General features: G+C 42.6%; 2 protein-coding genes across 4 annotated transcripts; one reads left to right on the forward strand and one right to left on the reverse strand.

Annotated features, from left to right (window-relative positions):
- The first annotated feature begins 7,203 nt into the window (after positions 1–7,203).
- Positions 7,204–79,284, forward strand: GUCY1B1 (guanylate cyclase 1 soluble subunit beta 1). 3 transcript variants are annotated; one of them, XM_053255589.1, is made up of 14 exons: positions 7,204–7,361; positions 8,016–8,089; positions 39,981–40,081; positions 43,136–43,254; positions 48,409–48,606; positions 59,129–59,359; positions 60,104–60,220; positions 60,453–60,586; positions 62,412–62,609; positions 66,562–66,799; positions 68,811–68,951; positions 69,973–70,127; positions 74,086–74,212; positions 76,345–79,284. In XM_053255589.1, exons 1-14 carry the CDS (start codon positions 7,359–7,361, stop codon positions 76,366–76,368), a joined length of 1,860 nt encoding a protein of 619 aa, XP_053111564.1. In that variant the 5' UTR covers positions 7,204–7,358; the 3' UTR covers positions 76,369–79,284. The 3 variants fall into 3 exon arrangements, with proteins under 3 accessions (XP_053111564.1, XP_053111565.1, XP_053111567.1); XM_053255590.1 differs by lacking the exon at positions 76,345–79,284 and adding an exon at positions 70,207–70,290; XM_053255592.1 differs by lacking the exons at positions 7,204–7,361; positions 8,016–8,089; positions 43,136–43,254.
- Positions 79,285–101,102: 21,818 nt separating this feature from the next.
- On the reverse strand, positions 101,103–118,085 carry ASIC5 (acid sensing ion channel subunit family member 5). Its single transcript, XM_053256188.1, has 10 exons — positions 118,052–118,085; positions 116,716–117,022; positions 116,004–116,235; positions 114,204–114,326; positions 110,456–110,605; positions 108,815–108,962; positions 107,506–107,562; positions 105,488–105,656; positions 102,859–102,950; positions 101,103–101,299 (listed from the first exon to the last, which is right to left on the reverse strand). Exons 1-10 carry the CDS (start codon positions 118,083–118,085, stop codon positions 101,103–101,105), a joined length of 1,509 nt encoding a protein of 502 aa, XP_053112163.1.
- Between the last annotated feature and the right edge of the window lie 2,362 nt (positions 118,086–120,447).

The raw sequence follows: 120,447 nt of genomic DNA on the forward strand, positions 1-120,447 counted from the left end.
TGGGCCATATGCTTAACTTGTTCTTTGGGTCAATGGTGGATAGTGGTGCTGCTCTGTGGATAGTCCAGGAATCCTTAATATCATTGTCATGGACAGATCACTATCTGGTGAAGTTTGGACTGAGGGTCAACCTAATACATTCCTGGAGGGGTGTGGGACCAGTTAGAATGGTTTGCTCTCTGAGACTTATGGATCCTAATGAATTCCTGATGGCTCTGGGGGACTTTCCTGCTAAGAGAGTGGACAACCCTATTGATGCCCTGGTCTCCCTCTGGCATGAGTAGATGGGTCAGGTTAGTGACAAAGTTGCACCTAAGCATTCTCTCCCAACCCATCAAGTCTTAGCAACTCCCTGGTATACTGGTAAGTTGGAGATAATGACGCAGGCTGGTAGACAGCTTGAGTGTTGGCGGAAAACTCAGAATGAATGTGACCGAACGCAGGCTAGCGCCCATTCTATGGCAGTGATGGAGGCACGGAAACCCTACATTTCCACCACCATTGCGTGTACTCAATGTCATCCAGAGGAGCTTTTTCAATCAGATTGAGACCTCCTACGTGTGGGCCAGGGCCCCATAGACCATCAAACAGAACCCATGTTGGTGGTGTTGAGGGCCTTCTTCAATACTAGGTTGGGGCCTGATTATACCCTATTCTCTCGACATCAATTCCCCAACCCCTGCTCAGAGACTGAGCTCCTACCCCTTACCTGCTCTTCAAAGGAGCCGAGATCAAACTATGCAGGTCTTTGCCTAACACAAATGACTTTCAGACTTATTTATTATTATTTATTTTATTTTATTTATATACCACCCTTCCAAAAATGGCCCAGTACTTAATCTACTAACTTAACCTACTAACCCTAAATAGTAGAATTAATAATTGAAATCAATTACCAAAAAATTAAAGTTATGGCCTTTGCTAGAAGACCCAAGATTCGCTCCTGGAGTATTGTCAGCCACAGATTTGAGCAGGTTGTTTGTTTTACATACCTGGAGTTGGTCCTCCATACCTCTGGTTCAAGAAATGCCCATTGTAATGTCACCCTTACTGCACAGAGGAGCTCAATCACCATCCTGAAGTTTCTTTGGTCTAGAGGTGACCAATACATACCCGCAGCACTCAAATTATTTGAGCAAGCCACTGGCACAATTACTCTGTGGTGCTCACCCAGGACCCCCCTCCAATTTTGCCTCACTAGAACAAGTCCAATTTTCTAAGAGCAGCCCTACAAGTGTCTTGCTATGTCTCTAATACTACTCTGTGCTTGGAAAATGTTACGATAAGGGTTGAGGCCAGAGTGTGGCTAACCAATTTTCTAAGAGCAGCCCTACAAGTGTCTTGCTATGTCTCTAATACTACTCTATGCTTGGAAAATGTTACGATAAGGGTTGAGGCCAGAGTGTGGCTAACCATTCTTACCCTCTGGCTTAAACTATCCCTCAGCCCTTGGGTCCTTGCCACTTTGACCATGCAGGACAATTTTCAATCCTCCTGTAAATGTGCCTTCTGGACTAAAGCGGCGCTACTGGGCTTTCCCCCTCCTCTCCTACTTGCTATGAGCTTTGACAAGGCGAAAACGGCCATCAAACAGGACACTGAGCACCAGGCTGACCTAGGCAGGGCTCCAAGCTTCCTGTCCTCAGAAAGACTTAGGACCCCTCTCCCTCTGTGTACTTATCACAGTTGGAAATCCCAAGCCACAGAAGGGCCTTCACCCTTGCCCGTTGCCAAGCCCTCCTCTCCTCTATTTTTAAAGGTGAACACAGAGAGACTTTGTTCCTATGACACTAGGGAGATTGAAACCACAAAGCATGTACTCCTCTCTTGCCCCTTTTATAAGGACAGTTGTGCCAAGCTTATACTTCCACTACTCCTCAAGTACCCTGGTCAGCCAAGCCAAGCCTCTGCTGACCAGGGTCCTCTGGTCAGCATCTCAGGCCCTGCTCATGGCCCCACCACTAACAGAGATCTGGTTGGCAGGAATAGAGACAGAGCATTTTCAGTTGTGGCCCTCGGCTTTGGAATGCCCTCCCCAAAAGAGCTTCACCAAAAACAATTAAAACACATATGTTTTAAGAAGCTTTCAAATGTTTTATGTGCTGCTTATATCTTCTAGGTTCTTTAGTAATTAAAGTTCTTAGTTCTTAGCTTTTAATTGAAACTTTTTAAAATGTAATTTTAAATGTGGTTTTAGTCTGGTCTTTTAAATTGTTTTTTTTTTTTAAGTCTTATTTTACATTGTATCTATTTTATTAATGTTGTAAGCCACCCCGAGCAGTACCGTACTGGAGGTGCGGGGTATAAATATTTTAAACAAACAAAGAACTTGCTATTGTGAATAAATTCTGTAAGAAACTGAACGTCAATGAAAAACTGAAACTGAGTCAGAGTTGTGTTCACGGAAGCAGGAACTGATTTCTTTTAATATAATATTGCTTTTAAAAAACCCAAATAGTCAATAAAGACCATATTTTGGTGGTTAAAGATGATACTGCTATGAGTTTGGCCGTCTTGGATACTCTGCATGTCCTCTGACCAGGCCACTGAGAGGCCAGAGATTTAAAAGAAATGTTTCTTGCTAGCTGGGAATCTCTCCCTTGCTTCTGGAAGGTGACAATTTCCAGATTTTTCATCTGAAGGAGCATGATTAAACCAATTTTGCACTTTTGGATTGGAAAGAGGCAAAAAGTGAAGAGTCTTAGCTGGAGATAACTAAAACTAAATATGAACAAATACACTTGGAAGGAGTCTGGTCTTTCTAAAAAACTACTGAAAAACATTTGGGCTTTTTCAGAGTGCTTTGATTGCTCCAAAAGATCGGGCATGAAAGAACTTCCTAGGATTCCCACTCTAGGAAGTGGGAATCCATTGTCACTTGAAACTCTAGGATCTGTAGTTTTAATTCTGCCCAGTGGAATGGATTGAAACAGGAGGAATTAAAAACAAAAGAGGAAAAAACAATCAACTCTGGCAACAAAGGCTTCTAAGCATTCTGTATAGCAAGCATGGGGCCCTGCCAGATGGCAATTTTACTTTGGAAGGGCAGGTATGTGTTCATATATTGTCCAGCTTTACATTGATGTCCCTGTGAGCTATTGGGGAGCACTCCATACACAATCTGTGTTTTTCATTGCGCATTGGACCTTAGCCTGATTTATGTCTGGGATCAGGTTTTGGGGCAAATTTGAAATATCCAATATGCCCCATAACTTGCATTATTTCACACCTCTTAATCCCGTAGTAAAACCTGCTGTCTGGGAAAGGCCCTGGTGACCACTAGAAAAATGGATACTTAAAGATGAGTGTTGTGCTATCTCCATCTTATTTTGCTGCTAGTTTCCCTCCTCACTAGTTTGCAAGGTATGTTTTGGAAAGGACGAAATGTGTGTGTGGGGGAGACCAGTGGCAGCAAGGCTGAGATGGGGCGCTGACACATATGTGAGCTAATTATGTGCTGCATTGAACTTTGGAGGTGTGTTCAGCTTCGTTTGAATGAGGGAAAATAGCCACATTGTTGTGGTAGTGGGGGAAAAAGATAATTTAGATCATGGTTAGAACATTATTACAACAGTAAGAATCAATGTAGGGAAACAGCCAATTCAGGCTTGGGTAATGAAGTTTGGGTAATGAAGTTTCAGATAATGAGGGTTCTGTTGCTATATAGGTCTGTAAGGACTCTTGAAGCAATGCAGAGTAATTCCTTTGTGTCTAATAATTCATAATCCACCCTCTATTATTCTCCTCAGCCCCCAGAGCTCTGAATGGGTTACTGATCTTCCTCAAAATCATCTATGCGTGTCTAATCATTCAAAGCAGAGACATGTGTCTTTCAATCCACATGTAACTCCACTTGCCCTTCATTTCACTTCTTACCTTTGTCCACTATATCCGGAGAGCAGAAGACACCAGTTGTTTGGATCATTTCCCAATTGCTTTCTGCCAGGAGGATTTATTTAACCTTCAGTTCCCTGTAATCATCAAAACCTCCAGGGACTTGTGGGTACATATTGAAAGAAAACAGTAATTATTAATTCCTTGCCTTAAAAGTCTATCTTGGTTAATAAGCATCCTGTTTTTCCTTGTCTCAGTCAGAAGACCTTTTACATCTTTCAAAAGGGAGGGGAGGTTAAAGAAGTCCTTTAAAAACATCTCTTTCTCTTCCCCTTTCCCCAAATTATCTATAGATGCTCAGTTCTGGAATTCAATATGATTGCTGCTGATGACCAGTTTAATGAAATTGCAGTACTTGCCAGTTCACATTCGAAGTAGGCATGCCAATGTTGCTTGTTCCCAGGAAGGCCAGTCAGAGACACAACTTCCACGCCACAGAAGAGGATTGGATCTAAAATGGCTGCTCATTTGGAATTCATTGCTGTGGCCAAAACAATATCCTTGATGGTGAGTGAGGGAGGGTGAGGCAACATATGGCTGGAAAGAACTCTACCTTTTAGGTCTACATGGAGGTAGACCTAAAAGTCCTATCTACTTATCTACCAGCACAGGTACATATGCTGGTAACCCTCAGGCTTGACTACTGTGATGCGCTCTATGTGGGGCTACCTTTGTACGTAGTCCGTAAACTAGAATTGGTACAGAATGTGACAGCCAACTTGGTTTCTGGGACAACATGAAGGGACCATATAACACCGGTTTTGAAAGAACTGCACGGGCTGCCGATATGTTTCTAGGTGAAATACAAAGTGCTGGTTATCACCCATAAAACCCTTAATGGCTTGGGTCAAGGCAATTTAAGAGAGCGCCTTCTTGGTCCTAAACCCTGCCGCCTTTTACGATCTTCTGGAGAGGTCCGGTTACAGTTGCCACCAGCTCGTTTGGTGGTGACCAAAGACCAGGCTTTCTCTGTGTCTGCCCCAGGGCTTTGGAATATGTTCCCCGCTGAAATAAGAGCACCTTCTTCTCTGTTTGTTTTCAGGAAGATCCTCAAGACTCTACTGTTCTCGCAAGCTTTTAATTAGAATTAATTTTAAGAATTTGTTTTAATTTTAAGAATTTGTTTTAATTTTAATAATTTGTTTTAATAAATCTTTTACGCTTTTTAAATTGTACCATGTATTTCAATCTGTGTTGAGTTTTAAATATTTGAAATTTGTACACCACCTAGAGATATACATATCAGGCAGTATAAAAATATGATAAATAATAAATTATTATTAATAATAAATTAATGATGATGATGATGATGATGCTCAGTTTGAGAGGGGAGCAGCAAATTCAGGAGACAATGTCTGTGAAAGAACTAGAGACATGGAAATTGAGATCTATGGAGGGGTGGTGTATGTATAGCTGCAATGTACCATGGAATCTATATTCTATTTGTTCAAACAAAAGCATGAAAAATAAGTGCTGAGGCAGTGTGGATTAGAAGACAAGGGGATGGATGTGGTGCAGCATGACCTGACTCACCTGTTGATCTTGGGCAAGTCATTACCACCCTCATTTCCCTACCCGCAAAACTATAATAATATCAACTAGGCCTGTCACACAATTAAATAAATCTTAGTTGACTAATCTAATTGATTTTGACTGATCACATCTATATAAATGTGCATGTTGTCAGAGCAATAGTTTTGGAGAAAGAAAGGAGCATGACTTTTTTTGTTTTATACACACACACACACACGAGTGCGCTATAGGTGCCTTCTTAGAAGATGCATTTCCTCCTATGTGAGAGTGAAGGAAGAAGGCCTCTTCTGTTCTTCTTCGTGTATAGCTCATCTTTCTACAAGGTATTCAAGGTGGCTGACATAAAACAGCACAATACGAGGTACCGGTCACAATATCAAGCAAACTACAACAACAACATAAAACATAACACCAAACAACAGCAGCAGTAAATTTAATCCTGGTTAAGACACATGTCTAAAAATGGATACTATTGGGATAAAATAGTATTCATTGTTCACCTAAAAACAGGCTCTGGTGATCCAGGTGTACTTCTCTTGAGAGGCTGTTCCAAACACGATTGAATTGAACTGACACAATTGAAAAAGCCGCTCTCCTGATTATCCGCCTATCATGCAAACTGCAGTGAGATCTGAAGAAGGGCGTCTAAAGAGGGCAGAGTGCTCAAGCAAGCTCATAGGATGCCTATGGCATGCCTGACAACTGTAGCTTACTGGTATTAAAAATGTGTTTCCTTTACTGCTGAGTTTTGTCATCTTGGCAGTAGCAGCACCAGAACAAAAACTGAGGGGAGGCACAGAAGAGGTAAAGAGCATTTATGAGTGGACATGCCATCCCCCACATAGTAGATCTCTGAAAAAGAAATGGAGGAGCACCTGGTGGGGCATGGTATAGTGGTTAGAGTGCTGGACTAGGACCGGGGAGACCCGAGTTCAAATCCCCATTCAGCCATGATACTAGCTGGGTGACTCTGGGCCAGTCACTTCTCTCTCAGCCTAACCTACTTCACAGGGTTGTTGTGAGGAGAAACTCAACTATGTAGTACACCCCTCTGGGCTCCTTGGAGGAGAAGCGGGTCATTCTGAATGGTCAGATAGGCTAAGGATGTTCCTTTTTAGCTGGGAACTTCAGCTTTTCCTTTTGGAAGGTGGGCAAGTGTTTCATTGGAGATGCCCTTTTTTGGACTAAAAGGGGTTTTTCATCAGTTACTCTCGCTGATTAAACGTTGCAAACCTGAACCCATCAAAATGTCCCCAATTGTCATTGCTGAGAGGATAAATAAAACGCACCTTCTGAAACACCGTATCAAATACTTAATAACGCATACTAAAATAACTAACAAAATAATGAAGAAGATGGGAACATTGTGAGGAGCAATCAAGCTTGTTAAATATTGACCAGAGCAAGACTTCGGAAAGCCAGTGACTAGAAAGGTGAGTCCATTAATCAAAGTAAAGCAAACAGGTAACTAAGCGACAGGAAAGCAGCTAAAATGCGAGGAGAGGAGGGAGAACCTGTTATAACCACAGCACAATCACACATGACCTAGGGAGCCTGATCTGCTGCTGATGGCACCGTTGCTTCTCTTTCTGCCTCGCATTGTCAAGGCAGTCACGTCTCTGCATGAGATGCTGCCATTCTGAGCATTGTATATATACCAGCCAGTATTGTCCTCCCTTCCCAATCAATTTACCTCCCTCCCACGCCCGGAGCTCGGCAGCATCCGAATTCCCTCCTCTACCTCCGATTGGAAGCCACCCTTTCGGCTGCATTTGCGATTGGCTCGGGCCCGGTGACAATCAAAGGGTGCAGCGGGGGTGGCTGGCGCGAGAATCCGCCGCCGCCGCCGCCGCTTCTTCTCCAGCCTTCTCTTTCGGAGCCGCTGCAGAAACGGTGTCCCCGTGCGGGCCGGGAGGCGGGCTGCCGGCGCGATGGTGAGTGCGAAGGCAAATGCTGTTCCCAGTGAGGAAAGGTGTCGTCTGCCGCCACCATGGCCACGGCTCAGACTAGCGGGGAAAGGCTCCACTTTCGTGTTGTTGCGGGAGGATGGGAAGAGGTCGAAGGGAAGGATGCGCAAGGCGCGGGCTGAGGATGGCCTTGGTGGAAGGGGGCGCACGCGAGGGGAAGGGAGATACGGTCACCGCTGGGGTTTCCCTCAGTCAGGCTGGATGTGGGCACGAACCCCCTGGGCCAGGTGAGAGGGGCGCGGGGGCAGAGTTTGCCATCCTGCTCCTCTCGCCCACCCCCATGCACCCACCTGGACACCCATCTAAATATACCCCCCCCCCCCACCGCCCTTAGTCTTGCTCTTAGCTGCAGTTTGGGTGGCTTGTCTTTAGCAGGGCGCCCGTTTCCATTCTGGAGGCACGAACCACCCGGAGCAGGTGACGGGGAGTGTTGCTGCCATGATCCTATCTATCTAGCTGTCTTCCCTGACCCCTCCCATTCCAACCCGGATTGGTACCTAATATTTTCACCCACTCAGTCCCCCGCCAAACCCTTGGCCTCCTGACTGTTGCTGCCTATTGAAAAGCCTCCTCGAACAACAACTGACCTTTCCCGCCCCCTGTTTTTATTTGATTTGACAGTACGGATTCGTCAACCATGCCCTGGAGCTGCTGGTGATTAGGAATTATGGCCCCGAGGTCTGGGAGGACATCAAGTAAGTAGCCCCGTCCATCGCCGGCTCGTCTTCACCTGCAAGAACGCGGCGGCGGCGGCGGCGCCACATGCCCGGCTTTCCAGCCGCCCAGTCGCTCGGTGGGAGCTGGCGCTGCTCCTCAGCTCATTTTCTCGTCGTGAGTCGCCGGGTGCGTGGGTGGCGGGAGGGAGACTCCACGGTGGCGACCTCTTCCTGCCCTCCTTCCTCCCTCGTCGCCCAGCTCCTTCCGCCCGCGGGACTCTTTCTCAAGGCAGCTTCGGCGCAGCCTCTCCGGGTTCTCACGCTCCTAAGGGCGCGGGAGCAAGAGAAGTGGCGAAGGCCGAGGACGGAAAGAGACCTTCCCGGGGGAGAGAGGCGAGCTGGGCAGCTCCGGTCTCCCGGCACTTGCCGCCAACAGCGCGCTCGTGGGAAGAGAAGAGCACGGCCGTCCCTGCTTGATGGGAAAGCGAGAGGGGTCGGCCCGGCGGCTTCCTGGGTTGAGAGTGCAGGGGCCCGGGTGCGCGGGAGAGAAGCTTTCCACACTTCCCACGCCGGCTCTCTAAAAGGAAAGGAGGCCGTTGACGTCCCAGCGCCTTAGGTTGGGACCAGGAGGAGGAAGACGGGCAGGAGGCAGGCAGATGCCCAAAGCTCAAGCGTCAAGCACGGTGACGGAAGCGTCTTCACACGTGCAGCCGAAAAGCGCCTTGGAGACGCCTTTGCGCTTCTGGGGCGGCTTTTGTCAATCTTGTCGAAGGGCCAGAGTGCAAAGCAGAAGAGAACCCTTGAGATCATTCTTGCCAGCCTAGGACAGGGAATAGGACATTCTTCTCAGTTGGACAGGGAAGATGGAAAAAATGGCTTTTTAATGTGGGGCAAACATGCCAATAAGAGTGAATTTCAAGAGCACAGGTCTTGCAAAAGTGTTCTTCTTATCTCCAATGCGCTATATACACAGGATCACAGCATTGTTCTCTGTGTTTCTATTGTCCTGTTGCTCTTTATAACAAAAAACACAGACTAGAATTCCAAAATCACCCATAAGCATACAATGAAACAGGGACAAATTCACCCATTTGACATATTGGACATGAGCGCAGCAGGTTGTTAATGAGAATGAAGGGGTAAGCTTTAAAGTCCTTTTTACAGTCACCTGTGGTGATTGTGACTAATAATAATAATAATAATAATAATAATAATAATAATAATTTGATTTCTATACCGCCCTTCCAAAAATGGCTCAGGGCGGTTTATATAGATAAATAATAAATAAATAAGATGGATCCCTGTCCCCAAAGGGCTCACAATCTAAAAGAAACATAAGACAGACACCAACAACAGTCACTGGAAGTACTGTGCTGGGGGTCGATAGGGCCAGTTACTCTCCCCCCTTCTAAATAAAGAGAATCACCATGGTAAAAGGTGCCTCTTTGCCAAGTTAGCAGGGGGTAAGTACAGAACTAGTACAGACTAGTACAGAACTGGAGGTACTATTTACCCCTGATAAATAGACAAAAAATATGCTGTTACCCACATATACTCATATTTTCTGTTACTATGTTATCACACTCCACTCTCTACAATTTTTTCTGTGGCTTTAAAACAAAACAAAACACCCCAGTACAAACTTGTTCTGCCCCTTATAATCCAATTCTCTCCCACATGCAATACATGTATCTTCTCTTACCATATTTCCAGCCTTTCAGCATTACTTCACTCCATATATCACACTTCCTTTTCCATGGCCACAACAGTATGCCTTTTATTAACAAATACGATATGATTAACACTTTCTGTTTAACATTATTCTGCATTTTCATGCACACTTGGGTTTTCTTTTGCTTTTTGGCCATCTCCTCCTTACCCCCATCAAATGTACTAGTTTCCCCTGTGGTACAATTGTATGTACCTTGTATTACACACACACACACACACACACACACACACACACACACACACACACGTAATACTTTAAAAAAAATATATAGCTCTCAGCAGAAGGTACATTTCTCACCAATGGTAACCAGAACCCAACCAACCTAGTAGGACAAACCTTGCTTTACAAAAATCTCATCATATTTTGAATGTCATGCACAGTGGAGGCATGTGAGGAAGAAGAGACCAATTGATCAATACACCACTCTCTTCAAACCCTCCTGCCCACATATACTTTCCTTTCAGCCAAAGTGATGGGAAGGAAATGAAATAACGAAATAACAACTTCTCCATCCCTAATGCATTCCTTTAGTCTTGTTTCTTAGAATCTCAGTACACTCCCTTTTTAATCTATCATGACCTGCACTTGAGGAATCAAGGAAGTACCAAAAGATTTGGGGAGGGGGAGAAGAAACTAACAGGAAGTGTCTAGGGAGGCTGATTTAATTCAGGGGCACTGAAAGTCATGTGTTGCTTTAGTTCCATCCTGCTACTAACCTCAGAGACGGTTCTTTGCGGGTGGACAAATAATAGCTGGGTGCCCTGCAGCTTTCTCCCTCCCTCCAGATCCTGCCAAGCCCTCTTCACTGCTTGATATGATATGTCTATTAAGATGAGAAGTACTCTGCTGTGTTCATGGACTGCTTCCCAGCTCTTTCTGCACAAGTCACAAAATGCAGGCATTCCCTCTCACATTTGCTCGCTGGGACCCCTGAAAACCCAGAAGGAGGGAGAGCTAAAAAGGAAAAAAGACCCTCCTAATGTGCAACAGGAGGTGGGACAAGGATCACATCAGATTTCTCTCTTTCCCCTGTACCTCTCTGTCAGGCAGAGCAAGATCTTACTCTTTTGTGATAGCACCTATGGACTTTTGTGGCAGTGAGTAGCATATGTGGAAAGTTCTTAAGCTGCAAGTAGCAGCAGTGAAGGACATGGTGTGCCATTGTACTGCATGTAATAAAGTGGCATGAGCTGTGAGTGTGCCTTGCCCCCTTTTGCTGTATCTCCTCCTTGGCCTGACCAGAGCTAAAAGTTGGGATGATATGAATACGATGAATATTTATATACCGCCTTTTAACAAAAGTCCCCAAAGCGGTTTACATAGATATAAGTAAATAAATAAAATGGGTCCCTGTCCCCCAAAGGGCTCATAATCTAAAAAAGATAGACTCCAGCAACAGCCACTGGAGGGATGCTGTGCTGGGGATGGATAGGGCCAGTTACTTTCCCCCTGGTAAATAAAGAGAATCACCAATTTTAAAAGGTGCCTCTTTGCTCTTTTAGCAGGGTAAATAATCCCACTTTTAAACAAATGATGGTTGATGGAACTTCTGCTACCTTTCTTTGTTATTGGCAACTTGGTTGCAGCTCACCCACTGAAGACCAGTTATTTAAAGGGTTTCAATGACTGTTGTGCATTGAATGTCTGTTCCAAGATATTTTATGAACATTGCTGTGGGGGAGGGGAATCCTCTCAATGCTATATGAACATTTCCAAACAAATGCGGGTTAGTTTGTGGTTTCTCAAGACATTTTATAGTTAGTTAAGTAGACACCAGAATGCTCTTTTGTAGCTTTTAAATATTGTGGGGAATGAAAATAAAAGCAGTGCAGGCTGAAAGTCTGGAATGTTGCATCATGGCCTCAAACTATCATGATAGATAACTTGTCAAAAACTAGAGGCAAATTATAGATGCCTTCAGAGATTATTTTAAACTTTTGTTCTATATCAATATCTGAATAGGTATGAAAGGGAGGTCTCCAAAATGTGGGAACTGGAAAGTAGTTGCAGTACTGAGACAAATTGCCAGAACAGTTCAGTTATTTAGGTCTTCTTGAAGGTGCTCTGGTCTGCAGTATACATTTGTTGGAGGTGTTTCACTTGTGCATAAACATCCAGTTGGGAGATGCATGTGGGTTATTCAGAAAGTGAACTATATGTTTCTAGCCGGAAATCTCTAACATTTTTAGAGACTAACTAATTTCCTGATGAGAATTGGAAAGGTGATGAAGTAGTATTCTTGGTTTAACCAAGACTGACATATCTCTGATGTATACTTCAATTTTCTTAGCTAAATTTGAGCTACATCAGACATGAAATTGCATTTGAATTACAGGTGAAACTCGGAAAATTAGAATATCATGCAAAAGTCCATTAATTTCAGTAATGCAAATTAAAAGGTGAAACTGATATATGAGACAGACGCATTACATGCAAAGCGAGATAAGTCAAGCCTTAATTTGTTATAATTGTGATCCTCATGGCATACAGCTCATGAAAACCCCAAATCCACAATCTCAGAAAATTAGAATATTACATGGAACCAAGAAGACAAGGATTGAAGAATAGAACAATATCGGACCTCTGAAAAGTATACAGTGTACTGTGCTTGACTGGCCAGCAAACTCGCCTGACCTGACCCCATAGAGAATCTATGGGGCATTGCCAAGAGAAGGATGAGAGACATGAGACCAAACAATGCAGAAGAGCTGAAGGCCGCTAATGAAGCATCCTGGTCTTCCATAATACCTCATCAGTGCCACAGGCTGATAGCATCCATGCCACGCCGCATTGAGGCAGTAATTGCTGCAAAAGGGGCCCAAACCAAGTACTGAATACATATGCATGCTTATACTTTTCAGAGGTCTGATATTGTTCTATTCTTCAATCCTTGTCTTCTTGGTTCCATGTAATATTCTAATTTTCTGAGATTGTGGATTTGGGGTTTTCATGAGCTGTACGCCATGATCATCACAATTATAACAAATTAAGGCTTGACTTATCTCGCTTTGCATGTGATGCATCTGTCTCATATATCAGTTTCACCTTTTAATTTGCATTACTGAAATTAATGGACTTTTGCACGATATTCTAATTTTCCGAGTTTCACCTGTATACTACTTTACTTCTCAGAGGACGAAAAAAAGGGTTCTGCATAAAGCAACATGCAACCATTCCAGTTCTGCTGTGGGAATTTTCTCCAACTGGTTAAAGATGTCGTAAGCATAACAACTAAATCTCATGATCATTCACAGAAGAATGTAAATGGAATCTCTGGTTTACACACCGTAAACCACAAAAACACTAAATTAAATTGACATTAACAGTGGCCTTCCAGCTCTAAGGTAGAAATAAAACAATATATAAAAAGAAACTATACAGCACTAATAGCTACTCCTTATGAATCCTGTTTAAATTGACCAAAGATGTTTCTTTTGAGCTTTCCCACAGTAGGTCAACAGTTAGACCTTCTGCTTCAGCCTCCAAATAGGGTTTACATAATCCTAAAGTTATTTCCTTAGACATTATTATGAAGCCAGAAATGTAGTACTATTTTTTCAACTTCTTGTTGAATTAAACAGATTATACTGGATGTTGCATTCTATAAATATCTTCTACAAAATTTATAATAACTTTTATCAAGATTTCCCCATTAAAATTATAACATGTCATCCTTGGCTGGGTGAACAGATATAGAATGGTGGTTTCCATGCATGGTGAAATACCTAAAGATGATTGGCAGTAATCTAGCATATGTTCCCTAAAATATATCAGGGACATGGCTGTGTAATCTCTTACTTTTGTTTTGCTTACCAACAAATCTTCTATTCCATGCCATAGTTGCCATTTTATTGTAATCTTGTAATTAATTTATTGTGGAAGAGTTAACTCCCATACACGAGTATGCATGAGACAGCTGACTAATTATTTTGTAGAATGAAAGGTTAATATTTCATTCTATTAAACAAGCTTTTCTGTTAGCAGATAAAATACTTTGTTGAGAAAGAAATTTATATATCTCTGTCTTCTTATTTGCTCATTGTCATATATGAAAATTCATTTCAAAACTACATCTATTGTGTTTATATTAACACTTCACCTGATCTCCCTACAGAAATATGTAGTAGGATCAATAGCATATCATTTCCACTACTAAGAACATAAGAACAGCCCTGTTGGATCAGGCTCAAAGCCTATCTGGTCCAGCATCCTGTTTCACACAGTGGCCCACCAGATGCCTCTGAGAAGCCCACAGGCAAGTGGTGAGGGCATGTCCTCTTTCCTACTGTTGCTCCCCTACAACTGGTATTATCTTGCCTCTGAAGCAGGAGGTGGCCTATAGCCACCAGACAAATAGCCTTTGATAGACCTGTCCTCCTTGTATTTGTCCAAGCTCCTTTTAAAGCCTTCCAAGCTAGTGGCCATCACCACATCCCACAGCAGGGAATTCCATAGATTAATGAATTCCATAGATTAATTATGCGCTGTGTGAAAAAGTACTTCTGCTTATCAGTCCTAAATTCCCCGATCTTCAGTTTCACAGGATGACCTCTGGTTCTAGTGTTGTGTGTGAGAGAGAGATATATATTTCTGTCCACTCTCTCTACTCTGTGCATAATTTTATTCACCGTTATCTTGTCTCCCTGTAAGGTAAAGTTGTACCGAGTTGGTGTTGACTCCTGGCAACCACAGAGCCATGTGGTTTTCTTTGGTAGAATACAGGAGGGGTTTACCATTGCCATCTCCCATGCAATATGAGATGATGCCTTTCAGCATCTTCCTGTATTGCTGCTGCCCGCTATAGGTGTTTCCCATAGTCTGGGAAACATACTAGCGGGGATTTGAACCAGCAACCTCTTGCTCCCTAGGCAAGTTACTTCCCCACTGCACCATTAGGTACAAACTAAAAAGGCCCAGATGCTGTAGCCTTGCCTCATAAGTAAGGTGCTCCAGGCCCCTGGTCATCTTGGTTGCCCTCTTCTGCACTACTGATGGAGATTGCTGATGACCATTCCCAAAAAGCTGATAGCATCCAGATGTGCTTGAAACTGCAGAACAACCACTCTCTCAGCAAATGTTCCTAAAAAAAAGAATGTTGAAAATAGTGCACTGTCTATGGAGGTAGCATCTAGATTTGGTTTTCTTAGCAGCATCCAAAAATGCCCTGCAGATTTGGGGTAATATGCCCTGCTTTCTTAAATGATCCAATAATGATTTTGTGATAGTCATAGGTTTAGAGTTCTCTAGATAGAAAAGCATTTGCCTTGCTGAAAACTCAAAATAGCTCCAGATTTAGCTCTTCCAAGATTTGCCAACGCAGCAAATTCATGTTTTTCCACAAACTGCAGCAATGTACAATTGACAAGGTAGTGTTCTGAACTGACTGCAGGGACACTGGGGAAACTTGAGAAAGCTATTTTTGCTGTGCTGTAATGCCTCAAACATTTCAGAAACAGTGTGGATTTTTTTTTATTTTCAAAGGCAAAGTGGCCTTAGATATCAACAGAAAGAAGTCAGTATATTCCCTTGAAGTTTTATTAATCATAATATCAGTTACAGTTTGCCATAATTTATTTTGTTTGTCTGTGTTCTGCAGTTCTTTTAGAACTAGGCTTGGAACATATTAAAATAATTCTGGTGTTTACTTCAGCATATAGAACTGATGGGTCAAACTCATTGTCACAAGATACATGTTGGGCTCATCATCACCTTGTCCTGTGTTTTTTAGCCTATGATCCTAAGGAAAATTAACTTATGAGATCACCCAGCATTCTGTGTGTGTGTCCCTATCAACTTCACAATGCCTGGACCAATATGAACCAAATTGGTTACAGTTGTAGGGACACATAGGGACACTTTAACGATGTAGTTCGTGATGATGTCATCCATCCCGATTCAAGATGGCAGATGCGTGAACGTTTGAGGTGCAAGTGGGAACCGATTTGGACCAAATTTGGTATAGTTGTAGGGACACATAGGGACCCCTCAAAGGCATAGTTTGTGATGATGTCATCTACGCCAATTCAAGATGGCAGACATTTGTGAACATTTGATGCACAAATGGGCTAACTGCCTAAACAATTTGGACTAAATTGAGACCAGTTGTAGGGATAGTGAAAGGAAAGTAGGTGGATTAGTTCTTACCAGAACTTCTTGTTTTTTAATCAGACTCTTCAGTACAGGAACTTGGGCAGCTTGCTCTGTCAGTAGTAGATGAATCTTACAAATGAAATCTTGTTTGTATGATAAATTATTCTGGATTATAACCAGAATTCATTATCTTCTGCTCCTGACTGATTTTCATGTGCAAGAGCTGAAAACAGGATTGAAGTCAGTTGAAAGAGATTTAGTAACCCTTGCAAGATATGGGGCTTTTTTACTTGCTTTGTGCATTTTTTCTTTTGGATATTCTAGCACTTTCATCCACTTTGTGAGGTAATGGGTGTACATGTTGCAGAGGAGAGGTGAATCACTTGTGGTCCTAAGAGGAATCCTTTTTAAAGTTTAAATTTAGTTTGAGCTTTCTAATTCTGGATGCTTTGACTACCATTTCATCTTCTTTTTTTTGGTGAGTTGATCATAGAATAATAGTGGAGGGTCTTGTAGGCCATCTAGTCCAACTGCCTGCATGATGAAGGAAATCAAGGGATATATGGATTTCCCAACTGATAGTCCAGCCTCTGCTTGAAGCTGCCCTGTGAGGAAGAACCCATCACTCAGCCTATGACTCTGTGGTAATTGGTTCAATTGTTGAATGCTCTTACCGTTACGTTGTTTCTCCTGATATTCAACCAAAATCTACCTGTCTGCAACTTAAGCCTATAAGGTCTAGTCTTCTCTGGGGGAGCAGAAAATAAGTCTTTCTTAAATACACTCTCTTGTATGCAATAGTCTTTCAGGTATTTGAAGAATGCTATAATGTCCCCCCTCAGTCTTCTCTCTCCCAGGCTAAACATGCCCAGTTCCTTCAACCTTTCCTCATAAGGTTTGTTTTTCAGATCAAGATTAATTATGGCCACAGCATTCTTACTATCCACTAAGCTAGTAACCCAGTCAACAAAGGAAACAAAGGTTGACATCCAACTACTGAGCACATGCCACCAAAAGAAATAAATGTGCACTGCACTGCTGCTTCTGAAGTGAGGATGCTTGTGCACGGGGGAGGTGGATTTTTACTGATCTGTCTTCCCTCTGGAAGCACTCTGTGTAATATGAAGTTGTGTCCTGAGGTCTGCACAATCCTAGGGATATAATTGTACATCGCACAGGGCACTGCCATGGAAAGGGGACATTGGCAAAAATTGCTCCCCTGTATGCAAGAACCCACATTTCAGAAGCAGGAGTGCATCTGCTGCACATGCACAGCATTTAGATGTCAGCCAAGATTAGTCTGGCAGGATTTATTCTTGACAAATCTTTGCTACTTTCTACTAATAATTGCATTTTTCCAAGATTGACTGCTTTATCATCTCTTCCAAAGTCAGACAGGCACATTTTTAGCTTTCTTTCCCCTCTTTTGGAAGATTGTGTAGTGGGAAAAAGTCCTCTAGAACCTTGCCCTCCTGTTTGATTCAGCCACTTGTGTTCATCCTTCTATCACATGGATAGAGAATAGGGCATCTTGCCAGAACCAAAGAGGATTAGACAGAGTTCCCGCAATTATATTTGTTGCCTGACTGAATGAAGTCAAATGCAGCAAGGATGAGTGCTCAAAATAAGCTTTTTATTTCTTGATCAAGAAAGGCACGAGTACAGTCAGAATCTGGCTGGTACTGCGCGTTGAAGCTGCGCAGTTGACCAGTTTATATAGGTTTCAAGAAGACAAGCATTATCAATAAAGCAATTAATACATGTCATTGGTAATTAAACATACACATTCCAGAGGTGCCACTTAGAGCCTAGGAAGATGAGTTACTACTTGGCCTTTCTGATAACCTTACTCCCTATCAGTATCTGGTGCCAGGGATGTCTATTTTTGCTTGAGTGAAGGATTTGGATAATGGACTTGTTGCATACCTATGTTATCTATCTCCCAACAGGTTCTGGCATTTGTTATTTCTGGCCTCCTATCTCACATTCTTGAGAGAGGCCCACATTCCTGGTTTGAACACTTCTCCTGACTGAACAGTTTTCTTTATTTCAAGCCTAGTGGCTCTATATTCTGTTAGGGACATGGACCAAACTAACTTTTATACACTTATTTGATACATTTTAATAAGCTTGGATTAAACAATTCCATATCAATTGAACAACATTAGATTAGTTTTGTGGCACCTTATCAGTTCCCTAAGATTTCTCAAAGATGCTAGTTAGAAGTCCTGAGAGTATATGAGCAAGTTCTTTACATACCCTAGAATGTAATGATCTGGTGCTAGACTTGAACTAGTTTAAGTTACATGTTTCCTGACCAGCTTTTTGTCAGTCTTAAAATGCAATCCTCACCATTTGCACTGCTTTTGTCAGGTTGCATGTAATTCTTCTTTGGGGAGAAAGAAGATGGACACAAAATAGGAGTTGAGCAGTCTGGTCTTTTCTTTTTTACTCATTACTATTTTCCCATCCTTGCTGAGTAGTGGACCTACTGTTTCCTCTTAACATCTCTGAAAAAGGTTCATTGTGTTGCTGTTAGCATCCCTTGCAGGGCCTCTCCTTATTCTGAGCTTTACATTTCCTGATACTACTGTACAATTCCTCTGCATTTGTCTTTGTGACCACTTCTTCCTTCAGTTTCTTAAATGCATCCTTTTTTATTTTTGGCTCATTGTGCTTAGCTTTGTGCACAGCCACATTGGTTCCCCCCCCCATAATTTTCTTCCTCGTTGGAATTGTTTGTGGCTGCACCTTTAGACATTCTTCTTTAGAAACTTCCACCCTCTTGAGCTCTCTGTTATTTTATCTATCCATGGAAACCTACATAATGGGTCTCCGAGGTTATTAAAAACAGCTTTCCTGAAATCCAAGGTATTTGCTTCACTGTGCTCATCCTTAGCTATTTTTTAAATTTTATTTTTAGCTATTGATATTGATGAAATTATTGATGGGATCTTTGATTATTGCAGTTGTCTGAGCTTCAATTTGTTACAGTGGAATTCTAAAGAAATGCTATATTTGCTACCCCCAAGCATAACATCTGTAGGCACTGGGGGAAGGAGCAGAATATTTGCGTATAGTTTTGTTGTACTTTGTGTTCTTTCTAGTTCAAAGGTGCCCTTTGTATGCAGTTTTAATGGCTATGAATAATTTTCAATCAGAACACATCAATAGAACAACCCATTCCATTTATAAAGGAGGGGGAAAGTCACTTTAAATTGCATCTCATTAAAGAAATTAACTAAAATCCAAAATGTATATCTAGGTTTAGAATAACAAATTTCTTTGCCCTTTGGAAAATTTATTCCTTGTAGTCTTTTATGAATTGTGGTAATTTAAAAAAAACAGATTCTATATTAATTAATCAGTCATGTTCATATTGATTCTAGAAATTTTGTAAGAGTATAACCAAGGTGCTTTCTCATTAATGGATTTTTCCTGCTTTTAAGAGCATTTGGGATCAGTTCCTCAGAGATAAACATTGATAAGTTGGTCTAGCTAATTTCACTATCACTTTGAATAGTTCAACATTCATCAGAAGTGAAAAAGCAATAGTGAAATTAATTACATCAGTTTGTCTCAGTTTATCGCTGAGGAATTAGGGCATTCCTAGTTGCTAAATGGGTGATCCTCAAACACTGGGAGTGTAGGGCCCCACCAAATCACGATAAATGATATGAAATTTCCTGAGATCCCATCAGTATTCCCTCTAACTGTAAATCCCAGATGTTCTTGGCTACAACTCCCAGTATCCTCAGCCAAAGCCCACTGCAGCTAGGGATTCTGGGAGCTACAGTCAACAACATCTGGGGATTCCTTCTTACAGGGAACACTGGATCCCACTGAATAAAATGTTCCATTTTCGTCATCCATAAGATTATTACAAAGGAAATATAAACGTCTTTTCCAAGTAAAATTATTTCAACTTCCCCCCCCCTTAAGGAAACAAATATATATTTGGATTGCTAACATGCTGTTTATATATTTGTCGTCCCCCCCCATTGTACCTTCAGAAAATTATATGATTTTAAAAGCTTTAAGTAAGCACACCCATCAGCATCCAGAGAACTGGAAAAAATAGCCATGCATTCTGAGTCCTATAAATAGACATATTTACTTACACAGAAAGTCAGTTCCCTGGACAGGTTCCCATTTTATTTAGTTTTGTTACGCATGATAATTTTTTCCACTAAGTGAATGTTTACAATATTTGTAGAATCTTTTAGAACAGTGCAGGCAACACACTCACCTTACAAGGCTGATGAGGCCTGCATTCAACCTATGAATGGAGAAATCAAATGAAAAAGAAAACAGGGTGCCTGTACCTCTAATAAATGTGTAAAGAGGGATTTTTGGCAGGTGCAGCCTGTCATGTAGATGTGAGATAGGCTGTATCTACTGAATTTCCCTCTTCTACACAGTATTACAGTTGCAGAAGCCCTCAGGGCTTTTTTAAGATTTTGAGAGGCTCTGGGGCAGAATGCCATTTGATTCCCTGCCCCCCACCCTGACTTTTCTCACTGCATCTTGTCTCAGTTTGGGGAAAAATGTTAATATTTTGTCAGTTTGAAAAAAAATGCTAAATATGCATATAAACTAAAATATGCATATAAAATCAGCACAAGCCTATCCCGTCAATGCAATATTTGGCATCCTCTGCATTTGTGTGAATATTAGAAAATGTAGAGACACATTGTCGTAAGTGGCTGTTATATTCTGTATCAACTGGAATCAGTTTATTGCTGCATAATATCTATGGAATAAAACTCCACCCACCAGTCAAAGCAGCAGGGCAACTACAGGAGCCCAATTGGTCCAGAAAAGAATAATTAGAGCCAACATAGATACTAGCCCTCTTCAGACGTTATAGAGGACAGCTGTGCTTACACTTACAAGCGGGAAAGTGGGAAGGAAGTCCCACCCTGCTGTTGTCACTCACCCTCTCACACCCATTGAACACACAACACTGTTTGCCTGAAGAGGGTGGCCTCAGTCCAGGTTGCAGTTTATGGAATTGCCATTGAACACACTTATGGCACCACCCCCTTTAGACAAACAGCACCGTAAGTGTTGGGCAGAACCAGCTGAACAGTGACTTGTGTTCAGCCCCGCCGGCCAGCCCCGCCAGTGACGCCCTATGCTTGTGACGTCACCTGCTCAGGGGTGTAGCTCAGGCTCTGGAGAGTCCCAAGCAAGCTCTCCTCGTTTCATTTCAGGCAGCATTTGCTGCCTGACAGCATTTATTTCCCTTCCTCGGGCCTTTCCATTGACAGCCTTTTCATCAATGAAGATCAACCCTTTTCATTAGCCCAGGTTCTTTGAACCTATTTGCTCAGCGATGGCTCCGCCCCTGGTAAGTGTGTTTGTCAGGCGTGAGGGGATGAGTGATAGCAGTGGGGCAGAACTTACTTCCCTCTCCCCCCCCTTGGAAGCGTGAGCATGGCTGCCCTCTGAAATGTCTGAAGAGGACTACTGTTTATTGTCCTTAAGAGGCCTGATTGAACTTTGCCTGTTCTCCTGTTGCCCAGTACAACACAGGCAGAGCAGTTGCTGGTCAATAAGATAGCAAGCAGGATCTTCCAGAATGGTACCTGTGCTGCAGCGAATACAGTGAAGATTTTTGTGGTACTTTATTATTATTTTTTAGCATTTTAAAATTTTATTGGTTTTTACAATATCTTAACAGTCCAATTACATTTAATTAAGTAAATATTGACTTCCCGCTTACCAGTCTGCACGGTTCATAGATTTTTGTGGTACTTTAAGGACTAATGGATTTACTGTGCACATACATTTTCAGGTTATTTGCATATTGGAGGTGAGAGATAATTAGACTACCCAAGCCATCTACCAATGGGATCAGGTGCAGATGTATGATAAATTGTTGTTTTGGATATGATTACATTATATGGGCTTCAAACAAAATCAGTTTATTTTTCTTCTCTTTTTCTCTTTACTGATTCAAGTATTTTATTTATTGATGTACTTCCTTTGTGTGTATTGAAGCTGAATGGACTGATGGAGGGGAGGTCAAAGGTGAGGGAAGGAAAACCTAAAATATTAGTAACAAAACTGGTAGATGTCTAGGAATAGGCAACTCTTCAGAAAAACACATATAAATATACTAATTAGTGCATGTGTCCTGGATGAAGAGCGAACCAGACTGACATGATCAAGCCTGCTATGCCAGTCTATTGGGGTTAGTTCTAAATTATTATGAACTGAGGGCTTTTTTTTTTTTTTTTTTTGAGAACATCTTAGAAAAGGCTAAACTCATTAAAATCAGGACTACTTACTTACACACAATAGTGGCAAAAAGCCCAACAGAAACAATGCCTGTCATGTAAGCGCAGGCTTGGGGATATTTTAGTGGGACTTGTTTAATGTGGCATACACACACTCAGGAAAAGTTTAATTACAAGGGATGTGGCTTCTGTGCTATATTTAATAATTAATCATGGTACATAACTTGTCTCAGTGAAACCCTGAATATATTTACTTCTGTGGAGATTTGTAGCACTTTCTTTTCCCTCTCAGACTATGTCCATTATCCATTCTATTTTGCAATTGCTCTCCTGAGAGCATTTCTACAAACAAGCTTCCTCTTTATATTAAATATTTATTGCAAAGAATTTCATAATGAATAGGAAACACGTTATTGAGATAAAATGTCAAGGTTATATGTCACAGGATTAAAAAGCATCTAACATTAGATAAGTCACAGTCAGGAAAAGCATTACATACTAGCTCTAAAGTTCACCAGGCATACAGCAGAAATTATGTTGATGTCTACTTTTATGAAGATACTTGCATATATAAAGGGTGGTGTAAACAAACAGCAGATAGCTAGACTGGTTTGTCTCAGGTGCAAATTGTTCTTGGGCCTCTGATTGGATTTGTTGAGACACCAAAGTTCATTTTCTACAATTTAGGTTGACATCTCCCGCCACCCCACCAATCTCAATCATACAAGTCTGGTTTAGATGATAGTTTTGTGTGACATCATCCTACCAAATTTAGGATCTTCTAAGTTCCATTGATTGCAGTGAAATAGTTAATCAGAAAACCCACAGATTTTAATGTGCTTGCAAGTGCTTAATATTGTCTGTCTGGATCACATCCATTGTGTGAACCAGCAACTTGTATTTCTGACAAGCTGCTCTCTGTTTCTGCCTCGAAGGAGTGAGTTTTGTCTGATCATGAGCATAAAGCTCCACACTGCTAGCTATTCTGTAATTTATCTATCTGCATTGCCCTCACCTTATTTCCGGACCTTGAATGAGTTTAGCACGTGCTTCTTCATATTTCCGTAATGTGACATATGCTCATGCTCTCTTTGCCCTCCCCAGAATAAACCAAATACAAGAAGTGAAGGGAAAGGAAATTCAAATCTAAACTATCTGGAAGTAGGTGAAGAAAACCAGATATAATTGGAAGAAGGGGCAGAGGTTGGTGTTGTATCCTACCAGTAATCTTTTGCAGTTGGTTTGGACATATGTCTCAAGGTGGGGTCCTGTAGAGAGTGTGAGGAAGGAGTGAGAAAGGAAAAGGAAGGAAAAGCAGAAGGAGAAAATGGAGTTGATGCTGAATTAATCTTTAGTTACATCCACATGATATTTTCTTGTGTCTAGAGAGGGGAGACTGTTGGTTCAAATCCCTGCTGGTGTGTTTTCCAGAATATGGGAAACTTCTATATTGGGCAGCAGCGATATAGGAAGGTGTTGAAAGGCATCATCTCATGCTGAGAGGGAGAAGGCAATAGTAAACCACTCCTGCATTCTACCAAGAAAATCACATGGCTCTGTGGTCGCCAGGAGTCGACACTGACCTGACAGTGAGGGAAGCAGCTATAATAAACAGTGGGTTTCAGGCAAATTATCTGGAAAGGGAATGTATCTACATGGAATTATTTTTATGATTGCAACTTAAGTCATCTGTGTTGCATGCCCAAACTTATATCTGAAGTCTACTGTCACCCAAATGATTGGCGCTGAGACAATTACTCCTTTTTTTTCCTGCTGAAAGGAGAATGTCACAGGACTGTATGGGACAAGAGAAAACATTTTTGGTGGGTCAGGTGGATGGTAGGTTGCCTGCTCATGGCTTAACTAGTGCAGTAGCCTGCCAATTTCTGGTTCCTTTTGAAGTGTTTTAAAAGTGTTTTATTCCACAAACCACAGGGTAGTTATTGGATTTATCTACTCCTCTTTTCAGTGTTATGTAATATGTACATGGAAAACAATTCAGCAGCACATAAATTGGCAAATATTTATCGGTGGTAAATTGTTATTATCTCCAATGACTTGAGAGGAAATATATTTCAAATACTTCACAGGAATTTTGTTCATTGTAGAAGTTCAATATGTGACATTTATGCTAGCACAGTTGTAATTTGACATGTTATCTCTCTCTGTCTAGTGCTTTTTAAAAAAAGGATAGTGTATGGATTATGCATTGTGTTGGAATTAAGGGCCCCTCTTTCCCCCTGGAGCTGGAGTCAAGCTCCCTCCCTTCCGTACATTTGCTGGGTTTCTATACATTTAGTTAGGACTAAGGCACACCTTGTTTTGAGAAGAAAAGTATAAAGATGACATCTATTATAAATCACATCACATTTTTTTAAAATTTCTTTTTGTTTGACTTGGAAGCTATTTTCAAAGAAAACCTCCCACATGTAGACATTAAAAGCTTGCTACTATATTCATGAACTTTATGAGGAACCAACCACAGCTGCTGATGGGAGTTTTCCAAAGATCATTGCCCTAGGCTAGTTTCCAACTAGCATATTAAGATGCTCACCGCATACTTACTGATGTTAATACTCTATGGCTAGGGTCTAGAATTGGAATAAGCATTCCAGTATTCTACCACAATTATTACTAAAATTTGACAGTCTTTCAGAGTGGTCAAAGGTTAGAAAGCAGCTTCACAGGCATAGCAAAGGAATTAGTCCATACTTTAAAAGCAAAGCAAACAATAACCCCAAGCCTGATCAGTTATCTGTAATGAGCCAGAGAAAGGATTTTAGTTTGGGTTTTGGCATTTGCTCATAGTAGCGGGAAATGATTTGCCTGAAGAGCAAGAGGTTGCCCATTCAAATCCCCACTGTTATGTTTCCCAGACTATGGGAAACACCTATATCGGGCAGCAGTGATATAGGAATATACTGAAAGGTGTAGATTCTATATTGGTGCAAACATTAAGCATTGGGGTAAAAGAGATGCTCTCTAGCAAACTGTCACTTCTTCATTGCAGTTTGAGATCATAAGGAGGTCTTAAGCATCTGATGCTAGTATCAAAGGAGGAAACAACACTTTTCTAAGGTTAAAACACTTAATTTTAAACATTTCCTTCTGCAGCTTCTCTGAGGCTTTCAGCTGGAGCACTTGCAAATGAAAGGGACATACCCGCATACTTGGGGTAACCCAAAGATATTATTATAATATTATTATTATATGTCCGTTTAACAGGCAGAAGTGGGGGGGGGAACCTGCCCCAGTGTAACTCAGTGGAACAGAATGTTCATGGACTCAAAGGGTACTTAACAGACAACCAGTGGAGTGGAGATAATGGAACTCAGTGATGAGGTTGAAGAGGAAGGAGGGCTTGAACAAAAAAGAAGGAAATTTCTTATTTTGGAGAATAGTAGTCACAATCCCTTCTGCTTCTGAGGGGGAGAGGTGTCTAAAACTCTTTAATTTTCTCAGCAGCCGTTTCAAAACCTTTGTGTTTTGAGTGGGGAGAGGTTTGACACATTTAAGCTCTTGCTGTTAGAGGTGAATCCCCCTCCTAAAACAAAACAAAACATAAAAACTGTTTGTGTGTGAACTCTCCTGAGTAACAGAGGGAGACGTTGCACACATAATCTGTTATTCTACTGCTCGTTGTATGTGTACATGCTCAGTCACTCAGTAAACACAACATTTACCCTTTTTTCACACCAGGGATATACTGCAACATTTTGTTGTTGTTGGTCCATACTTTATATCCTATAATTCTGAAATAAGAGTTCAGCAACATTTAAAACATTAAAGCATTTCAAACAACTGTATTGCATGTAATTGCTTGGCCAGGTTTTCATTTAGCTTGGAGTTCTTCCTCTACTCAGTGGGGATTGCACCAAAATCAGCCTTTTTAGAAACACCGCATTCTAGAATTTCTGGTGTGCAGTGCATTTCAAAATAAACAAAAATCCCATAGATAGTCAGCAAGCAAACCGTACATGCAATAAAGTTAAAGGCTTTTCTGCGTTTAGCATTTGGACTTGGCTTGTAAGCCATTTTGAATATGAGTAGAAGGTTAGTGCTTCTGGCCATTACTTCCTAGTGTCAAGGTATCTCAGGAATACTGTCTTCTGTAAGCCCCCAAATGTCGTCTAAAAAATCTATGAAGGGCAGTATAGGACAGAGCTCTTGTTTGACTATAATAACATTCACTGTGCATAGACACTATAACTCATAGTGACTTTTGTCTATGTTGTTTCCATTTGAGTGTGATGTGTGTTTTTCATTTCACTGGAGGTAGTGGCTCAGTGGGGAAATACTTGACTAGCAAGCAGAAGGTTGCTGGTTCGAATCCCCGCTGGTACTATATTGGGCAGCAGTGATATAGGAAGATGCTGAAAGGTATCATCTCATCCTGTGCAGGAGGAGGTAATGGTAAACCCCTCCTGTATTCTACCAAAGAAAACTACAGGGCTCTGTGGGCGCCAGGAGTTGAAATCAACTCAACGGCACAACTTTACTTTACCTTTACTGAGAGAAAACCATGTGTGCATGACAGACGGGATGCTCAGATGGGATGCAGCCCTGTCCAACTGAAGAGAACAGAAAGGAACACAAACTCTGGCAAAAGAAATGCAAAGTGACAATAAGGGAGGAGAAAAGAGAGTTTGAGGAACATTTAGCTAAAAGTATCAAGGGGAATAACAAAAACTTAAATACATCAGAAGCAGGAAACCTGCCAGGGAGGTGGTTGGACCATTAGACAAGGAGGGAGTGAAAGGGATTATTCAGGAGGATATGGAGGTTGCAGAGAAGCTAAATGAGTTCTTGGCATCCATTTTCATGGCAGAGGCTACTGAGCATATATTTGTTCCTGAACCAGGCTTTTCAGGGATGGAGGCTAAAGAACTGAGTCAAGACAAGAGATGATGTTCTTAACAGTCTGGAAAAACTAAAAACTAACAAATCACCAGAGCCGGCTGGCATCCATCCAAGAGTCCTCAACGAACTCAAATGTGAAATTGCCGACCTCCTTGCTAAAATATATAACTTATCCCTGCAATCGGGCTCTGTACTGGAGGACTAGAAAGTAACAAATGTAACACCGATTTTCAAAAAGGGATCCAGGGGTGATCTGGGAAATTACAGGCCGGTAAGCATAATGTCAGTTCCAGGCAAATTGATGGAAAGCATCCTCAAGGTTAAAATTGTAAAGCACCTAGAAGAAAAGGCCCTGCTGGAAGTGAGCCAGCATGGCTTCCACAAAGGTAAATCTTGCCTCACCAACCTTTTGGAGTTCTTTGAGAGTGTCAACAAGTGTGCGGATCAAGGTGATCCACTTGACACAGTATACCTGGACTTCCAAAAAGCTTTTGACAAAGTTCCTCATCAAAGACTCCTGAGGAAACTTAGCAGTCATGGGATAAGGGGACACGTACATTTGTGGATTGCTAACTGGTTGAAAGACAGGAAACAGAGGGTAGGGATAAATGGAGAGTTTTCACAATGGAAGGAAGTAAGAAGTTCCCCCCCCCATCTGTACTGGGACCGGTGCTTTTAAATTTATTCATAAATGATCTAGAAACAGGGGTAAGCAGCAAGGTGGCCCAATTTGCAGATGATACCAAATGCTTTCAGGTAGTGAAATCTAAAACTGATTGTGAGGAGCTCCAAAAGGATCTCTCCAAACTGGGTGAGTGGGTGACAAAGTGGCAAATGCGGTTCAGTGTTGGCAAGTGTAAGGTGATGAACATTGGGACAAAAAATCCCAACTTCAAGTATACGTTGATGGGATCTGAGCTGTCGGTGACTGACCAGGAGAGGAATCTTGGCGTCATGGTGGACAGCTCGTTGAAAGTGTTGACTCAATGTGCAGCAGCTGTGAAAAAGGCCAATTCCATGCTAGGGATCATTAGGAAGGGGATTGAAAATAAAACTGCTAATATTATAATGCCCTTATACAAAACTATGGTACGGCCACACCTGGAGTACTGCATACCATTCTGATCACCACATCTTAAAAAGGACATTGTAGAACTGGAAAAGGTGCAGATGAGGGCGACCAAGATAATCAGGGGCCTAGAGCACCTTTCTTATGAGGCAAGACTACAACATCTGGGGCTTTTTAGTTTAGAAAAAAAGACAACTGCTGGGAGACATGATAGAGGTCTATAAAATCATGCATGGTGTGGAGAAAGTGGATAGAGAGAAATTCTTCTCCCTTTCACATAACACTAGAACCAGGGGTCATCCCATGAAATTGATTGCCAGGAAATCTAGCACCAACAAACAGAAGTACTTTTTCACACAAGGTATAATCAACTTGTGGAATTCTCTGCCATGAGATGTGGTGACAGCCAACAACCTGGATAGCTTGAAGAGGGGTTTGGATAACTTCATGGAGGAGAGGTCTATCAACGGCTACTAGTTGGAGGGCCACCTCCAGCCTCAAAGGCAGGATGCCTCTGAGTACCAGTTGCAGAGAAGTAACAGCAGGAGAGAGGGCACGCCCTCAACTCCTGCCTGTGGCTTCCAGCAGCATCTGGTGGGCCACAGGATGCTGGACTATATGGGCCTTGGGCCTGATCCAGCATGGCTGGGCTGCTCTTATGTTCTTATGTTTACTTATCCTTCACAAAGTGTGCTTTCAGCAGTATGTCACCTCTTAGCTCATATTTAGTTCCTAAAGTGCTTTGGGGGATTCTTATATTTTCTTTCTTGCTTCATTTGTTCACCAAGATAAATGTTCTCTTTTTCCAAAATAATTAACATTTGTTCCTGTTTATTTTCATGCCTTTTGAACATATTTGAGAAGTGTGTATCTGCTCTGGAAATGATTAACTCAGTTTATTGAACCTTGATGGTTCCAGAGGAGACCCCCAATTGGAGGCTAATCCGCACATTGTTGTACATGAAGTGGGATGAGACCGCAAAGTCTACAGTCTTCTCAAGTTTGGGAGCATACATACAAGGATGTTACAGCCTTACTTGTGGTGGCCCCTTACTGCCCATCCCCATGGCAGCTCTGTTTTCTTGGCAAATTGTTGACTCTTTTGCTTTACAAAGTAAAAATGTGTGTTGCACCACTCAGACTTCAAGTGATTGTGTATGGTACTTTGCATCATCTTCAGCTTGTTGCAAGCAAATTGGGGTCAAATTGGACATGATGTTGGAGACCCATAACCAGATTTCCTAATATGTTTTTGTTTGGTTGAAAGCAGGTGCAGGGTGGGGAGGGGGTAGATCAGGGCTGTGAGAAGGGTGGCTTAATCCTTTCCCCCAACTTAAATTCTCCCAAATCATATGTTAGGATGGAGGAAGAAAAACACAATACCTGATACAATGCCATCTGATCCAATGCAGTCTAGATTGCACAACATTGCCATCTGAACCAATGCCAATCTGATCCAATCTGGCCTGCTTTGGCTGGGGTGCTACTAATGGCAAGTCATAGTTTCCCAGCATGGGGGAAAGTGGTGGTGTGGGGGAAGTAGGCTATCTGCTGACACAGCCAACCAAGTGTAGGTTCTCCTGCTTTTGTAAAATCTCTCTTTTAATTCAACAAATGTATGGACTAACTGCTATAGGAGTAGAATGGCAAAGGCAGTAAAAACCCTACATTGATCAATAGCTTACAAAATCAGGTTAGAATATATGGTGTAGACTTCATGAGCTTTTTTCCAGGAGCACATGCAAAAAAAGAAGTGATATAATGTTTATACCTCCAAAACGTATTGCTGAACGGCTTGACTTCACCCAGAGCTGACAGCCAATCCTGACTCATGAGAATTCACTTGTGTTATCTTTTAAGCGTCTGCATTTTTGGTTATATCCTGGAAGTAAAAGATTATCTCACTATAACAAAAAAAATTTTAAATGACCAGAGAGACCTTTTTTAAAAAATCCTACCCATACATTGAAGTGTTACTTTGAGGAGTGCTGATGCCAGTGCTAAAAAAAAAAAAAAAAGATTGTTCCCTTCCCATCATTTTCTTCTCTGAAAGCACAGGTGGATTAAATCTTAGTTAATTTCAGACTCTTAGATTATACAATGGAGTCTGTACACAATAAAGGATAATGGGAGCAAAACATCTGTCATCCCAACTATAGGCCAAGAGTGCTTGAACTTTTATTAGATAAAATGTCTTGCTAGAATGATGCGAGACCAGAATAATGCTCCATACTAACACAATTTCCATTTTCTAAGAATTGTAAAGATTTTTCTAAGCATTGCAAATGCTTAGCCCTTAATCACATTTTTCATTGCTATTAAATTTCTGAAAACATACCTTGAAGCTTTTCCTTTTAGACTAATGCCCCCGTCCCAATTCTTTTGGGACTAGCTAAGATGAAAATCTCATTTATGATTGTTTCTCCAGTACTTCTCTCATATAAAGAACTTGCATTCTATATCATTTCATATTTACAAAAAATGTATAGTAGAAATTGGGTCTTCAGTGTATTTAACGATCCTATTTTTATTGAAGTACCATATCTCTTTTAGACACACTACATTTGCATTATATCATATTGAAAAGAATGTCAGTAGCCTATGTGTCAAAACAAATATATACAGAAAAAACAATGTAAAGACTATGTAACACTGCGCATGTCAGCCATTATTTATTAATATTGATTGAATGCCTTAAGAGTCTTCAGCAGCATTGGAGTGCAGCTTAAAACTCTGTAACACTGCATATGTCAGCCAGTATTATTGAATGCAAATATTATTAAACAATAATCATAGAAGTGCCTCAAAAAGCTGGTGCTGTACAGAGACTGAATTTTTTGAGAATGGAGAACAAATTCCTGTCTGTAAACTCTCAATCTAAGAAGCAGGATGTAGGCTTGCCTTTGAGGGGGTAATCACATAATAGAGGAGATCTTGGGGAGAGGTGTTACCAGTGTGAGGAGTGAACAAAGAAGGGTAGTAATGAACCCAGATAAACCCAGTTTGCACTACTCTTCAAATTAATTTATTAAGAGGTGCAGGAAGGTTGGTTGCTAACTGGGCAAAGAGGCACCTTTTAACATGGCGATTCTCTTTATTTAGCAGGGGGAGAGTAAGTGGCCCTATCCACCCCCAGCACAGTACCTCCAGTGACTATTGCTGTATGTAATCCCCCCATTAGTTTGGGAGCAACATTTCACGAAGTTACTCCAAAAGGAGGACGATTTAGTCTTCCATTTAACAGACATTTCGGCCCCATCATCAGACTGGCCTCCGGTGTCATGCAGTGAAATCAATGCTCTTATTACCCAGTTGAAATCAGGCAAAGCCCCAGGTATTGACCATATTACCGCAGAGATACTTAAGAGTAACATGGCTTGGTGGTCTCCTGTTTTAGCTTCCCTATTCACTTTTATAGACCGAACCACTCAGATCCCGAGTGATTGGGGCATAGCAATCATTATTCCTATCTACAAAAAGGGAGATAGGAGACTCCCAGAGAACTATCGCCCAATTAGTTTACTTAGTACTATTGCTAAACTCTATGCTAGGCATCTGTATGGCAAATTGGTGGATTGGTGCGATAGAGAAAACATTCTATCGGATGAGCAATTTGGATTTAGAGCGGATCGATCAGTTTTGGATCCGGCTTTAATCCTTCAACATCTTGTTGGGAAATATGTGCTTGCTCATAAGGCTGCTCTTTTTGCCGCCTTTATCGATTTTAGGGCTGCATTTGACCTGATCCCGCGTGATAAATTATGGTCTAAGCTGTCTGAATCCACAATTGATCGTCATCTTCTATGCCTCATTCGCAAGCTTCATAATAATTCTCGGATCAGAGTTCGTTGTTCTAGAGTTGGGCATCTTACTAAGGAAGTACTGGTATCTAGAGGAGTTAGACAGGGATGCATTTTGGCTCCCTTGCTGTTTAACCTATATATTAATTCATTGATCGCTCACTTGAATCAACTGCATCACCATCCACCTAAGTTAGGCACAAGACATTTGTCCATTTTGCTTTATGCTGATGATGCGGTAATTTTATCTAGAACTCAAGTGGGTTTAAGGAGAGCTATGCGTGCCCTTGATGATTATTGTAAGTTGAATCTGCTGGAAGTTAATTGTTCCAAAACTAAAATTGTGGTATTTGCAAGACGCCCTATTTTACATCGCTGGTTTTTTAATGGAGTCCAACTTGAACAAGTGAAACAATTTAAATATCTCGGGATTGTTTTTTCTGCTACTGGATCACGACTACTGCACAGAGATTATGTTATCCAGAGTGGAAGAAGAAGTGCTAATTTGATCCAGTCCTTTTTCCGCTCTAGAGGTGCTCAGTATGTCCCAGCAGCCATCAAACTATTTAATGCAAAGGTAAGGGCTCAACTACTGTATGGTGTTCAGTTGGGGCTATACTCCAATTTCGAGAAAGTTGAGGCAATACAATCAACCTTTCTGAAAAACATCTTTCAAGTACCTGGCTGTGTGCCCAGAGTAGTGCTGCGCCTTGAGGCAGGATTGATTAAAGTTGAAGCCTGGGCATGGCTTTTCATTTTGAGCTATTGGCTCAAATTGATGTTTAGGCCTATTGGTATTGTCTCATTGATTTTTCAAGATTCTTATCGCTCAGCCTGGTTGGAAGCTATTGAAGCGAGATTGCAGTACTATGGATTTTCACCTGCAGCCATCCTTAGTTTGCCTTATGAGGAGGCTAGGGGCAGACTTAAGGAAAGGATTCTCGATATGGAATCTCAGATTGACAGGAGTTTAATTCCTAGGGGTGTTTTCCTGAATGTCGAAACTGTAAGCTATTCCCCAGCCAGATATGTATCTCTTCTTACAGTACCTAAATTTCGTAGGGCTTTAACTTTGGCCCGTTGTAACGCCTTGAATACAGCTGTGCTGCAGGGGAGATTCCAAAATATTCCTTATCATTGCCGTGTTTGTCCGTGTGGATCGGGAGAAGTTGAGACGACGGCTCATGTTCTTTTGTATTGCCAATTTTACAGTGATATTAGGAAGAAATACATTTTACCTCAACTTATCCTGTTTCCAGGATTAACTGAAACTGATTATTTAAATTTAATTTTAAAGGATTGTAAAGAGGAGAACTTACTCAATGTTGCTAAATTCTGTTATATTTGTGGTGTTATTCGGAATGAAGTTGTTAATTCTAAATGATTTTATTTTTGTAATTCTGGCCATTGGCTGTATTAATAAAGACTGACTATTGCTGGTGTCTATCTTATGTTTCTTTTTAGTTTGTGAGCTCTTTGGAGACAGGGGTCCATCTTATTTATTTGTTATTTGTTATTTCTTTATGTAAACCGCTTTGGAAACATTTGTTGAAAAGCAGTATATAAATATTTCTTCTTGTTGTTGGTGGTGGTGGTAATGCACTGCCATCTCTCAGCCCACCTCGACCACCTTTATGCCCCCGCTGCTGCTATCTACCTCTGGGAGAGGAACCAGCAATATGTGCATGCCCCAGTGCTGGCTACCATGCCCCTAGCATTGATGTCAGATGCACAGGAGTAGGGGTGTGTCCGAACCGGTCTGGAAGCCATTGTAAAGGCCTCCGGACTTTCCAGACCGGTTCGGATCTGGCTGGTCCGGGTCCGGGTGGGGGGGTTCCTTTAAGGGCGGGGAGGATTTACTTACCCCCCCGCCACTTGCCCCCGTCCAGCGCGCGTATTTAATGTAATAATTGGGGCAGCAGGATACTTCCCTGCTGCCCCTTGTCCCTCTGCAATGCCGCCAGCTTTGACTCACAGTTTTGAAAATAAATTACTGCTGCCCAGTGCCAATAATGAAGTTGAAGAAGAAGCCGGCCTCCACCTCGGCGCCTCTCCGCCCGGCGGCTCCCCCAGGAGCCGCCGCCGCCTCCCAGCAGCCACTGAGAGCGGCTCTGCCATGGAGGACGCGCCGCGGCAACCCTCACTTCCGGCTACCATGCGACTTTCCCCCACATACAGAGTGGCTGCATTCTGCCACTCTGTATGCGGGGGAAGTCGCATGGAAGCCGGAAGTGATGCAACCCTCACTTCCGGCTTCCATGCGACTTCCCCCGCATACAGAGTGGCAGAATGCAGCCACTCTGTATGTGGGGGAAAGTCGCATGGTAGCCGGAAGTGAGGGTTGCTGCGGCGCCGCGGCACGTCCTCCATGGCAGAGCTGCTCTCAGTGGCTGCTGGGAGGCGGCGGCGGCTCCTGGGGGAGCCGCCGGGTGGAGAGGCGCCGAAGTGGAGGCCGGCTTCTTCTTCAACTTCATTATTGGCACTGGGCAGCAGTAATTTATTTTCAAAACTGTGAGTCAAAGCTGGCGGCATTGCAGAGGGACAAGGGGCAGCAGGGAAGTATCCTGCTGCCCCAATTATTACATTAAATACGCGCGCTGGACGGGGGCAAGTGGCGGGGGGGTAAGTAAACCCTCCCCGCCCTTAAAGGAACCCACCCCACAGTGCCGGACCGCAGCTCTGCGGTTCCGTGCACACCCCTACACAGGAGTACAGAAAGCGTGGTTAGCATCGAGGCATGCACAGCTGCCAGTCTCTCTCCCGGTTGGCAAGTGGCTCCTTCCCCAGCTGGGTGCTTCTTTTCTCTCCCTCACTCTGCTTGCCAGCTGGGAGTGGGGGTGGGCAATAGCGGTACATACATGTCCCAATACTTGTCATGCCCTCTGTGTCAGCGTGCTCGTGATGTTAATACAGGAGGCGTGGCCAGTATCAGAACATGGGAGGGCCACCTGCCTCTCCCAGGTGGTGGTGAGCAGTTCATTTGCTGGCTGTGTGCTCGGGGGTGGGGGAAGAGGCTCCTAGGCAGGCACAGGGACATTTATACATTCCTCCCCCTCCCTCCACCACTAGCACAGCCAAGTGACAGCTATACCACTGGATAGTTTACAAAGAGATCATTAATGTAGCTGGTGGGTCTTTCAGAGATCTCCACTGGCCAAGTGAAGAGGGATACTCTGGGGCATTCTTGATGTGCCTTCAAAGGTGGTATTAGTCTAGTAGCTCTAACAGATATTTATAGCCTTCTTGCTTACTTACTCTTGAGCCATTTCTTCCCCCCCAGCAGCAGCAATTAACCAGTCTGACTCGGAAGAAAGGGTGCATCAATTTTTAAAATATATAGTTCTGCAAATAGGAAGCTCCTAGAAGCAGTTGGAACTAGCTTCCCTTTGTCATCATGACCTTGGTCTTTATCACTTAATTGGAGCCATTCTGCTTTAACTTATTTTTCCTAGACAGTGTCTCATTATTTCAGGCAATTATTGTGACACTTAGTAAAAGCTGTCCCATCTCTGAGGAAGATGAGTTTTTTTCATGACATGACTTTTCACAAGACAGCTGAAATGAAGTTTTGGGCCTTTCTGGCAAGCAAGTAATAACAGAGAAACAAGCAATCCACACTGATGACCTTCTCTTCTCTTCTCTTTGAGCTTTGTTGCTGTAGGGAGAGTACATTGCACATCAGCTTTCCTGCTCATACTCAGAAATAACTGAGTAAAGCATGTGCTGCCTGCTTATATGTCCATCATACTTAAATGTATTTAATAGCATATTTCTGAGTGAAAAATAGCAAATCTGGGATGTGTTAGATTAAAAAGAAGTGAGGAAATAAATTCATAACCTCTTCATTTGTTCTCCCAATTTATATTGCACTTGTTATAACTTGCATTATGATAGCCCAGAGACCTTTCTTTTAAGATAAACATAAGGAGCACATTTCAAGTGTTTTTGTGGTGTGTCTTTGCTTTATCCAGTGTTTGATAATTGCCAAACAAACAAAGGAAATAAACAGTAACCTTTGGGAACATTTTCTGCACAGGGAAGAAAACGCCAAGCACACATTCTGCAGGATGAGCCCTGACTAGCTTTATTTTTAACTCCATAGTTACTATAGCTATTTAGCCATATTTTCCCTGCTGTACCTTTCTTTGGATGTCACTTTAAAATTTAGAAGATAAAATCTTGATGACATTCTTTTAAAAAAGAAATGCAAACACACATAGAAGCACTGAAAGCTTTGCTTTTCAATTGGTGGCACAATTAAAGTCAGGCCAACTATTTATTTAAGATCCACCTGAAACTTTGGCCTTTCCTATTCCCCAAGGAGTAATATACTGGGACCAGCATAACACGTTCCATGTCTTCCCTTCCCTTCCCACTAGGTTCACACCTCAGTATACTCAAATACCTGTGGAAAACACGGAACAAGAAACTCTTGACAGGTCAGCCCAACCCCAGATGAAAATCTTTCCCAGCTCCAATCTCTTCCTGCCCCGTCTCCCAACACAGCAACTGACAAAGAACATAGCTTAGTTTCCATGTCATGTTCTGATAGTTTTGCTGTTAATGTGTAGCCAGAAGCAGGAGAGCTGGTCTTGTGGTAGCAGGCATGACTTGCCCCCTTTGCTGAACAGGGTCCACTCTGGTTTCACATGAATGGGAGATTACATGTGTGTAAGGTATTTCCCTTAGGGTATGGAGCTGTAAGGTATTTCCCTTAGGGAATGGAGCTGCTCTGGGAAGACATCTGCATGCTTGCATACAAAAGATTCCAAGTTCCCTCCCTGGCTTCTCCAGGATAGGGCTGAGAGAGATTCCTGCCTGCAACCTTGGAGAAGCCGCTACCAGTCTGTGTAGACAATACTGAGCTAGATGGACCTGTGGTCTAACTTCATATGGCAGCTTCCTATGTCCCTTCCCAATCCACATAGATATGCTCATAAAGAAACTGTGAGATTCAAGGAATGTAATTGCTTATCAACAACAACAACAAATATTTATATACCCCTTTTCAACAGAAGTTTCCAAAGTGGTTTACATAGAGAAATAATAAATAAGATGGCTCCCTGTCCCCAAAGGGTTCACAATCTAAATAGAAACATAAGACAGACACCAGCAACAGTCACTGGAAGTACTATGTTGGAGGTGGATAGGGCCAGTTTCTAAATAAAGAGAATCACCATGTTAAAAAGGTGCCTCTTTACCCAGTTAGCAAGGGTCAAAGGTTCAGGGTTCTTAAATAGGTGTAGATATCTTAGTCTGTACTGAAAGTAGATCACTTGGTGATCTATTTCTGGACTATACTTCTTTAGGCTGCAGGTGGGGGAACTACACGAGTGATTGCTTACGCTGAATGTCTGCACGTAAATAGCTAGATGTCAAGGAGATGAGTTCTGTCCTTGCTTTCTCTCTCACATGCTCGTTTTTCATGTGCAGATTCTCCCACTCCTTAATAAAGGAGCATTCAAACATGAAATTCTCTACCTTCAATCTGAAATAATATAACCTAGGTACAGTTTTACTGCACAATCTGATACCTGTATAGGTTAATTTTAGTCAGAGTTGAGCCAAAAGCATCTTTTTAGTTTAGTTGTTGATATTGTCAAAAGAGTCTCCATTTCCTGATGCAATGGCTCCCTTCCAGTTGCTCTCTTCTAATTACATTGATCTCTGCAACTGCTCTCTTCCAGTTTGTCTGCTCTTCTCCAATAGTAGAGGTAAGTGTGTAAAATCCCCAAAAAGCTAGCTTTGAAGGTTTTATGGAACTGTGCAGTCCTGGGGCTATTCCACAGGGCATAGTTCAGGAAAGTGCCTGAGTCTTGGGAGGAAAGGAGTCATGAAATTCCAGAGCCCTTCTGACCCATCTCAGGAACTCCACTGATCCCTCAGGTCAAAACTAGATTTGATAGCTCTCCCATGGGTATTTAATAAAGCCACTGGACCTCCTGATCCAGTTTGGGTGCTCAGTACTGAGGAAAGAAACTTTAGTCCTTTCCTTCCAACTATTTCCTCAATCTAAATCTCCTTTGCAAAGCTGCTAATTGCCCCAAGGGGCAAAACTGACAAGTGCCTTCAGAAAATAGTTGGAGAGATCAAGAAAGTGAAAGTAAAAACTGTAAAGAGAATAAAATATGATGCAGTGTGGCTGCTTTCTGGAAGGGTGAGTAGAAATATCAGGTGTAGCAGGAGGAGGGAAGGGGAAGATGGCAAATGTGGATACAACTGGAAAAGAATGGATGGGTGGGTGATATGATGCAAGAGGCATTCCCAAAGTTTGGTTGTAAGCCCCCGGGAACAAGAGGGAATTCTGGAACCTTGGCAAAATAGTGGAGACATCAGCTGTAGGTGGTCATGTTCAATATGGTGGTAATGAGCCAGCATGGTGTAGGAGTTAGAGTGTTGGACTGGGACCGGAGAGACCCATGTTCAAAGCCCACTTAGCCATGAAACTTGCTGGGTGACTCTGGGCCAATCACTTATCTCTCAGCCTAACCTACTTGACAGGGTTGTTGTGAGGATAAACATAACCATGTACACCACTCTGGGCTCCTTGGAGGAAGAGGGGGATATAATTTTAAATAATAAATAAATATGGAGGTGCTTTCAGCAAAAAGCAACAAAAGCTTGGTGTGCTTATTTTCGGCAGCCATATTAGTAGACTAGTGGTCTCATTCAAGAAATTGCAACAATCCTTTGTTTTGAGGATTTGGGTTAGAGCAACTGTGCTTAAATTTAGCCAAAATCCCTGCATTTTGCTGTTCTAGTAGTTTGAGATCTGCAAGTTTGGTGTGGAAGTTCAGATATTTTGAGGTGCAGGAACGGAATATGGCCAGAGCAGTCTGCTCCCTTGGCTGGCTGGTCACCACTATTTTCCCCTGAGAAGTCCTATAGGAATAACACTCATGGCTGAGGAGAATTCCTTGGTATTTGAATACTATGAATACTACAGAATTGTGAATTGTCTGGAATAACTTACAAAGTAATTCATATTCCCCAGCCAAAGGAGATCATATTTAGAGAAAAGGACATGAATCTGCATGTCCCTGTTTGGGAAAAATTGCTGGTTATTGTGATTACAATTGATTCCTCTCTATCGGGAGTGGTATGTTTTTCAAGTTATATTTCTGGCTTGCCTCACCCTCATCACCAAATGTTTTCATAAATAAAGCTATTGCTTTTCATGCCATAGTACTTGTGTGCTTTGATTTATTGGGGGGAAACAATGGATGCAGGTGCAGAAGCCTGCAAATATAGCTAGCTTAATAATTAACTACATTTATTGTGACCATTGTTTTTAGGGCATTTAAAAGAAGGAACTACAATAATGAACAAAAATCTCTAACTGGCCTGATCGGGATGCTTCTTCTGAGTCTAAAGCCAAGCCCAGAGTGAACCATCTAGATCTGAACCATCCAAAACTATTAAAATCTCCTTCACTCCTTTGAGATTTTCAAAGATAATAGCCAACTGCTTGGTTGAATACTGATGATTGATTGATTGATTGATTGAATTTATATACTGCCTAGTAATTAGAACAAGTTGTTCTACTAAGAACTAATCAGCCTACTTTCCTTTCACTGTCTCTACAACTGGACTAAATTTGGTTCAATTTTCCAAATTTGTGGACCACAAGGTTGACATGTTAGATCTCTTGCACCTCAAATGTTCATGCATCCACCATCTTGGATCGGGATGGATTACATCATTACAAACTACACCATTGAGGTGTCCCTATGTGACAATCACTACAACTGTATCAAATTTGGTTCAAATCGGTTAGACAGTCCTCAGGTTAGTACACTTGTACCTCAAAAGTTCACATGTCCACCATCTTGGGTTGGGGTGGATGACATCACCACAAACTACACCACTGGGACATCACTATGCAATTTGGTTCAAATGGGTTAGACAGTCCACAAATTAGCCCGCTTGCACCTCAGATGTTAATGTGGCCACCATATTGAACTGGAATGGATGACATCATCACACACCATGCCATTTCGGCATCCCTATGTGTCCCTGCAGCTGTAGCAAATTTGGTTCAAATTGGTTAAGCGGTTCTAAAGCATAGCTGATGGATTTGTAATTTTTGTATATGCATAAAATTTAATTTTGTTTTTGTTGTGCTTTGTTTCAGGAAGGAAGCGCAACTGGATGAAGAAGGGCAGTTTCTAGTCCGAATCATTTATGATGATTCTAAAACATATGACTTGGTGGCTGCAGCAAGCAAAGTCCTCAGTAAGCAACTCTTTTTATCTTTCATGATAAGTCCTTAGGTATCATCGAAGCTCAAGCAATTAGGTACTCTAATATTCCCTGATTTACATTAAAGCTTCCAGGCAGAGGACAATATGGTGCACCCACATCTGTGTACAGGTATATCTGCGGGGGTGGGAAGGGCAGTGCTTGCTGCCCCCCTACATACTACTGTTCACCCTCGTGCCTGTGGCAACTGCCTCCCCTACCTCATGGAAGGGCTGCCCTTGAGCACAAGCAGAATTGTGCATCTTCCATGATATGGCTAGCATACTTGGGAGATCAGCTTTCATGGTTGATTGATTGATTGATTGATTGATTCAATTTCTATGCTGCCCTTCCAAAAATGACTCAGGGCGGTTTGCACAGAGAAATAAACAAATAAGATGGAACCCTGTCCCCAAAGGGCTCACAATCTAAAAAGAAACATAAGACAGACACCAGCAACAGTCACTGGAAGTTCTGTGCTGGGGGTGAAGAGGGTCAGTTACTCTCCCCCTGCTGAATAAATAAATGTTTAGAAAGTGACAGCAGGCTCTCACCAACATGGAATCTTTTTAGGTCTCAAAAGGTTTCAGTGGGAGAAAGTTAAGCACAACAGCCTTTCACTGAAACCAGTGGGATGTAAAAACACATTTTGGGATGTATCATGTCTTATGTTTCTAGCAATAAAGACAGCCTTTAAAATGTGTGAACAACACCTGGGAAAATCTTGGAAGGCATGGCGTTGGGCTAGGGTAAGCAGGACTTCCAGTGCTGCTGATGTTGTATGGCTTCAATCACTTTAATCATTCAGTTATAACATATGAACAAATATTTGTATTTTTTATTAATTATGTAGTGGATCTGGGCAGTTGGGGAGCAGAAAATGAGCCACAGGTGTGACACGTTCCCACTCTGTTTGCCCTGCCCCAGCTGCCTTGATCTCTCTCGCCTCAGCCTGCTGCCATGTTAACCTCAGGGGCATGGGCTGGTCATTCGGAACCCTCAGACATGTTGGCCGAGCAGAGTGGGAACAAGCCACACCTTCAGCTTGTTTTCTGCCACACACACACACACACACACACACACACACACACACACACCCCATGCCACACCCTGGAGGGCTGCTACTGATTAGGTGTATGGGTTGTAGAATTTGGGTTTTTTTAAAACAGATTTTTGTGGGGGGAGCTTTGCTGCAGAGTTCAGAATTCCATTTTTTGTTTTTAAAATATAGAGTATCTACATTTTTGCAGCGGTTGTGAAAAAAAGGTTCATTTGCAATGTAATTTGAGTTAAAAACTTAAAAATCATTATTTTTTAAAAATAAAAGAGGATAATAGATTTTGCCACACAAATCTTCATTGCTGTAAAACTTATGTGAATTATAAGTAAATATCAAGAGTGGGGTGCTTGGAGATCAGAATACAAGGTCTGCGTGAGCCTCCAGAGGAATATGGAATTTGGAAGCTGGACTAAGATATGGAACATAGGAAGCTGCCATATACTGAGTCAGACCCTTGGTCCATCTAGCTCAGTATTGTCTACCCAGACTGGCAGTGGCTTCTCCAAGGTTGCAAGCAGGAGTCTCTCTCAGCCCTGTCTGGAGATGCTGCCAGCAGGGGTGTTGCTATAATTGAGTGGATGGGTTCAAAGAACCCAGGCCCCCAAGCTCCTGAGATATGACTCCTGAGATATGGAGATATGGCAATAGCAAAAATAAAATACTGCACAAAACTGCAATTCCTATAGAGTAATAATTTGGAGATTTCATTGTGCAAAAGAGAGAGTCCTGATTTGTGGACTTGACTAATGTATATTAATAATTTAATAATGGAAGTTATTGTATGTAATGTGAAATAGTTATTATTATTATTATTATTAATTATTATTATTATTACTTGTTATTATTATTATTATTATAACAATTATCACATACTGATAATATAAGAATAAATATAGGCAACAATCCAGAGGGACAATAGCATGTGTGCATACACCATCACTTTTCTGACAGTTTCTTTCTAGTGATGTGCACGGAACCATGGAGGTATGGTTCGACGCCAGCGGCCGTCTCCTTTTAAGGGCAGGGGGTTTGCACTTAGCCCTCCCGCCGCTTTCCCTCCACCGGTGTTACGTTTTAAAAAAAGGTTTTGGGGGTGGCAGCATTCCTGCCTGCCGCCCCCATTGTTGCCCAGAAATACGGGCTCTGTGTGTGCTCGCTGCCACACGTGCATGCCCACCTGCTACACACATCGCACGTTGCATGTGCACATCATGCACGCAACGTGCGGCGTGTGTTGCGGGTGTGCACGTGTGCAGTGGCAAGTGCATGCGCAGCCCATACTTCCAGTATTTCCGGGCAACAATGGGGGCAGAGGTGGCAGGGAGGAACACTGTCGCCCCGAAACCTTTTTTTTTAAATGGAGCACCGGCAGGGGGAAAGCAGCGGGAGGGGTAAGTGCAACCCTCCCCACTTAAGGGAAGACCCCCTGCTGGCGTCGAGCTTCAAACCAGCACCAGCACAAACCGGTTCGAAGGCCTCTTGCATGGCCTTAGAATCTGCTCCACCAAACCTGCAAACTGATCTTTAAACTATTCTACCAAAAAAAAAGAAAGAAAAGAAAATCCAGTATGACAGTTTGGCAGAAGCACAAGATCTTGTCAAAGGAAAAAATCAGAAGATAATATACATACACCAATGACTTTACCTCTAGGGAAAAAGAAACTTACATCAAATCTCTAAGTGTGTTAAGAATTTGGAAAAGTTTAAAGAGCAGTTTCAATGTTCTGAGGCCTCAGTTTCTGAAAACTATACAATTTATGTCTTGATTGTAGTGATGTTTGGTCGTTTATTTAATTATTGCATTTATAGATGGAATGACATGTCCTTCAAGGAACATGCACCTGGGACATTGCTTGTTCTTTTCTTTTGCCACCCCTTCCCACCCCAAATGCTAAATCAACATACTTTAAAAGTATTAAGGGTGAATTTTGGTTCATAAAAGTCCCAGGTGCCTTCAAATAACTGTAAATGTTGCATGTTTTCTGTAGACCTTAATGCCGGAGAAATCCTTCAGATGTTTGGAAAGATGTTTTTTGTGTTTTGCCAAGAGTCTGGATATGACACTATCTTGCGTGTCTTGGGCTCAAATGTCAGAGAATTCTTGCAGGTGAGTAATCTGTGGCAACTCATCAGTAGACAAATTTACTGTAGTTTGAACTTAGAAGATTTAATCCCAATTCCATGCATACTTCCTCAAATGTAAATCCCACTAAGTTGAGTGAGACTTATCAGCCTAAGAAACCTCTGGATCAAAAATTTAAACTGTCTCTATGGTGACTATGCAGTTAAAGAGCCATTTATGCTTTGCTGCATTAACTGCCTATAACATAAAGCTTGGATTTGTTCTTTTCAAATGTAAGGCTACAATTGTGCACTGAGTTACACATGCTAAGTAAGTTGGATTTTAAGTAAAAACAGTTCCCTGGTTCATGAACTCAGTTATGGGTACAAAGCCATAGGGAACCGTTTTTACTTAAAATCCAATTTAAGCAGATTTCATTATCCATTATATACTTTTATAAGTACATCTGAGGGAAAGAGAGAGGTGGGAGAGTGAGAGTGTCTTTGTTCCTATTGATGGACAACTTCAAAGACACTCAAAGAGACTTCAAACTGCTGCCTTAATTATCCAAAATTTATTGTTCTATGTCTTGGTTGATGTGATGGTAAATGTTACTGATTTCTTTATTAGCTCAAAGGTTTGAAGCTGGCAAGAATCCCATTTTCTTGGGTTGTATGGAAATACATGAACTTAAAACATTCCCGCTAATACTGCTAAGTTGATACCTACAATTGTTTTTAAACATTGTGGCAGATATACATACCTTTATTTTTTAAAAGGTTAGAATAATGTTGGCAAGAGATTTATTTTAAAGATACTCCTTTTCAATAACTTTTGCATATTAGTGGCCTTTAAACATGCAAAATTTTCAGGAAAGGCAAAAGAGGGGAGGGTGGTAAAATAGAGCAGTAAAATAATGCTATTTTACAGCATAAAATAGAATTCGTCTTTTTAAAAGATGTCATTCCACTTTTCTATATAAGATGGGGCTGAAAATGTTGCTAATGGCTATAGAAAGCAGTGTTTGAATGAAAGGCAGCTATTAGAGAATTGCAATCTGAGAAATCCCAAGAGTTGTATGTTAAAACCACCAAGAGAAAATCAATCAGACACAAAGTGGTGGTTAATCTAACATACTTTAGGAAGTCATTTATCTGTCTACACATATTTTAAAAATAACAGTGCAGTTTGTATTATTGGACAAAAGAACTATATTCAGATATGCCCATTAATATCCTTAAAATATGCTAAGTATTAAAACTCATTTTGAGTTTTGATGTACAGGCACCCCAAACTCATCAAACTCATCTACTCAAGAAACACTGGAATCACTGGGTTTTCATCCTTTGAGAAGAGTTTAGGGTGGAACATAGGAATGGTCCTAGACCATTTGTCTATGTAGATCAGAATTGTTTTCACTGGCTGGGAGTGGCTCTCCAAGGTTTCAGGCAGGAGTCTCTCCAAGCCTTATCTGGAGATGCCGGGGATTGAACCTGGGACCTCTCTTCCACTGAGATACAGCCCCATCTTATAGCAGACAACGCTCACCTGTAGTCATCCATCCAAATGCAAACCAGTGTGGACCCTGCTTAGCGAAGGGGACAAATCCTGCTTGCTACAACAAGACCCACTTTCCTCCTTAATTTGAAGATAAATTTTTTCTGGGTATCTTCCCCTTCAGGTTTGATAGCAACTCTTTGGTACTAGAATAGGATCCCAAAGACTATTTCTGTCTGAATGCATATCCATTGTTTTCAGTGAATACACACAGGAGTATATTCACAGAATATAGAAAGAATATACAATTAATTCTTATACCTTTGTTTGGAGAGGGGAAATTGCTCCAGTTTGAAGCAATTGGCTTCAAATCATGAATGGCTGCTAATAAAAGGAATATTTGTGCTCTTCCCCACTTGCTTGTGGCTACCTTTGATCCAATGTAAGCCTATTACATTTCAGTGTGCATGGTCCTAAGTCCAAGGAACTATGCTCCAGTTGTTACTTTCTCATTGCTTTCAGGTAGGAAGGGCTAATCTCCTTGCTAAGCCCTTCTGTGAAAAATAGCTGCCCCTCAAGGAAGGCTGCTTTAATTATTTCAATTCAATGTGAGCCAACTTCCTAGCCATTGGAGGGATATATCTGAAACTGGTTCTAAATTCCAGCCTTGTAGTAGCTGGTGAGATGGGGTGAAGGGTAGTAACAGGTAGTCACCACTCAGCAGCAACTGAGGGGGCTATGTAGGAAGCCATTGGTACCTGAACAATGGTGTTCCAGTGCTCCCACCTCTGCTGCTGACATGCAACAGATATGGTAAGAGGTGGGACACTTCTCCCTTGACCACTTGGTGGTGGTAACTTCTTACTCCCTCCACCCACCTCATCAGCTGACACTGATCCTGACATTCACATGCTCAGAGAACTGTTTCCAAAATACATCACCTTGTCATCCCTTTATAGCCTCCCAGCCTCCTGTCTGAAACTACTATACCTCTAGATGATTCTCATCCTAATTATCTGGAGAAGGGCAGGCACATCTCCCCTCACTCATCCAGTGTGCCATGCTGCCACCTCTTAATCATGGGTGGTGGCAGGGGGCTGCATCCCCTCCTCAGCACATGGATTAAATGCTACTTTAAAGTAGCCCCTGGTGGTGCAGTGGTAAAACTGCCGCCCTGTAACCAGAAGGTTACAAGTTCGATCCTGACCAGGGGCTCAAGGTTGACTCAGCCTTCCATCCTTCCGAGGTCGGTAAAATGAGTACCCAGAATGTTGGGGGCAATATGCTCCGGCTATAAAGAGAGCTCCGGCTATAAAGCGGTATATAAATGTAAGTGCTATTGCTATTGCTAGTGCTATTTAATCCACACATTGAGGGGTGATTCAGATGAGCTTCCCCACCCCCGTCCCATGTGATTAGGGACAGCAGGATGGCATGCCCACACTCTTCCCGCATGTGATTAGGATGTGTTGGATAGAGTTGCATCCAAATAAGCCCTCTGTTTTGCTGGTTACTGATTTAATTTTCCCCTTTCCTGGCCTGTTAGTTCCTTGCTCCCCTTTGTTCTTTCCAAGAATGCAGAACTTACAGATTTGTGATTGTGAAGTTCCATCTCAACTGGAACTTCAGTTTTACTTTTGGGTCTTCTCCACTATGACTGAAAACCAAACTAGGTGATATGCAGAAGATGAACAAGGGGTGAGTTAGATCTTCTTGTGCTGGATGGGGTTACACTCCCCTAGAAGGAGCAGGTGCTCAGCTTGGGAGTACTCCTGGACCCAGGCTTCACCCTGGTTTCTCAGGTGGAGGCCATGGCCAGGAGTGCTTTCTGTCAGCTTTGGCTGATTCGACAGCTGCGCCCATTCCTTGAGGAGGATGACCTCAAAACAGTGATGCACCAGCTGGTAACCTCCCGGCTTGACTATTGCAATGCGCTCTATGTGGGGCTGCCTTTGTACGTAGTTCGGAAACTTCAATTAGTTCAGAATGCGGCAGCCAGATTGGCCTCTGGGGTAACCCGGAGAGACCATATTAAGCCTATTTTGAAACAATTGCACTGGCTACTGATATGTTTCTGGGCAAAATACAAAGTGCTGGTTATTACCTTTAAAGACCTGAACGCCTTAGGCCAGAGTTTCCTTAGAGAGCGCCTTCTTCTGCGTGATTCCCACCGCACATTAAGGTCATCTGAGGAGGTTTGTCTCCAGTTACCACCAGCTCATCTGGTGGCGACTCAGAGGTGGGCCTTCTCTATAGCTGCTCCTGGGCTGTGGAATGTGCTCCCTGCAGAAATCTGCAATTTGAATTCTCTATTAGCCTTCAGGAGAGCCCTTAAAATGTATTTGTTTGGCCTGGCTTTCCAGGGGTTTTAAATCGGTTTTAATATTGTAACCTGATTTTGGGGCTTTGAATCACTGTAATTGTTTAATTGTTGTTTTAAAATGTTTTTAAATTGTTAATTGTTGTTATATTGTTTTTAATTTGTTTGAGCTCTTTACTGTTTTAGTGGTTTGTTTTAATTGTAAACTGCCCTGAGCCATTTTGGAAGGGCGGTATACAAATCAAATGAAATCAATCAATCAATAAAACAATCCCTTGGCTTTTTAAAACTGAAAAGCTCAAATGCTGTGATTAGCAGCAGAAGAGGAGGAGGAGGAAGAAGAAGAGAAGCAGCAGCAGCACCACCACCACCACCACCACCACCACCTTAATCCTTTCTCCTCCTGCCTTTCTCCCACTCAAAATCACACTTCCAGTCTACTTCCCCGTCCACTCACTGTGGAAAGGTGTAGTCGCCCTGTATATTTTCTCCTGGAGGGAAAAAAGGTAGCTAGAAGATAGTGATTTTGAGCAGACAAACAGTGGAGGGAAGAAGTTATTTGGCCACTATCTCTCTGCCATTTTTCTACTGAACAGATAGTCTCTTGAAGAGATCTGTTCATGCATCACCTTCAAATTGTCTAGTTTGGCCCCAAGAAACTGTCCTCAAAGAACTTTTAGAGAGGAATGGTCTCTGTCCCTTCAAACAAGTGTAAAGGTAACTTGGCTACTGATAAGTATAATCTTCATAAAAATGTAAATTTCAAATCAGCAAAGGAGGACATTTTAGGCCAAATTCAGCCTAAGGAATTAACTTGCAAAATACTCATTTCCTTTTGAGACTCCCAAGAGAAGATGCAGCTGCTGAGTTGTCCTATAGTTAGTAGAAGATAACATTCAAACTGTTTCTGAACGGTTGAGCATCAACAGATGTTGAGCAAGAGGGCATGTACACTTCACCCAAACAATTGCTAAAAATGTGGCATTAGAAAATTCAGATAAGGGAAAATGTAGTGATGTTTAACCGAATGGATGGAATGTAGAATTTGTTGCAAGCATTCTTCAAGCAGTTGATACATTGCACTTTACTCTGTTAGCCATTGTGAAGTAAATACACAAGAGACCGGTAGGCATGAATAGATTTACAATCCAAATTCTAGTTTTCTTGATATTCTTCTCTTCACATTTGCATTTTACATCCAGATGTACTAATAACCAACACCTAATTTTAGATTGATGGACTAATCCATACAAAAAATGTGTTAGGCACCAGACATATTTTTGGGAGTAAAAGTATTGGCCTCAACATGGACTTAGGTTCTGTAGTGGTAACATTGAAAAATTAGATCCTGACATTATTATTATTGAATAATCTCCTTGCAGAACCTCGATGCCCTGCATGACCACCTAGCTACAATATATCCAGGCATGCGGGCCCCTTCCTTTAGGTGCACTGATGCAGAAAAGGGGAAGGGACTCATTCTTCATTACTATTCTGAGAGAGAAGGACTACAAGACATTGTCATTGGAATAATTAAAACAGTTGCTCAACAAATCCATGGCACAGAAATAGATATGAAGGTAAGTTTTAAAGTACAGTCTCGCCAAAGGTTGGTATGCCACGATCATATTTAAAATTGTTTTGCTTAAAATATTCTTTCCACAGGGGTTTCACTGAAAGACAGTTTTGTTAACACCACATTCTCTAGGCACTGTTATCCATGAAAAGTCATTGTGATACTCCTCACCACTGCTGCTAGCTAGCTGGCTTTATTGCAGTGACATTATTTATGAAAAAGCACTAAACGTTTTGCTTAGTTCTCTGAGCTCATGATGTAGTATTTTATTGCTTGCAATGCTACTTTTTTCCAATATCCAATGTATAGTAGTGGTTCCCACTACCCATCATTTTGGTGCTACAGATTTTATTAAGCTGGATGAATAGATCAAATGAATTCAGTGTAGCTTAAGCTAGTGTCCGGGCAGCTTTGCATGTAATGGAGCATCTAAGGTTGCTGCTTGTAGCCGCAGCCCCAGGAGCATGTGGGAGTATTGCCTTGGCAAGAATATACTGAGATTGGGCACTTTGTACGGACCCACCAATCTCAGCATATCCTGCCCTGTTTGCTGCAGGGAAGCTGGCCTATGTAACTGACTTCAAATCTAAGTTATTGATGTTCTGTTCTGTTATGCAAATAATACAGGATATGCCAAGATTGATGGGTTTGTCTGACATGCCCAGTCTTGGAGTGTCATTGCTGAGATTGAAAGCATAGCTCCTGTGTGCTTCCAGGGATGCAGTCACTCCTATCAACCTTCACTGTCACATTTCATGTGAAGCCACTCTCTGAATCAAATATCTTCAAGTTTGGATGTTAGTCTGAAAATTAAACCACATCAGAATTATCTGGCAAATGTCACAAATAATACAATAGTTCCTCCATCTTACTTGTGTTTATCGTTGATGGTCCTACTGTAGATGAACCTTTCATATCATGTGAAATATCGTGGTGGTCATGTTCCATTATTTATCCGAGAGTGCTATCTATGCATCAGCAATTTAGGATCGCACTGCCTGCTCCCCTTGCCTGGATATGCTGATCACTAGTATCATATCTGCATATATGTCAGGAAAACCCTGAGAGAAGTATAAGTATGTTACTTCCTAAATATTTCCTTGACCTGTACCATTTTCTTATTATCTACTGGCTAATTGGATTTGTTGTTTCATACATTTATGTATGGTGTTCTGTTGATGTATTTCTTCATAAAATGTGGTACCAGTGCTGAAGATAATGGAGGGAAAAGGGCAGCACATTTTAATATCCAGTAATGTCCAATAAATTAACAAATCCGAGGTAATGTTATACTATTGTTTAGTTTATCACAAACAAAAGAGATCAAGTGCAGAGCATGATGCACCAATGCAGAGAAGTCTGAAGGTTCCACCAAGCCCAGTTTTTCTACACTGAACTAATTGCATATTATGACAAACAACCTATAATTAAACCAAATTATAGTTTGCCACAAACAGAGGTCATATGGAAGCCAATGTTTGCCTGTATCTCGAGCCAGAAGGGTACGACACGTGCTTCCAAAAAAAGATGAATTCCCCCAAAGTCAGTAACCAGTCTGATCTGGAGGCAAATAACCTCATACTCTCAGTCTTTTGAGAGGACAAGAAATTAGAGCAACAGGAAAACATTAATTTATATTCAAACAAAACATTTGCTGAACACACACAGCCTTGGTTATCCTGTCTCCAAAAGCAGTACCTTTCTTTGTTGGCTTCACCCTGCTTCTCCATACCTTGCTTGTTTGCCACCTTCACGTTTTTGTACTTGTCTTCCTGATTCTCATGTCTGCTTAATTAGGGCTGCTTCTTCACATGTGGTTATTTCTTACACTTACACTGATAGCATGTGCGCACGCACGCACACACACACACACACACACACTGGAGAATGCTTGCCAGCACATATCTTTGCCTCCTCCTCATATCTTATTCTTTATATAAGATATGCTAACTGAGCAAATAGGCACTTTTAAAAATGGTGATTCTCTGATATTTAGGAGGGGGAGAGAAACTGTCCCTATTCAATCCCAGCCCAGCATCTCTCTAGTAGTTGTTGCTAGTGTCCACCTTAAGTTTCCTCTCTGAATGTGAGCCCTTTGGGGACAACGAACCATCTTATTGATTTATTATGTATTTTTCTGTGTAAAATAAACATTTCTCAAAAAAAGTTTTATTTCTTGAAAAAGCTTTTCAACTTTTTCTTGACTTGTTTGTTGAAAAGTGGTGTATAAATATTTTTAGTAGTAGTTGTTGTACATAAGAATAGCCCTGCTGGATCAGGCCCAAGGCCTATCTTGTCCAGCATTCTCTTTCACACCATGGCCCACCAGATATCTCTGGGAAGCCCTCTAGCAAGAGCTGAGGGCATGCCTCTCCTGCAGTTGCTCCCCTGCAATTGCTATTTACAGGCATCTTGCCTCTGAGGCTGGAGGTGGGTGGCCTATAGCTGTCAAATCAGTAGCTTTGATAGATCTGCCCTCCATCAATTTGTCTAGACTCTTCTTAAAGCCATCCAGGCTGTTGGCTGTCACAACATCCTATGGCAGAGAATTCCATAGTTTAATTATGCATTGTGTGAAAAAGTACTTCCTCTTGTTGGTCCTAAATTTCCCGAACATTGGTTTCATGGGATGACCCCTAGTTCTAGTGTTGTGAGAAAGGGCAAAAAATTATCTCTGTCCACTCTCTCTACTCCATGCATAATTCTATACACCTCTATCATGTCACTTGTAGTAGTAGTAGTAGTAGTAGTAGTAGCAGTAGTATATAGTATATATCCATGTACATGGTGCTTTACAACAGATGTGAGGATAGGCAGCTGCCCCAAGGGGCTCTCAATCTAAAAATAATAATAAGAGAGACAGCAGAGGGAGGAGAGTGGGCAGTGTAAATGGGAACAATGTGCAGTTTTTTCACATGCATGTGCTTGGGCTAAGTTGTTGTAGGTATGAGAACTAGACGGTTGTAGGGATGTGCAAACCGGCTCTATGTCGAGCCAGTTCGATGTCGAACCGGTTCAGTTCGATAGTTCAGGGTTGAACCAAACCACCCTGTTTGATCCAACCCCAGACGAGGCACCCCCGAATGTTCACGGGGTTTGCAAAAGTTTTTAGTTTATATATATATATATATATATATATATATATATATATATATATATATATACACACACACACACACCTTACTCCCTTCCGGGGAGTTGCTGGAAGTGGCGGGGGGGGGAGGTACCACGGAGGTTCCCCCTCTCCCCACCAGCTCTCCTTATGGTCCCCTCTGGCTGGTTCAGCTGGCTGTTCGGCCGGTTTTTGGCCTTCTCTGCTTGGCATGGTGGCCATTTTGGAGGCCATGCTCTGACACGATTGGCCTCTGTGTGGTCCGGGGCCATACAGAGGCCAATCGCACAGGTGTGCAGCCTCCAAAATGGCCACCGCACTGAGCAGAGAAGGCCGAAAACTGGCTGAACCGGCCAGAGGGGAGGAACTCCCCCGAGGGCGATAAGGTTATTATTATTATTTTTTAACAAAAAAATGGTCCACGAACATCCCTGGACTGATCCGAGCTGGGTGGGTTCGAGGGGGTGCCGGACCGAACTGGCCCGGTCGGGTTCGAGTCCGGGCCAGCTGGTTCCATGCACATCCCTAGACAGTTGTGCGAAAGGCTCCCATGGAAAAGGAAGTGAGGAGGCATCACACAGGTTACCTGAAATTGAGTTAAAGGGATAATAGGCAGCATGGAGAAAGGGCAGAGTTGTCTGAGGAAGCAGGAGGGTAGTGACACTAATGAGCAGGAGTTTATTCGCAAAAACTAAACTTATGGGACATATTACTGCATAGTTTGAATTTGGCAATGGCTCTCCAAGGTTTCAGGCTCTCCAAGGTTTTCCAGCCCTACCTGGAGATAGATACTAGGACTGAACATGAGACCTTCTGCATACAAAGTAGATGCTCTACCACTGAGCATTGGGCCTCAGCCATAATGATCTACGTTTCCCCCCTGTTTCTCTGTTTGAGAGTTCTGGGTGTAGCAGTAAGAAGGCGTTTTCAAGATTTCCTTTCCCTTATTGATGTGACTTTTCTTATAGCCAAGCAGGAATATCAGTTTTGCTGAAGATCCATTTTACTGCAAATCACAGGAGGCAGAATTGGCTAGATCTCTCTTTGAAACCTGAAAGGTGATTTGTCTTTATTTTTACTGCCATTACCACGGAGAAGGAATTTGTAGACATGATCAGCTGATGTTACTTTTAGCTAGGTCTACAGGGGAGAAACAAGAATCAAACTTTATTCCTGACTGTTGCTTTTGGTGATGCTTTTTTATTTGTTAAGGCAATGCACATTATTCAGATTTAGCATTACTAAGCTCAATGGGAATTGCTTCTGAGTAAATGTGCATAGGATTGGCTACAACTATTCTACAGCCTTGTTTATAACATATAGTTGCACATTTTGAGGGAATATGAAACATGGGAGCCTTGAGCGGTGAGAGAGGCCCGCAGGGTTTGCGGGGAGGAAGCCCTAAAGAACTTACCTCCCTGCAGACGATGATTCCGCCTTCTCTGGGCAGGGTGATCATCTGCCCAGAAGAGCACCAGCTGCTGCCGGCAGCTCTGAGGGTCGGGGTGCCAGTATGCATAGTCCCCCCGCCAGAGCTCCAATAATGGTGGCACACTATGGGGATCCCCCTCCCCTCCCCATCCGCTAGCCGCGGCTGCTTGCCACGGCTAACAAACGATTGCAACCGCAGCTGACAAACAACCATATAAATGAGGGAGCACTTTCTCCCTTAACCTCGTTTTAAAGGGAGGCTTCATAGGTGGGTTTGCTTCATAGGTGGGTTTGCTGCTTCATAGGTGGGTTTGCTGCTGCCGGGATTGGGCCAGATCCTGGTGGTACACAAACACACACACAAACACATATGCAAAACCAGGCTGGGCTCCCTTAGCCTGGCTTTGCATATACAGGTGAATAGCCACTTAAAGAGTCATTTTGCTCTGCTTTCAAGAAAGAGGAATTAAAGATATCATGCTGTCTTTTTTTTTTTTAAAAGACCCACTGTTAGCAGAATTGAGCTACATTTTTGAGTACAGTATATGGATACATTAGTTTTACATCTTAAAAGGAAGAAAACGATTATTCCTGTTTGAAGGTTCAAGAGAATAAAGTGAAATGAAACTGATTAAACTCTACAATTCTGATAAGCTGCAGTTGGGGAAAATATTTTTTTTTCTTATCATTTTCTTGGATTTTGCATTTAGAATGCAGTTTTGCATTCAACTCCAGAGTATTCTTTTAAACAGGCCTTATATAATTTTATGGATTTTAAAAAACAAACAAACAAAACACTACATCCTAGCAATGCATAATCCTGTCCCCTCTTTAAAGAGATGCCATTCTCCCTCTTTCTGCACTGATCCACTAAATATAGTGGCCAACATGCAGACTAAGAAAGCACTGGTGTGGGAAATGTGCAGTGCATGCTCCAGGACAGGGACAATTTTTGTCGAGCCCCCCATTCTTCTGAAGTCCACAGTGACTCCCAAAATATGAGGACTCCGTGACCCATTAGGCATATTTATGGGAGTCTCAGTTGGCATTAGAAGGAGAGGGAGACAGATGAAAACTGTCCTTGGAGCGCATATGCAGTGTTGCCGCACAAGCACATTCGTCAGGATGTTGGCCAGTGGAAATGTTTCAATCAATTTCATTTGTGCTTTGGCTGAAGCATTCATTTATTTCCCAATTTTCTGATTAGCTTCTTGCCTTCACTCTCCCTGGTTTATAACAATTGCTCTCTTTATCACAGTCTGATATTCATTTCAGTTCTGAGTCATTGCTGTCAGTTCCATTTGCAATGACAATTTTGTGCTATTGTTGACAATCATGCTGTAGAGTCTAGAAGACTAACTGAGCACTTGAATGCGACAAGAGATTGACTTTCTCAAACTGTGAAGATTTCCTGTAGTGTAATGGTGTCACCTTGTGAAATAAACTAGACCTTTTCATGAGAAATGACAGATAAATGTTGCTGTTTTGTGCAGGGACATCTATAATTGTCATAGCTCCTGCCAGAGCCAGAGGAAGGGGTGGGGTTCACTGGGGTTGAATCTTTGTCCATAAGGGATTCACAGTAGGCTACCACAATCGACTTTATTTTGATATAGCAAAAATCCACTATCCATATACGTTTCCTGGAGGATTAAAGTGGCAAAACCCTCCCTAAAAGGGTTGAGCAGTCCTAAGCCTTCAAAGGCATGTGACTAAGGCAGAGTAGCCTTAATGAAGACCCAAAATGAAGAGTAGCGCACTTCACCAACAAGGATTTATTATTACATTTTTTAAAAAACCATAAGAATATGCAGTAAGAACAATTGTCTCTTCATAAAGCAGTTTGAAAGAGAGAGAGGAAAGAGAGAGAGTTTCAATAACCAGGCAAATCAGATGTAAGCGATACAATAAAGGAAAATAACTTCCCTCACATGTCTAACTGAACTGGTCCCTGTTCTGCTACTCACTGGCAGGGTCCTTCTTGCTGCCAATGAGAATTTCTCAGCCCACTGCTTTCTCAGGCCACTCTTGGGACAGACTAAGCAAAGAAGAAAGCTTTCTCTTCTGCTAATGGCGATGTGTGTAGATGTAGATCCAGATCCCACCCAGTCCTCTGGATTGGTCCTTTTGTTTTGATTTTACCAGGCTTTTCATAGGAAAAGCCCACCCTTTCAGTAGTTGTTTTAAGTGAGGCCTAGTCCACCCCTAAAGCCTTAATATCACTACAATAATTTTATTTTATTTGTTTTCATTCTTTTGTTACATATTTAACATTATTCTGTGCAGGCACACCAAGAACTCCAAACGTCTGAGAGGAAAGTGAGCTTAACTTACCAGCAAGGCAGGGAAATGACTTGATTAGCAAGCCAGAGGTTGCCGATTCAAATCCCCGCTGGTATGTTTTCCAGATTATGGGAAACACCTATATAGGAAGATGCGAAAGGCATCATCTCATACTGCTCAGGAGATAGTAATGGTAAACCCCTCCTGTATTCTACCAAAGACAACCACAGGGCTCTGTGGTCACAACACTGACTCGACAGCACACTTTACCTTTATCAACAACATCATCATCAGCAACAAATCAAGAATGTAGCCATGGAGGCAATTCTCACGATTGCCAAAAAGCGAGCTAATGGAACCTAGCCCGCTTTTTGGCGGTCATTTGCTGCCACAGGAGCCACGCAGCTCCCGGCAGCAATCCGCCAAAACTACCCCTCCCCTTAGCTGAGGTTAATGGAGCGAGTGCGGCGACACTTGAGTAGACCCCTGACTGGGAGGCTGCAAGCAGTCTCCTGGGCTCGGGTGTCTCTCCAGGATGCCCTGCGTGCTTGCGCGGGCATCCCGGAACTTCCGGGGGCTGCATGGCCCCCAATCCCCGCAGCCCCCACCGGCTCCATGACGGAGTCGGCAGTCGTGTGGGTGGCTGATCTGGCCGCCCAGGGCTGCAGGCTTGCTCATCTGCGGGGAGAGTGGGCTAAGCCTGCTCGCTCCGTCTAACCCCATCTGGCGAGTCTCACTGATGGTGAGACTCACCTCTGTCTTCTAGTCTTAACCCTTAGCCCCTGGCAACTGGGAAATAAGGCACCTTTTATATGGCAGCTCTCTTCTTTTTATGAGGCAGGAGAGCAACTGTTCCTTTTCAACCCCAGCACAGAATACCTCCACTGGCTGCTGCTGGTGTCTACCTTATGTTGCTTTCAGATTATGAGCCCATTTGGGAGAGGCAACTATCTTATTCATTGTTCTGTGTAAACCACTCTGAGAACTTCTTTGTTGAAAAATGATAAGTATTCATCACCATCATCATCATCATAGATCGTTAACATTTCAGGCTAAACATTTGAGCATGTTGATTTGTATTTTTTATTATTCTGATTTGAATTAGGGCTCCAACATTAAGCTGATTAATTGCTTGATTAAAACTTCTTTTGATCAACTAAACAGTTGCACCCAGATAATTGGACAGCAGATTTTTTAAAACTTTTCATTATTTTAAACCAAGAATAACAAGAACTGAGTATCATTAATGCAACTGTAGGTACAATCTTTTTTTAAAATGCCACTTCTAGTAAGTCTTGGAGTTAAGTAAGAATTGGTGTAGCATAGTGGTTAAGAGACAGAACCAGTCTGCAGGGGAAATCTCACTTCTGCCATTAATGCACATGTAGTAACATATGTGAAGCACTTTGAGCATTTGAAAGCACTAATACAAATGCTAAATATTATTATTAGAGTTATGGAGTTTATTTTATTTAATTTATTTATTTATTTATACATACACTTATATCTGGCTCTTCCTCTGAGGAGCTCAAAGTGGTGTACAGTGTAATTTTTATCCTCACAACAACCCTGTGAAGTAGATTAGTCTGAGAGCTACATGACTGGCCCAGAGTCACCTGGTGAGGCAAGTCTCATGATCGTTGAGACTCGCCAAAATGAGGTTTGTGGGGAGAGAGGGCTCAGCCCACTCTCCCCGCAGACAAGCACTGCTGCAGCCCTGGAGCTGCGGGGATCGGGGACCGCGTGGCCTCCAGAAGTTCCAGGATGCCCCGCGCAAGCCCTGGCCGGGGGTCCCCTCATATGTTGCCATGGCATGGAGCCGCGCCACAGCAATACATGACCACAAAACTCTGGGTTAGAGCGCTCGCTCTGCTAACCTGGGCTACAGGGAGGGGTAGGTAAGTGGGCGATCCACTTTGGGGAAACCAGGCTAGCCTGTGGGCCCAGGGGTTCCCATGATCTGTGGGCAGCGGGCTAAGCTCCCTTAGCCCGCTTTCCACTGATCGTGAGAATCGCCTCAGTGAGTTTCATGGTTGAATGGGGATTCGAACTAAGATCTTTGTGGTTCTAGTCCAATACTCTAACCAATATGCTGTGCTGCTTCAGTTGCCTATATAGGTCTAAAGGGGAGAAACGTGTTGCTTTTAGTATTAATGTCGGTGGTAGAATTATTAATCCAGTGCATCAACAAGGAACTGAGGCGCTTCACACAATGGGGCTATTCTTACGATCACAAAAATCAGGCTAGGAAAATCCTAGCCCGATTTTTGTGATCGTAAAAACCACCGGGCTCGCAGCCGAGCCCGGTGGTTCTGGAGCAGCTAACTCCTGTAGCCCACCCCTTAGCCCGGGTTTGCGGAGCGAGCGCTCCACAAACCCGGGCTACTCATGAGTAGACCCCCGGCCGGGAGGCTTAAAAGCCGCCTCCCAGCTCGGGGGTCTTCCCAGTATGCCCTGTGCACTCACGCAGGGCATACTGGGGCTTCCAGGGGCTGTGCGGCCCCCAAGCTTTCCAGCCCCCGCCGGCTCCATCTCAGAGCCGGCCATTGTGTGGGTGGCCGATCTGGCCGCCCAGGGCTCCTTCCCTGCTCGTGAGCGGGGAGAGCGGGCTTAGCCCGCTCTTCCCGCTCACTTCCCAAAACCGGGTCTCACGGATCGTGAGACCCGGTCCAATGAGTGTGGATGGGGTTTGTGTGGGGAGAGACGGCTTAGCCCACTCTCCCCACACACAAGCAGTTGCTTGTTGTGGGTGACCGCATTGGCCACCCAGATGACCAGCTGCTCTGGTTAGGCACTCCTGTGCCTGGACACAGCAGGCAGCCACGGCTGACACACAATCAAAAGAAAGAGGTTAATGGAGCACTCGCTTTTTAAACTTCATTTAGGGGTAGGTTTTTTTCGCGGGCTAGCTTCCAGAGAAACATCAGGCTCGTCAGCGAGCCCAGTGGTTCTCATAATTGTTCAAAACCGTGCTGGGCTCCCGTAGCCCAGTTTTGAGCAATTGTGTGAATAGCTTCAGTGAGTCATGTGCCTTGTTTGCTGACTCCTTTTATTTTAAAATAATTTCATCTGCTTCATGTATTCCATCGTTTGTGAACATGCCCCCATGGTCTCCCAGTAGTGTACCAGTGGTTAGAGTCCATAGACTCTAATGTAGACTATACCCCATGAATCAGATTCACCCCACTGCCTCAACATCCACCCCGCCCTTTGTGTAATGTACTGAGGAAGATGCCTTGTGTACTCCTGTACATGTTGCATTCAGGACACCTGAGCTGATGCCTAGTTCCTGTTACGGTGCTGGGGCTTCCATGAAGCCTTCTGCTTTCTGTGTTGTAAATTGGGTCCTCTAGCAATTACCTGCATGAGGAAGGCATTGGAGAGTGCTTGAATTAGACATCATGAAGGCTCCAGGCTTTGGTGCATGGCATTGCACATCAGAGTCTAAAGGCTTCTAAACAGGTCTAGCAGAACTGCCTAGGGATCCACTTGAGATTCATTTTATATCAGCCACGGACTTCAGAACAGTTGAGGTCTGTTCTGAAATAGATCAGAGCACAATGAACCCTTATATCCACTGCCTAAATCTGGAATTGAATTATGAAGTTCAGTAGTGACCCTTGTTCTTTACAGTAGAATAGCAATCTTAACGCAAAGGAAGGGCTAAAATCAACTCCAGTACTTTCCTCTCAATGTTCAGGTTATTCAACAGAGAAATGAAGAGTGTGACCACATTCAATTCTTAATTGAAGAGAAGGAGTCTAAGGAAGAGGATTTTTATGAAGACCTGGACAGATTTGAAGAAAATGGTACCCAGGAATCTCGTATTAGTCCTTACACTTTTTGCAAGGCTTTCCCTTTTCATATTATATTTGATAGAGATCTGGTTGTCACCCAGTGTGGCAATGCAATATACAGAGTCCTTCCACAGGTAAGAACTCTTCTTTTCCCTAAAATTTAACACTGTTTTATGTTTTGTCCTCTCATTCCCTTATACTCAAATTCAACTATGCATTCATTTATGCTGGTTGCCATATGTATTCAGAAAGGCTGATAACCAGTGGTTGACATCCAGACTAGCATTGCACCAGTACAGCAGATCCTCAAAATCTGCGGATTCATTATCAATGGATTTGTGTGTCTGTGGTTGAATAGACACCCGACCTCAGCATACACAGGGCAGAAAGGGAAAAAACATGCTGACCTTGTGTATCTGCAGGTCAGGGTGGCCATTAATTACTGCGGAGGTAATTTCCAGCCACCATTTTGTGTTTGAAGCCTCAAAATAGTTCAATTTTTAAAGAGAAAAAAACAGATATTTTTGGCCAATTTGGAGGCATTTTGGGGCACAGTGTGACTTGGGGGAGCAGCTAAGTGTGGTTGGCACCCCGAATTCAGTGTTTTAGCTATGTTTTCCCCCATCCGGGATCCTAACTCCCACTCTCCCATTGCTGCAATGACTCAATATTAGTAGATTCAATATCTGCTGTTGTGTCATAGAATGGAACCCTCGCGAATATCAAGGTCCTCTTGTGTCACAAGGGGAAAACAACTTAATATTGTACTGATAAAGAGGTATAACTAGAAAGTAGGGAAACAGAATGTAAGTCTGTTATTGAAAATAAATAAGTGCAGTCTTTTCAAGTAAAATTTATCTGTCTTATTTATATTTTAGCTTCAACCTGGGTATTGCAATCTGTTGTCAGTGTTTTCACTGGTTCGGCCTCACATTGATATTAGTTTCCATGGAATCCTCTCGCATATCAACACAGTATTTGTACTGAGGAGCAAGGTAACCTAAATACTCTTCATCTGCTACTTTTCAGCTGGTAATTGTGCTTTACTTTGATGAAACATCATCTCAAAACGCTGACCCATTGAGCATATTCTTGACGTATTTCTATTTGGACCAAGGGAGGAAAGAAAAATAAAACCAACAGTAAAGTAATTGGTGGGACTATAGGGAGACATATACACATGATTATGGCACTTTCTGCTGCAGTTATGACCTTTGTCTTTACAAGGAAGGGCTGCTAGATGTGGAAAAGTTGGAGTGTGAAGATGAATTAACTGGTACAGAAATTAGCTGCTTACGCCTTAAGGGCCAAATGATCTACTTACCTGAAGCAGACAGTATTCTCTTCCTTTGTTCTCCAAGGTAAGCAAACAAGATGTGCTTATAGCAGCTGCATTGTTACAAAAATTAGTATTACAGAATATTTGGGCCAAAACAATGTGACGTGAATGCATTTTCTTTAACTTTTAGTGGGGGTGCTCTGAGTTTGACTGGAAACAGCAGCACTAGGCAGGAGGTTTTAACTATTCCATCCCCACATCACCCCTCTGAACGAAATCCTCCTCACTACCCGAGCTGCTATTAGTTTTCCACTACTGGAAAAAAAAATACTAGAACCTAAATGGTGTCTATATTTTTCTCTTGAGAAGGTCTAATAGCAGCTCCAGAGTAGGCCATTTGAATTACATATTTCCTGGACAGCATTCTATTGTAGTGTGTGAACCACTGAGGGCAGAGCTGGCAGTTATGAGAGCTGCTGAGCTGCAGTCGCCCTTTATCTCTTTGCTCCCTCTTCCTTATAATGAGGCTATTCTCACATTGGGGGAGAACCGGGCGAAGGGAGCCTAGCCCGGTTCTCACCCATCATTAGAACCACCAGGCTTGTGGGTGAGCCCGGTTGCTCCACGGAGGCTAGCCTACCTAAGAACCCCTCCCCTTAAACCAGGTAAATGGATCATCTCTTGGTCATGAGATGCTGTGGTGCATCTCTGCATGACTCGCAATGAGCCCCCCCCCCCGACCGGGAGGCTGAAACAAGCCTCCGGGCACTTGTGTGGGGCATTCTGGGGCCAGGTGGCCCCTGATCCCCGTGACAGGTGGCCCCTGATCCCCGGCTGGTAATCATGTGGGTGGCCAATCTGGCTGCCCACATCCTGGCCGGCCACATCCACATCCATATCCACCAATCTGGCCGCCCAGGACTAAGAGCCTGCTTGTGTGCGGGGAGAGCGGGCGGAGCCCACTCTCCCCTCAGAAGCCCTCATGGCGCTTCACACTAATTGTGTGAAGCGCCTCAGTGTCTACTTCAACATGACTTATGATGTCATTGCACTGTATCCCATCTCCACAGCCCCACCTCACACCACTAGCAAGTGGGAAAATGCACAGTGCAATGATGCCACATTATATTCTGTAGTACATATCATGTAGTATGTGACCTTTAATAGTTTTAGATAAAACTGTATAGTGTCAGAATATTTCTTCCTATTTTGTCAAGTCAGAAAAATGGCCTATTTGGGGCATTATTAAATAATGAGTTATCCAAGCATTGTTGCTTTTGAATAAGTTAGAATGAGAACAAAAGCAAAATAACATTGCGAGTAAGGGGATAGGGCCATACCTCAGTGGTAGAGTACCTGCTTTGCATCCACGAGATCCCAGGTTCAGTGCCCAGCATCTGCAAGCAGGGCTGCAAAAGGCCTTTGTCTGAAACAGTGGAGAGCCACTACCAGTCAGTATGGACAATGTACATTAGATAAGCCTCTGGCCTGACTCAGTGTAAGGCAGCTCCATAAATTATTAACAATGGCCCACATACTACACAGTGAACTGCCTGCCTAAGTGACAGGTGTGCTTGCTGCTTCCATAACAGTTGGAACCCCACCAGCACAGCTTACGGAGGTGGGGAGGCTTCATGCCTACTAATGAGTGCATCCTCACTGTGATGGGACCCACATATAGGAGCGGGTGAGTGAGTGTGTGTGGGTTACCCTATGTACGAGTGGGAGGACACTCTCCTTAGTAGGCATGCAGCCTCACCATCTTTGCAAGTCATATTGGAGGGCTTTAAACAGCCATAGAAGTAGCAAACAAGTTGTAGGGTATGTGAGCCAGTCCTTTTATGCCTGTGCAAGACAAATAGTGCCTAGTTTCTTCTCTGGAATTTCACCACTTCTCTTTATTACAGTGTAATGAATCTGGATGACTTAACCAGGAGAGGACTATACCTGAGTGACATTCCACTACATGATGCTACCCGTGACTTAGTCCTTTTGGGAGAGCAGTTCAGGGAGGAATACAAGCTGACACAAGAGTTGGAGATACTAACAGACAGGCTTCAGCACACATTAAGAGCGCTGGAAGATGAAAAGAAAAAGACGGACACGTAAGACTCATTCTCCAAATTCAAGCAAGAAACATTATTAAAAAGTTGTGATAACAATGCTGATTTTCAAAAATACAAGTTTATATTTTAGTCATTTTGCCCTTTATTTTGAAGATTCACAAACTCTTCTAATATTAAGGCTCATAAGCAGCCTAGCCCGGCTGGGAAGAAACTGCACAGCAGTTACAGGACACTTAGTACAAGGTGTAGAGAGTTGAGAGTAGAAGACTCTCCATTAGGCACTTTTGAATTCAACCCACTGACTTCAAGAGCGATACTCAGTAAGGGTATTCACATGAGCAACGGGCAGGTGGTGGTGTGGGGAGGCAGGGTCTAACTCTCCTTCCCCCCAGATGACAGTGTGCATGCAGAAACTCCTGTGCAGAATGTTTTAGAACTCCTGCTGTCTCAGTCTTTTCCTCCCAGCGTTTTCTTCCTCAGGAACACAAGTCCAAAGCAACTATTTTAATCTGTCCCTGTCCCTTTAAATTTTCCCTAGTGAAATAAGAGCCTTCCCGTCTCTGACAATTTTTTAGAAGTCTTTAAAGACTCACCATACTGTTCTGATTGTTTTTAATGTTGTTTTAGAATATTGTTTGATTGTCTTTAATGTTGTTTTAGAATATTGTTTAAAATTTTTAAATTGTCATATTTTAAATTTCTTGTTTTTGTTTTTAACTAATGTTTTAATGTTGTTTTTATTTTGTTGTAAACCGCCCAGAGATGTAAGTTTTGGGCAGTATAAAAATATGTAAAATAAAAATACATACATACATGCAGGAACTCTAGGGACGCAGCATTCCTGCTGCAGCGGCAGAAGGGAGGAGTAAGGTGATGGCAGAAGTGGAGCGCTTGCTCTGAAAGGCAGCCAGCTAGAGATTCAGCCGCTCTAGAATGGATGCATTTCTGAGCTGCTCTGAGCTCACTTCTTTATGATAGTGGGAGAAGCTTCCTCACGAAACCCAAGTTACAGTGGCCGCAGAATTCAGCGGACACAATGGTGCTTCAGAACCTCCAGTTTCAGCATTAAAACTCACTACAAACCGAAGGTTCAAATTCAGCTTTGGAGGCAAAAACAGAGCCCCTGTTGGGTGACAGAACTGCAGCTTCACGCATTCAGACAATCAGAAACACCTACCTCAGCTATGTTTACCTGAGGTTTGGTGTGATGTCTGAATCGGGCCATAGTGTTCGAATGTTGAATACAGGCCACATTCTCTCAGTGAGAACAGTTGCAGTTAAATGTGATCAATGAGCTGAAAGTTTTCCCACTCTCTTTGCTGACACCCTACTCCTTCCACTTCTAGCCAGTGAGTTCCATTAGCTCTGCGTACCCGTTAACCGAGCTCACAAGCATTATGAGGCTATTTACATGGGCATGCAAAACCGGGCTGAGGGAGCCCAGCCCGGTTTGGCATGCATGTGTGAATCGCTGGGATTGGGCCTGAACACGGCAGCAAACCCGTCTATGTAGCCACCCTTGAAAATGAGGTTAAGGGAGTGAGCGCTCCCTTAAGCCCTTTTTCTTGATCACAGGGCAGCTGTGGTTGCTTGCAGCTGTGGCTGCCACACTGCGGGAAGCCCGGGGTGGGCGATCCCCATGATGCACCGCATACTCGCACAGTGCCTCATTGTATTTCCAGGGGCCGGGGCGACACATCCCGGCCCCTGGCCCTCCCTGCTGCCTCAGCGCACAGGGAATTTTATGGGTGTGCCCCCAAATGCCAGCTCGATTTTCTGCAGGGAAGGTAAGTTTAAGCCACCTTCCCCACAGACTGCCCTCTAACCCTTCTCACTGATTGTGAGAAGAGGCTCTCTGTCTCATTGACTAACAGGGAGGCAGTTTTGAGGGAGGGGTTTGGCCCTCTTAGGTCTTTCAGATTTTTGTGAAACCAATGTACAGGTGAAACTCGGAAAATTAGAATATCGTGCAAAAGTCCATTAATTTCAGTAATGCAAATTAAAAGGTGAAACTGATATATGAGACAGACGCATTACATGCAAAGCGAGATAAGTCAAGCCTTAATTTGTTATAATTGTGATGATCATGGCGTACAGCTCATGAAAACCCCAAATCCACAATCCCAGAAAATTAGAATATTACATGGAACCAAGAAGTCAAGGATTGAAGAATAGAACAATATCGGACCTCTGAAAAGTATAAGCATGCATATGTATTCAGTACTTGGTTTGGGCCCCTTTTGCAGCAATTACTGCCTCAATGCAGCGTGGCATGGATGCTATCAGCCTGTGGCACTGATGAGGTATTATGGAAGACCAGGATGCTTCATTAGCGGCCTTCAGCAATTCTGCATTGTTTGGTCTCGTGTCTCTCATCCTTCTCTCGGCAATGCCCCATAGATTCTCTATGGGGTCAGGTCAGGCGAGTTTGCTGGCCAATCAAGCACAGTACACTGTATACTTTTCAGAGGTCCAATATTGTTCTGTTCTACAATCCTTGTTTTCTTGGTTCCATGTAATATTCTAATTTTCTGAGATTGTGGATTTGGGGTTTTCATGAGCTGTACACCATGATCATCACAATTATAACAAATTAAGGCTTGACTTATCTCGCTTTGCATGTAATGCGTCTGTCTCATATATCAGTTTCACCTTTTAATTTGCATTACTGAAATTAATGGACTTTTGCACAATATTCTAATTTTCCGAGTTTACCTGTACCTGTGGGTCACTCCAAGTCTGCCAGTACCTCCCACTTGCCCACAGGTGCTCTTTCTCTGTCCATAAGAATTATAACAGTTCCAACTCTTTTGGAAATAGAGATAAGATTCATCCATCATCTAGAAAACTATATTAAGTCACCGAGTGGTTTTGTAAACTACTTTTGTTTTGATGTACTCAAAATCAAGGCATTCTGGAACACTTAATGTACTATTTTTTGAAGGAAAAGCATACACTTTGTTATCTCCCTTTCTGATCTTTCTTTTCCCTTCTTCCCTGAATAATTAGCTTTACTGTCCAAGACTGAGACATAAATGTTTGTTTAATGGACATAACTTTACTATGTCATCATTTGGGATTTCAAAATAATACAATTTTATCTGGTTTAATCATCACAATTACAAAATATTTTGTCCATTTTTTAAGAAACTTAGGAAAGCAGCTGTTTTCACAGCACTCACAATTCTTCCCAGAACCTAAAGTCTGAGGAGGAGGGTAACCTTTAAAGTGAAAGGCCGTGAAAGCTAACCTAGCCAGGAGAATCAGAGGGAAATGCTTTAAAAGGTGGAGCCAATCTCTATGTATATAATTTAAAATCTAAGATCCTCTTAGGCTTGATTTCTTACTTTCATAAGAACAACCCTGCTGGATCAGGCCCAAGGTCTGTCTAGTCCAACATCTGTTTCCCACAGTGGCCCACCAGATGCCTCTGGGAAGCCCACAGGCAAGAGGTGAGGGCATGCCCCTTTCCCTCACATATATTGTGTTGTATGTTAGCCGCAGTCTGTCTCCAGCCATTGTTGGACAGCTTGTAAAAATAAACTTGGAGTATGAGTATGAGAAGTGGTTTCTCCGGAAATGACTGAGGGCACGATTCAGGCAAATTTAAGTAATTTTATGTCCCATTAATTCCAGTGACAAAGATTTAAACACATATTTAACTTCTCTCTATTGAAACAATTTGTTAACATTGTCAGGATTGTGCCCTAAGAGTTTAGAAATGCTTTTTTTCCTAACCTTTAAAAACATTTTTATCCTTTAAAAGAAACATTTTGCCTGTTTTATTCTTTGATTGCACATGTAACCTTTCAGAGGCAAGCCAGTGCCTCTTGTTCAAAGATTATGAATTTAATACCTTGAATCAATGACGATCCAAAGTTGATGATGTATCAAACTACCTTGTATATGAGAACGTAACATACATAAATTGGTCTCTCTTTCTCTCTCTTTTCTTCCACTCTTTTCTTTCTTTCTTTCCAACACTGTGTAGATTGCTCTATTCTGTCCTTCCCCCATCTGTGGCCAATGAGCTGAGACATAAGCGCCCCGTGCCCGCAAAGCGGTATGATAATGTGACCATACTTTTTAGTGGCATTGTTGGATTCAATGCCTTCTGCAGTAAACATGCTTCTGGAGAGGGAGCCATGAAAATTGTCAATCTCTTAAATGATCTCTATACAAGATTTGATATTCTGACTGATTCACGAAGAAATCCCTTTGTTTATAAGGTAAGTACAACTTTTACATTTCACTTTAATATATTAGACAGTGCTGATTCTTATTATTAATGAAATAACACAACCGTTAGTGGAAATCTGCATAGTAAAGCAGACCTTCTTCCTTAACTGAAATGCAGTGTAAAACCAACACTGTATAATAAATGGCATTATGAAAATGATTATAAGGTTTATATTATTGTATAGCTTTATATTATATTTTCTTTTGTCAGTTCTCTGATTATTCAAAGCTCCTATGAACATAACAGATTTAATTGTTGGTAAGGGGAAAAAACTGCACACTGAAATAAGATTCTCTTGGGGGAAAAATTGGGTCAAAATTGGGTGGGGGTGAGCAGGGTTACCAAAACTGTCTTGGCTCACCCTTTTTGCTATGGCTGCCTGGTTCAAGGTACTCTTGGGTCTCTCAGAGGCTAGATGGTGCTATATATTCCTATGATCCTCTCCTAGAATGAGGGCAGAAAACATTGCCTTTCCTCTGGGTGGCTTCAGAACAATTTGCTTCATAATGATGTCATTGTGTAGCATCAGAGCAAAGGTGATGTTTCCTGCCCTCCTTTTAGGGTAAATTGTGGTGAAAAATGGCAGCCAACTGTGGACCCAGAAGTGCTGGTGTATTATGGCATTTCCTTCACAATGCTCATCCAGCTTTGCATTCTGAAATGTATCCTGAAATAAAAAGGAATACATTTGGGCACAAGTGATAATACCCTTCCATTTCAATAAACCAGTCAAAAGCTTTTTTTAAAAAAAAAAGCTCTTGAGTGCTACCTCTCCTTTTCTCCTGCTTTAATCTTCCTAACCCTAAACTCTTGGTAAAGGTAAAGTAAAGTTGTGCCGTCAAGTAGATGTTGACTCCTGGTGACCGCAGAGCCATGAAGTTTTCTTTGGTAGAATACAGGAGGGGTTTACCATTGCCATCTCCTGCTGAGTATGAGATTATACCTTTCAGCATCTTCCTATATCACTGCTGCCTGATATAGGTGCTTCCCATAGTCTGGGAAACATACCAATGGGGATTCAAACCAGCAACCTCTTGCTCCCTAGGCAAGTTACTTCCCCGCTGTGCCATTAATACAGGGTCTTGTGTTGTCCTGCTATCTGTATGTTTATACTATGTTTTTTCTAAAAAATGTGGTCCTATATGGGACACCACTGAATATCTTCCTTATATACTCTCCATATGACTAACAAGTATTGGCTGATAATCCTAATGCTACACTTGTGCAACGAAGAGTTGCATTAGTGCAAGATCACGTTAACTGCATGTTCATGTAACTGCTTTTTTGAAATTGTGCAAAAGTTCCCCACAAAACATATGAAGTGTGCCACAGGTCATGCACTTTGTAGAAGCACAAACATGCTAGCACAATGCAAGTCTGGAACACAAACCCCAGATTTAGCACAATTAGCTAGCACAACATTCTTGCATATTTATTTATGTACATTAATATCCTGCTCTTCTTCCAAGGAGCCCGGAGCTGCATAAATGGTTGTGTTTATCCTTACAACAATTCTGTGAGATACGTTAGGCTGAGAGATAAATGTCTGTCTCACAGTCATCCAGTGAGCGCTAGGGATGTGCACAGAACTGGTGGGGGCTGGTTCGATGGTGGGGGGTGGCTTTAAGGGTGGGGGGTGCACTTCCCCCCCACCGCGTTTCCCCCACCGACGCATGAGTCCTAAAAAGCCCGTCGGGTGTCAGCGTATCTCCCTGCTGCTCCGTGCCGCCATTTACTGCATGTACCCAGAAGTAGGGACAGTGACTGCTCACGTCACAAACACACACCAGCCATGCACCCACCCCCGCCCTTAAAGCCACCCCCTCTGCTGCTGAAATGTTAAGCCGGCAGGGGTTCGAACCGGTTCGGAGGCCCATAAAAGGGCCTCTGAACTGGTTCATGCACATCCCTAGTGAGCACATTAGTCCAGAGGTTCTGAATACCAGGGTTTCCATATAACCAAGAAAGTGGAATAACTGCTGACTTCACCCTTTTATTAGGTTGAGACAGTGGGAGACAAGTATATGACAGTAAGTGGCTTGCCAGAGCCATGTATTCATCACGCACGGTCTATCTGCCACTTAGCGCTGGATATGATGGAAATAGCTGGACAGGTTCAAGTTGACGGAGAGTCCGTACAGGTTAGTAATTGACAACACTGGACCTCATGGAGTTTTTATTGGATTTCATGGAGGTTCTATATGCTGCAAATTAATCCCTAGATTTTCAAAACACATCACAGGGCCTCTCCTATCTCTCAGGTGGATTACAGATGGTGGCACTTGGTGACAGTTGCTCTTCAAAACAGGAGCCAATATATGAAATCCCTCAGGGCTCCATTCTGTCACTAGTACTTTTTAACATTTCCATGAAACCGCTGGGTGAGGTCATCAGGAGATTTGGTGCTGGGTGTTATCAATATGCTGATGACACCCAATGATGTGATTTTCAAAACACATCACATCACAGCATTCAAATTTGTACAGTCTTTAAAAAGTTGGTAACAATCTACTAGCAAAACCAGTCCTGGGCATAATTGAAAAATGGATAGCTGAGGGATGCTACCTACTACAAGGGTACGGACATGTAAGAATGGCTCTGCCTTACCTTCCACTACTGCCAGTGATGACATCTTGGATTATGCTGGCAGCGGTTGCCTTTTCATTCCTTCAAGAGTGAAGCTGGGAACAGGATAAAGAGATTAGAATAAAGAGAGGCAGGAAAACATGACAAACTGTTATCATGCACAGCCTTCCTCTTCCTTCTTGGTGGCCCCACTGTTTCTATTTGGGGAGCCCTTTTACTCAACAAGCACTTAGACAAAGGGCAGGTGGCTATGGTAGCTGAATTTAACAAGCAATCTGCTACATAATTGCAGATTGCTACATTGCAACTGCTACATAATTGTTCCTTGGAACAATGGACAAAATGATGCCTGAAATGCACTAAAAGTTTCACTAAAAGTTGCTCTTTAAAAGTCTAAATAGTGATTTGTAATATATTATAATAGGTGGCCTGTTGATCGTATGGTGAAGGAAATTAGAGATTTATTACTGTGATTATAAACTTTAAGCTGTTAGAGAGCTTAAGCTCTATGCAGCACTATATGCACTGCACTTGAATCATTTGTAACATTTTATTTTCTATTGTCTTTTTAAAAAGATAACTATAGGTATTCATACTGGAGAAGTAGTTACAGGTGTCATTGGCCAAAGGATGCCTCGTTATTGCCTTTTTGGAAACACTGTTAATCTAACAAGTAGAACAGAAACCACCGGAGAAAAGGGAAAAATCAATATCTCTGAATACACCTATAGGTGAGAAATTGAGTTTTGCTGGTTGATTATATCCGTTTCTAATCAACAGTTTTAAAACATGTCTGATTTTATCTTACAGGGAGGTTGTTGGATCTGGCCTCGTTGATATCATTAATACCTCTCTGAGGGAGGCAGAATGCCACCATGTTTGAAGGAATCAATGGTTAGACTTCTTCCTAAAAAGCCTGCTCTGGATCCCTTGATGATAGATTATTTTATAGGCCAATCTCCCATGGTTGCGTAAGGTGTTTGAGAGGGTGATGGCTAATCAGCTCCAAGTGGTCTTGGAGGAAACTAATTATCTAGACCCATTTCAAACTGGCTTTAGGGCAGGCTATGGGGTTGAGATGGCTTTAGTCAGCCTGATAGATGACCTGCACCAGGAAACTGACAGAAGCAGTGAGACTCTGCTGGTTCTTTTGGATCTCAGCATCTTTCAATACTATCAGCCATGGTATCCTTCTAGATTGCCTAAGGGAGTTGGGGATAGGAGGCACTGTTTTACAGTGTGTCCACTCCTATCTCTCAGGTGGATTACAGATGGTGGCACTTGGTGACAGTTGCTCTTCAAAACAGGAGCCAATATATGAAATCCCTCAGGGCTCCATTCTGTCACTAGTACTTTTTAACATTTCCATGAAACCGCTGGGTGAGGTCATCAGGAGATTTGGTGCTGGGTGTTATCAATATGCTGATGACACCCAAATCTATTTCTCCTTGTAATCAATATCCAGAGGCGTAACTAGGGAAAATAGCGCCTAGGGCAAGCACTGAAATTGCGCCCCCTCTCCAAACATCTGACATCCATCTTTCAGATAACTTTACCATAATAGCAGCTCAAAAATTTTAGCAGTGGATGTAGCCAAACCAAAAAATTCTGGAAAACTACAAATTTCAGTATGCTGGGGCTCATGAAATACCCCAATACTATGTGGAGGTGTACTTGGAAAACTGAACAGAAGTGCTTGTCTAATTCTCCACTATGCATTGTAGCATCAGTATTACATAAGTTTTAAAAATAAATGGAGAATCTGACTTTTCCCAGATACTCTGAAAATAATTAAAGGATCTGCAGAGGAAACTGTGTCACTGCTTGGAATATATTCTAGTATTTCAGAAAGACAGTTAAAATGAGAGAAAGAGAGCAAGAAACTCCCAGTGGGCCTTAATACTAAGGATTTCAAACTGATTCAAAGACAAACTCACCATTCAGCTCAGTATTCACAAGCCCTGATTCTCTGTACATAGTGCCAAACTGAATATGTGTACAGTGACTTATGTTAAACGATTTTTTTTACCTGTAGCCCCTTTGGGGGGATTCCTAAAGGCCATGGGGGGTCTGCAAAGGTTCCCCCTCTCTCCACTGGCCTCTTAATTTACTGTCACAGCCTGTCCCGGGCTGATTTTCGGGCCGGTTCAAGCCTGCAAAGATCAGTGTGGTGGTCATTTTGGAGGCTGCCACACATGCTCAAATGGCCTCTATGAGGCCTGGCATGGCCTAGGGCCTTGCAGAGGCCATTTGAGCATGTGTGGTGGCCATTTTGTTTTTGACAGCCATTTAAAAAATAATAATTTTAAAAAGTGGCGCCCCCTTCAAGTGGCACCCGGGGCACATGCCCTGCCTGCCCTACCCTAGATACGCTCCTGCCAATATCAGGAAATGGCATTAGTCCATTAAATGCCTGCCTATGGGCAGTAATGGGCTGGATGAGGAACAACAAACTAAGGCTGAATCCAAGCAAGACAGAGGTGTTCATTGTTGGGGGTCATAACCTGCAAGATGGGATAGAACTTCCTATTCTAGACAAGGTTACACTCCTCAAGAAAGAAAAGGTTCGTAGCTTGGGAGTGCTCTTGGACCCGGGTCTCACCCTGGTGCCTCAGGTTGAGGCTGTGGCCAGGAGCACTTGTTACCAGCGGCAATTGATTCAACAACTCTGCTCGTTCTTTGAAGTGAATGACCTGAAAACAGTGGTACACCAGCTGGTGATCTCCCGGTTGGACTACTGCAATGTGCTCTATGTAGTGCTGCCTTTGTATGTAGTTTGGAAACTTCAGTTAGTCCAAAATGCAGCTACCACATTCGTCTCTATTCTATCCCGGAGAGACCACATTATGCCTGTTCTGAAACAAGTGCACTGGCTGCCGATATGTTTCCAGGCAAAGTACAATGTGCTGGCTATTACTTTTAAAGCCCTGGATGGCTTAAGTCTGGGTTAGGTCTAGAGCCTTTCTCTACAAGATCCCCACTGCTCATTAAGATCATTCGGAAGACTCCCTCTTCAGTTGCCACCAGTTTATCTGGTGGAGACCTGGGAACAGGCCTTCACAGTTGTTGCCCCTAGGTTGTGGAATCCTCATGGATATAAGACTATCTTCCTTGGAGGCCTTAGGAGAGCCTTAAAGACCCATCGAGGTGGGTCTCACGATCAATGAGACCCACTTTTGCCAAAACTGTGGGGCCCACAGACGATCTCTGCAGAAGCCCTGGGTGGCCGTATCGGCCGCCCACACGATTGCCGGCCCTGTAATGGAGCCGGCAGGGCCTGGGGAGCTCAGGGGCCACACGGCGGCATACAGGCGAGATACGGCATACGGCGGCGAGTGCGCAGGGCATACTGGGGAGACCCCCGGAGCTGCAAGGTGGCTTTTCGCCTCCCCTCCGGGGGTCTACTTACGAGTAGCCCTGGTGCGGAGCTGCGCCATGGCTACTCACGACCAGATAGCCCAGGTTTGCAGAGCATTTGCTCCGCAAACCCGGGCTAAGAGGAGGGGTACTTGAGCGGGTTACCCGATCGAGAACCACCAGGCTCACAGCTGAGCCTGGTGGTTCTCATGATTGGGAAAAATCGGGCTAGGCTTTCCTAGCCCGATTTTCCCCGAGCGTGAGAATAGCCCCATCTTGTATCATGAATTTTGACCAGACACTTGTATCATGAGTTTTGATAAAGGCTTACCCACAGGTTACATTAATTCTACCACACAGATAAAAAGCTTGTCAGCTTTGGATACTCTGATGAATTATGTTTGGCTTTTAAAGACACCCCCCCCACACACACTTTTTTTTACACTAGCACTATGAAGCTATTCTCACGAGCGAGCAAAACTGAGCTAAGGGAACCCAGCCCAGTACCACCCCATCCAGAGGCGATTTAGCAATAGCAATAGCACTTACATTTATATACCGCTTTATAGCCAGAGCTCTCTAAGCGGTTTACAATGATTTAGCATATTGCCCCCAACATTCTGGGTACTCATTTTACCGACCTCGGAAGGATAGAAGGCTGAGTCAACCTTGAGCCCCTGGTCAGGATCGAACTTGTAACCTTCTGGTTACAGGGCGGCAGTTTTACCACTGCGCCACCAGGGGCTATCTGGTCGCTATCTTACTCGCTCATGAGAACCATCGGGTTCAAGGGCAAGCCTGGTGGCTCCACGGTGGCAAGCCCACCTTTGGAGCCAACCCCTTAAACGAGGTTAACAGAGTGAATGCTCAGTTGAATTCATTTTCCTGATCATGTGTCAGCCACAGCTGCTTGCAGCTGCAGCAAACACACTCGGGGGGTGGATGGGGGAAGGAAGGGGATCCCAGGAATGCACCACAGACTTGCACAGTGCATTTACTGGGGTCCCAGTGGGTGGGGTGCTAGGTGGCGCTTTCCTTTGCCCGACCCCGGAGCTGCCAGATAAGGTGCGGCAAAGTGTGGGCAGCCCACAGGAGAGCCTCCCCTTGTCTGGGTGGGCGATCCGCCTGCCCAGAGACGGGTAAGTGATCATCTGTGGGGAGAGCAGGTCAAGGCCACTCTCTCTGCAAACCCCCTCTCAGCGCTTCACACTGCTTGTGTGAAGTGCCTCTATAAGTTAGTTAAGTTGTTGCAAGTCTGGGCTAGGCTGCTCATCGCATGTTTCATTTGTTGCCAAATGTTTAACATTTGAGCATATCTGTCTTTAATTGCAGGTGTCTGATGACTCCGGAAAATTCAGATCCACAATTCCATCTGGAACACAGAGGTCCCATTTCCATGAAGGGTAAAAAAGAACCCATGCAAGTTTGGTTTTTGTCCAGAAAGTGCACTGAGACGGAGGTATGATTAATCAGAATGCCGTAAAACAGAAAAAAAGAAAAGTGAGGCATATATACTGTATGGACAGAAAACTAAATCATGAGAACCATTTTTACTTGCAAAACTAAATGTTCCCTAGAAAAAATGAATCATTTAAAAAACATTCTTGCATTAATATTTTTGCTGTCTTGACAACAGATTAATTGTCTGTTACTTCTCCCTGGTGTTTATGCATTTGTTAGAAACTAGTTTTTTTCATTTCAAAAAGTCCTTGAGGCAGTGCCAAGTGTTTAAATATTTATTACACTTTTTCCAGTTGGTACTATGCAGTGCCTGTGCCTAGCTGTAGCATATAAGAGGTACCTTTTGAAACGTCTTTTCACTGGCTCTGACACTCAGACTAGCACTGTGTGGATGCAGCACTGCTAAGTTCTGGACTACTGCTATAGCAATAGCAATAGCACTTACATTTATATACCGCTTTATAGCCGGAGCTCTCTAAGCGGTTTACAATGATTTAGCATATTGCTATGCTGCTGGCATGATCAATGGAAGGAGCCATTTCCACTAATCACTTCTTCCCTCTGAAGCCCACTGTGCATCACAAACAGTTGTCCCCAAGGGCCACACGACTTGTTGCCAATGAAGGCCATCCTAATCCTTCAGTGCATTATTGATGACCTATATGAGTTCAAGTAGGTGATATACTGTATACACCGAGACAGCAATCAAATCTGTCTCACATTAAAGCTGGCCAAAGCAATGAGGGTCGAGTGTTTTCAGTAAGTCCATGGGAGACTTAAGAACAAGCAAGAAGAGGTTGTAGGCTGCTGCTGGAAGCCTTAGGCAGAAATTAGAACTGTACTGACTTGGCACTGCTCCTAGTTTAGCCCTCAGCAATGTCATTCTCTAATATCAGTTAACCCTGTGAAAACCAATGGATTTATTTGAGCATGAATATTGGATTTTGTTGCATGTGTGGCTCACTATACTTTCCCTCTTCCTTCCTCTGAAGATCTAAATGAACTAACCATCTGGCAGTTTCTAGCCCTTTCCACACAGTTTTTTGCTTCCTTGCACACTTTGAGGCTATTCACACATGCAGAGGAAACCGGGCTAAGGGAGCCCAGCCTGGTTTCCCCTGTGCGTGTGAACCACCAGGAGCCACATGGCTCCCAGTGGTTAGCCTGCTTAATTGCCCCCCTTAAACAAGGTTAGTGGAGTGAGTGCTTAGTTGATTGTGAGTTGCCATGGTGCGGCTCTGCACCATAGGAACCCATGAATAGACCCCTGACCAAGAGGCAATAGCAAGCCTCCCAGCCTTGGGGGTCTACCCAGAATGCCCCATGCACTCACATGGGTCATGCTGGGACTTCCGGGGGCTGGGTGGCCCCTGACCCCTGCCACCACTACCGGCTTAGTGACGGAGCTGGTAGTCATGTGGGCAGCCAATCCGGTCGCCCAGGGCTAGTCTGAATATCATCTGTAGGGCAAACGGGCTTGATCTATTAGGCTCTACACACCGATCATGTGTAGAGCCTCTTTGGCTGCATAGCAGTATAACAGCAGCCTCATTTTCACTGAAGAGCCCTGCTTTAAAAACCACAAAGTTAGGAACATTCCCTTTCGTTGAATAACTTGTATGTTTTGCTCTTTTTTCAACAACCTGACACAATTAAGACTAAATCACATAGATATCCGTTAAGAAACATAAAGTATATAGTTTGTTAGATCTACAAAGAGCTTTACGATCCTTAACCCATCCTTAGGAAAGGACTGTGGCATTAAATCATTCTAGTTTTATGGGCATGGGGAACTGAGGCTGGCTTTCTAGTTAGGTTTTCTCCAACTGCTGCATATTCAAGCTTTCCACGAGGTAACTATAGGCCTGGATGAGGAGATATTTTTAATGTATAGGCTCATAAGAATTTTGCACCATCCAGTAAAAAGTTATTCCTGAGGCCAGGTTCATTTAATATTGAATCCCAGCAAGAGAGGTCAAATGTGTGAAAGTGGACTTGCAGTGGTAGATGTATCCTTTCAAACAGTTCTTTGTAATATATCCATGTAAGGATATATCTAACTTAATACTCATTATTGTTGACACAAATCCAACCCCTCACTTCTCAATCCTTTTCTTGCATGCCTTCAAGGAAGTAACGCACGATGCTAACTGAACCAGACAAAACGCAAGAGGACAAAGAACAGGGTGGAACGCGGTGTCTTGCCACTAATGTAGTCTGCTAGTAATTAGATGTGATGGCTCTTGCTGCATTTTGTATCTCTTCCATTTGCTCATTTGATTTGTGCATAACAGTAACATTTGTACCAGGCTCTTCTGGGCTCTGGTGCTGCTTTTTGTTCACTCTGCTTTTGATATTGTTCTGTCTCTGCTGTGGGTATGTGTATCCCAAGCCGTTTTTGTCTCCCTTGCCATATTTAAAGCCTAATGTGATGATGAATGTTGAGCCCTGTGTTCTTCAACTAGCCGTAAGAAATCTGGTGCTTCACACATGTGCTTCTCATCTCCATCTTTAGTGACTAATCATTATGATCTTTTTGGTGGTATGACTCAAAACCCTTTCTGGAAGGAAAGAAATCGAATTGTCAAAAAGAATCATGAGCACAGAGAACTGATATTTTTACAACCATAATTTGGCATTTAGCTAACCAGCTTGTTATACTAATCCATATGCTTTCATTCAATTTGCTATTGTGAAATATTTTGGTTTGTTCCAGAAGCTAGCTTCAGTGCACTGTTGGTTGCTCTTTTACTATGTATTGACTGTCTGCTGATGCAACCTGTGTATTTTATACATAGAAGAGGAGGGTTGGTGTTTTAATATTATGCTCCAGTTAGAAATGTATGGAAATTTCTACTCTAAATTTGATCATTTTCTCTTCTGTTTCTCTTTCTAATTTATAGTGGTAATGATAATTCATGCATAAAATGTTGCCGGACAACTTTTTATACCATGTATTATGATATTGTTTTCTAGAGATTGGATGGAGTCTGTCTGTCTGTCTGTCTGTCTGTCTGTCTGTCTGTCTGTCTGTTGGGAGAGAGCAAGGGCGAGGGAGGGTCAGGCAGAATCCCAAAGAAAAAAGTGCACACCAAATTTGAGTGCCAGTGTAAAACACAATTTGTGGACCTTTGACCAGATTTATCCTGAAACCAAGGAACCTGTGAAAACCATACCAGACTTTATTAGGTCTAAACAGAGGCATTGGCAAAGTGTGTTCCCTGTATGACGTGGATTGGACTCCCTGAACAGACATGTGCTGTTTCTATGTGCAACATTACCTTGAATGCATCGCACATGTGTAGGAACATCTTGGGCCTCTGGACAGGCTATAGCCTGGAAGGTATGAATTTGATCCTTCCAGCTGCAAGGCAAGAGGGATCAAACAGCTGTAAAAATAGTATCCTAGAAAAACAGCAAAGATGACTAACTAAAAATGACTACGTTCTTTATTGCAAACATGCTTTGAACTGTAAGAGTCACCCTCAAAATTCATTAAAAACAAAAAATGCACAGAGGCTCTCCACACAGTGGAGTGTGGAGAGCATCCGGGCTCTGCGAGGAGAGCAGGCGTAGGCCGCTCTCCCCATGGATGAGTAGGGAGCTTGCCCTGGGTGGCCAACTCAGCTGCCCACACGACTACTGGCTCCGCCACAAGGGCAGTGGGGATCGGGGGCTGCTTGGGCCCTGGATCAACAACAACAGCAAAGATTTATATACCACTTTTCAACAAAAGTTTCCAAAGTGGTTTACATAGAGAAATAACAAATGAATAAATAAGATGGCTCCCCATCCCTGAAGGGCTCACAATCTAAAAAGAAACATAAGATAGACATCAGCAACAGTCACTGGAGGTACTGTGCTGGGGGTGGATAGAGCCAGTTGCTCTCCACCTGCTAAATAAAGAGAATTGCCACGTTAAAAAGGTATCTCTTTGCCCAGGTAGCAAGGGTGAGTCCCAGAACGTCCCATGCGAGTGTGCAGGGCATTCTGGGGAGACCCCTGAGGCTGGGAGGCGTGCTGTTGCCTCCCGGTTGGGGGTCTCCTCATGAATCGCCGGAGCACAGAGTCGTGCTGTGGCAACTCACGATCGCCAAAATGGGGTTAGCGGAGTGCTCGCTCCACTAACCGTGTTTAAGGGGAGGGGTACTTTGGGAGGTTTGCTGCCGGGAGCCACACAGCTCCCGTTGCAGCACACGACCTCCCAAAAGTGGGCTGGTCTCCCTTTGCCTGCTTTTCGGAGGTCGTGAAAATAGCCTCATAGTATTTTTCTATACAGCTATTTTTGTTGTCCCATCTGTAGAGGAAGAAAGGGATGAAGAATGAAGGAGAAGAGCGGATAAGCTGCAGCCACACCATTCTTCTCTCTTCTACACTTCTTCCTCTGCTCTGTTCCCCTCTTCCTTTTTTAATTCACAGAGTTCAGGAGGCAGAGGAGTAGTAGCAGAGGCAGGACTGGCAAGTGCCAGATACTACATTTGGCATAGCTAGTTGTCCTGTAAGTGGGAGCGGTGAGGCAACATTGGTGCACTGCTCAGGCACCAGGAAGTGTTGGCCCTGCCCTGATTACAGTGTATCATGTCAGTGGCTAGAAGCATCAATTCTAGCAAAGCCTCGTACCATGGCAATAAGTATTAGAACCAGCTGTGGGTTCTTGTAGGACCTGCTCGAAATCTTTTTCAAATCCTACCCAGATGGAACCTCAAAATCTGGCCTGAATTATGAAGTAAAACCTTAGCTTATCCTAATTTTGAAATATTCATTGTTTCATTGCTTGAGAGAAAAGCAAAAAAGGTTCATCAGTATATGAAGAACCTTGATTGTCCACATTCATCATGTATGGTTATTCCATATAGATCAAAGTCAATGTAACTGCCATGTAGGGGTGTGCAATTCGGATTTTCGGTGATTCAATCACCCCTGTTCTGTTTTGTGCCCGAATATGGGCCACCCGAATCACCCTTGATTCAGTTCAGATTCAGATTTAATCCAAATCTGAATCGATTCGGGGGGGGAAAGGGCCCAGGGGCAACATTTTGGGGTGGGGTGGTAGTGCCCAATGGGTGGAAGCTACCACCCCAATTTCAGGGGGATTGGGCAATGGGGTGATTTTTGGGAAATTTCTGAAGTTTTCATGTCTTTGGGGCAGAAAGTGGGGCCTGGGGCAGAAGAGTGGGGTGGGGTGGTAGTGCCTAATGGGTGGAGGCTACCACCCCAATTTAAGGGGGATTGGACAAAGGGGTGATTTTTTGGGGAATTTTTGAAGTGTTTGTGTCTTTGGGGCAGTTTGGGGGCAGAAAGTGTATCTGCCCAAAAGGGTGGGGTGGAGTGGTAGTGCCTAATGGTTGGCAGCTAACACCCCAATTTCAGGGGGATTGGGCAGAGGGCTGATTTTTTGGAAATTTTTGAAGTTTTGGTGTCTTTGGGGCAGATTGGGGGCAGAAAGTGGATCTGCCCCAAAAGAGTGGGGTGGGCTGGTAGATAGTGCCTAATGGGTGGAGGCTACCACCCGTCCCCAATTTCAGAGTGATTGGCCAGAGGGCTGGATTTTGTTGATTTTCTGAGGTTTTTCTTCATAAAGTGCAGTGTGGTAGATTGATTCCTTCAATATTCATAGCAAGTGAGAGTGTGAAAAAGTGAAAGTGGGGTCATGAGAGTTCTTTGCTTGAAAAAAATCTCATTTGCTATCATTGAATGAGAATTCACACCTCAGAAGTTTTTCTGAAGGGATGTTATTCCCTTATTTTCTGAGGTGTGAATTCTCATTCAATGATAGCAAATGAGATTATTTTCAATTAAAGAACTCTCATGACCCCACTTTCACTTTTTTACACTCGCATTTACTATGAATATGATGAATGAATCAATCTACCACAAAGCACTTTATGAAGAAAAACCTCAGAAAATCAACAAAATCCAGCCCTCTGGCCAATCACTCTGAAATTGGGGACGGGTGGTAGCCTCCACCCATTAGGCACTATCTAGCAGCCCACCCCACTCTTTTGGGGCAGATCCACTTTCTGCCCCCAATCTGCCCCAAAGACACCAAAACTTCAAAAATTCTCAAAAAATCAGCCCTCTGCCCAATCCCCCTGAAATTGGGGTGTTAGCTGCCACCCATTAGGCACTACCACTCCACCCCACCCTTTTGGGGCAGATACACTTTCTGCCCCCAAACTGCCCCAAAGACACAAACACTTCAAAAATTCCCCAAAAATCAGCCCTTTGTCCAATCCCCCTTAAATTGGGGTGGTAGCCTCCACCCATTAGGCACTACCACCCCACCCTACTCTTCTGCCCCAGGCCCCACTTTCTGCCCCAATCTGCCCCAAACTTCCCCAAAGACACGAAAACTTCAGAAATTCCCCCCAAATCACCCCTTTGCCCAATCCCCCTGAAATTGGGGTGGTAGTCTTCACCCATTAGGCACTACCACCCCACCCTACTCTTTTTGCCCAGATCCCATTCTATGCCCCCGAACTGCCCCAAAGTCACTAAAACTTCAAAAAATCCCCCAAAATCGGCCATGATCCGAATCACCCGAATTTTTTGGCCCCGAAATTCGGGTGATTCGGCTCGGCCCCGAACAATATTGGGGGACATCAGGGGTGATTCGGTTCAGACCCGAATCACCCAAAATTGCTCATTTCGGGCACAGATTGATCTGTGCCCGAAATTTTTTGCACATCCCTACTGCCATGTAAACAGCACTCCTAGTTTTATGAAATTCTGATAACCCTTTATTCTTTAAATGTGAGAAATAATTAGTTCTGTTTAGCTATATTGGAAGAATAATGCATCAGTTATTAATTCATTTTTTAAAAAATAACTGTCTTTATAAGATATAAATGTGTACATATATATACATGTTATGTATAAAATTTATCAATATCTAGTGAATAGATATCTAATCAGCACAAAATATATGTATAAATGTTTCATGTTAATGTGTACAAGGAAGGATTTTAAATTATGGGCTTTTTTCTCCACTGATCTCTGGAAGGTTTTTTTTTTCTTCTTCAGTGAAAAATTATATGTTAATATTGGAAATGATATAATAAATACACTTTATCTTTAATCTTGTGCATACAGTCTTCCTTATTTAAGAATTTTGTGGTCCATGGCTTGATCTTAAGTTCACTATAAATCTGCAGACTTCCCAATGCAATTGGTAGATCAGAAAGATACTATCAAAAAAAGAGGAGTCCATGGATCAAACAAACTTAGAAAATGATGTGGATCATATCCACAGCTATTGGACTTGCTAGTTTTTATCTTAGTCCATTTGTTTTAGGCTGGCTTTAGGTGTTATACTATTTGGGCATTATTCTATTGTGGCAAGAAAAGAAATATGCGGGTCCAGCATTCTCAGTGGTCAAGGTCACCTTCTATTTATAATAAAACTCAGAATATTATCACAGTACACATATTTCCACCTTAAGTGGTGCAGCGGTGAAATGCTTGACTAACAAGCAGAAGGTTGCCGGTTTGAATCCCCGCTGGTACTATATCGTGCAGCAGCGATATAGGAAGTTGCTGAAAGGCATCATCTCATACTGTGCGGGAGGACGCAATGGTAAACCCCTCCTGTATTCAACCAAAGAACACCACAGGGCTCTGTGGGCTCTAGGAGTCGAAATCGACTCAACGGCAAACTTTACCTTTTACTTACACATCTTTCACTTTGCACTGAATACTTATTTTCTGTATGAGGAAAATGATGCCATCAGTTTAATGCAAAGCTGGATATGGTTTGTGTTGTAGTTTTTATTCTAAAAAAAACCCACCCATGTATCTAATGTTATCATCTGCCATAACTGCAAAACCACTTCATAAGATGGGCTTTTACAAACCTGAACCAGCACAGCATGTTCTGCTTGCACTGCAATCCAAAGTGTTGCCACAGTAAAGCAGAGCTGATTGATACCAGAAATAGCTGCCATAAAAATGTGATCAAAGCCACTTGCTGACTTCCAGGAATCATTTGCTCCTTGGTATTAAAATGCAAGTTGTGTTTAGAGATGACAGGAAGCCTGACACTGAAAATTGCTAATATCACTTGCTCACTGAGTGTTACTTTGAGAAAGTCATTTCCTCTATCTTCTCAAGAAGTTCTGTGAAAAACCACATTAAGCTATATATTAAAGAGCTGGTGTTGTGAAGGAAGACGGGGCAGATGCAGAACTATGAAGATAACAGCCAAAGCCCGAAGTTTTTAACTTTCATTTCCAAATAAGGGAAGGGTATATTATCTGCCTGATGTCATAACATTATATAATTAAAGAGCTCAAAGTGTCAGTTCAGTTCACTGCCAGGCATTCTATTTAAAGCACAGTTTTAGCGTGGGGGAAAATCCATACATACTGGAACAGGCATCCTGGCTCTTGTCCACTCAAAGTTCAGCTGACTTGTTTGATCTGTCATTATAATTTGGTCATAAATAGTTGGTGCAGACTCCTGTGTTTGATATGCCCAGTTCTCAAAGGCATTTCTTTGAGAGCACTGAAAAGCTGCCATGCAATATTTTCCTACCATTTTCAAGTGATGAGGCTTTATAATGGTAGTCTGGATGCTGTCTTTATAGGTAGCACCATATCTACCTATAAAGTCAGATTTATTGTCCAGTCAGTATGTGACATCTGGTACAGAGAGTTGAGTGATGTCTAGTGGTGAAAATATTATAAAGTGGTATCACACAGAAAATAGTCCTAAATCAAAATTGAGTATTTTGCTCTGTGCAATGGGGTGTTTGTTTTAAACCTGAATGTATTTGAGAAAGGGGGTGATATACTAGGTTGAGGCCTTCTTATTTATTTTGGGAGCCTAAGAGCCCTTCTGGGCCCCTAAAGCACTAACACACATGCAAGGGGTCTTTCCCAATTTTCACTTCTGACTGCAGCAATTTGTGTTTGCATTGAATGCCAGTTCTGGGTCCCTCAACTTTCAGGAGTTGGATTTTTGGAGTATGTAAACAGCAAAGGAGAACGTGGGAAATGCTTGTGTAGCATTGCTTGCAGCCATTTGGATCCTAGCTTTTTAATTTTTGGAACTGATCACACAAGAAGATTCCTTGAAGCCTAGCTGTATTGGAGTTCCTGAGTTAACTAAACCATGGCAGAAAGCCATGATGCATTTGAAGAGTCCATGCATACTTCTTCAGAAGTAAGGCATTCGAGATTTTGTTATATACATACCTTGAACTATTGTGATGAGGCTCACCTTTATGCATTAGGTCCTTACAGATTCCCCTGATATTAAATTCAGCTGGAAAATTGCAAGGCTATATAGACTTATGGGAGGCTGGTCTTTAAGGGCAAGAGGAGCAATGCCTCCACCCCCCTTCTTGCCAGCTCCCTCCTCCAGTTCTCCTAAACATACTATCTAGTCTTCCTTGCCCACATCTTGCTTTCTTTTCCTCTTGTACAACGACTTCCGTGCTTACCACTAGAGGGTGCCTCCTCTGGCTCCTTGTCTCTTTTAAAAATACATTTCCTCCCTCAGAGTGGGCTCCACCACACTCAAAAAGGGAGTAATTATTGTCCTTTGCCTTTCTCAAACTGCATGTTTTTCCCCCCAGCACCAATCTGGACCTGCCTTTTCCTTTCCTTTCCTTTTCCTCTTGGGGGCGTTTGCTTAGAATGAACTCTACTAATGAGAAGTCAGAATAATCCCTACCCCAGTATGGCTTTTTAATTTTAATTTTTAAATTGAAGACATTTCTAGTTTATTTTCTCTGATTAGCCTCTTGCTAAATGATGGGCTATGTCTAATTTTGTCCTTGGGCTGTTATCTTATGCATACTTACCTAGGAGTAACATTTTTTGAATATAGTGGGACTTATTTCTGAGTAAACATGCAGAGGCTTGAGCTTCATGTAGATTCTCTCATTCATCTTATTGCTTCTGCAGCTAGTATGAGAGCATACAGTCTTTGTAGTTACACAGAATGTTTCAGCCTGATGAAGGGTTACAGTATATGTACCCTTCGTATTTACCAAATTGAAGACAACTCTGAATTTAAGAAGATCCCCTTAAAAAGTGGAGGTTAAATACAGGTCATATCTGCATTTACTCAAAAGTAACAGGACTCTAAATTTAAGATGACCTCCCAATTTTTGTCTGCTTGATCCCAGACCCTGTTTTTAAAGCCAAGGTCCCATCTTGGAAACAAAAAAGAAGGGCCCCTGAACAGAACTGGCCGCCCCATGACACATTTTATATCTTGTCCTCTTCAGAGAATGGGCAGACGTTTCTTGATTTAATTATGTGTCTGAACCTAAATGGGTCTGTGGCTTGCAATTACCTGGGTGGGAGATCATCTGAAAGCTTCATTTATCACCATGAAAGAAGAATGGGATGCGAACAAGTATCTCACTGGGGAAGCATAATAAAGTAGTGCTCAAGAATATAAATGGATTCTGTACTCAGTTTGATGAATAGTGCCATCTCCTGACTCAATTACATGGCAAATGCTAAGGAACAAATTCTGTGCTTTCTGGAAATTATCAATAGTACATATTTTCACTTACATTTGTTTGTGAATCGTTAAATTAATCAGAAAATGTTTGTCTTAAGGGAAAGTGGGTGGCATGCTAAGTTACCTACTATTTATGCTGCATTATCTAGCCAGGGTTCTTCTTATTTTTACCCCTTATTACTGGGAATGAAGAAAGAGATAAAAATTGTTTTGCTATCCAGCATCTGCATTTGGAGGGGGTTGGTATTCAGCAAAATTGATCACAGAGGAGGGCACTGAGGCTCATAATTTCGCACAATATTTCACATCTCTTTCAGTCTAGGCAGATATGGAACAGCTGCTTCCTTCTTGCTAGAGCTAGGGCTGGCTTGTCCTCTCCCCCCTCACCGCCTTGCACTGTCTGTATATGTTTCCTGGGAAGGAATGTGTTATAACCTGGTATTCTAAACTGAACATAAAATGTTTTAGGATCCAAATCAAAACAGTCAAATGTCACCCTCCCTCAAACAATGAGTTCCTATAAGTGTTACCTAATACTCGTACGAACATTTCCAGTGAAGTCTGAATCATAGATTGTGGAACTAAAGTGTTTCAAATAAATATAATTACAAGAGACATTCTTATAGTTAGCAGGATGTTCTGCAAATGGTGGGACTGTATAACAGAACATGTGGTTGTGCAAGAATAGTTTGGAGGAGGGTCTGTTGTTTGACCAAAATATTGTATCATTTCTGCAAAGCACTTCTTTTAATAGCAAAATTAGATTCTTTCTTCTTTATTTCTTAAGCCATTTCCCTGCTTTCAGCCTATGTGTATATTAAAAATAAAGGCATGCAACTCCAGACACAGGTGGTAGGTGGCACTGTTGTGACTGTTTGCTTCAATTTAAGGCCATCATGAACACCTCAGCTTAAGATAAAGGGGCTGTGTATCTTTCTATTAATGTCAATCTGCAAAGGAATGGACCCTAACACATACACCGGAGCTTCCAAAGATCTTGCGTATAATAATCATTGAAGAGCAAATGAGAATCCTAGTGGTTAGCAAATAGGTTAATCTCTGAAACATGGATTTATATGCACGTGAGCACTATTTTATATGCATGTGAGCAGGATCATGCCAACTGATTCCACCCTCACCCTTTGTGCATTTGGCCAATGGTCAGAATGGGTTCTACATGTGTACAATTGGATGATGATGATGATGATGAATAGTTATATACCACCTCTCTTTTTTTTAAAAAAAAGGTATCAAAACAGTTTATATAGACACACAGTTCCAATAGGGCTCACAGTCACAATCTGTGCATGCACAGGGTTTGTACTTGTGGCCTAAGAGAATGGCTGCAAGTACCATGCCTTGACACACTGTTCCTCCAGCACTAAAGACACCTCCCTACCCCTTGGGACTTGGCTGTGACCATGCACTTGGCATAACTGCTGCTCCTCCAAAACCACACACCTCCGATGTCCTGCTTGTCTCTCTTCTCCTCAGGCACCCTGGCACCTATCAGCCTGCACTTTGGGGGACAAAGCCTTCCCAGGAGGGGCTTTCCTCCAAGCAAGTATGCAACAAAGGATGGAGAAAGGATGTCTGCTTTTCTGGAACCTGTCACTTCTGCATGAAATGGGGGCGGTATCAAGCCCTAAGAAGGGTCCACTATCAACCCTAATAAGGATTTGCCATGCCTGCAAGTTTCATCCCATTCTGACTTCCTATAATATATTTATAAACATTTATTGGTTTTACCATTATTTCCTATGGCCCATTATATTCTGTTGTACAATTTATCGACCCGATAACAATGCATTGAATGGTTTGATCGGGCTGGTGCAGTTATCAGATACACAAATTGATAATCACTCACATTGGATCAGAATTACATCAGATTTGATAATTTTGTCTGTGCACAGCCTACGATCTGGGTCACATGTAGAGGCCTAAAAATACACAGTTATGCACAGAGCTTGTACTCATATTTGTCTGAATGCACAGAGGTCAAGGATCAGGATGTTCAAGGAGGGATAGTGCATAGGTCAGAAATTAGTGGATGTGTACAGTTTGGAGCATAGGCTCTGGTGTGATCCCTCTTGTGCTTTACATATCCAGTCAACTTATGAAGATGAGGTGAGAATAGCGCTTGAGTTATTTCTGGTGGAGATATTTCTGCACAAAACTGTACTCCAGTTCCACGGTTGGTATTCTACTGAGTGGCATTGCTCCCGAGTGTATTCTAAACTGTAAATATCCCCTTTTTGTGGAAGCCTAAACATGGTGATTTTTTTTTTTTAAGCTTATTTTAGGAAAATAGTTTCAAAAAGTCTGAAAATCTCAAGGTTGACTTTTAGGAGCTGGGGACTGAAAATAAAACAACCAGATTCTACAACAGTTTATCAGCAGTCCTTCAAAAGGCAGGCAGCAGCAAGACATGAATAATCAATGCTGAGGGCCAGGTGAGTGATTAAAAATCTCCACAGTGTTCATTCAAATGGACCCTGAGGATGCATTCATGTGGAAAATGTAGAAGGTGACCTGGAGGACTGAAGGATACAGCCACAGTTTTTCAGTGGCTATTTCAGCAGCATAATTTTTTCTGCAACCACAGTCACAGATGTGAAGAATCTACACAGGAAACTACAGAAATATCTGTAGATAGTCTGGGATGCTTTACACACAGTGGGGACCAGGGACGGATCTTATCTATGGGCAAAGTGGGCAGGGCTCACTTTAAATTTCTAGTTAGCCGTATTGTCTCTGCCTCCATTTTGTGTGCCTACTGCCTCCCTCTTGTTCCATGCTGCTCTTGCCAGCAACCTGCTACTGCTTTAAGAGTTGTGAGGTGGGTGATAGTAGCAACAACCTCAAAGAACAAATGAAATGCCCCAGATTTTTTTTAACATATTACTATTAATATGGCAAGAGGCAAAAAGCATGCTACTTTTGTTTTGCAAAGCGGGTGGTCCTAGGACCGCCCTATAAACCATCCAGAGAGGGACTAGGCTGATTGACTCCTCAGGCAGCCAACCGGAGTGCCCAGAGGGAGGGGAAGTCTTTTTTCTTTTAGCTACTCAAAAGAATCCCATCACCATTTTGTTTAGAGAGCAGGCTGCCTGGCTAGTTGGTAAGTCTGGTTTTTTTCTGGCTTTTTTGTGTTTGTTTGGAGGGGAGGAATACAACCTCTGCTTTCTGTCCCTTGTAATCTGATCTGCATGCAAAGGCATTATGTCCCATTCCCAAAATGGCTTGCCATAAAACACTGGAAAGAACAGCAAACTGTAGGACTGGACTAATTAGATTAGAAACTGGCATAAGAAGCAGGAGGTTATTTTAGGGGATTTGCATGGTTTTCTGAGTCCAACGTGCTTTTGAAATAATTGCAGAAGTAGCTTTCCATGTGGGTGTGGAATAGAGAAGGAATGGAATAGAGCGCATCGCAGTAATCCAGTCTGGAGGTTACCAGCAGATGTACCACTGTTTTGAGGCTGTTCATCTCAAGAAACAGACGCAGCTGGCGTATCAGCCGAAGCTGATATAAGGCACCTCTGGCCACTGCCTCAGCCTGGAACACCAGGGAGAGGCTTGGATCCAGAAGCACCCCCAGACTGCGTACCTGTTCCTTCTGGGGAAGTGTGACCCCATCCAGAACAAGCAGATCAAAATCATTACCTGAGTTTCGACCCTGCACAATGAGTACCTCCATCTTATCTGGATTCAGTCTCAGTTTGTTATCCCTCATCCAGCTTGTACTTATACCAGAAGTACAAAGTTTGCAGGTGTTTGAAGGACAGTTTCTCCTGTGATGAATATGCGTGGTGTTGCCATACTACCTTGGAGGCAATTTTTTAAAGGCCTCTGATGGAAGAAATAATGGTACAGAAAGAATTTTGTTGTTCACAACTCTGAGGTCTTGTCTGAGCGCCTGTCAGAGAGGGGACAGGCACCTGTCGACGATGAGCACTTGTCAGAGTGGGGGAAATCCCCAATGCAGGGATGCCTGGAGGCCAGAACAACAACTTCACAGAGCAGGGCTGTGTGGGTGTGCGGGAGGTGCACTGAAGCTGACCTACTTGGTCATCTGTGGGGAGGGTAAGTGAAAAGCAGTCTTCTCTTTATGATTCTCTTTATTTAGCTGGGGGAGAGTAACTGGCCCTAACCACCCCCAGCACACTACCTCCAGTGACTGTTGCTGGTGTCTATCTTATGTTTCTTTTTAGATTTATTTATTTATTACATTTATATCCCGCTCTTCCTCCAAGGCACTGAGAGCAGTATGCATGGTTTTTATCCTCACAACGACCCTGTAAGGTAGATTAGGCTGAGAGATACATGACTGGCCCAGAGTTACCCAGTGAGTTTCATGGTTGAATGAGGGTTCAAACTCGGGTCTTCCTGGTCCTAGTCCAACACTCTAACTGCTATGCCGGCTTGGTGAGCCCTTCGGGGACAGGGATCCATCTTATTTATTTGTTATTTCTCTATGTAAGCCACTTTGGAAACTTTTGTTGAAAAGCGGTATGTAAATATAGTTGTTGTTGTTTTCCCCGCGCCCTGCCCTGGGTGATCATGAACATCGCCCTGATTTCTCAGAGTTTAGAGAACTTTAACGTCTCAGAGCTCAGGCCAGATTTTGTCAAGCAGCCGAACACGTGGGGGTGAGGAGGATGAGCAATTTTTGCTGCTCCTCCCTCCCTCCAAAAGTACACTTCTTCCCCTCCACATGTGTTTGGCTGTTTGGCAATGCTCTGGACTGAGTTCCCAGACAGCTTCTTACAAGAACACAGCTCCAGTTCTGCCTTACTAATGCTGTGGAACATGTCAGCCATTGTCTCACGTTTACACAATCAAGTTTCAGCATTATCTCAGGACTGAGTTGACAATCCTTGTCAACAAGGATATTTCAGTCCGTGTTTTCCATACACAGATCCTTCTTTGAAGAAAAGTGAATTCCATCCCATTCTCCACCATTCTCTACTGCTGAGATAACAATTCAGCTGAACAAGATTACTCTTCCAAGGATCAAAGTTAAAAGAATGGTGTCTTACCAGGGGCATTGCTATGCCTCTAAAGGCTCTGCGGTCAGTCCCAGACTCTTTTAAAACCTGACTTTTAAGGTTCCTCTGGGCCCCAGGCTCCTGCACCGCTGGGGGGAGGCGGCCTTTGTCACTGCTGCCGCTGCTGCTGCTTAACACTGCCACCTCAATGACAGCAGTGGAACTAAACAGCATGCTGCTGCCAGTGTGCAGAAAGCCAGCGGGGAAGTGGCACATGCGTACCTGCTGCCACTTTCCACATACCCAGTAGCGTGCTGTTTAGCTTGTCTGCTGCCGTCCTGGTGACAGCAGAGGAGGCGAGGCAAGAGGCAAGGAAGAGGACCTTGGTGGGCCACTGTGCGAAACAGGATGCTGGACTAGATGGTCCTTGGGCCTGATCCAGCAGGTTGTTCTTATGTTCTTTGGAGATCCAGGCCATCCCACAAAACGTTGGGGGGCTCATGCTTCTGGGCCCCTCCCAATGATGCCAGCTCCTTACTACTTCTGAGTGGCCTTGGAGGAAGGAAGAGGACTTGTGAAGCCACTGGTGGGCCAGTGCTGGTGGGCCAGTGCAGATGTCACCAGGCACAATGTGACATCATTTTTACTGGGCCTGATGTGGCTTGCAAACGCTCAGCTGCTATTGCCCAGTGTCCCTGTCAATGCTTAGAAACTTTGATGTCCTCTCTTGAGTGCTGCTCTGTGGTAGCAGCTGGATGGTGCTGCTTGTACCATTACCTGCGGTGCAACTGAACAGTTAAGTCAAGGTAAGTCAATTGCTCATTATTTGGAGAAGTGGTCTTCATCTTATGCCAATAATTTTACACCTTGAATGTTCAAATAAATTGCCTGAATTGTCATCCTGGTACAGTGGTCCCTCTACTTACGAAATTAATCCGTTCCGAATGCACATTTGTAAGTCGAAAAGTTCGTAAGTCGAAAAGCGGTTTCCCATAGGAATGCATTGGGAACGGATTAATGCGTTCCGGAGCCTAGAAAAAAGACCCAGACCCCCAGTAAGGCTTGCAAACTGCACAGGAACATTTCTTTTCAAGAATAAACAGGCAGTAAACAGGCAGGCAAGTCAAGGAAACCGCATGTAAAATTCGTAAGTCGAGGAAACCCCATCTAAAAATTTGTAAGTCGAAAAAACCGCATCTAAAACCGGATCTAAAACTGCCGTTTGTAACTCGAAAAATACTTATGTCGAGTAGTTCGTAAGTCGAGGGACCACTGTATAACAGCAGAGTTTAAATGAGCCCATAACATAGGGCCGGTTTTCACACAGCCCAGGAATGTAGGTTAATGGGAGCATGCTTGGAGCATGTAACCCACTGGGATGGGGATCCTTCTGTGAGGCAAGGAGAACTGGTCTTATGCTAGCAAGCATGAATTGTCCTCTTTGCTAAGCAGGGTCCACCCTGGTTTGCATTTGAATGAGAGACATATTTTTTTAAAAAAATATTTTTACATTTATATCCCGCTCTTCCTCCAAGGAGACCAGAGCGGTATACTACATACTTGAGTTTCTTCTCACAACAACCCTGTGAAGTAGATTAGGCTGAGAGAGAAGTGACTGGCCGAGAGTCACCCAGCAAGTCTCATGGCTGAATGGGGATTTGAACTCGTGTCCCCCCGGTCCTAGTCCAGCACTCTAACCACTACACCACGCTGGCTCTACTACACCATACTGGCTCTCATATGTGAGCACCGTAAGATATTCCCCTTAAGGGATGGGGCTACTCTGGGAAGAGCACCTGCATGCTTGCATGCAAAAGGTCCTGAGTTCCCTCCCTGGCATAACCAAGATATGGCTGAGAGAGATTCCTGCCTGCAACCTTGGAGAAGCCACTGCCAGTCTGTGTAGACAATACTGACCTAGATGGACCAATGGTCTGACTCAGTATATGGCAGCTTCCTATGTTCCTATGAAGCAGCCACCGCTAGCAGTGAATTATTGGGGGGGGGGGCCAGTGGGGAGGCATGATGCCCTTTGCTTCCCTCCACTGTGCCACCTGCCTTTCTCTGCCACTCTCCACTGTAATAGCCGCTCATTGCCTTCTGACCTCCTCCTTTTTGCCTCCACCACCTACTTCAGCATGAGACACACGCACCCACCTCCACGTCCTCTGCCTTCTCCCTCATGTGCTGCTAGGCTGATATTGAATTCTGCTGCTTTTCCCTTTCCATAATCAGCCCAGTGGCACAGGAGGGAAGAGTTGGAGGGTGGCATGTGTGCTGTGGTAGCGACTATGGCCAGTACAAAGGAGGAAGAGGAAGAAGTGACACGCATGTGCACAGAATCAAGGAGTGGCTATCACCGCTGCTGCTTGAAAACAAACAGAAGGGGGAGAAGGGTGTGTGTGAGGGAGGTCAGCATTTGTGCAAGGGGGGACAGCACAGATGTTGGGCCACCACTGATACATATAACCTGTTAGGAAAACCATGATTTACATATTTCTACTTGCACAGTCCTATTTCACATAAAAGCAATGGAGGAGGGTTCAACAATTTGGGGGTCATTCCCACAGTTCGCCACTTGGATAGCATATATAGTTGAACCAGGTGCGATACATTTGCTTCACATGTATCCCTTCTCTCTTGATGTTGTTGATGATCTGTGGCATGTAGTCTATTGTTAGTAGAGTTCACTTTTATTTTAGTTATATGAAAAACTTACTCTGGAAATAAATGGTTTGGGACTTTGATCCTGCTTCCAGAACAGCATTGCTATTAAATTGCTGTATGTGAACTTAATTTCCTCCTAAGTGCCTGCTTTGTTTTAAGTTGAACACAGCTTGTTATTTCTATTCCACACAGTATCTAAATGGAATTTCACTGTATTTATCAAAATTATGATAAGGGTCAAGAAAGGGGTTGTCTAAAAATGCTATCATTTTAACTAGCAGGAAAGAACTAATAAAACCATTAAGTAGAAGAAGAAAAGAAATAACATTTAGGGCTGTAAACCAGTTAAAAACTTTTTCATTTATTAGTCTTAATTGGTTTAAATAAACACAGCAGTGTATCATTACAGATAATATTTTGAGAACAGTTAATGAGTGTTAATGAGTGCAGTTTTTTCCTGGAAAATATAACACAGTCAAATTGCTTATCACTTAACTAGTCAAGCAGATTGCAAGATGTAAAGAAATTGGTTACAAATGTGTCATCAACACTAAACTTTTAATGTGGGTGTTATGCATTAAAAAACCTAGTTAAAGCTTTCAACATTGTCACATAATCAAAGCCTTCTGGGCTCAGAGCAAAGGTCCATCTATTCCAACATTCTGCTTCCCACATTGCCCAAGCACAAGAGATACTTTCAGGAAGCCCACAAGAAGAACAGTAGTCCTCTCTCATTGTTGCTCCCCAGGAACTGCTCTTCAGTGGCATATTGCTTCTGAGCATGGATGCTCTCCATAGCCATCATGACTAATAGCCATTTATAGATCTATTAACAATGAATTTAATTTTTTATTATCCCTTGTAAAGCCATCCAGCTTAGGGGCCACCACTACTTGTGGCAGTGAACTCCATAAATGTGAACACAATTGGGGAAGGACTATAGCTCAGTGGTAGTGTATCTGCTTGGCATGCAGAAGGTCCCAGGTTCAGTCCCTGCTATCTGCAGGTAGAGCTGGGAAAGACTCACCTGAAACTTGGAGAGCAGCTGCCAGTCAGTTTAAATCATACTGAGCTAGTTTGACCAGTGGTCTGACTTGATATGGCAGCTTCCTGTGTAACATATGTAATTACACATTTTGTGAAGATGCCATGATGCACAGCTTACCAAATATCTCCGTAATGGCCCACTCTTGGACTGCTGAGGACTTCAGAGGTAGCCCTGATGCCGTTTTGAAGCAGCAATGGCAGAAGCTGCATTTCTGGAGGTTTCCCCATTGCCATGAGTGGCGAAATCTCTGTTGAAACTATCCTGAAATTGCTGCTTCAGAACAGCATCATGACTGCCTCTGAAGTCCACAGCTGCCCCACGGCAGACCATTACAAAGATGGCAGCCAGATCATGCCAGCCATTTCCTTTAGTTTGTCCTGAATCTGCTGTCACTCAGTTTCACCGAGTGACCCTGAGATCTAGCAAGAGGGTGCAAAATCTCGCTCTTTCTTTTTTCTTAATACTAAGCATTATTTTATAAACCTTTCTCACATCTAAATAATGAAGTGATATAAAGGTTTACAAAATGATGCAAGACAAGTCACTTTTTTCTAAACCAGAAAGCACTGACCTCTGTAGCCATTCCTCATATGGAAGGTGCTTCAACCCATTGATCATTTTGGTTGCCCTTTTCTGCATCTTTTCCAGCCCTACATCTTTTTTGAGATGGGGTGACCTGATCTAAGCATGGCATTCAAATGCTGCCACTTCCTAGATTTATAGCAAGACATTTTACTGGCCATTTTATTGTAAATCTCTTGCCCAATAATCCTCAGCATAGAATTTGCCTTTTTCACTACTGCTGTGCTCCGAGTTGATATTTCCAACACCAATTAAAAACAACAACAATGGGAGGCCAGATTGGTCTCTGGGTCATCTCAGAGAGACCACATTACTCCTTTGCTGATAGAGTTACACTGGCTGCCAATAGCTTTCCGGGCAAAATACAAGGTGCTGGTTATAACCTATAAAGCTCTAAACAGTTTGGGCCCTAGGTATTTAAGAGAACATCTTCATTATGAGCCCCACTGCCCATTGAGGTCATCTGGAGAGGTCCGTCTCCAGTTGCCTCCTGCTTGCCTGGTGACCACATGGGGGTGGGCCTTCTCAGTTGCTGCCCCAAGATTGTGGAATATGCTCCCTACTGAAATACGATCTTCCCCATCTCTGACAATTTTTTAAAAGCATTTGAAAACCCACCTCTTCACCCAAGCTTTTTCAATTTTTTTAATTGTTTAGGTTTTAATCTGTGTTATATTTTAAACTGTTTTAAGTTTTTGTATATTTTTTAAACTTGTTTTATGTTATTGTTAACCACCTAGAGACGGAAGCTTGGGATGGTGTACAAATCTGATGAATAAATAAATAAATACACCATGGTCCCTTGCTGAATGAGAACCCACACACATGACTGAATGCTATGCATTTGGCTTTCATCTGTGGCCCAGCTAACAGGACTGTGCATGCAGAATCCTCTGCCAAAACTTGTGCTTGTGATTACCAGCATTTCAGAGAGGAGGTTGGAGTATTTATCCCCTCTCACTGGTTGAACATTGCAATTACCTTTATGAAGAGGTTTCTGCGCATGCTGTCCTGTCTGTTGTATCCCTATATCGTTGGATTGCTCAGAGTAGATTGCAAATATATAAGAGAAGCTGACAGTTTTGATTCTCAGAGTGTGAATATATCTTATTTTATACACGAAAGTGAGAAAGGTTAGTGGGACGTTTGCTGGTGATGAACTGTGGTTAATGATGCCAAAATCTACAAGCTGTTCCCCTCTTGTTGTTTAAGAGGGCTATAACCGAGTGCCTTTTTAAAAACCATAATGGAGAATATATGCCTAACTATTATGTAAAATGTGTTAGACATGTCCTACAAGTTTCCTCTTTTATGGATATAGTAATTGTTATGATGTACTGGAGCCAGCGTGGTGTAGTGGCTAGAGTGCCGGACTAGGACCAGGGAGACCCGAGTTCAAATCCCCCTTCAGCCCTGAGACTTGCTGGGTGACTCTGGGCCAGTCACTTCTCTCTCAGCCTAACCTACTTCACAGGGTTGTTGTGAAAAGAGAAACTCAAGTATGAAGTACACCGCTCTGGGCTCCTTGGAGGAAGAGCGGGATATAAATGTAATAATAATGATGATGATGATGTCATACTAAGCACTTGTTTCATTGCTTATTATTATTATTTTTTAATAAAGAGTGATTTAAGTGGTCAAGTCGCATCCTTTCACTTAGGAGCTTGAAATATCAAAAAAATATATTTAGGGAAATGTTGGGATTTTTGCTCTTGCAAGAGGGTATAGAGCAGCTTCAGACTTAGGCCCTTGAAGAAGGAGGGGAGCCCCCAGGAACCACAAACCCTGAACAGTGGGGGCTTGTACTTCCCACTAAAGCCCCTTTGAAAGACATATGGTCTGGAATACTGCCCAGCTGGCCCATCTCTGGAACCTCAGATATCGCCCCCTCCCTGGAGCAGAGGTAACCTTGAGCCAGAAATGAGCTCTGGCATTGATGATGACAAACCCACCTGGCTTCTGGGGCTCCCTACCATACTCAGGAGGAAGGGAGGCCAGCTCAGGTACCTGCCATGTACCTTGACGCATCTTGGCTCCAGGAAAAGGCGGTGCTCCAGCAGCTGCCTATAGGAACCCAGCGCCATCACTGGTGCCACAGTTGGAGCTCTCCTAGACCTGGCTCTCAGATTCTTGCCATGGCCTGAGTTCTGTCAAAGCATCTGCTTTGATCATTAGCCCAAACTTTCCATCTCGCTCCTTGTTCCTGACTCTCGTGCCTAACTCTCAGTATGTGGCCGGGCCTCGAGTCCCAACCTGGCATTGCTACCTAGCAAAGACTTGCCCTGCTAGGCATGAAAAGCTGTTTGAGGCTGGCATGCATGCACTTCTCAGGTAGAGGAGAGATAGAAGGAGTAAGGCACTGAAACCTGAGACTCTTGTAGCAATGTGTCATCTAAAAGAGAGGAAGCTGGTGATACTTAAGAGAGACACAGGTAGTTGAGCAACTTTGTGGGAAGCTCTCAATATCTGACTCTGAGCCATTCTAGTCCTCCCTCCTCCCTTTTACATTCAAACAGAGAAATTCACAACAGTTTTGTTGCAATGTATTATGTAAGATGGCAAGTTTCCTTTCTCATAAGACAATGGGCCAAGATTGTCCAACATTCAACATAATTCACAAGCAATAACTCCTGTACAGCTTTACACTTTTATCAAGTTATCATAGGACATTAGTACAGCTGCACATTATCAAATGTGCATGCAATAGTGCATTCATGTCCATTCACCCAGATACTCAAGTACACGCCTGTTATAAATTCTGACGCACATCCAATCTACATGTACTTAGGACATGATTATACACATTTTGAGAGTTGAATGGTCAGAACATGGGCATTTGCCCCCACCCCTGGATTGAGCCAGTTCCCGTTGAATTTAATGAGGCATACTCCCTGGGAGGGGAAGTATTGGATTGCTGGCTTTTCCCCTTGCCCCCAGAAAAAGTCCTACATATACCCGTGGGGGTTGCTGGATGGTATGGGGTTTGCTGGAACTTTATGAGTACTCACTGTACAGTAGGGGGCTGGAGATTTGAAAACTATGGCTAGGAATTTTTGAGACAGTGAAATTGGTTGAATAGACTTACAGCTATATGTAGCATCTGGTGTAATTGCAGGGGTGTGGCTATAATTGAGCAGATGAGTTCAAAGAACCCAGGCCCCCCAGCTCCAGGGGACACCCCAGCTCCACCCCTTCCTATTTTCTTGATTATCTCCCTCACTCTGAGGGGACACTGGGGAGAGGGGCAAGCATGGGTCCCCTCTTCCCTAGCTACGCCCCTGTGTAATTGCTTGCAGGAATAAAAAAACTACAGTAGCCAGGATTCCCACTGGCAATGGAGGATTTGAGCATGCTCAGAAGCCTCCATTTCAGATAGGAACCATGGGAACTTAGGCTCCCTTGGCAAACCAATCCTTTCTGCTGCTTGTGGGCTGACTCTGCCACCTCACAAGTTGGTATGTTAGGGAGGAGGAAAACCATCAGTAGAGAGTTGGCAGTCATGGATTATATCTTCCCATGCTTGGGCTAACTGTTGGAAAGAAAACCCAAATTTTTCTTATAGAATTATCCAAGAAGGCTGGAAAGACCTCACCAGTTATAAGTTGAGAAGGGAGAAATGTCAGTTTTTGTAGATTGTGCCAAGCCTTAGTTTTACTTTCAGGCAACATTTCCCCATCTTTGGGCCCATCTGATTTCCTTTCTCACAAATGTCAGAGGAAATGCAATATAAACAAGGCAGTTATTCAGCAGACAGCAATTATCACTATTCCCTGATGCAACCAGGGCATTCACGGATAAAAATAATATTTTTAGGCTGCCCTCAAGTTATCTGCTAGCCTTAAAACTCCCCCATTCTTGATTGCTTAGACACCAAGCTGGGCTTGCTCACAACATTCAATTACCATGGGTGTTTTAAGTAGACTTATAAGTACCTGATAATGGAAATTCAATTATTCATAACTCATTTTTTGGTCCTCAAGTTTATTGAGATATCTTGGGTACAATCCACCAGGAAACCCTTGTGCGCAAGCACCATTAAAATAAGCTAGAGCGGCTCCAAGAATTTAAGTTACAGAAACTGCATGGAAGAGTATTTTGAATTTTTCACTGAATTCTGAATGAAGGCACGGCTGCTGCATTTTCAGTGTAGGTCTGTTTTTCTTTGTAGGCTTCCTAATATTAAAAAAACGGGGGCGGGATGATGAGGACAGTCACACAACCCGGTGGGCAGGTCCAAGTCACCTTCCCCCCAGACAGTTATGGAAATGCTGCTGAGAGCGCAGACTATCATGCAGCGCAGAGCTCCAGAGGCCAGGACGATGCATCCTGGCCTCCAGATATCCCAGAATGCACCATACCACGAGTGTGATGCATTGACAGGATCCTCCATCAGACAGGCACTTTCTGTGACCATCTGTTTGTCTCCTTGGGCTGTGTGCAGCCCAAGGAGACACATGATCCCAGCAACCGGGTGAGGGGAGTGTTTGCTCCCTTAACTTCAGCTAAGAGCTGGGCTTGGGAGTGGAGTTGGGAGCTGGGCGGTTTGGAGCAGGGTGGAAGCACTGGGATCTGTGTGGATCTCGGTGCTTCACACAAGCAGACTAGCCCAGTTGCTCATGAGAACAGCCTCAATAATTTATCTTTTGTCCAGAGCTGCAGCTTTCTGAGTAAACAAAACCAGTAACAAAATCAGTAATATTCTTTGCTCCCGATTGCGCCTGAAAAGTCATCATGCTCACTGTGAAGGTTCAAGGCAACTTTAGGTTAATGCCACCACAGGACTACAGAGACTGGAACTGAAGTAAAGATGGCTATGCAGGCCAGGAATCACAGACTACAAGAAAGAAGCATTCAGTCCTATGCGTGTACAGTTTATATGTGCACATGCTCAGTGGAGGCCTTCAGATCAACATGAGGAAGTCAGAGGTAGGCGGTTCCATACTCCCCATTGCTCTTTACTTAGAATGTCTGCACAGATCTACTTCAACAGCTTCACACCTGGCAGAACATAAACAGCTCACTGTGGCTGCTGAGGTTGTTGATATCACTGGCATCTTAATCCTGTTTATATATTGTGGTCAATGCCACATGCAGTGAGAATGCATTAAAGATGGGGCAAACAGTCAGTAGGCTAGGAAAGATACTAGATTTCTTTCTTTCTTTATTACATTTATGTCCTGCTCTTCCTCCGAGGAGCTCAGATAATGTAGCTGCTACATGGCTATTTTTATCCTCCCAACTACTGTGAGAGAGGTTAAGCTGAGAGATACATGACTGGGTCAGAGTCACCCAGTGAGTTTCCTGTTTGAAGGGGGATTTGAACTTGGGTCTTCCCAGTCCTATTCCAACACTCTAACCACTATGCTATGCTGGCTCATCTTTACATACAGGTGAAACTCGGAAAATTAGAATATCATGCAAAAGTCCATTAATTTCAGTAATGCAAATTAAAAGGTGAAACTGATATATGAGACAGACGCATTACATGCAAAGCGAGATAAGTCAAGCCTTAATTTGTTATAATTGTGATGATCATGGCGTACAGCTCATGAAAACCCCAAATCCACAATCTCAGAAAATTAGAATATTACATGGAACCAAGAAGACAAGGATTGAAGAAAAGAACAATATCGGACCTCTGAAAAGTATACAGTATACTGTGCTTGATTGGCCAGCAAACTCGCCTGACTTGACCCCATAGAGAATCTATGGGGCATTGCCAAGAGAAGGATGAGAGACATGAGACCAAACAATGCAGAATTGCTGAAGGCCGCTAATGAAGCATCCTGGTCTTCCATAATACCTCATCAGTGCCACAGGCTGATAGCATCCATGCCACGCCGCATTGAGGCAGTAATTGCTGCAAAAGGGGCCCAAACCAAGTACTGAATACATATGCATGCTTATACTTTTCAGCGGTCCGATATTGTTCTATTCTTCAATCCTTGTCTTCTTGGTTCCATGTAATATTCTAATTTTCTGAGATTGTGGATTTGGGGTTTTCATGAGCTGTACGCCATGATCATCACAATTATAACAAATTAAGGCTTGACTTATCTCGCTTTGCATGTAATGAGTCTGTCTCATATATCAGTTTCACCTTTTAATTTGCATTACTGAAATTAATGGACTTTTGCACGATATTCTAATTTTCCGAGTTTCACCTGTATGCTTTTACCAGGTGTGACACGGTTAGTACTTTCTTCAGTGAGAATACATTTTTACATATCTCTGAAAATGTCAGCATTGATAGGCATTAGGTTTGTGAGAAGCACACCCTCTCCTCCTCTGTCACCTATGGGCATGTGGGGAAAGCATAGAGCACAATTAAGCTCCAGACTGTTTATATATCCTTTAGGCTACTTCCACTTTTCCCCACATTCTCTGTGGAGAATTCCAGCCAAGGTGGCTCTATTTCCAACTTCTTTCCAGATGGCAAGAAATAAGCATTTTCTGCAGCTTCACTTTTAAAATGAACTGAGAAAATGGGCAGGAGATGGAGTGGCTCTATTATGTTTTTTGCAGGCTTCAAGAAAGCATCATCTTCTGTGAGTTCACTTTTAAAATTAAACCCATAATTTTCCCCTGCTGTCTTGGTAAGGCACAGAGTTTCTTGGGAAATGCTGCCATTTGCAGAAGCCCCAGGAAAGACTCCAGTTCAGTTCAGTTCAGTTCCAAAGAAATCCTGCTCCTTCCTAGGACAGCATGGGAAGAAGTTTTTAAAAAGTATGTTGGGTATCATTTTAAAAGTTAAGACACTGCTTGCTTGCTTGCTTGCTTGCTTGCTTGCTTGCTTTCTGCCTGGGGAAAATAAAACAGAGCCACCCTCGTCTAAGCACCTACAACAATGGGAAGAAGGTGGGAAGGGGCAGAAGAGGCCAATTCACTTCAGAAGTGAATCAACCTGGTTGGGCCATAGTTGGTTTAATTTGGACTGAATCAGTAGAGTAGTTTGTTCTGGTTTACTCTATCAGATTGAACTGCTTCTGAATAAAATCAGCCACCAGTGCCTCACACAGCCATATTAAACATGTTGTCTTATACAGAATCCCTTCATTATAATTGTGTTCAAAATAAAGGCCATTTGCAGAAAGGTTTGCCTTTTGTTCTGTTTTGGCAAGTCCTTAACATTCTTGTATTCTGTGGTTATTGTTGTTTGGTTGTTTATTCTGATCTGAAGTATCCCAGCTGGGCATTTCTGGGGCTTTTAGTAGAAGAAAGACACACATCCAACAAAAATTGGTGAAGATGTATTCAACAATCTCTATGATTGTAATCATACTGGCTCCACAAAATAATCCAAGTTGACCACCAACATCAGCTGCAAGAGAAATAAATATATATATCAGCCTAGCTTTAGTGGGGGGAGGGGAGATAGACTGAGATTCTGCTCATTTTTATTTGCAAGTAACTTCTACTGAAATCATTATAGCAATAGCACTTACACTTATATACCGCTTTATAGCCAGAGCTCTCTAAGCGGTTTACAATGATTTAGCATATTGCCCCCAACATTCTGGGTACTCATTTTACCGACCTCGGAAGGATGGAAAGCTGAGTCAACCTTGAGCCCCTGGTCAGGATCGAACTTGTAATCTTCTGGTTACAGGGCGGCAGTTTTACCACTGCGCCACCAGGGGCTCTTAAGATTTAATTCTAAGTAAATATGTAGAGAAATAGGACTGCAGTCAGAGGCTGATATCCTGATTGACAAAGCATGGATGCTTCATGAGACGAGCAGGTGCTGCTGATGGGTTTGACAAATGTTTGGTTGTAAACTGCCCATAGACTTGCATTTTAGGCGGTATACAAATGTGTTTGAATGAATGAATGAATGAATGAGTGCAGCACCAGCACTCACACAGGAGTGGAATTCTGACAACCTCCCTTTTCCCCGGAGGTGTTCTTGCCACCTCAAAATATGTCCATGAGGGTTGCGCAGACCTCAGGGACACATTTTCAGATGACACAGAGTATTTCCTGTTGGATATGGAGTTCCAGTGCATAAGCCTTTTCAACCAACTATCCCAATGACCACTAGGGGCATTGGGAGTAGAAACAGTGAGTAAGGGTCTCCCTATCTGTCCCTACTCTATGATCCCTGATCTGACTCTTCAGCACTTCTTGTGCTGAGTCACAATCCTTCCTTTCCTCCTAGAGAGCAGTTGAAAACATATCTCTCTCTCCTTATCTATTCATTATGTAGTCCTTTAGATTAGGATTAGGACTTTCCTATCCAAGTGTACTTAACCAATACATACTAAGTATTAAGTTCTGCAAGAATCTCCATGTGTTTTCTTTAAATAGCTGCAGCAACGCAACCATCCTCTGTAGCATGTTTTCCTTTTTGCTCTGCTGTTTACCTACTGGGGTAAAATTAACAACCCCTACACTTCCAGGGGAAGGGAAGGTCATCATAATTCACACTGCACATGATCACTGCTGCTGATGTGTTCCTTTGGAACTCAGCAGCATGTGGGATGCTTCTCACCCACACTTCATTAGTCTGGATATTGGCCACAGTATTCCACTGGATTCAATGCAAGGTATAGTTCAAAATAAAAATATATATGTTGGTGTGGCTATTTTCACCTTTACAATGTATATGCTCCTCTGTCTACATATGTATATCATACAATGAAATATAAGAACTGATTCTCACATTAGCAAGTCAACTATAAACTATTGTATAGGCATGATAACAAAGATAATTATATAACATGACCCATAAAGACCTAACTTCTGTTTATTTGGAAAACAATGAAGACCCGTGTGACATAGCAAGTCAGTGGCTATGACATTGCTTTTAATTTAAACTGAGCAAACAGAAATGCAGGGTTTTAAAAATATAGATATATATGTGCATTGCACATCACTTACCAAGCAACTCAGATACACTCAGGGCCTTCTGCTGCTGAGTCACTTTGTAATTCAGATCATGATATTTAATGTCAATATATACAAGGTTATGCCTGGGGATAATAAAGACATTTGTTGTTTGTTTAGAAGCAAATCTCTCTGCGAGAAGGCTGCCAATGGGGAGGAAAGCATGGTGGCAGGAAGTGCTAGCAAGAAGACTGAATCATGCCCATGTTTTTTACATTCACCCATGATTTCTGACAAATCTAAGTGCACACCTTAACAAAGTAATGTGTGATGCAACAAACAAGTCCTTGGCAACAGGGGTATCATAAAGGAATATGTGCCAGAAAGGCAGAATTGTCTGAGGATGTGTTGAGTGTCCACTTGGTGACAACTCCAGGTTGTTGTTTGATAAAAGATGGATGTTCCTAAGTTCCTAAGACTAGACAAGCACTATGTATTTAAGTAGCAGCTGCAGGGACCTGATCCCAAATCAAAGGATTGGTGATAACATGCTTTGCAGGCCAGGATGTTCTTCATGCAAAAGAAATTAGAACAGCAACAACTGAATTTTACATTTCAGCCCAAGATTTGTACTTTGAATTTTGGATTCAAAGCCGTATTGATTTAGAACCACACATTTTAGACAATGCTCAGTTGCCTAATTAAAAAACTTAACATTAATTGACATGACTATTCCTTTCTTCAAGTGCATCTCTTATCTGCACAGTTTTATATTATAACAATAACTCTTTGCATGCACCCCATTGCTGAGGCTTCCTGACATAACTGAGAAGGTACAATTATACATCTTTCGCTCATGGCTGTAAATAGTTGAGTCAACCTTTTTGAAAAAATCAATTGATGATACCATTAGAAAATGTATGATCTATACTTGTGAATACATTTGCTTGATTTCTATCAGTTAATCACTTGGGAACAGAAAAATCTCCCTGTAATGTATCATGCTTCACTGAGTAATTGCTAGATAGTGCCCTGTTTGTGAACAATAAATGTCAAAATGAGCTAAATGGTCAAACTACATGACATGTGGGAGATCCACAACACTTCTTAACATGCTTTTAACTTTTTTTCAAAACAGCAATGAGAGGTACTCTGATTTGCATTGTGGCACTTTGGGATGGGAGTTTTAATTCTTTCCCCACACCATTTTCCTGTTCCAAATCACTCTTTTTCTGAAGCTGCTCTTTGTCCCACTGCTGCGAAAAACATCATGCTACTGGTATTGTTCCAATTGTTTACCTAACAAAGCTAACAGAAGCTTGGGAGGTTGCAGGGGAAAGTTAAACCTCTCCTTCAGCACCACTAAGATGCAGCTCCATCCCCTAAGGGGAATATCTTTCAGCAGACACTACCCATCCAAATGCAAACCAGGACAGACCCTGCTTAGCAAAGCAGACAGTTTATGTTTGCTACCGCAAGATCAGTCTCTGCCCTCTCCTTCTTCCTCTCTCCCTCAATTTCCAGGCTGCAGCCCCTCAAGACTACCTCGGAGCCAAGTGGGGTTTGCCATTTAAAGGCGGTGTGTGGGTGTGTGGGGGGAGAGTTTTTCTCTTTTAAATTGTAAGCCAGGAAAGGCAAGTGGCTTGCCGGTTTGCTCTTGTACCAGAGTACAGAAGAGGACATTGTGCCTGCCCTCTCTTGCCTCTCTCACAATCCCAGGTACGGCAGGGGAACCTAGAAAGGACAGGAAAGGGTCAGACCTGATCCAAGCCGACCTGACAGTTTGAGGGGGCCATGTCAACCCTTCTGACAATTTCCCTGCCAGGTTAGATTGGATAGAATCTGATATTCTTCAACATGCACAGGCTTATTAATTGTAAAACATATATCATTTACCATACAATACAATAGGCTTGGAAGCCACCTAATGGCTCAGCAGAGAAATGACTCGACTAGCAAGCCAGAGGCTGCCGGTTTGAATAATCACCGGTATGTTTCCCAGACCTAGTGTGTTTCCCAGACGGGTATGTTTCCCAGAAATACCTATATTGGGCAGCAGCAATACAGGAAAATGCTGAAAGGCATCATCTCATACTGCGTGGGAGGAGGCAATAGTAAACCCCTCCTGTATTCTACCAAAGACAACCACAGGACTCTGTGGTCGCCAGGAGTCAACACTGACTCAAGGGTACACTTTACCTTTACAATAGGCTTGCTAACCCAACCATTCAGTGGGTAAGATAACTATCTGGAACTGTGGGCGCTCCTGATTTTGGGTCATGTCATGTGTGATTTAAAAGGTATGTTGGAGGCACGTAAAGTGATCATGTGGGAGGTGGGTTCAGTTGTGAGGTGGATAGGACACTTGGTCTACCTACTTAATTGTCATTGGAACGAGAGAGCAAGAGAGAGCAATTGCAGCATTTAGATAATACCAAAATTCCTGTCTTGTTCAGATACAATGCAGACAAAAAGTATCCTGTGATTATCTTACACCACCAGCCTGGTCCAATAAACTGGTCCAATAAACTATTACTGATACTGTACCTATTTTGCATTGTTTATCTCTTGGGACCAACCAGGCAACTGGTGTCTCCTGAGCACAGCTGGTTTCAGGTAGTGATAAAGGTTGTGCAAATGAAAATGTATTGCTTGATTACATAATTATTAAGAATCAAAGTACCTGATATACTCCGGATTTTTCTTCAACTTTGTGGAAAGAAATTTCAAAGCCTTTTCACTTGCAAAAGTTGAATAGGAGATAGAGGTTGGGTAATCTGTTTCTTCACAAGGCACTGGACAAGTAGAATTATGTGTTCCTCCTGTGCACAATCCCATGAGTTCTATGTTATCTAAAATGGGAAGCCAATTCATAAATAAATGCCTGCTCCAAGGAAAAGGTTACTTTAACCTCTTTTCTCTGCAAAGAATGGCAATGCAATCAACAAAAATAGGATTCAGTTTATCATCATAAACAGCAGTTAATAAAGCATTTCCTTTGCTTGATCGTGTTTATAGATTGCAGGATTTGGGCAGTGCAACTGAATGCATATTGATAGCATCCTCATGCTATGTAAAGGAAAAGGCACATAGATGTGCTAGAACATAATTTTGAGAAGAAATAAAATATCTGTTCTTGTTTCACTAGGTTCTCCTGAGTATTTGCAGCTTCTGAAACCAAAGCCAAATACACACTGTTGGCCAGGGTGGGGGGAGGGAGTTTAGAAAGGCACACTTGGAGTTGGTTATTTAGGTTTTATTCAGACAACAGCTTTTAGCCTGCTCTTTTCTCACCTAGGAGTTATTAGGAAAGAGATAGAAGATAAACATTCCAGTATCCCAGCTTATACAAATCTAAGATACCACTGCATTTTGAATACTGTGTCCAGAGTATTCAAACTCTGTGATCAAACCATCTTAAACTCTGTGATCAAACCATCTTAAAAAGGATAGTGTAAAAAACAACCCAAATGATTAATCACTTTCTCTACAACAAAAGACTGAAGCACTTAGAGCTTTTTATTTTAGAAAGAAAAGCTGACTAAAGAGGGGATATGATAGAAAGTTACAAAATTCTGCATGTGTTCCCTCACTCATAATATCAGAACTTGGGGTCATCTAAGGAAATTGATTGGTAACACAGAACAGTCAAAAGAAGGTGCTTCACAAAATACAAAATGAATTTATAAAATTTGCTACTACAGGATGTGATGATTGCTTCTAGTTTAGATGGCATGAAAGGTGGATTAGACAAATTCATAAAAGACATGTCTATCCCTGGCTGTTAGTCATGATTGCTATATCATTAATTAATTAATTAATTAATTAATTATAACATTTATAAACCACCCCATCCAAAGGCTCTGGCTCTAGTACAACGTGACTAATATATCATGACTAATATAACAATCTCCAGTGTGCTACTGAATACCAGCTGTTGTTGGGAAGGAGTGGAAGATTGCTGTTGTTTTCATGCCCGGATTGCGGGCTTCCTGGACATCTGGTTGGCCACTGAAGGAAACAGGATGCTGGATGAGATGGAACTCCTTACTTTGATCCTGTAGGGCTCTTCACGTGTTCTTATGTTCACCTTGGTTCCCACCAGCAGGTTCTGATTAACTTCTTCCCAAGCCTGATTCACATGCACTGTTATGGTGTGGGTGCCGCTTTGGTATGAGTGAGGCTTCACAGATTGGGAAGATCTTGTGGTAAGTTCTAGAGCTGTACCACTAAACTCTCATCACACAAGCCACATAGCCTGTCTAGTTGCCAATTGCAGACATTGCCCTTGCACACCATGGCCCACATGTTGCACAGTGAGCTACTGATCCAAGTGAAAGGCATACTTGCTGCTTCCGAGCCACTCTATACCCCGTCCACACTTTTTGCAAAGGCAAGGCTGTTCCCTAGCAGTGCATCATCATCACAACTTCCTGATGTACACAATGGGAGAAGCATCAGAAATGTGATGACACATTCTTTAGTCACCCTGGAGCAGCCCTGCCTTTGCAAGCAGTACGGATGGTGGGGTGCAGAGTGTTTTGGAAACAGCAAGCATGCCCTTCATGCTTGTAACAGTAGCTTGCTGTGCGGTGGGGAGGCCTGACTATGTCCTGAACATGCAAAAACCATGACTATGCCACAAAGGTACCAGTGAATAAGGTTCTAGTCTTCTGATCAGCTGTTTTTGATGTTACTCACACAGTGTAGGAGAAACACAGTTGTAAAATCTTTCCATGTCACATTCTGTTCCATTTCCTTTCCAATGAGTATGTGGCACATGTAAGGAAGAGAGTGAGAGGAATAGAAACATAAAGATAAAAAAATACATATACATATTTGACATCTACCCTCCCGCTAATCTAGCAATCTGCTTAAATAATATTTTATTTACACTAGCAAATGTGTGAATGCAGTCTTATAGCTCTGTGGAATAACAAAGGGAACTACTGGGTATATGTGTCACTGACAACCTAGCTGGAAACGTATCAGACTTTTAATTTGGGTCACATAAATATCTTTCGTGAAGAAACACATCATTAGCAAGTGTTTCTACACTGGCTGTAAATTATATGCGGTGCTTTTAAAAAAAGTGATTGAGAACCTGCCGTTGAAACTGACCTGTAGAGTAGAATCTCTTATAGTCTACATGGTCAATATATAATCTAATATTAGATTATATCTAATATTATAGATATAATATTATTGACTATAATCTAATATTATAGATAATAATAATATTAATGCCTGCCTAATTGTTCACATGACCGGGCAAGGGGGAGGCTAGTTTTATTCACCTTCCCCCCAGACAAGTTAGTTGTTTGTTTTTGTTTGTTTGTTTGAAGCATTTAATATACTGCCCACTCCAAAGACTGGTGGTGATGTATGTCTCTGGGAGAGCAGCAGTGTTGCATGGTGTGGTGCACAGCTCCAGATGCCAGGATGACATGTCCCGGCCTCCGGAGGTCCCACAATGCACTGCATGACATGCATAATGCATTGGGGAAACCCCGCAGGAGATGAGCACTCTAGGCACCCATCTCTGTGTACACTCGCTCTCTTAACCTCAACTAAAAGCCAGGCTGGAAAGCCGGGCTAGGTGGTGCTGACCTGCCAGGATTGGGCCCGATCCCAGCAGTTCTTACGTGCAGCCTAACCCAGGCTGGGCATCCCAAGCCTGGGTTAGGTTGTGCATGAGAACAGCCTCATTGTTTGGTTTTAATCTATAGTTTTATTATTTTGTTTTTTTCTGTAAACTGCCAGGAAACATTTGTTTTTGGTTATATAGAAATGTAATAAACAGAGAGAGAAATAAATAATCTAATCAAGCGAATGGCAATTGGCATAATGGATTTTGGGATTCATTTGTTTACAATGAGTCATCTCTGTCTTAATACCCTGAATCTGGAAAGAGCAGGCAAGGATATGTCCTGAAGCTGTGACTCATATAGTCTCCTGTTATATTTTTGATGATCCTTTGTTAGACAAAGACAGAGCTGCCCAGTTGTACCTGGTAGCATGAATGGCAAGCACCCACACTTTTTTTGTATATGTCGAGCCTTGCATTCTTGTAGACATCCATACGTGCTGTAGATCATGTGGTGCTGAAGCTTGATGTTTGGATTGCATTCTCCCCAAGGGTATTCTTGGATAATTGTCTTTAGAAAGAAAGCAATTCCATAATGTGTTTCAGAAAATGACATCCATTGCTTGTGTTAAGCTTTCGATTGAGCATAAAATGTCAGATTTACATTTAGGCAAGAACACAAACATACATACACAACTGCCACAAAATGAACATTTCAGGTCCAACCAAAACTTAAATTGGTACAGAGCCTTTCTGGTAAACTTTTGAAACTACCATGTTTTAAGTCTGACTACTGGTCCATATAGCTCAGTATTATCTATGTACACTGTCAGACAGCAGCTCTTCAGAGTTTCAGATAGAGGTCTTCTCCAACCCCAAGGATTGAACCTGAGACCTTCAGCATACAAAGCATATGTCTGACCACTGAGCTACTACAGTCTCTTTTAGCTTGCTAGTTTTTCTGATAGCCAACCTGACCTATTCCTGGAAAGTTAATTATATGTCATCTGATTTAAACCAAAAACCTATTTGTGCTTAGCTCTAATGATGCATGCAGTTTTGGATTGGTTTCCTTCATTACAATGAATGGGAAGGCCATTCTGGGTAGGAAGTTGTGCATATATTTGAGTTTTGCACCTTGAATAGATGGTTGGATTGGACTCCGTCTTATATTAATGTTTTATTCTTTTTTTAAATCCTTTGTTTCTCCTCTCATCTCTTATTTAAAAATCATCTATCATTAACAGACTTATTTTTTATCTAATCTTGTAAATCTAACAATTAAAGTTATAAATCATTTAAATTAAAATGTGATCTATATTGATAAATAGTTGAGTTGGCAAGGATGACGTTGATTTCCAAGGCAGTTTAGTAGATTCTTAAGTAGCTAGAAATAGGGGCGTAGCAAGGTAGGAGTGGACCCAGAGACAAGATTTTAAAATGGGCTCCCACCTCACTGAAGCTCAGCTCATAAAGAAATCTTAAATGAGGCTGAATAGTGGTAACAAAAAGCATAGTAAAATCTATCTATCTATCTATCTTGACTCAGAAGGTTGACTCAGCCTTCCATCCTTCCGAGGTCGGTAAAATGAGTACCCAGAATGTTGGGGGCAATATGCTAAATCATTGTAAACCGCTTAGAGAGCTCCGGCTATAGAGTGGTATATAAATGTAAGTGCTATTGCTATCTATCTATCTATCTATCTATCTATCTATCTATCTATCTATCTATCTATCACAATAGAACATCATCCTAAATTATTTTTTAAAAGGTTTTGTAAATTGTTGACAATGCAAGTCATTTAATGGCTCTAGAGAAAGACATGCTGTTCTGGTAGCTGCAGGTCTTAACACTCTCATCAATGTTGGAAGATGAATACAACTGAAGGAAGCCCGGGCGGGTGCGTGGCTGGGGGAATCAGTCACGTGACTTGCCTCTGGGGGGCCCCCAAGGCAGTGGGCCCCCAGAAAACCGTCTCCCCTTGCCCTATTATAGTGTATAATAATAATGCCCCTGGCTACAAATACATTATGCTTCATACCTTGCAGGACACGAATGCTTACCTTCAGCTGGCGGATTGCCGCATGAGCATGCATCCCTACTGGGGTGAATATTCCTAAACCATCAAAACGGGGAGGTTCTTTAGGTGAATGGATAGCAAAGGTTATGCCGGCATCAACAAAACCAAGAGAAGGGTCATCAGTGAACTGTGCCTAGTACACAAAGCATTCCTTGTGTTAATAAGTTACAGTGAAATAGATTGGGGGTAATTTCCAGATCACTTTCATAGATACAGTCCCATTGATCTGTGAATTGCCATGATGAGGAAAAAAAAATCTACATTTGCAAAAAGGAGAATTATTTGTACAGCATCTTCACTTAGTGACCACCTTGTGTTATCATTATATCACTCAATCTATAATAGATTAAAGCGGAAACAAAATTCCACAGTAATTCAAACTTTGACAAAGATTGAGAATACTCATGAAATGTTTACATTTCAAAAACATTGAGCTTTGCTTGTAAAATTTGACTATGAGAGCAACTTGTAAAAACTATAAATAGCAAGGCTCACTGATGAGCTTTCAGGCAGTGGTTGATAGTCTAATAAAGTGTGTGCATAAGGAAGGAGTGCAGAGATGCAATGGGGGCCCATAGGCAATTCCCCCAATATGCTTGGGCAAAAGCACATGCTGTGGCCCAAGTGCGTGAAACTTCCCAGCTTTTCTCACACTCCAAAAGTGATCTATAAGAGAGGAAATATGTTGCTGAACCTCAGCAGCGTGTTTCCTCTCTTATACATGACTTCTGGAGTGCAGGCAGAACTGGGAAGCTTTGCCTGCTTGCACAACAGCACATACACAATGGGGCTGGGGGAGCTGCAACCCCATCATGTCCTCCACAGTCCCATCTTATGCATGTGCTTCAGTAGTTAAGATCTCAGCCACTGTTAGCAACCAGCCAAGTTGCCAACTTCAAAGTTCCTGCACCCCAGTTTCCCTAAAAGCCCTACAGTACATTCAACAGCATCCATTAATGAGAATGTTGAAAAATTAATAAAATATAAATTTAAAAGTTTGCAGGCAAATTCAGTTTACTTGGGATTCCCCCTCCACTAGGTACATTTCAGTGCATTATTGGTAGAGATGTGAAACCCTTGTGGCCTTTATCATTTGAGCCCAATTTGATGCCAAACAGTCTTTGATGCAGTTCGTTCCTATTGGGCAAAGGTTACCCAATAGGTACCCTTATATTATAGTCAGGATAATGAGCACAACATCAAGTAGGCTCCCTGTGGATGCACCTTAAAAGCTCACCTATCTCTCTTCCACTTTTGCCCATCTCCTCTGTACATGTAGGGAGTAAACTTCAATATTAGTTATCATTAACTAATGGATGTTTATCATTGTTTGGCCTAGATGAGCTAAACACTGATCAGAGTTCATTTTGTGACATGTAGATACAGAGTTGCAGTCGAAGGTCTACATGCAGATAAACACTAACTGTTTCATAGAATTCACACCTCAGTATCATGGGGGCTTTATCCGGAAATGACACTGTCCTCAAAACTCGAATGGATAGTAATGTAAAATTCCAACTCAAGGGGAAATGGGTGCCTGAGAGCATATGTGTGCCTACTGTCTTTCGGGTTGTCTTGCTTCCTTATGTTCTATAGAAAACTTGAGTGTGACTTGGAGAGACTAATTTAATGCTGTCTAATGTACAGTAACTATGTCACTGATGGATCATCAAATAGAAGCGGAAGAAACTTTAGGGAGAAGGAAAACTTCGGCCATGGTTTTTAATGTGCTACCAAGTCACAAGAGGTTATGCGAGTCTAATATGAACATGAAAAACTGCCACAATAAAGGGCACACATCCATTGATTTTTCCTATAGCGAGTCTGAACAAAGATGCAGTTGCCCTGGTGCTACCAAGTGAATTTCCCCTCCTATAATTTGTGTATTGCTACTGTGACAGTGGATGGCTACCTTCTGTCTTCTGTAGAGCAACACAGAATGAAGTTAAGGCTCTGGAAAACTGCAATGGAAGTTGCCAGATCTCTGATATTGTTCTTCCAAGCTAGAAGAAAGGAACCGTGTTCCAAATTCCTACCCATAATGTTCTTGGTATCTACAGTACACTGGTCTATAGAACCTCAGTGGCATCTTATGAGAGGATAAGGAGTCCAGGAAAAGCCAGCAGCTACCTGTTGAAATTGTAGGACCTGCCATACAAATACATTTCCATCATGCAACAGGATTATTGGTCTGTAAACTTGCATAACCCAGGGTTGTACAGCCTTGTGGGGAATCCTGCCTGCTTGGGTCCACTCCAAGGTTACTTATTTTTACCCAATCCTCAGAGCTTCAGGTCTGGAGAACCCGAAGTTAACCTGTCACCTGTTTCCTTGCGCTCTTCTCTAAACTCTGCTCCAGGGGCGTAGCTAGGAGAGAAGGGGCCTGTGTTTGCCCCTCTCCCTTGCAGACCCTCAGAATGAGGGGCCCCAAGGAGCTGGGGGACCTGGGTTCTTTGAATCCATCTGCTCAATTATGGCTGCTCAGCTCCCACTACAAAGCTATTTTGTGGAGCTCATTCATCTCTGCTCCTCCTTCCCTTGTTCAAATAGGGTATGGCAAGCTGAACATGCCCTCTGGAGACATGCAGGCCCTCACAAGATATCTGGGTCCTCATGGGTATCCCTGTTGCTGGTGCAACCAAGTCAGGTCTTCTCTTTGCACCTGAGTCATGCACCAGCTGGCAAGGCAGCTCAGCTCAGCCGTCATGGGGCCTGGCATGTGGCCACTGGCAGGAGATATGTTGTCCAGACCATCTTCAGTCCTGGGAAATGGGAGTCCCTAACAGGCCTGTATGTTGACAGTTGTGTCACAATTTGCCCTAAACAAATTACCTTTCTAGGTATGACTCATCTCCTTGGCACTCTTTTTACTCACTTCTTTCCTTATTTGCAAGTTTGGGAACTAAATGGAGCTCTTGTCTCTGGCTCATTTCATTATATGATAATATAATAAGGCACAAGATAATAAGGCCCTACACACGATCCATGTGGGCTTGACCCGCTCTCCCCGCAGATGAGCAGGGAGCCCTCCCTGGGTGGCCAGATCAGCTGCCCAGATGATTACCGGCTCCATCACGGAGTCAGGTTGGGGTGGCCATGGAGCCGGTTGGTGCGGTGTGGTTTGGGGGCCTCCTGGCACCTGGAAGACCCAGAATGCCCCGTGTGACTACCGATGCCGGGGAGCTTGTTGCAGCCACCTGGTTGGGGGGCTACTCATGAGTTGCTGCAATGTGGAGCTGCACTGCAGCAACACACAATCAACTAACCCACTTTTGAGGCACTCTCACGCCCAAAACCCAGGTTTAGCAGCGGGCTACCCAAGAAGGTTTGCCGCTGCGCCGCTGCTCGGAGCCGTGTGGCTCCCAGAGGTTCTCACGTCCACTGTGTGTGAGAATAGCCTCAGTGTGTAAATCGTAACATTCCCATGCACTCAAGTCATTCCCATGCACTAAAATCATTAAAATTCCTCATGAGTGTAGCCAATAATGAACGATGCCAAAGATCACCTCAATTTCTATGTGCAATACTAGAGCAAAGATTTGTCACCAAGAGCTAGCCGTAAGGACTGTTCTTTATCGTTTCAGTCATCCATTAAGTTCTGTTCTTAACCACTGGATTTCACTGTCAATTTCACAATGCAATTTCACTGTTGCACTTCAGAAACATTTTATATTTTAAAATAAGTGGATGGCTATTTTACATGGATGGATATTTTATAGCAATATCTGTACCTGTTTGACATCGAACAGCAATTTCAAGCCCCTTCCAGAGACACTCACTCTTCTTTTTTCTGGAATGTTAATATGATTATAAGTAAAGCAGTTCCCATATTCCGTGAAGACATGCTTGAAGTCCTTCAACAGAGAAAGCAAAAGGAATTGGGAGGAAAAATGCCAATAGGTTTAATCCTTACAATTAGTGTGTTCCCAGATGACTGTAGCCCTAAAGGTGGATCTGTTTTGACTCAATATGTGAAATTCAACTTTTTCCACTTTTCTGCACCTCTTATTCACCAACAACACATAGCCCTAAAATCCATTGGCCAGAGCCAAAGTAAGCCCCCTACCCTCCAGTGACATATAATACAATAACAATATGATTTACTGATATTGGAGACATTTTTCATTAAAATAGTTTCTGATGAAAAATGTTCCGATAGGGCTTTCATAGTCTCAGACCTGATGACCAGGCTGATGCAATGCATAGCCTTAGATGGCATCAGGATAATTTTTGCGAAATGTTGCACTCATGCTCTTGTACAATGGCAAATTTTATGCAAAATACTTTTCATGCAGTGTTGTACTGTTGCACTGGAAAAAGTTATGCCAAAAGAATCTTGATATAACAGTGTGTGCAAACATATGAAGTTTACTTTTCTGTAATGTTTTTATCAGTGCATTGGTAATCCATAGGGGTAACATCATGAAGAAATGGAAAACTATGGTAAGCTGTGCATGCACAGTGCTGCAGCTAAAATTTGGAATTATCAACCATGGAATACTGGAGAATTCCCAGTACATCACATCAACTGCTGAAAACAAAATAAGGTAATTCAGAACTCCAGATCCTGGGGAGACATTCAGATGGGGAGAATGACAGAGGCACACCTTTTTATGTTCTCATGGTAAGGCCTTCATTTCTCAAGTCATAGGCAAGCATTGATATGCTCATTTTCTGGACTGGTGGATTCTACATGGCTACACTACAACAACTGCATGTCTCTTTTTAAATTGTAATTATTTTAAATTTTAGCCTTTTCACAATAGCTATCATCATATTTGCAATCACCTCTATGAGCATGTAATTTTTCTCCAGTATTACCTTCATTTAATGTGTAATTTTATGCTGGTTGCTGACCGTAATAACGCTTGATTATGATTCTGAACAACTGCATAGATAGAGCTGTCCTGCCCTTGCCTGGGAATATCAGGGAATGCTATTGGAAGGATTGCAAATGGCAGGCTGTGAGAGAGAAACATGGGAGAGGGCCACCGGCTTGTGGGCTGCTACTATGGGTTTTCATCAGTATCAGCCCAAAGCTGTCTTCATCAGCTGAACATGAAGGAACTCCACATGCATAAATGGAACTCCACATGGTTATACCAGGCCTATTGAAAGTATGAGATGAAGAAAATATGTAGCACTCTTCCCACATTAATGTCCCCCAGCAAATGTGTGTGCTATAGCATGGGTAACCCCTGCATATCCTCCACACTTTGCCTCTTGAGAGCAACACACACATTCCTCTTCTCAAATGGGACAATGGGTGCACACGGTGGCTGAGATCCTGACTAAAGAAGCATGTGGATTTCATTTTGAGCCCCTGCAAGCACACCAACACCAACCTCAGCCACAGTGGCTAATAGCCAGGGATAATGGGAGTTGTAGGCCAACATCTGCAGGATGGCCAAAGTTGAGCAGGCCTGCATTAGACAGTGGCTAATATAATCTCCTTCCTTCCTTCCTTCCTACAAATTGCATAGTCTATATTTCTTGGCTGGGGGTGGGGGGGTGGAATAAAAAAATATTACCTCTGGGTAACATGGCTTCCCAAAATATTCACATTCAAGCAAAGTACTGTTGTTGAGATAGAAACCATTATTTCTTGTAAATTCTTTGATGCTGAAATTTTGATTCCCCTGGAGGAAATCGCTTATCTCTGGACCAAATTTGTCACTCATATCAAACATATGAAGAACTCCAGACACTATGCTCCAGAGGAAGAAAATGATGCTCAGATTAGCTACTGCTTGGGTTTGGAATCTGTAAAGGCAAAACAGAAATGCTGTGTAAACCTTGACTCCTTGGGTATACGCCCAAGGCAGCTGTTAAAACTGTTTAAAGCGAAGGAGTAGGGAATCTGGAACAAGAATTTGCCCATGGCATTGCACTCTATAGCGTATTTCCGCGCACAATCTCCACCCACGACCCACAGCTACCTAGAGCCGGCACTTCAAAAGGATCCTTGTAAAAAGGAAATTTGGAAGCCTGCACTCCACAGGGAAGAGTTAAGGAGAGCTGCTGTCTGCGGAGAGGTGGCGGGGAGATAAATTTATGTTTATGTTTAGCTAGACAGCCCACACTCTTTTAAGTTCCTGCTACCTCCCCTCTTTCTGTTTGCAAAAAATAGTATTACCCATGGGCTCTTGGTGCAAAAATACAGGTAGATCTTTTATGCAACACAAATACACAACTGAAGTTATCTGTACCTTAAATAAAATAAGAGAATGAAGGATGCCTTACCTGTTCAGATTACAAAAGGTTACAGCAGGAAATTCAATCTTTTCTACATACTGAACAACAACGGATGTTGTGGTAGGCCAGCTGAAGTAATAGATGATGCGGTTGCAGATTTGCCAGGCAACAAGAACAATGGAGCCAATAACTACCAACACCCACAGCACCATACGTGTTTTGCTCTTGGTCCGGGCAATATTGTGCACCCCATGGAATGAAGTGGAAGTTGCAAATTCATAATCATATTTCTTTCTTTCTTCCAGAGATGGCAAGGGTTTCCGCGTTACATAGAGCCTGGCTTTTTCCAACAATCCTTAACATTTGACAAGAAGAAAAATTATTGGCACACAGGTTTCCTACAAAACCAAGCAAAAAAGATCCTTCAGGGCAGATTCTCTGTCAGCTAGGATACAATTTCTTTAATAGAACCGGTCCTCAATGTAAAAAAATTAATAAACCATTATTTTGTTAAAAATGTTTACACATCTGGTACAAGTCTCCAAATCATATTCTGAGAACAAAAGAAGCATAGCCTTGAGGAAAGATATATGGATCCTATGTAACAAATGAGTAACAACTGTGCACTTATTGTGCAAAACCACAAAGATATGTGTAAACAACTTTACAGAAAAATTTCTTATTATGGTCCATGGTTTTGATTGTCCACATTAAGACAGTAAAGACACAAGTTAGCATTTATTAATCAAAATCTTAAAACCCAGTAGCAGTAAAAGACATTTTGCAATTAGTCCAGTTATTTAAAATATCATTTTAAATAAATATCATTTTAAATATCATTTTAAATAGCTTCATTTCTTTTTGTATAATCCTGTGCATGTTTAGGTAAAGGTAAAGTGTGCCGTCAAGTCGATTTCGACTCTTGGTGTCCACAGAGCCCTGTGGTTTTCTTTGGTAGAATTCAGGAGGGGTTTGCTCATATGTAAATTCCAGTGAGAATTTACAGCCACAGAATTTACTTCTAAACAAAGGTGCTTAAAATTGCAGCCATAGTCTGTAAATTGTGTACAAAAGATGAATAAACTTGGTTTTTTAAATAAGAAAAGTTATTCTTTTTATTATGCCCATTATAACAAAGTCAAAAACCATCCCAATGAAACAGTACCATGTAAGACAAGAAAAAGACGAAGATTAGTCAACACATTGTAATAGTTGTGGTTACATACCCCTGCCGTGAAATTTTCTAAGTCTTTCTATTGGGAACATACTAATTGAGAAAGGAGATTCAGTTATAGCACAGAGGTATCTCAGTAGCAGTTAACTGCTTTTATAAAAAAAGGAAAGGGGTGGGGATTACAGTAAATACACATCAAGGGCAATTTACCTGCCACTGTTGCTATACTCTCTTCAAATAACATGTTCCCAAAGACTTTGAAAAAGGACCAAATGTATGAGCTACATAATGTAAATTATCACAAAACAATAAAAGTGGAAAGTAAAAGGTTTGTGGTAGCAAGTATGACTTGTCCCCTTTGCTAAGCAGGGTCTGCCCTGATTTGAATTTGAATGGGAGACTACACATGTGAACACTGGAAGATATTTCCCTTAGGGGATGGGGCCACCCTGGGAAGAGCACCTGCATGCTTGCATGCAGAAGGTTCCAAATTCCCTCCCTGGCATCTCCCAAGATACGGCAAACTGGTCACATTGGGCTGTAGATGGTTCCTTCACCATTTCACGGAGAGATGTATGAAGCAATAGCTATGCTACACGAAAAAGCTCCATTCTGGACTACTCTAGGAGCCCGTGTAGATCTTTTAGGATAGGTGTAATACAATTTCCTCGAGATGACCTGGAGACCAACCTGGCTGTTGCATTGTGCACCAGGAGCATTTTCAGACAGCAGACTTTACAGTAGGTTTGCTGCGAGGTTTTACTGTAAGTTCAAATTTGCTCAGAAAACCCTGACACGAAATGTGGATTCTTTTTTTACCCTGGACATAAATCAGACTATGTTGTAATGCCTAATGAAAAACCCAAATCATGTGTGGAGTGCTCCCCAATAGTTCACAGGGACTTCAGGGTAAATGTGGCCAATATGTAAATGCACACCCTCCATTCCAGAGGAGAAGCAAACTAAAAGCCCCATCTGGAAATGCTCCAGTTGCAGTTTCCATTGAGAGCAACATAGAAAGACTGTTCCACACAGAGCATATTGCAGTAGTCAATGTGTCTGGAAGCTACCAGCACATGCACTACTGTTCTGAAGTCATTTATCTCAGCAAACAGACAGAGCTGGCCTATCAGCTGAAGCTGATAGAAAGCACTTCTGGCCACTGCCTCAAGAGAGGTTGGGATCCAGAAGCACTCCCAGACCACGTACCTGTTCCTTCTGGTGGAGTGTAACCTTGTCCAGGACAGGCAGGTCAGAGTTGTCTACTGAGTTACTCTGAACTTGGTGACCCTATATTATGTTTTCTAAATCATGGAAGAGTTAACAGGTGGTTAAAATTCTATAATCAACAAACAGGTGAAGATGATTAATATTTTCCTCTTATATTTCCTCTCATCTAATCATATTTATATTTCCTCTCATCAGTATGCTGATGACGCCCAAATCTATTTCTCCATGTCAGCATCATCAGGAGAGGGTATAACCTCCCTAAATGCCTGTGTGGAGTTGGTAATGGGCTGGATGAGGGATAACAAACTGAGACTGAATCCAGATAAGATGGAGGTACTCGTGCGGGGTTGAAACTCGGGAGACGATTTTGATCTGCCTGTTCTGGATGGGGTCACACTTCCCCAGAAGGAACAGGTACGCAGTCTGGGGGTGCTTCTGGATCCAAGTCTCTCCCTAGTGTCCCAGGTTGATGCAGTGGCCAGAGGTGCCTTCTATCAGCTTCGGCTGATATGCCAGCTGCATCCGTTTCTTGAGATAAATTATCTCAAAACAGTGGTACATCTGCTGGTAACCTCCAGACTGGATTACAGTAATGCACTCTATGTGGGGCTGCCCTTGTACATAGTCCAGAAACTACAGTTGGTTCAGAATGTGGCATCCAGGCTGGTCTCTGGGTCATCTAGGAGAGACAATATTACTGCTGTATTGAAGGAGTTACACTGGCTGCTGATATGTTTCCGGGCAAAATACAAGGTGTTCGTTATAACCTATAAAGCCCTAAACAGCTTGGGCTCTGGGTATTTAAGAGAATGTCTTCTTTGTTATGAACCCCACCACCCATTGAGATCATCAGGAGAGGTCCGTCTGCATTTGCCACCGGCTCATCTAGTGGCTACTCAGGGACAGGCCTTCTCCGTTGCTGCCCCAAGGCTTTGGAATGCACTTCCTAGTGAAATAAGAGCCTCCCCATCTCTGACAATTTTTAAAAAGTCTTTAAAGACACATCTTTCACCCAGGCTTTTAAATGATACTGTTTTGATTGTTTTTAATGTTGTTTTTTAAAAATTTAATTGTTGTGTTTTAAATTTCTTGTTTTTTGTTTTTAACTAATGTTTTAATGTTTTATCTTGTTGTAAACTGCCAAGAGACACAAGTTTTGGGCTGTATAAAAATATGTTAAATAGATAGATAGATAGATAGATAGATAGATAGATAGATAGATAGATAGATAGATAGATATTTTGAATGGTTCAGAGGCTGATAGCTGAGCAGAAGGCTAAGTGGCCCCAAAATTGAATTGAAGTCTCTTGGCATTCAACTTAAACACTGAAACCCCTTAAGGTTTCAATCAAATTGGAAGAATGCTCAAAGGGGCC

This window comes from Hemicordylus capensis, chromosome 5 (genome assembly GCF_027244095.1).
Source record: "Hemicordylus capensis ecotype Gifberg chromosome 5, rHemCap1.1.pri, whole genome shotgun sequence".
Classification (NCBI taxonomy): Eukaryota; Metazoa; Chordata; class Lepidosauria; order Squamata; family Cordylidae; genus Hemicordylus; species Hemicordylus capensis.

Bases quoted from the DNA above. Each gene is read 5' to 3' on its own strand.
- GUCY1B1 (XM_053255589.1), top strand. The intron at 62,610-66,561 runs GTAAGACTCATT...AACACTGTGTAG, and splicing joins GAAAAGAAAAAGACGGACAC to ATTGCTCTATTCTGTCCTTC. The intron at 68,952-69,972 runs GTTAGTAATTGA...CTTTTTAAAAAG, and splicing joins TTGACGGAGAGTCCGTACAG to ATAACTATAGGTATTCATAC.
- ASIC5 (XM_053256188.1), bottom strand. From the start codon at position 118,085: ATGTTATTTGAAGAGAGTATAGCAACAGTGGCAG. The intron at 114,327-116,003 runs GTAATATTTTTT...TCTCTGTTGAAG, and splicing joins GGAAGCCATGTTACCCAGAG to GACTTCAAGCATGTCTTCAC. The intron at 108,963-110,455 runs GTAAGCATTCGT...TTCTTTCTAAAG, and splicing joins CGGCAATCCGCCAGCTGAAG to ACAATTATCCAAGAATACCC.